Source organism: Zootoca vivipara, chromosome 1 (assembly GCF_965207765.1).
Source record: "Zootoca vivipara chromosome 1, rZooViv2.hap1.1, whole genome shotgun sequence".
Taxonomy (NCBI): domain Eukaryota; kingdom Metazoa; phylum Chordata; class Lepidosauria; order Squamata; family Lacertidae; genus Zootoca; species Zootoca vivipara.
Genome location: NC_142582.1, coordinates 26,246,447 through 26,390,625, shown reverse-complemented (window position 1 = coordinate 26,390,625; position 144,179 = coordinate 26,246,447). Strand labels below are relative to the sequence as shown.

General features: G+C 43.6%; 1 protein-coding gene across 1 annotated transcript; it reads right to left on the bottom strand.

Moving 5' to 3' along the window:
• Positions 1-62,037: 62,037 nt before the first annotated feature.
• Positions 62,038-113,531, bottom strand: LOC118093597 (sodium channel protein type 2 subunit alpha-like). The gene is made up of 26 exons (XM_088660867.1): positions 113,214-113,531; positions 111,220-111,338; positions 110,237-110,326; positions 108,666-108,794; positions 107,323-107,414; positions 106,297-106,533; positions 104,779-104,851; positions 102,953-103,094; positions 101,467-101,694; positions 99,545-99,832; positions 97,949-98,254; positions 95,117-95,249; positions 94,521-94,759; positions 93,463-93,636; positions 92,200-92,556; positions 90,062-90,496; positions 79,597-79,714; positions 77,010-77,164; positions 75,778-75,951; positions 74,382-74,504; positions 72,062-72,334; positions 71,723-71,776; positions 69,916-70,057; positions 67,465-67,565; positions 66,830-67,100; positions 62,038-65,790 (listed from the first exon to the last, which is right to left on the bottom strand). The coding sequence occupies exons 1-26, from the start codon at positions 113,484-113,486 to the stop codon at positions 64,631-64,633; spliced, it is 5,886 nt and encodes a 1,961-aa protein (XP_088516993.1). The 5' UTR covers positions 113,487-113,531; the 3' UTR covers positions 62,038-64,630.
• Between the last annotated feature and the right edge of the window lie 30,648 nt (positions 113,532-144,179).

Below are 144,179 nucleotides of genomic sequence, written 5' to 3'. Positions count from 1 at the left end.
CTACAATATTTACCATTTGCTCTCATTCATCATAGTGTACATATTCACAAGTACGGAGTTGTCATTCTGCCTCCTCGCCTGGATTCAAGGGTCAAGTTTCATGTTGGTTTTTAGGTGACCGCTAAGGGTTTTGTGTCCTACTTCTAATACATTTCAGATGTGACAAGGAACTGGAGCAAGATTTGTCCTTGTCTTTAGGCAGGCTAAAAGTGTGCTGTGCCTTGTTGACCCTTACAGGAAGGGGGGGGGACAGTAGTTTTCAGTACACGTGTCTGTATTCAGTGTACCAATTACAGAGTACAGATCAGGGTTGTCCATTTTTAGAATCTTCCAGAAATCCTACTTAAGGAAATCATTGGTGAAATGAAGACAAACATAGTGACTAATTCAGTTCCATCATGTCAAGCTTAACAAAAATTTAGTGTGATGTTGCCTTCTGAATGGGCAAACCATTGACGGCAATTGAGCAGCAAGCCAGTGCTACAAACAATGTGTTGAAGCAAACCATCATGCCTGAATTGACAAACCATAGTTACAGCTGTTATTCAGCCTTTAGAAGCCACTGCAGCTGAAGATGAATGCTGAGCAGGCAGTAAATGTAATACACAGCTCTGTTTTGCCTGTTTTGGAAGGCCAAACCAAGGTTTGGGGTTAGTACAAACAGAGGATTGATATTGTCTGAACTGAGCCCACAATTCATGTTATTTGTGATTTTGCACAAAGAGAAATAAACCATTCTGAGTGAAGCATAATAAAAATGGCAAAGGAGCTGCAAAATGGGACACTGGTGTCCTTATATATAGAAATCCAGCTGGATTTTTCAATCTCAAGTCTAAAACTTGTCCATCAGTACTGTGAGGTTTACGCTGAGTTTCATGGCTGTCACATACTATTCAGCAGAGTTTTCCTTCAATTTTGCTATGGCATCAAATTCATAGTGACAGCTATGAAGCAAACCTGGTCTGTGGTTGCAATAGTCATCAGGTTTTAGCTAGAGAAAAATTCAAGAAATGGGACAGCTCTGGACCTCTAAAGAGCCAGAGTTTTCTGGGCAGAAGTGTGGCCACACTGCCAACGGATGGTCAATGGCAGGATGATAGGGACTTGTGGTTCTCCTGAGCATGGGATAATGGCAATTGTAGTCTGATCTATGGATTAGGTGAGAGAACAGCTGGAGATGGCACTATGAAGAGGTGCATTGCTTCGGGTTTATTTATTTATTGCATTTCTAGCCTACCCTCTCCTCCAAGGAGCTCAAGGTGGCAAACATGGTTCTCCCTCTCTGCATTTAGTCCTCAAAACCACCACCCTGACATAGCCTAGGCTAAGGGGCAGGGGCTTGCCCAAGGTCATCCAGTGAGCTTCATGGCCAAGTGGGGATTTGAACCTGGTCTCCGAGGGGAAAAAATGGAGATGGGCAAAGGAATGTTGGCAGCACTCCATGTATAACAGGGGTGGCACCTTGCAGGGTCTTGTCAGAACTGGTACAGTGTGAGACAAATTGACAGGATGAAGGTGGGAAGGAAAGCAGAAGACAGTGGCATGACACCTGGGGATCGGCAAATCTCTCAATGTCAGTGCCTCCCTCTTTCTTATTTTTTCAATCTTGAGTTTAGTTCTCCAAATTTCCACATCAACATTTTAGTTTGCACTTCTAATACACATATCTGTGTGCAGTTTTGATAAATACAGTCTGGTCCAACCCCCTGTGGTATTTGCTTTCACAGCGTCACCCTTGCCCCTAACTGAGTATTGCTATTAAAGTCCTACAGCAGGATCTCTCGTCGTATCTCGTTGTGTGGCCTGGTGCATTTGCAAGACCAGCTGGTAATGGGAATAATGCATTCACTGGCTATCCAGCCAAAGTTTCCTACTATCCCCCAATTGTGTGAGAAGAACATGGCTCTTCTCCTGCATCTCCACTGAGCTACAGACCTTACATGAAAGGAGATTGCAACTTATCATAATGGAGAACTTTCTGACAGTAAGAGCTCTTGGGCAGCGGAATATACTGCCCCATTATTATTATTATTATTATTATTATTATTATTATTAATTATTATTTATACCCCACCCTCCCCGGCCGAGACTGCTAGCACAAAATATATAATACATTACATTATATAATACATTAAAAAAATAAAAATCCAACGATTAGATTTAAAATACAATTCGAAATCACATTTAAAGTCAAAATAAAATTAAGTGGGAACCCACAAATCATAACCGTAGGAGTAAGGAATTAAATGTTCACCAGGCCCGGCCACCTGTGCTGGTCCCATATGGGTCGATAGAAAGAGCCAAGCAGGCCACTTATACAAAGGGTCCCATAGAAAGAAAGAAGGGGGTCAGACTGGGCCCAGACCAACAGCTCTGTCTTGCAGGCCTTACAGAAAGATGTCAAATCCCGCAGGGCCCTGGTCTCTTGCGACAGAACGTTCCACCAGACTGGGGCCAGTCTAACCTCCTTGAGGCCTGGGACCTCCAAAGTATTATTGTTTGTGGACCGTAAGGTGGTGGACTCTCCTTCACTGGAGGTTTTTAAACAGATTGGATGGCCATCTGTCAAGGAGTCTTTAGTTGCGATTCCTGCATTGCAGAGAGTTGGAGTAGAATACCTTTTCAGTCCTTTCCAACTTCACAGTTCTATGTGTCTATTATTCTATGACCTTCAGAATATACATACCCTCACCCTCCCCAATTTTCAGATTCACCCCTCCTTCAATTCCTTTCTTGTCTTCCTCTTTTTAATTTATTTTGGTGTGATTCAAAAAATAGGTGATTCAAAAATAGCAAATATATGTGCTTAATATATATATGACTTATCCTGAATGCATTTGTGTAGGGGTGGGGCACACCTATAGTCCTGAAAGTTTGGAGCTATTTCCTATATTGTATGTTAAACAAGCTTCCTTTTTTTCAGTATGATCTCTTCACCTGTCCAAATGAAAGCCTGGAGTACTACAAAGTGCTATGACAATATAGCTATGGATGGCGCAAATAAATAAATAAATAAATAAATAAATAAATAAATAAATAGATAGATAGATGATAGATAGATAGATGATAGATAGATAGATAGATAGATTCACACTGAATTCACAAATTCAGTATTTGTACCCAAATACTGGTAAATTTTCAGCAGGGCTTTTTTCCTCTGTCTCTTTTTTCCTCTGTCTCTTTTTTTTAAAAAGCTGAACTTAAGCTTAGAAAAATGAGAAACCAAAATGGACACCCGTCGCTAATAACTACAGGCACTGTCTGTTGATCGATCCCTTAACCCAGCTAAGAGCTATACACTTTTAGAAGCCAGTATTTATCCTCAATGGACGGGTATATATGTGTGCTGTACGCAATGCTCACTTTGTGTAGCCCTTTAAAGGAAGCTTAAATTTCACATATCACCTGCTCCAGAGGAACACCAGAGAGCTGGATTGGCTTCCCTTTGCCCCTTTCCCGCCAAACAGCTGATTGTTAAGATTTTAGCTTTTGCATGCTCTACTGGATCAGACCTTTGGGTTTCGCCTGAGAGATTATGCCAGGAGTGATTCAGAGCATTGGATGGACTGATATTCTTAAATCCCCCAACTACTCTATGGTTTGGCTTCCAGGCTCTCACCGCCTTCATGTGTTAACATTTATAAAAACCCTTTCACATGAAATATATTACTGACAGCATGTTAACATGCTTCCAAGCACATGCTAACTATTTCTTAGAATTTTTTTCTTTCCTTTTTTGAAACAAGGGTCTCTCGTCTTTGATGGAGAAATCGTGTGCTTCCTAAAAGAGGGCACGTGTTGCGGTGAGACCTGGAGACTGACCTCCTGGATGTGGGTGGGTCTATTGGATAGCCACAATGCCTGATTGGTGGTCCCTCATTGCTGGGTGTAATCTGGCCAATGGGGTGCAGTCTAAACAGTTTGAGGGACCCAAAATCCTTCTTTGAACTAGTAGAAAACCTGGGTCTAGTGGATATTTGGAGACTGAGGCACCCTACAACTAAACAATTTACATTCTTCTCAGAACCAAATCAGAGTTCGGGAAGGATAGATAACATGTGGATCTCCAAGGAACTAGTGCCCAGGGTGAGTAAAACAGAGATAATACCACGTACACTGTCAGACCATAACTCTATATTCATGGAATTGAAAAACAAAGACCAAAAGTCCTTCAGGTGGAGAATGAACGAAGATTTATTTGATGATAAAGAGGTGGTCTCGAAAGCTAAGGAGACCCTGAAAGACTATTTTCATTGGAATTTATACAAGGATACCGGACTGGATATGGTATGGGATGCAAGTAAAGCAGTGATGAGAGGCTTTCTAATACAGCAAAACAGTTTTCTGAAACGAAAGAAAGAAAGGAAGAAAGAAGAAATTTTGAAATGTCTCATGGAAAATGAGAAGAACCTGATTGATAAACCCGAGAATCAGCAAATAAAGAATAATATAAAGATGTTACAGACACAATTCTCCATGTTGATCAATCAGGAGATTGAGTGGAAAATAAAACAAATGAGACAAAGAAATTTCGAATCGGCGAATAAAACAGGAAAACTGTTGGCTTGGCAGTTAAGGAAACGTCAAAATCAGAACATAATAACTAAGATTAAAACAGAGGGAGGAACGACGGAAGATTCAAAGGAGATTAAGAAAACCTTTCAAAAATTCTATAAGGATTTGTATTGCAAAAAGAAAGAAGATGAGAAGAAGATCAGTGAGTATCTAGGAAAATATGGATTGAAACCAATTCCAGAAGAAGAGAGGAAAAAGCTAAATAACAGGATAACGACACAAGAATTACAACAAGCAATAGGGAGAATGAAACAAGGTAAAGCACCAGGACCAGATGGTTTAACGGCGAAATATTATAAAGTACTGAATGAACTGTTGGTTCCAGTTTTAGAGGAAATGATGAATGATATTCTGTTGGGGGGAAAGATCCCAAATACATGGAAAGAGGCATACATAACATTGATCCCAAAGCCGGATACGGATGGCTTAGAAGTCAAAAATTATAGACCAATCTCATTATTGAATAATGATTACAAACTCTTTGCAGATATAATGTCCAAGAGATTGAAAGAAGTTTTAAATCAAATAATACATAAGGATCAGGCTGGTTTTCTTCCTGGTAGACAGCTAAAGGATAATGTAAGACACATAATAGATGTAATAGAATATCTGGAGACCAAGATAGATAAACCAGCTGTCTTGATGTTTGTAGATGCTGAGAAAGCTTTTGACAATATATCTTGGCAATTCATGAAGAGGAATTTGGAATCAATGGTTGGGAAGAATACATTCGTGAATGGGATCGAGGCGATCTATTCAGAGCAAAAGGCAAGATTGATAATTAATAACACCCTAACAGAATATTTTGAAATCACAAAAGGAACTAGACAGGGTTGCCCTTTATCACCGTTATTGTTCATCATGGTCCTGGAAATATTATTGATCAGATTAAGAGACCTATCTACAATTAGAGGTATTAAGGTAGGTGCAAAGCAATTTAAAGTGAAAGCCTTCGCAGATGATTTAGTTTTAACATTGGAAAATCCAAAGGAAAGTGTTGCAGAAGCTATAGAAGTAATGGAGAAATTTGGTCAATTGGCAGGATTCAAATTAAATAGACAAAAAACCAAGGTTATGGCAATGAATATGTCGAAAGAAGAAAAACAGGAATTACAGTTAAAACATGGACTCGACGTGGCTAAAAAGGTAAAATATTTGGGAATATGGATGACAGCAAAGAATATTAATCTTTACAGTGATAATTACGAACAAGTATGGAAGGAAATAAAGAAAGACCTGGAAAGATGGACTAATATGAAAATGTCATTCTTAGGAAGAATTGCAACAATAAAAATGAATGTATTACCTAAGATGTTATTCCTATTTCAAACTATACCTGTGGTTAAAGGTACGAGGCAATTCCAAGAGTGGCAAAAGATTTTATCAAGATTTGTCTGGCAGGGGAGAAAACCTAGAATAAAACATAAGATTTTGGTAGATAAGAAAGAAAGAGGTGGATTCGCCCTGCCAGACTTGAGACTTTATTACGAAGCGTCCTGTATCTGTTGGATAAAAGAATGGATAACTCTAGAGAATACGGACTTGTTAGATTTGGAAGGTTTTAACAATAGATTTGGATGGCATGCATATTTATGTTATGACAAAAAGAAATCACATACCGGGTTTACGAATCATGTGATAAGAAGATCTCTGTACGAGGTGTGGGAAAGAAATAAAAGGCTGTTAGAGACTAAAACACCCTGGTGGGTCTCACCAGCAGAGGTATTAACAGTTAAGAAAGTAAATATGGAAAAGAGGCGGGCCACGTATGAGGAAATCTTGACGAAAACTGAAAAAGGATGGAGTTTAAAACCTTTTGAGGACATTAAAGGAGTGTTAACAGGATGGATAGAATACCATCAAATAAATGATGTGCTTAAAGAAGATAGAAAAATAGGTTTTGAGGATAAAAGATCCAAATTTCAAATAGAAGTGCTAGAAGGCAAAACAAAGCTTTTGACAAAGATGTATGATCTGTTGTTGGAGTGGTATACAAAAGATGAGTTGACAAAAGAAGTGATGATTAAATGGGCAAAAGATTTGGGGCATAATATTGAATATGATGCGTGGTTGAAACTATGGAATCAAACTTTAAGATTTACAGCATGTACTGCCTTGAAAGAAAATGTATATAAGATGATGTACAGATGGTATTTAACTCCAGTTAAGTTAGCTAAAATGTATAGAATGAGTGATAAAAGTTGCTGGAAATGTAAAGAGAAAGATGGTGAATTTTATCATATGTGGTGGACATGCGAAAAAGTTAAAAGATTTTGGGAAAGTTTATATAATGAATTGAAAAAGATGTTTAGATATACCTTCCCAAAAAAACCAGAAGCATTTTTGTTAGGAATAATAGGAGGAGAGATTAGAAAAGAAGATCAAACACTGTTTATGTATGCAACAACCGCGGCTAGGACTTTGTTAGCCCAAAAATGGAAACTACAGGAATTACCTACAATTGTGGAGTGGCAGATAAAAATGATGGACTATGCTGAACTTGCTAGATTGACATGCAAGATTCGTGACCAGGGGGAGACAAGGTTTCAAAAGGACTGGAGTAAATATGTGGACTATATGGAGAAAAACTGTAGATCATTAAAAACTCTCGCAGGATTAAAATAAACCTTACGAATTGACCAATATGTTAAAAAAGGAACTGCAAAAAAGGGAATTAACAAGAAAACCGCATGAAGGGAGGGGGGGAAGTCATAGCTCGGCGGAGCAAGGTAAAAGATGTGAATATAAGATTTTGTATAAAAGATTGGTTTTGTTAATTTGTTGAATTTGGAAAATCGGAATAAAATGTATTTTAAAAAAAAAAAAAACAGTTTGAGGGACCTATTTAATCCCTTGCACGTGACCCAGAGATTCTCTTTCGGCTCTTGCAAATGGAACGCCCGCCCACCTCTCCCTATATTTAGGGTATTTTGTGATTGACCTTGCTATGCTGTTGTCTGTCGTCTGTCGTTGGGACAGGGGCGGGGCAGGAATTTCCCCCACTTGGCTGATAGGCTGTTGCCATTTGGGTTTCGCAAATCATCACAACTTGTAAGGTTGTGGATAGGCACTGGTTCATGTGATAGGGATGGGAGAACTGTCTAGCCATCCCTATGTGAAGGGTATTCTGTTAAAGGAATCCAAGGATTCAACTTGGTTTGGTCAACCCCCAAGAGGGAGTTGAGCCCGTGCCTGAGTCCAGGGGAGCATCCGGGGGAGTGAACAGTCTGTTCCCGGGCTTTTCACCTACCTCAGGTGTTCACCCTCGGCTGACCTATGATAAAGCTCTGGGTCAGCGCTACCTGCAACGGTGTAGGGAGCTAGTCGAACCAGAGCCCATGCAACCACTCACTTTCTGTAATCAATAAAGTTGTGACCTAAATTCTGCCAGAAACCAAAACTAAAATTTGAGTCAAGTGTGAATTTATTTAGGGGGGAGGTCTCTGGCTCTGAACACGCAAAAAGCTAACCTAGTTAATTTCTAAAGCAACTGATTATTCCGGCCTTCAGAAATTCGCTTTGTTCTTTCAAGTAAGACTTGTCGGTAAAATAAAGCAGTATGCTAAATATCAGGGTGCATGTTGGGGGAGGAGGAGGAAGAGAGACCCATTCCACCCAGAACATATTTTTTTACAACAAATTTGAGGGTGTGTAAAAATGTGTTTTGCTTGCTGCTCCAAAAGAATGATATTTAGTTTTATCTGTCACTTTTGTATTTCACCCTGTAAGATTCTCCAAGCTGCCTGGAAAATGCAAACAATACTTTTGTAAAGACAGCTTCAGCATCAGCAAGCAGTTGGAAGTGAGGCCTACCAGAATCTTTCATGTCTGCCTGGCCGAGTCTAGGTAGTATACAAAGAGAAGCCTCCTTCAAGTATTGCAGGGGGAGCGGTGCACCTGTAAACACAACCTAGACTCAAGAAATGCCACAGTGTCTGGGGGTGACCAGGAGTGTGACCCTGAAATGTCTTCAATTCATGAATCATGTGGTTAAGTTAAGCCAGAACAAGAGCTAAGAAAATAAGCCAAGCTGAAAGTATGTAGAAGGTGATCGAGAGAGAATTCTGGGGAATGAAGGAAAGAACAAGGTCCAAGGTTAAATCTATTATCATGGGGAGCATGTCCAAAAGTCAACCCCAAGAGGACAGAGGCAACTCCTTTCATAGCTCCATGGCAGAGCACATGCTTTGCACACAAAAAGGCCGCAGGTTCAATTCCTGGCATCTCCTGATAGGGGTGGGAATGTCCTCTATCTGAAACCCCGGAGAGCTGCTGGCAGTCAATGTTGACAAGACTGAGCTAGCTGTGCTCTGACTCAGCATAAGGCAGCTGCTTACATTCCTCTGTTTAGTCATTCAAGGCCTAAGAGCTGTTTGGATACCATCTGTACCAGACACCTATGGAACTGGTTCTATAATAATAATAATACTCCAGGTGTCTCTGTAGGAGTCTGTCACTTGCCTCCTTCTGAACTCCTACAACCAGAGACTGTTAGGAAAGTAACAGCCTGAGTTTTCACCCTAAAAGGATGTATTGAATTGTGCCCCTTCTTCAAAGTATAGCTCTCTCTCTCTCTCTCTCTCTCTCTCTCTCTCTCTCTCTCTCTCTCTCTGTGTGTGTGTGTGTGTGTGTAATTCTCAAGGTAGCAGTGCCTCCGGGATTGAGGGCAGCCTTGGGTAAGGCACCATCCAATCAGCCCTCCTTTCTCTTACAATGGTAGGCTTTTAGGGTTTGTAGTAGGCCATGGGGGGGGGGCATGCCTTGCGGCTCTGGTCACCCAAGATGGCAGCCATCCCTACCTGCCCACCTTAGACAAGGCCCCATATATTGAGTCAACCTTTGGGAGAGTGTGTATGCGCCGGAGTGGTGGTGGTGGCTGGTAGCACAAAAATGCTTGGCTATTTTTATTCCTTCACACTGCATTGGAAAGAGATTGATCTTCCAGGCATTGTTGAAAATCAACATGGTGGCTTCTGGAAACCAATGAGAGAGATTTAAAGAAGTCAGTTGTCAGCAGTGGCTCTTGGGCCCTAGCCTGTCAGGTACGGACATAGGTTCTGCTTATGACATCATGAATTAACTCACCAATCAGGTTCCTCTGTACATTCACCTTTTTTCATGGTAGAAAACCTGAGCTCTAACTAACTGGTGGATGGGGGAAATAGCATCAGTTACAGTTCTAACAGGAACAGGAAATGTGCAAGGGAGTGGGCAAGTAGGCTATAAAAAGGGAAAGGAAAGTGGGACAATTGCAAATGAGAATACCAAATGAGAGATGTAGCTAGCACTAACATACCCACATTGTAACAGTCCCGTCCCCCCAAGACACTCATCCCACTCGCACAATGTGCAACACACCCACCCCATTTTGGTTGACATTTCACTGAAAGGGCCATAAAAAAGGATGAGCTACAGCTGAAGGGAAGAGAGGGAGGAACAACAGGTCTGAGCTAAGAGGGCAGCTGAGGCAGAAATGTCCCAAAGGGACACAAACGAGGAAGCAGGGGTCAAGGGGAAGAGAGGAGGGAGAATGTCAGCTGGAAAGAAAATTAGGGCTGGTTCACCCACTCAGCGATAGGCCCTGTGTATGACCACATTTGCAAATATACGTCAGCCATCTTGTGGGCATTGGGCTAGCTATGAATATAATGACAAATACAAATGAAACACATTCTAAATGAGAATTTCTGTAAATTGCAGACCATTATTTCCCCTGTAGTTCTGTTTTTCCTAAAAAACAAAAAAGGGAAACTCTGTAACAAGCAGAGAAACTTTTCCTAACGGATGCTTCTAATGTATTCCAAGGTGGATTATGACACAGAGCTAAACTGATTGTAGCATGTGTGTATTGGTTTATCCTCCTTAGTCTGGCATTTAGCATGATTATCCTAAAAGGGATGTATTGGAGGGGGGGGGGAAATCTACAAATCTCTGAGTTCTTTAGTTTGAGATTATAACACTGGCAGATGTTATACATCAGCACAAAATGAGCAACATCCAACAGTGCTGCTTCACCAGCAGAACAGACTTCCGCTTGTGCAACAGGACTTACCTTCCCCTCCTCTCCCCTTTAGCGCCCATGTACTCCCAAAATCTGCTATGGAGGGCTGTGAAGGCCCTCTGGAGTAGATTTGGGAGTACAGGTTGCTGCAGGAGGATGGAGAGGCCATTTACAGGTGTGGATGTTTGTTCTTGTGACATTGGATTACATTGGTTCATTGTGACATTGGTTGACGGGCTTTCCCACTGGCCATTAAAAAAAAAATGGATCAATCCAGCTAAGCCATGTGGACGTGCTTTGTGAGTGGACCATAGTGGAGCAGGCTTCACTCTGGTACGCCCCAAGAGAGATTTTAGCCAGTGAAGTAACTTTTTGCTTAAATTCTAAGTACTGTATGTAATAGTTCTGTTGTCTCCCACAATGCATTTCTATGTACAGTCGTACCTCTTGTTATGAACTTAATTTGTTCCGGAGGCCCGTTCTTAACCTGAAACCATTCTTAACCTGAGGTACCACTTTAGCTAATGGGGCCTCCCGCTGCTGCCCCATGATTTCTGTTCACATCATGTGGCAAAGTTCTTAACCTGAGGTACTACTTCCGGGTTAGCGGAGTCTGTAACCCGAAGTGTTTGTAACCTGAGGTACCAATGTACTAGGGCATCCAGGCTAACATGAGAAGTGTGCTGTTCACATCATGTGGCAAAGTTCTTAACCTGAGGTACTACTTCCGGGTTAGCGGAGTCTGTAACCCGAAGTGTTTGTAACCTGAGGTACCAATGTACTAGGGCATCCAGGCTAACATGAGAAGTGTGCTGGTCAGACCCTGATTTATCTGCAAGAGCCTTTTCTTTAGTAAAATATTTTTGCACTGCTTTCTGTCTATTAAATCAAGCAATTAAAACATTTATTACTTATCCTTAAATAATCTGGTAGTGGAGAACAATAAAATTTCATTTTAAAACCACAACCCACTCATCAGAAAGAAAAGCAGATAATTAAATGTCAACCAATCATAAAACAACACAAAACGTATCTAAGGACTCTGTGCTGTGTGCTCTCCCCATTTATGTGTGTTAATAACTATTAAACCCATAGTCCTATTTACAGGATTTTGGGCTGATCTGAGATACGAAGAGCTTTTGTGTTATTGACCATACCACAGTCATGGCACCTTTGTGAGAATGTCAGCTTGCCAGAGTGCAAGTTAATTTGATTTAGTCCGTGCAGGTTAATATGCAACACCCCCACCCCCTCACTTTTTGATAAATTGTTGGGAAAAACTTCAATTCTAAGAGTGGGGGAAATGCAAAAAGAGCTCATTGAAAGTTCTTTTTAGGAAAAGGGCAAGCATTATATGTGTATCTTTTTTCAAGTATCTATAGACGGCTTGGTATTTTTTAAAATCTCTCATCTTAAAGGAGATATTAAGTTAAAATTGAGTGCTTAGAGCGGGCACCCCCAAACTTCAGCCCTCCAGATGTTTTGGACTACAATTCCCATCTTCCCCGACCACTGGTCCTGTTAGCTAGGGATCATGGGAGTTGTAGGCCAAAACATCTGGAGGGCCGCAGTTTGGGGATGCCTGGCTTAGAGCAAGAGACAATGTTTTGAGTGCTGCATAAATTAACAAAAAATGGTTTGGAAGTCAATTTTATAGCTTGAGTTTTTATTTTTTTAAAAAATAATGTACATTAGGTAAAGGTAAAGGGACCCCTGACCATTAGGTCCAGCTGTGACCGACTCTGGGGTTGCGCGCTCATCTCGCATTATTGGCCGAGGGAGCCGGCGTATAGCTTCCAGGTCATGTGGCCAGCATGACAAAGCCGTTTCTGGCAAACCAGAGCAGCACATGGAAACGCCGTTTACCTTCCCGCTGTAGCGGTTCCTATTTATCTACTTGCATTTTGACGTGCTTTCGAACTGCTAGGTTGGCAGGAACTGGGACCAAGCAACGGGAGCTCACCCCGTCACAGGGATTCGAACCTGCCGACCTTCTGATCAGCAAGCCCTAGGCTCAGTGGTTTAATCACAGCGCCACCTGGGTTACAGGGTGATTAAGTCTCATTGTACTCAATGGTACCAAGAGCAGACATGCACAGGATTGCGCTCTTATGAAACTAGTATTGTTCAGTATTCACAGTAGAGTAAAACTGTTGGCTTGGAGCCCAAGAAGTGTGAGTGGCTCACCCATTTTCTTTCTTCTCGCCACTACAGCCCTTTGAAAAGCTGCTCCATGGATCTCTTTCTTGCCCTGTACACCCTACACTGTTACGGATATTCCCCCGACTGTGAAGAGTGGCTTTACAGAGCAATGCAGGGAAGCCCCCTTATGTGAGCTAACCAGGATCCAAGCCATTGGATGCAGTTTGCTAATTCACACTGGCTTGTGGTTCCTACAGCTTCTAAAGAATGAAGACCACCGTATTCACAGCATCTTCCTCTTTGGGGTATGTTTCTGCTGCCTTCAATATCCCTGTATAGATTTATGATACCAAACTGGACTGCGTAAAAATTAAAAATTCAAAGGAGCAAATGCCTTTAAACAGCAGGCCAAGTGTTATCAAGAAGTGCTTTAAAAAGAAGAGGCAACAATGTGCTCTGCTTGGAATGCGCTCTGCTACCATGCATTTTTAAATACCCTCAAATAGACTTTAGAGCAAGTCTGCCTATTACATTATTGATGTGATAATTCGAGTTATCACTTATAACCTGAATGTGCAAATGCCTTTCCATTAATCTTCCCGTTCACAAAGGGTCATTTCTCCTCATTGCATTAGGGTAATGTGGAAGAAAATTGAGACCTGCAGTGTCAACCTGTACAGGTCTACTCAGAAGTAGGCCGCATTGTGTTATTCTCAGACAAGTTGTATATAAGCAGCAACCCTATCCACACTAATTAGGGATTAAGTCCTATTGCAACCAGTAGCATACCCTCCAACATTTCACCAATGAAAATAGGGATGTCCTATTCAAATAATAATAATAATAAATAATAATAATAATAATAATAATAATAATAATAATTTATACCCTGTCCATCTGACTGGGTAGCCATTTTGGGCAGCTTCCAACACATATAAAAACATAAAGCTTTTAAACACTTCCACATACAGGGCTGCCTTCAGATGTCCTCTAAAGGTTGTATCTCCTTATCTCCTTGGCTTGGGGGGGGGGGGAATCACTCCATACCCTCCAACATTTCTCCAATGAAAATAGGGACGTCTTAAAGAAAAGCGGGACTTTCCAGGATCAACTAAAAAACCAGGTTGTCTTCTGTAAATCTGAGATTGTCCCTGGAAAGTAGGGACACTGCAGTAGGGCTTACTCGTGAGTAAGGATTGTGTTGCAAAACTCAAAAAGTGCATTGCCCAGGACTTGTTAGAAGTAACATCTGTACTAGTTGTTTTGGCCACTGTAAAGTTGGAATCAGGCCTAAGTTTTCTCTTGCCTGTTTCTTATTATTTTTATGAAAACTGGAAAAAAAAATTCTCAAAATAAACTTTGTATGCGTGGAAATGATTTTAGGTCACATTCATACTATCTTAGCTCAGTTTCATCATATTGAACCAATTCAGTTTTGAAAGACTGACCCACATCACACACAAGGGTATTTATTACTTGCTAGTCTACCCCATATTTACCTTGGCTGGGAATCCATGTAGTAGTGAGGGCTTTTCAGCTCCTCTCGTAGTGAGTCAGACCACTGGTCCCTCTATCTCAGGATTGCCTACAATGACTGGTGACCCATCTCTTCAGGATTTCAGACATGGCCCTTTGAATTTAACCCGGAACCTTTTGCATGCAAATAACCCGCTTTACCACCGAGCTATAACTCTTCCTATGGCAATTCCTCAGTGAGATTGAGGGGCACACGTTTGATGTAACCATGTTTTAGAGAGGTAGAAAAATCTTGGAAGCCTAAGAAGAGGTTGTTGGGTATCAGCTAACGGAAGGACAGGACAGAAGACTGGCCAAAACATTTTGAACAAATATGAGAGGTTTGGGCCTGAAAGATAGACCAGGAAAGAGTTGGCTCTATTCATTCTAGCAATTGAGAGGAGTGATATGTTGATGTTAACAGGGATTTGGAAGTACAGAAGGCATGGAAAGGTTGGGTGGATGGTAGGTTAACATCAGAGCTGTGAGGTGGTCGGCACAGCTTGTAGCAACTCAGCCAGCAATTGGATGAACAGGTAACCAATCAAATAAAACAAGCAAACAGAAAACCCTCTGAAAGAGAGGACTGTGGGCAAGGGGAACAAGCTGCAAGCAGAGATGCTGACTATCTAAATGATGAATGAAGTGACAGGGGATTGTCCGTAGGGACAAGGCTCTCCTGAGAAAGAGGAATGGGATGAAATCCAGTTGGCATCAGCAACTACGTATTCACAGGAGAATCACCAGTTACAGATCTGGAAGCCTTGAAAAGGCTGGTCCATAGAGTAAATACCTTTAACTTTTGCAGGATTGCCAGAGTACTTAGTTCCACAGGATGTGTTTCAGGGTTGGTTAAAGGATCAAATAGGTATCTTACCTTGCAAATAAAACCACAGAGCTAATCTAGCATTCATTTTTCTCAAAATCCATTTCGACATGAAATACATCATCCAAAAAGCTCACTGCTAGACTGAAAGTAACGCAGGTGAAAATTGGTACCGTCTAAGAAAGTTGGACCCCTTAAATGTAACTGTCCATTCTGAATATACAAGTCCCTCCCCCCCTATGCATGGTTTGATTCAATCAGTGATATTATTAAGTTGAGACCATAAAAGTTTAAGAAAAACCCTTAACACTGATCCTAGCCAATGTTCCATAGTTTAAAAAAAATGTGACAAGGATCTTACTATAGAAAACACATCATTTATAGTTCAGCACTCTGGATAAAATATACACACACTATCTTAATACATGTTCAATTACACAACGTGCCTAGCCTGTCAACTAGCATTCTGCTTCTCATTCACATCAAGGGAGTGTGATCAATGGACAGTCTACAGTGGATTGTACCCTACAGGTCCAAACATCTCTCTCCGTCATTGAGCTGCAGGATGTAAGCCTGGCCTGTGCATCCCCCCCCCCCCCCTGTGACGAGATAGTGGCTTTTTATCTCACTGCTAGGTCTAGTGTGACCGATCAAATCAAACATCAGAATGAGACAGAGGGTTTTTTTTGCCACCAATGCATACTCCCAGGAACATCTGGCATTGGTGAGAAAACTCTCCAGACAACCAGCAATAGCCACAAGAAAAATGGACCATGGGGATAAGCTCCCATGCCAGCTGGTCCATATTGGGACTTGTGGGAAGTTCTGCATGCAACACAATGGTACAGTCGGTTACATAGCAACGGATGAGTGAAATGAAACTGATGCAGCTTGCTCAAGATCTGTGCATTAGTGAAGCAAGTGAAGGCCCATTTTTTTTTCTAAAGGTCTGCAAGGTTTTGTTTTTTAAATGGCACCATTACAATGCCCTACTTTGGTCTGTTTTCTTTTGCATGGTACCTGGGCTGGTTGTTTCTGGAACTTACACATTTAAGGAGAAAAGGCTCCCCTGTCAACTTTCAGAGGTGAAGGGACTAAGAGCACCAGACGATTCCACAGGGCTGATATCACACCTGTGAAATCCGTGCCTTGGGACACAGGTCTGAAATCATGACCTTAAAGGACCCACCTCAGTGCTTCAGTCAAGGTATGTAGCCAAATACTAACAGAAGCAAACAACCACCACCACCACCACCACAACTCTCTTGCCAGGTGGAAGGGGTTGGAGGAAGGGGAGACCAAGCCATGCCGGATGAATCTGATGGAGCCTTAAGCACATACCTTGCACAGGAAGCAGCGGACAAATCCATCTTAGCATAGATGCTGAAAGGAGGACTTGTCGTTCACCTGGCAAGTCCCCTGCACTCTTTAACAAAGCATTTTCGGAGGATGGAAACAGAGCTGCATCTGCAACACTTATCACCAGGGATGTTGTTTATTTTAACCAAAGGCTTGTCATCTCTCCACCTCATTAAACTAGTGATTCCCTCTAGGGAAGGGGGGGGGGGTTGGAGGGAGGGGGGAGAGAAAAACAACAAATAAACCTTGAAAAGACATTGGGCCTATGAAACAGAGCCTCTTTTGGAATAGGGTGAGGGAAGCTATTCACCCCTGCAGTGCTAAGACTCTGGAAACCCTACTGCTTTGCTCCTTGACTTCAAGACAACTCCAGAATATCCTTCACACCAAGGAACAACATGACCTCCAAAAAAAGAAAGAAAAGGAGAGCATTCCTAAATGACTGGGAACATCTAGGATGTGACAACAATTAGCAAATAACCAAAAGACCTGGCATGCACCCAGCAAAATGTAAGGTAAGTGAAACCCAGCTTGCAACAGAATGAGATTTTTTTTTTAAAAAAAGCAAATTCCCAACTGAATTGTCTTTTCTATGCCCGGAGTAAGCATTTCTATAAAACTGAAAAGGAAAAAAGCAGAACAGATGAAGTCTCTTAAATAACAAACCAGATGCTGCCTTACCTGATCATTTAACAAGCGTTATAAATGTGTCGTAGGAAAGGACCCCTCCTTCCCCACCCTCCCAAAAAAAGAAAAGGGAAAAAAAAGGATCTAGGAATAACAGTTGTGATGAAATGCTACCTAAGCCAGCTCTTCTGCTTGCCGGTTCGGAAAAGATTTCCAAGTATTCAAAACTGCTGCATTTCCATTGTGATGGTGGGGGGTGAGAAAAAAGGAGAGGGAGGGAGAGACCTCTGCAGTATCCTTTCTGCTTCAGCCTCGGCTTCCTGTTCTAAGGCTCACTCTATGGTACCTAATACAAATCAGCAAATAGCTTGGGAAAAAAGTGAGGGGGGGCAGAATGGAGAGGGGGGGAAGGAGCCCATCATCTTTACAGGACAGCTCCATCTACTGGCAAAATGAATGAACCTGTACTCCGTTTATTTATTTATTAAATCTGAAAAGCCTCTTCAGCAGAACGGCTCCCCCCCCCTTTTTTAAACCAAGGCTATGAATAGCCACTGTGGGCCACAATCCAGAACCATTTCAGAAGAGACCCAACTAAAAAGCAGTTATTGTTATTACTATTTAAATGCTAACATTTCCAGAATCTTTGCTTTGGTATTTTCAGTTGTTTCCCTCTCCTGTTATTTGAAGGGTTACTTTTCGTCTTCGACGCCCAAAACATCTGCAAGCAAAATTAACTCTTTGGGTGATTTCAGAAAATTGCTAAACATTGCCGTGTGCTTTAAGACTGACCCCTGCCCATCCCAAAACAGATTCCTTCCCCCCTCCTTTCCTGTTGTGTTTAGTAGAGTGCCACTTCGCTTCAGGGACAACGTACACATGCAGTAGAATCACAAAACGCTGCTTTTTCTGGACTGTTCCACATTGCACTGCAGGTGTGAGGGGTGGGGGTGGAGGGAGAGATTCCATACTTGGGAAAAAAGCAAAACTCTTACACACTGAAAAGTAAGCTAGTCTAGAAACCTTCTCCTTGATATGATAGTCTGAATAACCAGGGAGATTTCCGGGAGGAGGGAACACACAGCTATATGACACGCCTGAATGGGAGTCTGAATGGGACAGTGACTGTCCAGGAAAACCTGATTCAGCTACTCATATAGTTTGGCTGTTAGCAGCGGATTCAGGAGCAGCTCATATGGTCGGGTGGAGCTGCCCTCTCAACACTGGTTTCGCTAGTTTGCGTGGAGGGAGTTGGGGGTAGGACAGGGTAGCAGCAAGTTCAGGGCTGTGTGGGTGCACCAGTAACTGGAGGGTGGCTGCACAAGCTCCACCTCACCCCATGGGCCTCTACTAAGTTTAATTATGCAACCAAAGACACAAAGTAATATCCCAACTTTCCTTCAAAAAGAGCTCAAAGTGGCATACATGATTCTTCCCCCCACAACAACCCTGTGAGGTAGGTTGGGCTGAGACCTTGGGCCTTTATGACTGAGTAGCGATGTGAAACCTGGTCTCCCTCGCCACCCATTTCCACACAAATAGCACCATGTAATGTGACTAACCATTGCTTGTCATATCTGTGTGTATTTCAAAGCATTCTGATCATTGCAACCTGCTGCTCCACAAATCGACGATATCTAAAGCATTTTTTTCTTTCTAGACACAGCTTAAAATGGACGGCATGGAATAATTAAACAGCAACAACAACAGCAACAGCAGCAACAGCAGCAACAACAGGTAGTTTCATTTCCAGAACTTCCAGGCACAACGTCAGACACAGAGTATCATTACGATCAGGAAAGTGTTGAGTTGTGAAAAGGCTGCCCTCTACTTCTGTATGCTTGTGAAAGAACCAACCACGGAAACATGACTGCCTCTAAGCAAGTGTTTCTGAAAAACCAAACCTTCCATACATATTAGGGTAAAAATAACAAGAACGTGAGGAAAATCCCAAGTCTGGCCCAATACGTTATGTTGTCCTGAGGTGAAGGGGCAAGATAGCCACCCTCTGCTGTGCCATATGCAGAATCCAACAGGCAGCTGTTCAAACACTCTGAAAACAGTTTCAAACATTCAACCAGGAATTTCAGGGGTGCCAAGAACAGTATATTTCAGCCATCAAATGCCTGGCTAAAGAGGAATGTTTTTCGATCCCTCCTAAAAGTCAAGAATGAGGGAGACAAATGCACATCACCAGAGAGGACTTTCCACAAATGGAGAACTGCCCCTGAAAAGGCAGTTCTGCCCTCCAGCCTCTCTCCACCGTTCCCTGTCCCTCAGCAGCTGCCGCCTAATGGTATGGTTGACCCTGGGAAGTTGTAAAGAAGGGGTGCAGAGCCTGGGACCATCCAGGGGGTGCTGGCCTTCAGGTCCCAGCAGCTACATCCTGTGTGGCCAACAGGAATCATAGAAGCTATAGTACAGCAACATCTAGAGGGCCACAAATCCCACACTCATGTAAAGCAAGTTAAAAAAACACACAAAACACTTCTATCATGTTATACAGAGGTAAGCCTCACTGTATTCAGAAGGCCTACCCCTAGATCAGTGTGCATTAAGTTACAGCGTTAGTCTCTCCTTCTCTCCATCTGTTTTCTCTTGAGAAGGAGAAGGTTTCATGAGAATTGGGGTTCAAGCTTTCTTCATGGCTGTCTCCTCTCCTACAGATGACTAGGACAGTAAGGTAGTAGGACCACAATCCCTTGCATTTATACTCTCGCTTATTCAAAGATTCAAAGATGCAGGAATGGCTCAGCACACACTCGCACCAGCCTGAACATCGTAAGTGAGGGAGCCATGATTGAGTTTGCTTCCACATCCTGGGAAATCACCTGGTGCAGAGAATAAGTGAAATTAAGGCAATGGGACAAATCAATACGGAGACATGGCAAGTTGGGGCAACATAGCATCCATCATCTAGATCAAGGGAAGTAATAGTACCACTGTATTCTGCTCTGGCCAGACCTCACCTGGAGTACTGTGTCCAGTTCTGGGCACCACAGTTCAAGAAGGATACTGACAAACTGGAACATGTCCAGAAGAGGGCAACCAAAATGGTCAAAGGCCTGGAAACGATGCCTTATGAGGAACGGCTTAGGGAGCTGGGTATGTTTAGCCTGGAGAAGAGAAGGTTAAGGGGTGATATGATAGCCATGTTCAAATAGATAAAAGGATGTCATATAGAGGAGGGAGAAAGATTGTTTTCTGCTGCTCCAGAGAAGCGGACACGGAGCAAGAAAGAAGATTCCACCTAAACATTAGGAAGAACTTCCTGACAGTAAGAGCTGTTCGGCAGTGGAATTTGCTGCCAAGGAGTGTGGTGGAGTCTCCTTCTTTGGAGGTCTTTAAGCAGAGGCTTGACAGGCATATGTCAAGAATGCTTTGATGGTGTTTCCTGCTTGGCAGGGGGTTGGACTGGATGGCCCTTGTGGTCTCTTCCAACTCTATGATTCTATGATTCTAACTATAGAAAAAGAAGTGGACTCATCAGATCTGATAATCTTGTGGTATCCAGTGTAATGTTACAGCCGTCTCATCGTTTCCTTTCATTGGGTGAATTGTGGGTTAATAGTTCATAATGGCCCATTGGTATTTCCTCCACGGGAGCCAATTTTACAGAGATGGCCTTCTGATGCCTGGCGATCTCTCTTGAGTGTTTTTGAAGGCGAGACAGTGACTTCCCTGTCTATTGGGGATGTAAGGGGCCCATAAAAAGTGTATGTGCATGAGAGAGGCTGGTGGGTGCTGCCTGCAGTTTGGAATAAGGAGAGAGAGAAGCACGGAGAGCTGGCTAAAGGCATCTCTCTTCGGGACTCTTTGTGGGATCTGGTGTAGGGTAGCAGATCAATTACTATTTAGGAGTGTCAGTTGTTTGCCTCCACCTTATTCTCTCTTTGCACATTTGTAAATAAAGCAGATAATAAAGCAAAAAGTGGTATCAGACTCCAGGGCGCTCTCTCTCTCTCTCTCTCTCTCTCTCTCTCCCCCCAAAAGAAACCCTACCTAGGTAGCACTGTCCCTTGGGACATCTCCTTGCTTAGGGAAGTGTGGCACATGCAGCAATATAAAATCACAAATACTCGATGCTTGCTTTAATCAGTCTGACAAAACTATGTCACAGACCCAAATGCTTTAAATGTGGGGGTTCTTAGTTCTGAGTGATAAGTGCTTACCACCCCATGAGATGAGTTAGACCAGGCACCCCCAAACTTCGGCCCTCCAGATGTTTTGGACTACAATTCCCATCATCCCTGACCACTGGTCCTGTTAGCTAGGGATCATGGGAGTTGTAGGCCAAACATCTGGAGGGCCGCAGTTTGGGGATGCCAGAGTTAGACTATCAAGACAACTATGCAGTAGTTCTAGGTTAGGCAGAGAGCCCAAGCATAAAAATAAGCATCAGCACCCAAAATCTGTAGGATCCAAGGGCCCCCGAGTTACCTATACACATGCACTGCAGACAGAGCTGAGTAAGAGAGAGCCTGATTGGAAAAATGCAGTGATGGTGGTGATCAGCTAGAGGGCAAGGAGAGCAGAGTAGACTATATCCAGCCTCTCTGAACAGCTAATAAGCACAATTCTTGTTCCACAGAGAGGGCTCCATGTTCACAGCCCCAGTAGCTGGATCAGGAAGGGAAACACATGATACACAGCACTTTATTTAGCTCGACATGCATTTTCCAGCTTTTGGTTCTGCCTGCCTTAATGGAGGCAGCCCCCACGACAGTGTGGGATCATCAGCGAACCAGTTGCTGCTGTGAACCTGGCCTCCCATCAGCTGTGTCACTGTGCTCCCTGGGAAGAAAAGGAGCAAGGCAGTAGTGTGGAGTGTCAGTGTGGTGTGGGTGCAGTGGCAGTAGTGCTGAACTGGCTTTGCCACTGTGCTTGCACCACACTGGCCCCCCTCCCTCCTAGTAAGCACAGCAGCGTGACTGACAGCACCCATCCAGGCTGGCCACCCCTGCCAAGTGCTGATGCCAGTGGTCTAAACGTGGAAATCTGCATCCAGAGTTTCATTCAGGGGTGGGTGTTTCTCCCAGTTTCTCATCTTAAGTTCAGCTCTCCCCATTTCCATGTCAATTTGTGGGCTAGTTTTTCTTCAAGACTGTCCACATGAAAAATTGTGCGAACTTTTGTGTACATTTCTCCTAATATATGGATATTTGAAATTTGTCAAATAGGTGCATCTTTCTTAACAAGCTTTCTCTAATACAGAGCATAATATATCTGAATATTCTTTTCACTGACCTGCGTGTTTTCTGGCGCACTTTCCACAAATGTGCACTTTGGTTGGTTGCAACATACTTTGGTTGGTTACAAAATTTTGAAGACAGCTGCATTATAGTTCACATCTTGGTTCAAGGAAGTGCAGATTAGGTAAGATCACTTTAAAAATGTGAACTGAATTAATTTCCTTCCCATCCCTACTTGCAGGTAAGGACATCACCACTAACAGGTGATGGACGGTCTCAGGAAGTGCCTGTATTCCGCCCCCCCACTCCCCCCAAAAGTGGACCAGCACTGTATCAGCTTTGAGGGGTATGCCAGTGGTACACTCCCCCTACCAGTGTTGTGAACCTGCAGTAGATCAAATGCCAGGGAACAATCTGAGCACAGAGACCTGTTCATACATATTGTTTGCCCTTGTGTGAAATGAGTGGATTTTACTCCACACATTTCTTTGCCAGACAACATGAACTTATTTAATGTGTTACTTGCCTTAAGAAGAAGAAGAAGAAGAACTTACGAGAATTAGATTTAATACTTTATACTCTACTGTGGGCTACTGTGTTGACAGGGGAGTTAATTTCATCACTGCTGCTTTAAATTCTCCACTTTCTTTTCACATTATTTCTTCCCCTGGGGCTGAATGTTTAGTAATTCGGAAAAGCCTGAGCTTGGCAGCACTGAAGACTGAAGCCTTTTGTGTGGCAGGACAAGTGCAGTATGGCAAGGAACATGACAAGCTTTGGCCCTGATAGGGAATGACTGAAGGGGGGGAAGGAAAATATGGATCACCTTCCATGTGCATTTACCCAATGACCTTTGTGCTGAGGCTGCAAGTTAGGAGCCTGGTATTGAGGTCATTTTGCATGAGGAAAACCAACATCTTATGTTCGCTTCACTTGGGACACTCAGTTAAGAGCACCATAGTACATCCTACTATTATTTGTAATAATCTGGCCACATCACCCCTGCACAACTTGGGGTCAAAAGTGGACTCTGCCACTGAGCAACCTGAATAGTCATTTGTGTATATCCCTTAAGTGTGGACAATGTCATTATGTCATTTAGTCACTAGGTGGCACTGAACTCAGGGTTATCTGGGTGGAAGTGGGAGCTTCTTCTTCTTGCTCTGTTCTTCTCTGAGGGGGAAATAAAGACAATAAATTTATTGTATAGCTTCCTGACTGTGCCATCTAAGCCAGGCTTCCTTGACTTCGGCCCTCCAGATGTTTTTGGCCTACAACTCCCATGATCCCTAGCTAGCAGGACCAGTGGTCAAGGGTGATGGGAATTGTAGTCTCAAAACATCTGGAGGGCTGAGGTTGAGGAAGCCTGATCTAAGCCTTTCACCACACTAATTCGCCTCATTTGTCAAAGTTCTGGACCCAAACAGCAAAGCACGCCTAATTCCACTCAAGTCATAGAATCAACAGAACTGGGAGGGACCTCAAAGGTCCTCCTATCCAACACACAGCCAATTCAGGAAAGCCACCGCTACAATGTTCTTGAAGCGTGACCGCCTGCCTCTGCTGAAAAACCACAAACATAAGAGAGTCTACCACCTTCTGAAGCATTCTGTGCAGATACCCTTATTATCAGGAACCTCTTGCTAATGTTTAGTCAAAACCCAGACAGTCCTCACCAACTACACAATATTCCCCTGCTGGATCAGAACAACACCCATCTAGTCCAGCATCCCATTTCCAATATCTCACCTTTGACAATGTATTCCACAAGTGTCGTTGTAAGTGCCTGTTCCAGAATGGGGGTGGGAATGGGGAAGATGCCCTCAATGGATGCCCTTGCCATGGTCACCACATCCCATTTTCTTGACCTCTTCCTCTGAACCCAGCCTGCCTCTGCTGCTCTGAAGGAGAGTGTAAAGAAGTGGAGGCTGCTCCTCATTGGTCCTCATTGACCAGCTTTTGCTGGGCTAGCAGACCCACTAGAAAAATCAAACCAGGGCACATTTAAGCAGGTCTTGCAAGATCACAGTTATGACATTCTACATAAAGAGGTGTGGGTTTTTTTTGGGGGGGGGATGCTTTAGGAGGTGTGTCCTCACTCAAAAGATAAACATATTTACCAAGAGCTGATTAACACAAGACCATTTCCCCATCTTCTATGCCCAGTAATACGAATTCTGACTGACAGCAGCTCTCCAAGGTCTCAGGCAAAAGCTTTGGTGAGCTTTGTCACCACTTTGGCAGGAATTGGATCTGAATCCTTAGCTGTACAAGGTTCATATGCACCCAAACTTTAGGTGCCCTGACCATAAATATCTCAAAAACTTTTTAATACAGTGCAAAAAATGTGCTAACAAACTGCTAAGCGTCATTTACTACAGATTGGCATGGGAGATTGTATATAGATTGACCAGCATGTTTTCTTCCATCAGCCAGTATCATAAATCTGAGGCCGAACTTCCTCCCCTCAGAGTGTAGAGGTAGCCCTGATTGCTGGGAAAGGGGCTTTTCAGATGAGGAATTACACCCAAGCAGACAGTCAAGGCCTGCCAAAAATACTGGGCAGGTCAAGCAAGCCTCACCTTCCATCAAAACTCCTGCCAAACATGCCAGCATCCCACCACAAAGGTTGTTCCAATGCCTACCATGCACACGCACACACACACACACACACAACCTTTCTGAATCAATGAGGGGAGCTGCAAGATGCAACTTTTCCACAAGAACCAACCCAGCGTCACATATTTTGCCTACACCGAAAAGCAATTTTTTGTTTGTTTGTGCTGCAGTATCCAAGACAGGGAAGCCTCTTTCCATCCAGCACAATGCATGAGTAATCAGGACAGTGGACTGCCTTGGTCCCATGAGCCCAAGCAAGAGAAGGCGTCCCAGCAGGCCACTTAACAGCTGTGACAGCATGTCTGTTTCCTCGCTTACTGCCACCAAACACTGCCTGGTTCTGCATCGTTCTCAGGCTTCAGGGGCATTAATCCACTATGAAAATTTGTGTGCTATCATCATCAATTTTTTTATCCTACCCTTCCTCCAATTAGCTTAGGGGGGCACTCATTCTCATACCTAAAGGAGCGTCTCCACCCCCATCGTTCTGCCCGGACACTGAGGTCCAGCACTGAGGGCCTTCTGGTGGTTCCCTCGTTGCGAGAAGTTGCAGGGAACCAGGCAGAGGGCCTTCTCGGTGGTGGCGCCCGCCCTGTGGAACACCCTCCCATCAGATGTCAAAGAGAAAAACAGCTACCAGATTTTTAGAAGACATCTGAAGGCAGCCCTGTTTAGGGAGGCTTTTGATGTTTAATAGATTATTTTATTTCATTTTTATGTTGGAAGCCGCCCAGAGTGGCTGGGGAAACCCAGCCAGATGGGCGGAGTATAAATAATAAATTATTATTATTATTATTATTATTATTATTATTATTATTATTATTATTATTTCCTCGTTTATGCTCTCGACAGCCATGTGAGATAGGTTAGCTTGAAATACAGTGACTAGTCTTAGGCTGATTGACATCTGGTGCCCTTTTAAAATGTGTTGTGGAAGTGGGGGGTATTATTGGGTTGCTTTTGTTTCTGATATTGTGATTTTATGTTGTGAACTGCCCCGAGAGCTATGGGCATATTTAATAAATTTAACAAATTTAATAAATAATAAGAATACAGTAGTCCAATGAGCTTTGTGGCTATGTAGGAACTAGAACTAAAAAATAAAAAAATAAATCACTATCAGTCTTCCTACTCCAGTGATAGGGAATCTGTGGCCCTCAATATGTTGCTGGACTCTAATTTCATCAGCCCCAGTCAGCATGCCCAGTGATGAGGCTTGATGGGAATTGTAGTCCAGAAGCATCTGAATAGCCACCATTTTCTTATCCTTGTCCTACTCCAACATTCTATCAACTATACAAAACTGACAGTCATGTTTATGTCTCTCCCACACTGTATTGCACCAATGTTACAGAGGTGGGCACAAATGCTCTGGAAGTTTTGGGCTTGTGGGGAGGGAAGAGGGAAAAATTCATTTACTTTGACATATGAAGTTTGCATTGACTCTTCTTGAAACAAGCACCTGAACAAAGCAAGCTGTTCTCACAGGAATCCCAGGCCTCCTGATACTCCAAGAAGTGGGGCACAGATACAGAAGAAATAGAACAACAGTTTGTTGCTTTCTTAAATTACTCTGGTATGTGCAAAATTACTCTGGTATGTGCAGGCATCCCCAAACTGTGGCCCTCCACATGTTTTGGCCTACAACTCCCATGATCCCTAGCTACCAGTACCAGTGGTCGGGGAGGATGGGAATTGTAGTCCAAAACATCTGGAGGGCCGAAGTTTGGGGATGCCTGGACTAGAGGAATGAATCCAGATGCTTAGATGAACCTACAGCAACAATGTTCAGATGGATCTATAAATACAATGGTCTGGTCACAGAAATAACTTGGGCCTGCATTTCCATTTGGTGTTGACCTCTTTCAGGCACTAAAGTAGTATGTGGGGAATGGGAGGTTTGTAGGAGGCATGTGCCCTGTCCCTGGCCCCACTGTTTTTGCCATGCATGCACTGCTCCAACCTTTCTGCCACACTAAAAAATAATGTGGCTCTTCTCGGGCTTTAATCTGGGTTTTGACAGTGAGATTTGTCAAGGCCACTGCCAGACCACAAGGCCACCAACTTTACCCATGGGACTGCCAAGCCCGTGGGAGCACTGATGTGCCAAAAAAAGCATCTGTACATCCACAGACATCAGTGCATCCTTACAGTACACAAGGAGTTTCTCCCCAAAGCTGAAATCGGGAAGGATGACCACCTGCATGGTGATCCATGTGTACATACACTGCTCTGTGCATGGAACCAGGAACAGCACTAAATTAATATTGAATCTTCTACTGCTAGGTTACTTAAAAGGGCAGAAATATCAGGTGACTCCTGAACAAAGACGCTAGAACACTTATGCATCAGTGAGTTGTTTCCTGAACCTCTCTGAAAAAGCAATGCTCCTTTAGGGATGCCACACCTGCATTTATGAACATAACCCCCTGAGAACTCTGAAAAGAATGAAATGCTTGGAATTCATAAAAAAAATGAAAGGCAAAAAAAATGAAAGGCACAAATACAGGATGGGGGACACCTGGCTTGAGAGCAGTACATGTGAAAAGGATCTAGGAGTCTTGGTAGACCACAAACTTGACATGAGTCAACAGTATGATGCAGCACCTAAAAAAGCCAATGCTATTCTGGGCTGCATCAATAGGAGTATAGCATCTAGATCAAGGGAAGTAATAATACCACTGTATTCCGCTCTGGTCAGACCTCACCTGGAGTACTGTATCCAGTTTTGGGCATCACAGTTCAAGAAGGATACTGACAAGCTGGAACGTGTCCAGAGGAGGCCAACCAAAATGGTCAAAGGCCTGGAAACGATGCCTTATGAGGAACAGCTTAGGGAGCTTGGTATGTTTAGCCTGGAGAAGAGAAGGTTAAGGGGTGATATGATAGCCATGTTCAAATATATAAAAGGATGTCATATAGAAGAGGGTGAAAGGTTGTTTCCTGCTGCTCCAGAGAATCGGACACGGAGCAATGGATTCAAGCTACAAGAAAGAAGATTCCACCTAAACATTAGGAAGAACTTCCTGACAGTGAGAGCTGCTTGACAGTGGAATTTGCTGCCAAGGAGTGTGGTGGAGTCTCCTTCTTTGGAGGTCTTTAAGCGGAGGCTTGACAGCCATCTGTCAGGAATGCTTTGATGGTGTTTCCTGCTTGGCAGGGGGTTGGACTGGATGGCCCTTGTGGTCTCTTCCAACTCTATGATTCTATGATTTAAGATCTTAGAGAGCCACAAGAGATTAAGATAGGTCCTCTTGGATCAGACCAAAGGCCCATGTTGTCCAGCATCCTGTTCTTACAGGGGCCAACCAAATTGCTGTGGGGGAAACCCACAAGCTGGACATGAAGGCAACAACATTTTTTGTGTCTGCATTCCCCAGTAAGTGTCTCCAGGAAGTAGTATGGCTAGTAGCCTTTGATAAACCACTTTGAAGTTTTATTCCTGTAAACCACCTGGAGGTTTTATTACATGGGATAAAGAATGAGTGAACAAGGAGACAGTTGAATCCTCATAATCAAGGGTGGGGAACCTGTGGCATCCCTAGATGTTGCTGCACTCCAGCTTCCATCAGCCCATCTAGCATGGCCGGTGGTCAGGGAAGATGGGAGTTTTACTCCATCAAATCGGGGGGTGGGGTGGTGGTAATCAGGTCCTGTACCCTTGTTCAAAATGGCCTAGACTCGTTGTACTTGCAGTGGTCACCATGAATGGTGGCTGGTTAGCTTTTGGCTCTTTGGGGAAATCAAGAAAGGCCTCGCAGAACTTTTTTTTAAAAAAAACAAACCAAAACATAATTTTATTTAATTCCTTCCTTCCTTCCTTCCTTCCTTCCTTCCTTCCTTCCTTCCTTCCTTCCTTCCTTCCCCACCCATCCGGGTTTTCCGAGCCATTCTGGACAGGTCCAAACAGAATATTTTATTATTATTATTATTATTATTATTATTATTATTATTATTATTATTTAAAATGTGATAAAACATCAAACATTAAAAACTTCCCCAAACAGGGCTGCCTTCAGATGTCTTCTAAAAGTCAGATAGTTGTTTATTTCATTGCCATCTGATGGGAGGGCATTCCACAGGGCGGGCGCCACTACCAGGAAGGCCCTCTACTTCTTTGAATCCTATATTTAATAAAGATCAGCTGGTTACAATTCTTTGGCTTAGCAAATTGACTTTGATGGTTGTGTTATATATTAAACTTGCTATCCCAGGCATACACATTTAGGAGAAAGTTCCATGGGAACCAATGAAACTTATTCTATGCATGTATAGGAATTACATCACACTGTTGTGCTGGTGTAAATGAATCAGCTTAATTGGCAAGTCATTTTTTTAAAAGAAGACAAATGGTAATCAGGTAACTTACCCCCTCCACTTATAGATGTGAAAGAATAGCAATGATGAAAAGGACTTCATTGTGGATATGAAAAGAAACAGCAATGATTTACTATTTTCATTTTTAAAAAGTGATATAAATGATATGAACAAGTGAGATCTCACTGTCACAAGCCAGAACACCCCCTTAATATCTTCATATAGGCTAAAGAAGCCTAATCGTTCTGCAAGATAAAGCAGTATGAACGCAGCCAATCTTTCTAGAACCCAGATGCAAGCTAGCAGAATTTAATGAGTCAGTGTGCTGACTGAATAAATTCTCCTTCCCCCCACTCCAGGATGTGTAACCGTAGCTAGCTTAAAAATAATAATAATTAAGCAGCATACTTGAGCTTGGTTGCACAGACGTTTTACAGATAAGCAGTTCTATTAAGGGACTTCTGCCCCGCTTCTTGTTTTTTTTAATATATATTTATATGGTCTGATTGAACAGTGCCTTGTTGCTGTCCATGGTACTGAACAATGCCTCGGAGCTTCAGGGTACAGTCCCTCCAATGTATCATGCAGCCTCATTAAGTGGTAACACTCCAGCAAAATGAGTCTGTTTGCTTGAAATTCTGTCCACAAGGCGACTGCATCAGTATTGTGCTCTTCACAACCCAAGGCCTGCTCTGCTGCAACCCAATACTGAGATTCTCCCCCCCTCAAAAACAACAACCCAAAACCATAATTGGTAATTGAATCCTATTAAGGGATCAATATTTCACCCCCACCTCCCAGACTCTTGGAATAGACTTTAGCATATTATTTGAACCCTTTTGGCTACACAAATCCATCAACTGCAAACACCATCAAAGGTACTCTCTCTCTGGATATCTGCAGAGCAGTCACTGGGTACAGTCTTGTCTGCAGTACACACACCCCTATATGTATATTATGGGGATATAAATACACAGAGGTAGGAAATGACTGCTAGCCAAGTACATTTTCTTGATTTTTTTTACCATGAATTAATATTACAAAGAAACACACACACACACAGAGGCACATGCTCAAATGCAGACACAAAGCAGCTGCCTTATGAAAGAAGCACGTTTTTTACACATTTGGAGTCCCAGGCAATGCAAAGATCCACAAACTGCAGTAAAACTGCCACACTGAATAGCCATTCCCAGCAATATTCTCCCGCAACACCTCGAAGGAAATGGATTTTTCTTTCATAGCTTAATCAGTCAAATCAACAGTAATTCCCCCATGGAGAGAGATGTTTGTTAAGCAAGCCCTGTTGTATTATTTATTTGTTTGCAGGGTGTTTCAAGGCTGGAAAAGGACTAGCAAGAAACACACAGTGCTTTTTCAAGCAAAAAAAACAGATCACAATTTTCCTTTCTTAGCAATTTCTCCTCTGCGTCCTAGTGCATTGCTGATAGTCATTGGTACTGGAGGGTGGGGGTTGAGAATCCCTCAGCATAGTTACCAGTAAATCATGCATTTTTTTTAAAAATTACCCAAGTAGATGCAGCAAAAGGTCATAATCCAACTTCCATGCCCCCATGAAGCATTAAGCTGAAGCAGGAAGCCCACTAGCTTGTTCAGGCCAGTAGACTCTCTCCTACACTTGACCTAGACTGCCTTACATAATGTGGAACCAGCGCGGTATCCTGAATGTCATCCCTCACAGGAGTAGCAAGTGCTGGCAGCAGGCGGGCTGGTAGTTTGCATGAAGATCACGGAGCCTCTCTCTCTCTCTCTCTCTCTCTCTCTCTCTCTCTCTCTCTCTCTCTCTCTCTCTCTCTCTCTCTCTCTCTCTCTCTCCCCAACCCCCCTGAAAACTGGGCTGCTCAAAGAGAAGAGGGACGATTAGCTCAGAAAAGCCGGTGTCATTCTTCCCCTGGAACGAATGACCGGGATAGATGAGAGGCAGGCAGCAAAATCTGCATTTGTCCTTACAGCCAACCTCACACATTCCCTGTCGTATTGTCTCGAGGACTGCATAGCTGCAGCTCATGTGAGCCAGAGAGAGGCAAGTGAGGAAAGGATATGATGCTTGCCTGTGTTTTCTCAGTGTGGTGAGTAGAAGGCAGAGACAGAGGAACGGAAGGTCAGAATCTTAAATGCTTTCGTTCAGTAAATCGTGCTCAGTGTGCATGTCGCAGTTGTGTCACTATAGGAGTATTTATGTGCGGATACCGTCACTCATGGACCATTTGACATGTTGAGCTGAATGCAGTTGATTGATTTGTATTTTTTGCCCATGCAAAGCATGTGTAAAACCGACTCTAAAGAGGGGTGGTCTTTTTTTTTTGGTAATTATTCCTGTTCATGGGGATTCCTGCCTTTAATTGTTTTCTGGAGATGAGCACCTGAGAATTCCCTAGATTGCAACTGTGTTTAGAATATATTAGCGCTTTCTCTGGAAGAGAGGCAAAAGGAACTAAACAGAAATGGGCACTTGGCTTGCAAGAGTTGTCAAAGACCTATACAGAATTCTATCACTGGGTAATAGCGAGGATTGTTTGAAATAATGTATATGATTTGAATTCCTCCTCCAATTTACTTGACAAGTGTGTAAATAAGTAGGAATGCCAAAAAAAGAAAAGAAAACCCAAGCAAATGCAACCTTCTTTAACAACAACAGGAAAAGAGGAAATGTTGTCAACATGGTTATTGAACTTTACTATACGGCTTTGTTCTGTTTTGGGTTGCTAACGTGTAAAGGTGAGCCAGGTGATAAATAATGTAATCCTGTAATAATGACCTTCCTGGAACAGACCAAAGGTCTCTCTAGTCCAATACTCTGCTTTCAGCAGTAGCTAGAGAGACATCCCCACTGCTGTCAGCATTGTTGGGATACTGCCTCTGAATAAGGAGGCTCCATTTCTAGTGAGTATAGTTAGTAATCATGAATGGATCCTTCTTCCATACCCTTTTAAAAGCCTTGCATTCTATTCTAACCGCTGTGCAAGGAAACACTTTTGGAGGGTGCCCAAAACATATCAGTTAGTTTGGTGGTTTGATCCTGAGTTCTAGTGCTTTGAAGAAGAAAAAAATGGGGGCAGAATAATCTGCATGTGTGCACACACTCTCCATATCAAAAATCAATTTATAAATCTGATTTGTCCCCAGATTAGTCATTTTTACCTAACCTAAAAAATCCTCCTCCTCATCAGCTTTTCTTCCAATGCTCCAATAAATTGTACTTACTATTTTATGTATGTTCCACATTCTAAAGGATGGGAATATATATATATATATATATATATATATATATATATATATATATATATATATACCGGTATATATATATATATATTGTGAGTGAGCGATGAAGATTGCACTTGGTGTTCTAATGTTGGGTGCACCATATATCTGCGTAATCTTAATAAATGCAAGTTGCTGTTATATTTTCAGTTCTTTCCCTAATATTTCAAACACTCAGGGCCTGGCATTCTCATTTAGCTTTTGACCTGACATCATGGCCCCAAAATCTGCTTCCTAGGTAGCTGCAATCAATGTAGATATCATTTGCCCTTAAGTCATAACCCACACCTATCATGTTGCCTCTGTTTCCTTCAACCTCCTCCTCAAAACTGACTTATCCCATGAAGCCCTTGACAGAATCTCTCAATTTTGTGTCATACCTGAGATGTAAGCTCATTGAGGGCAGGGGCTTGTCTTTTTGTCTGTCACTCTGTAAAGTGGCATGCACACTGATGACGCTGTCTAAACAAGCAACTAAACAAAGTGGCAAATATTAGGAGCATTGTAATTAGCTTGCTATTATTCCAATACACTTTTATTGCATCTCATCTGTCGTGCTGTTGCACTTTCACCTAGTTTGGAGATCTCCTTTCAAAGCTCTCTGGTGTCGTCTTGTTGGCATTTATCTGTCTCAGGAGACAATGGAGTGTGCATCTGGAGGGGAAGTCAAAACCGATGTGTTAGCAGCAATGAAGTGACCTCCCCAGGGTGCAAGCCAGGGCAGTGTGTATGAAGGTCCTGATCGGGATGTATTTGAGTGTCTGCTATGGACCAGAACAATCCCTACTTTAATTCCTCAGCATTTGCCACAGCCCAGTCAGAAAGCCAATTTCTAACAGTATATGCTTGTATGTTCAATCCTCCTCTTTGGAAGAACTAATGTCGTTCGGTTGCGATTTCCCCACAATAAAACTTACGTCTTTACTTCATTAATGTGCCAGTGGATTAAAAACTTCTCTGACTAAGCATAATCAAATGCTCTGTAGGTCACAGACTATTGGCAAGTAGATACATTTTGGCTTCTGGTAAGAGAAATTGCAGCACCACTAAAGACTTAGGAAAGTTGCCTCTTTGGTGCTGCTGTTTAGCCACCCTGGCATCCAGGCACGTCCAAGGGGTGGGATAGCCAGGTACACTTGCCCAGGCCTTGGAGGGCTAAGTTGGCCATGGAGGACTCTGCCAGGGGCCTCTCAGCCAAGTGGGGACTTAATGGGCTATCCCAGGGCCTCAGACAAGCTCTGCACAGACCTGCTGGCACCTGTCTAATAATGAAGGCAACACCCACCCACCCACCCACCCACACCTGCATGCATGCACACCTGTTTACTTTGCACAGCAACAAGTTATAAAAACATGAGGTTGGAGCTTGAGAGTGATGCATTCCTGCCAGATTCATAACCTTTGCAGAGCAGTCGAATCCTTCACTGAGTGGGGATGAAGTCACTACTAAATTCTGCTGTGAAAGCAGAACAAAATTCTGAGCCTGTATAGAGGATTTATATCAGTTTGGCATTAGTGATGTGCTAGTAGTACTCTGCCAGTGCAAGGGTTCAAAATGGGTAGAGTTGTGCTTGGTCAGAATCCTATGCTTGCTTAGAGCAGTGTTTCCCAAACTACAACGCCCATCATCCCTAGATAGCAGGACCATTGGTCAAGGATGGTGGGAAATGTAGTCCAAAAACAGCTGGAGGCCCAAGTTTGGGAAACACTGGCTTAGAGCTTGGTCTGGCTCCTCATGGAGCATATACTTATGCCTTCAAAAGAGGTGTCAAAGGTGAATGATCAGCAAGAGACCATGGCACATATAAAGATGTGCTGCATGGGGAGACAGCACACTGCCCTTGTGTCGTGAGAGCTTAGTGCAAACCAGTGAGAACTTGGGTGTAAGGAAGGGCTTTGCACAAGCAAGCAGTCAATGTTAGCTACAAAAGAGGAAGGACGGATAATTAACTCTCACCTGGTCTGAGAAGCTTTACAGGTACTTTGCTGCAGGACTGGAGGCACAAACCCGCAACAAGAAGCCCAGCTTTGATCCCACAGCTAGGCTACAAGAATAAGCTGTAGCACGCAGGTAAGCAAAGAAGTCATCCGGTTAGGATTAGGACTCATACTTCAAAGGGCAAACTGTGAACACCAGCCATCTCTTCCACCTGCTCTCCAAGGAGGGAGATGGTTGTGTAGAACATCCACTCTCATGATCACAGAGTGCCTTCTCCCTCCAGCCCCACACAGTTAGAGGCAACTGGCTTAGCAGCCTTCTGCTACTCAACAGGAAGCATCAGAGTCCCTCACAGAGGAGAGGCAAAAAATATGCCCCGTGCCACAAAATAAAAAAACCCCAAATGCAAATAAGTCCACCCCTGCCATCCATGCACAGGTCTTTGCATCATTTGGTGATGACTATTAGCTGCTACTTCTTGCAACTACTGGCACAATGCTCACGATTATTATTCTTTTTTAATATTTCAGGTAAGAGCAAGAGCACCCAGCACAGAATTGGGCAAACTGCAGGCAGCATTTTTCCCAGTGGAGAGATGAAGGTTACCGCGCATGACTATACAGTCTCCCCCAACAGGTGGATCTCCAAATGTAGACCTCAGGAGAATTGCCAATGGGTAAGTAGGGAGCCAAGCTGTGATGTGACAGCCCTTTCTCAAGCCCTGACTCAACAACGAATGAGCACCTAGTCATCAGAATTATCCATGGCAGCTGCTTCCTATTCTTCCTTCCCACCTCCATCTTTTTCTTGTCTCCACACAGGCAGCCACTGAAACTGCAAGTAAAAGGATGCTTCTCACACCCAGTGCCATGTAGAACGCAAGTGAGGCCTCCAGCGACAGAGACAGCAGATCAACATGACCAGTGAGGAGAATAATCCCAGCTGTTTCCTTTGTGATTTATTTGGTCCTAGCAGGGTTTCTGCACCTACCCAGAGTTCATTCATTCATTCATTCATTGCATTTATACAACCCCTTTTTCTCCAAAGAGGAAGGGGGGACAAAATTTCAAAGGTACACGAAATAAGGTTGGTTTGGTTCAATATGTTTTGAAGTACATTTCCTTTTCAGGGCACGCCCAGCATACAGATGATCTGGCTATAGAGCACACTGAAAAGCACTGGCATTTTTGAGATGCCCCTGAAGAAGCGTACTTCCAAACATGTTGAGTGTCAAATAAATACTTCCAAACATGTTGAGTGTCAAATAAATACTTCCAAACATGTTGAGTGTCAAATAAATAAAGCGTACTTCCAAACATGTTGAGTGTCAAATAAATATTGTTTCAGGCACCTTCAAGGTTTTGTCTCCTGCTCCCCACCAACACATTTTTCATTGGAAAGTTCTGTGTCTTTCTTTTGTCTCGTCTCTCTGCATTTGGACACATCTTAAGATGTAATAACCAAATTTCGCAATTTTTCTTGAGGAGTTTCCCCAGCCCTCCTCATTTCAAAAGAAGCCTGGATTTTTAAAGAAAATGCACCTTGGACCAGTGGGCAAAAATAGTGCTGATCTATTATTGGCAGAGTTCCCATCTCCTGCTCTGGAAAACAAAATTGTTTCCTGACAACTGGGGGGCGGGGAGGGTGGGATGAGGTGTGTGTGTGTGTGTGTGTGTGTGTGTGTGTCGCACAATGCAATTGTCTCTTCTGAATCACACTTGCTTCTATTGCAAAGGGTGGTATGTAATTTGTGGTAAGAGAGAAATGCTTTGGCTGCAGTCCTCAAACCACTTAACGGTGGAGCTGCCCCTCCGGCTTCAACCTGCCCCGTTTTGAGTAAATGAGTTAAAGAAGACTGTGGCCTAGCAAAACAGCAGAAACAGAACAAGTGTTAAGTGACTTACATGTCTCCCACCTTCCGGAAGCTGCCCAACTCTGCCCTTGTTTATGGTTACAGAATATCACCATCAGTTAGGAAATGTAATACCCTGGTGAATATCAATATACTTTTACAGGTAGGTAGCCATGTTGGTCTGACATAGTCGAAACAAAACAAAACAAAAAAATAAAAAATTGCTTCCAGTAGCACCTTAGAGACCAACTAAGTTTGTCATAGGTATGAGCTTTCGTGTGCATGAAGAAGTGTGTATGCACACGAAAGCTCATACCTATGACAAACTTAGTTGGTCTCTAAGGTGCTACTGGAAGCAATTTTTTTAGTCTGCTCTTGGTTTTAGTCTGAATGTATATGGCTGCACTGCATGTTACAATTGGTGTTGTTTAATAATGATAATGATAATAATAATGATAATAATAATGATAATATAATGATAATAATGATAATAATGATAATGCTAAACACTAAATATACATATATCAGCCAGGTTGTTCAGAGAACTAAACACACTTCATAGAATCATAGAGTTGGGGGTGGGCATCTAGTCCAACCCTCTGCAATGCAGGAATCTCATCTAAAGTACCCACGTTCCTTTGTGATCAATTAGACAGAAGATCAATTACTGAATTTGTTTGGTGTTTACTGGAAGATGAATAGACAAATGCCTTGCATCCTGACCTCATGCTTGCTTATTCAAATACTTCCAGCTACAGTTCAGTTTGGACATCATGCCAAACCATGGTTTGCCAAGGTTTTACTGTGACATCTGAATTGACAAACGAAGTTGAGAATGGTTGTCAACTTCCCTACAATGGCAGGTTGAGCAGGTGAAGTTCTAGGAGGAAATGAAGGAATGTTGTAGTGGAAGGATGGGCCCCAGCTATTGCTGGACTACAACTTGCAGCATCCCTGCTCATTGGGGTTGATGGGAGTGAGGCCACAGTTTCCTCATCTTGCTATGCACACCTTGGTTCAATTCAGATATGCCACAAACCATGGTTTGTGTTAATCGTGCTTTCGAAATGAGCATACAACCAATCCATGGTTTGTGCTCTGTTCCTCGCTTTCCCAAGTGTCCCTTGGTGCTGTCCCAAACCAGTCTGCTGTGCCTTGCTTTTTACAAAGCAATACCATGTGTGAGGCTTTGTTAGTATTTCATTTATTTACTTGCAGACTTTCTAACCATGCTTACAGTACTGAAATACTGCACCGTGGTTACAGTAAGTGCCACACTTTAACAACAAAAGGAGTACCTTGAGTACCCCCCAAAGAAGAGCACTGTACTCTTCACCAAGTAGTTACATTGGCCAGTTATCTCATGGGAGCAGTGCAGCTGAGGATTCTCTTGCCCCCAAAGGCCACAGGATCCTCATGCCAGCCTGGCATATACAGAGTTGCAGCTGAAATCTCTCTCTCTCTCCTACCCCCCAAGTCTGTTACAAATGCCATGACTTGGCAGCAGGTGGCTTGATAGCATGAAGATGATGAGTTAGCAGGAAAGGATTGATCAGATCGTTGTCTTACATGGACTTGGGGGAATTCTGATCCGTTAAATGCACTTCTTTCTCATGGCTATTTCAGGCCTACACCCCAGCCCTCTAAGAGTTGCTGCCCTGGCATAATGAATACTCCCTTCCCAGTGCCACGGTGCTATTTGGGCCCCATTTCTTCAGTCAGGGCTAGCTCCAGATTTGGGAAGGCTTGTGGGGGGGGAGTTCTCATTGGTGGACCCCTTCTTATTTTAATGGGCTCCTTTGGTCTTACCTGGCAGTGGTGACAGCAGGAATGCTGGGAGCTGCTGTTTTAATTTCCCACAAAGCCCCGAACACAGTGTCACTCTGGGTGTCCTGAACCCCTAGCTTACCTGGGACCAATATGCAAAGTCCAAAGGTCAATCCACACAAGCAAAGTTTAAAGGTCAGGAAATGCAGCCCAGGGTCAAGCCAAGTAATCAGGTCTGCAGTCCAGCACTCAGGATCCTGTCAAACCTGAAGTACAGTCCTGTAGAGCAGTGTTTCCCAACCAGTGTGCCTCCAGATGTTTTGGGACTACAACTCCCATCATTCCTGACCACTGGTCCTGCTAGCTAGGGATGATGGGAGTTGTAGTCCCAAAACATCTGGAGGCACACTGGTTGGGAAACACTGCTGTAGAGGCCTAGAAGCATCCAAGCCAAGGTCTATCAACATAGGCAGTTGAGCAGACACAGCTCCTCAACTCTTGCTTCCCTTTTATACTTTGCATGCTAATTGCGGCATCTGGGCTAGATTAGACATGTGACCCTCACCTGTTCCAAGCCCACTGCAGCTGAGGAATCACACACCTCCTCCCAGAGCTAGGGAGCCCCACCTGGCCAGCTAGGGAGCTGGGCTGTGGGCCCTTGCCTGCCTCAGCCTCCTAGAGCACCCCTTCTGCTGCTCCCTATGCCTCAAAGCCCACCGTGTTTGTGAAGACAGCCCCCCCCCAGCATTTTGATGTCCCGGATCCAGTCGTAAGAATGTTGGTGGGTGTGAGGCGGACTGGTTAAAAATTGCACAAATGAAATGCATGGAAGGCGGAGAGCTTAAAAGCTCTTTTGTACAGGGTTTTCCTGGTGCAGCGATAGCTTTCAAGCACTCAGACTCGCTTACTGAGTACTGAGAGCCAGTGTGGTGTAGTGGTTAGGAGCGGTAGACTCGTAATCTGGGGAACCGGGTTCGTGTCTCTGCTCCTCCACATGCAGTTGCTGGGTGACCTCGGGCTAGTCACACTTCTCTGAAGTTTCTCAGCCCCATCCACCTCACAGGGTGTCTGTTGTGGGGGAGGAAGGGAAAGGAGATTGTTAGCCGCTTTGAGACTCCTTCGGGTAGTGATAAAGCGGGATATCAAATCTAAACTCTTCTCCTCTTCTTCTTCTTCTTCTTCTTCTTCTTCTTCTTCTTCTTCTTCTTCTTCTTCTGGGCACTGGGAGGCTCTTGTGAGATCTTGAATGGTCCCCAAAGATATTTCTAGAGCCTCCCAGAGCCTAGTAAGCAAGACAGCGAACATTTAAGGGGGGGGTTGCAACCCATTTGGCTCACTGCCTCTGGCAGGAAATATTTCTCGTGCAGGGATGGTTCCAAGGGGTGGTTTGTGTATGACTGTGAACCACCCCCAGAACATAACCTCGGTGCAAGTTGTGAGTTACATGTACTGTTCCTATTCTATTGCATTTGGAATGTGAGGTCAGTCACATTTGTGGGAGAGACCCCCTCAGAGTCTGCTCTAATCCAAAATGTAGATTAATAAATATATTTATATGGGTAAGCAATATAAAGAATGCTGTCCTGTATTCTATTATTTGGGTTTCCCCGGTAAAAACAGAAATAATAATAATAATATTGGTTAGTAATGGCAGGAGTGAAATTTATTTGTGTAGCCGCAAGCTATCACAAAGGTAGAATATCAATATCAATACAAAATAAAATGCTTGAACAGTACCTATAACATTGATGGGCAAAGTAAAATAGCACTTATGTGTCATTAAGACTGGCACATTCCCAACCTAGAGCTGCCCTCTTACAAATAGTTACACGTGTGTGTATATGTGTTTATATATCTATATACAGTGGTACCTCTAGTTGCAAACGGGATCCGTTCCGGAGGCCCGTTCGCAACCTGAAAAGGTCCCATCCTGAGCGCCGCGTCTGCGCAGGCACGTGATGTAATTTGTCACTTCTGCACATGTGCAAAGCATGATTTAGCATTTCTGCGCATGTGCGCAGGTCACAGTGAACCCGGAAGTAACCCGTTCCGGGACTTCTGGGTTTTGGCGCATCCGTATCCTGAAGAGACACATCCTGAAGTGGTCGTAACATGAGGTATGACTCTGTATATTTTGTCACCCTGGCCTTCTTTGCAGGAAGGTGCGGAATATAAATCCTTCTTCTTCTTCTTCTTCTTCTTCTTCTTCTTCTTCTTCTTCTTCTTCTTCTTCTTCTTCTTCTTCTTCTTCTTCTTCTTCTTCTTCTTCTTCTTCTTCTTCTCTCTCTCTCTCTCTCTGTGTGTGTGTGTGTGTAAATACCTTTTAAACATAAGGCAAATCTGTATAATAAAGACAACATCTAGGGATGGTTTATTTGGATTCTTTTCCTCTTCAGGACGCCACTTGTGATCTGAACCCTGCACCCTCAGCATTTGCTGCTGCTTTTCCTTAGCTGTCAGGTCAGCATCCCTGCTTCACCCAACTCCTTCTGTTGTACAGCTGGGCATTTCTCCTTATGCATCGCCCCCCAAGAAGAAACGCATCACCCAACAGAGGACAATGAAATGCAGGCCTGTTTCATGGCAGCCGCTCTGCAGATAGCTATTAGCTATCAATTACCTCGGAGAATTCTTAAAGAAACCCTAGAAAGTAAGCCAGTATTACTCTCCCTGTATTGGAGGTGGAAGGCTTAGACTGGCTGCCCTCCATTAATATACATAGATTATAGGAGTGACGGTCACTTTCCCTTCAAGGAATAGGAGACCTCCAGAATAGGTAGATGCCTTCTTCACTGCCCATTTCTGAATGTGATCAAGTTATCTGGGCACATGCATTATTATTATTTGCTCTTCCTGCCCAGTTTCTGTCTGCACTGGCTCGGTTTCTCCTACAGTGAATATGCTTCCTTAAACATGTCCACATTTCATTCAAGACTGAAATCCACCTCTGAACTGAAGAGAGGTGAGCAATGATGACTTGCGTAGGGGCCTTTGCTCCTTTCATTGGGGTGGTGGCTGCTGGGGAATTTTTTTGTGGCCCTCTCTCTTTTTCTGCTCTTTTAGGTGTGACAACCCTTTGGTGTTATGACACATCGTCACAGGGGCCATTTAGTGATTGATCACAATTGCACTTTCTGAGAAATGTGTCTGTTGGCCCAGAAAAGTTGCGCTCTCTCTCTCTCTCTCTCTCTCTCTCTCTCTCTCTCTCTCTCTCTCTCTCTCTCTCTCTCTCTCTCATTATTTTGATCCCAGCCCCTCTCTTTAACTCAGTTTGGCTCTCCACATGTCAATCTAGCTTCTATTGTCTTTCCCTCTCCTAATGTGGCACCTGGTTCCTCCCTCCTCAGCCCTTCTGTACAGATTACTTACTGTTCTGTCTCTCCCTATCTCTCACTCCCTAACTCCCTCTACAACTTTAATCAAATAATTGCCAGTCACAAAGGACTATTTCCGTAATGAAAAAATCAATATTTTCCATAATGAAAATGGTCCATTTCTGTAATAAACCACATATTTGATCATTCTGAGCTCTGGCTTGTCCCTTATGGTAGACCTAGTTTTCCCATGGCACAATGTGACTGTTGCTTAAAGGTCTTAAAATAAGGCATCAAGTGTATGTGTATATTGTTATATCACGTGTTGACAAGGACACATGGTAGGATTCACAGAAAATGCATTTTCCTTGGCCAGCAAAGATATCTGGTTTATGCATAATAAGGGTCTTCTCTTCAACGAACTCAACACAAATGCAAGATCCTCCTGCAAACACTACCTTTTAGTAGCATCACTGCATCAGCCAGTATCACACTGTTTCATCAAAATTGCATGTGGCGCTCTGTGCATTCTGAGGGCTTTAAATCATAATTCATGATAGGAAGAGTTTTTGATGCCTCTGCTGTTGGACTCGCACATAACCTTGGGAACCTATTCCAGAAAATGGTGGTAGCACCATGAGCTCTCCTAAGTGTTCAAGTTGACCGATGCCAACATGCAGTGCTGTAAAGACATGGCTTCTTCTGCGATCACGTTACACAGATTTATGGTTCAGGATTATGGATGCAGCCTCAGCAGTAAAGGCAGTTAAGGGCTACTTTCATCATTTGTGATTCTGATTTATCACAGGTACTGAATTGCAAAACCTTGGAAATAAGACGTGCCGCCGAGACAATTCACAATCCTTTCCATACCCTCTAGGAACACATCAACGCCATGCTAAAACACTAACATTAATCTTTGCAACACCATTCAGGAAAGTCTGAAACAATGCTTTTCATTCTCTTCAAACATCAAACAGCCTTTTGGTTTTTGTCATCCATTCAAGCATAATCATACACCTCTGTATAGTGGTACCTCGGTTTAAGTACACAATTGGTTCCGGAAGTCTGTACTTAACCTGAAGCGAACTTTCCCACAGAAAGTAATGGAAAGTGGATTAATCCGTTCCAGACGGGTCCGCTGAGTACTTAAACTGAAAGTACTCAAACCGAAGTGTACTTAAACCGAGGTATGACTGTATTGACCCAAAAAGTGAGGGGAGCCCATATTTACATTCTGATCTAGGAGACAAGTTGCTGACTTGTCTGCCTCCAAAGAACTATGGATGGTATATCTCATTCTATAGATAGTTGATAGATATAAAACCATGATAGTACAGCTCTACTTATTCCAATAAAACAACTTTTTTGTTTGTTGGAGCAAAGCTAATCAATTACCATAATTGATCTGTAGTTGGTTACAGGGAACCATGCAAAGGGCCTTCTTGGTAGCAATGTAACCTTTAGAAGAAATCTGAAGGCAGCCCTGTATAGAGAAGTTTTTAATGTTGAATGTTTTATTATGTTTTTGTATATGCTGGAAGCTGCACAGAGTGTTTGGGGCAACCCAGTCAGATGGCTGGGATACAAATAATAAAATTACAGTATTATTATTATTTTGAAGCATTTTCCCTTTTGGGAAGGGGGCCACAATGTGTGGGGAGGGGGGGAACACTGGCCAGCCCAATCCCAAAAGTGCACCACCACTTGCAATGGATAGGATCGAAGCCATAATGCTTGTTGTGCTCATCTCTTTTTACACTATCTTATAGATCACCACTCTTTATATTAAAATATAATCAGAATTCCTTTGGCTATCCGGCAGGGTACTAAAGTAAACAACCTCCACCCCCTTTGCTGGCTGGCTGTATGTCAGCTTGAAAAGGTTGCTCTTAAATGCATCGATCCCACTCAGCTGAGTTTCACACCACCTTTAAAAGGGATACACTAGAGCAAGCAAAAATCAATTCAGCATCTTCCTCTTTGCTGGCACGGCTGATCGGTGATTCTCTGCGCTCCTGCATAAAATTGCCTCTGAATTCCAGAGCCAAATGGAATAGCCCATCAAGAGGAGATTGAAGATGGTCAGCGTCAGGGCTTCTCTTTAGGAAGTATTGGTGGCGGTGATGGAAAGCACCCCTTGTTAGCACAGTCGCTTAAATAAGGCAGAGTACAGAGAGAAAGTAAATCCCTCTAACACTTTGCTGAGGAAAGCTGAATAAACACAGTAAAAATCTGAAGAGAAAGGAACAGGCAGGTGCAGGCTTTCTTTCTTCAGGCCTTGCAGAGTGGTCTTCGACCAAAAACACAGATGACCAGCCTCATATAACCAGCATGCCTGCCTGCACCTAATTAATGCATGAAGGGGTTAATGCCACAGAGTTGGCTGTCCTGCCAGGCTTAGCCTATGCTGCTTCCCATCACCTTGGGAGGAAATGGGCAATCAAGTCTTTGTTGTGAATGTTGGCATATCAGGAGCTCTGAGCTGCTCCCACCAGCTGCATGGCCTTACCCAGTCTCTTTTGTATCAGATAACAATGAAGTCTAAAACAAGCATTTTCCTATACCAATAGTTTGGGAACCTTTACTATTTTGTAACCAAGCAATGTTTTACTACCTGTGTGTCTTTTTTTCTGACTGCTTAGGCCTTTGGAGAGTTTGTAAGTAAACCGTTTTTATAATTTACCAAAAGGGTTTTTTTCTATGCTGGGGGAAGTGGGAAGCTTTGGAATGAGATTTTAAAGTGAGATAGTTTGGAACTCACCGGAAAGGGCACATCTTAAGGTTTTACAGCCTATATTCCCATGCTTTTATTTTCTGCGTGTTTTGCTATTTTAAATCTCTGCTGGGGTTCTCTCACCAAACAGTACTTGCCCCAAACCTGAAACCTGACAACCAAGGATTTTCTAACAAAATCTCCTGCAGAACTACACAGCCAACTGGGGGCTTGTGCTAAATCAGCAAACATCATGTCACCATGTCTTGTTGCTATGCAACACCGCTAACCTACCCATCCCAACTGTTCTTCGTTAGCTGACTTACTGACACCAGAATTAACACTTAGGTTACAAACAGAATGAGCCCTCCTGTTGCACTTCCAACACTCCTTATTTCATTTTGATCATGGAATGATTCCCCAGGAGTATCTAAATATCTGGGTAACTCACTGATTCTACACACTGAGTAACTGGTATTTGGTTTAGACATAAGACAAGCCTATGCAATAGCTCTGTACTTCGCTTTTTGACTAATGTTAATATTATTGTGGTAGTTATTGAATGGTGACGGGGGGGGCGCTTGCAATTTAATCTTGAATATTTTAACCTTTGCTTTGAATGTTGCCTCCTCCAGATTGGTTTAACAATCAATCCCTCTTCAGAGGGGAACTCTAGGAATTGAAGCCCTGGGAGAGGAATAGGGGGTCTCCTAACAACTTTCAGCATCCTGAACAAACTACAGCTCCCAGAATCCTTTGGGGGAAAAGGCTTGACTGTTTAACATGGTACTGCTTTAAATGTATGATGTGAATGTGGTCACCCTGGTTTCCTTTTGCACATGAATTTCAAAGAGTCTTTCTGCATAGCTGCTCAGAACAAAAATGAAATTCGGCAGCATGCCACATAACAGGCACCCCCAAACTTGGCCCTCCATATGTTTTGGGACTACAACTCCCATCATCCCTAGCTAACAGGACCAGTGGTCAGGGATGATGGGAATTGTAGTCCCAAAACAGCTGGAGGGCCGAGTTTGGGGATGTCTGCCACATAATCTTATGTGCTTGTACTTGGGTGTACCTCAGCATATTCCCATGATACGGATGAATCAGGTGGTAAGCAGCAGTAATAATGATGATGATGATATTTGTATGTCTCCCATCTTGCTCTGTTTCTTTAGCTACCCTGGGCAGCTCCCAACGGAATATTGAAAACGCTATAAAACAACAAACATTAAAAACTTCCCTAAACAGGGCTGCCTTCAGATGTCTTCTAATAGCCAGATAGTTGCTTATTTCCCTGACATCTGATGGGAGGGCGTTCTACAATGCATAGCATTTAATTCAACGCTTGTTCTAAATTCCAATGGCTAAAACCAGTGCTTTTTTCTGGGGGGAACGCAGGGGGATGCATACCCCTAAACATTTTGTGAATCTAATAGTTTCTTCTCTAGCATGGTGATTCATCACTTCTGTTGCTACCCATGATGGCAGCCTGACATTTCCTGTCATTTCCTGTGTGTCAGATGGAATGAGATTACCCCTAAAAATTATTATTATTTTTAGAAAAAAAGCACTGGTTAAAATAATAGCTTGCATGAAATATTGTTAATGGGGCATCGGCCTGGTAATAGATATTATCAAGACAGCCAGTGTGATTAAGTGGCTATCAATTGCTGCTAGCCATTGTGGCTGTGTATTGCCTCTGTTATGGGAGGCAGTGTGCCACTGAATACCAGTTGCTGGGAGCCACAAGCGGAGAGAGTGGTGTTGTGTTCAGATTCTGCTTGTGGGCTTCCCATTGGCACTGCAAGAGCAGGATGGACTAGATCAGGCATCCCCAAACTTCAGCCCTCCAGATGTTTTGGACTACAATTCCCATCTTCCCCGACCACTGGTCCTGTGAGCTAGAGATCATGGGAGTTGTAGGCCAAAACATCTGGAGGGCCGCGGTTTGGGGATGCCTGGACTAGACGCTTTTCTTACATTCTTATCTCACAGGCCTCTTGTGAGGATCAAATGGAATAATGCTTTCTCCCGCTCTTCTGTTCCCCCATGACTGGCAACTGTACAAGGAAGAGCAGGAAGCTAGGGCAGTTATTTTCATCCTTGTAGCAATAAAAGCGAGAGGCTGCTGTGAGGGCCAGTGAATGATTGTGTCAGTCACTCTCTTCTTGGACTAGGGCTGGGAGTCTCCTTTTGCCTGTAGGGGCCTTTGAGTCAGACAGAGCCACTACAGGCATAGAGAGGCTTCAGTGCACACAGACTCAATACATGAACTCACTCTGATCAAGGGATTGAAAATGTTTGTTTGTGGGGAAGCCTAACAGACGGAAAGCAAAGGAGAGTTTAAGCCAATTTCTTTTAACAGTCAGCAAATTAGGAAGTCAAAATATAGGCGTTCTGATGAGTCCAATCCACTTGGGCTTTGATTTAAGGTGTAACTGGAAATGCTTCAGCAGTAATTTGCATCTTCCTAGCACTTAAGTTTATGCATATTTAATGATGACGTTGAATAATTTGGAATCATCCTGGATCGACAGCACACGCCTCTACTTTCTGCAGGCAAGCTCTAAATAACCCAGAAATGCTTGTGTTTATGGAGGGGGAGGGGGAGTGCCACAGGGAGACCATGGCTGGTCCGGTCAAAACGAGGTGCCAAGAAGGTGCTGCATGTGAATAGCTTGTAATGTGGAGGCAGCAGCCACAAGAAACAATTAAAAGTGGGGTGTGTGTGGTCCACTTGTGGTGTCGGTGGCAGGGCAGAGCTGCACTACCGACACTAGAATGGCTGTTACTGATCTTGATAAGGATGGTTTGCTGCGGTTGCACCAATGAGAAGCCCCATCCAGGTAAACAGCAGCGACATCTATGTTGGGAAGCTGGCTCTGTGACTACATCAAACCACTTGCCTTACTACTGGTGTGGTCTAGGTAGCATGTGTGTACACAGGGGAAGAGGGTGTTTCAGCATGTCCGATTACATTTGGGCAAAAAAAGCGGCTCAGATTCGGGAAAGCCAGGTCACCGAAACAATTACTAATAACGTTCGGCATCCCACATGGCACACAGAAAACATAGAGCCTCAAGAACATTTGCTATTGGATTTCCAGTGGCATTTTGCAACACGGCACACCTGCCATTGCAGAGGAATTTGCCATTTGATTGCTCCAATCACGTTTCCTGTTGGCAGTATTCAGCTTTGGCCTGCACTGTATTTTGCGTTTGATTTGTGTTCTCCAGGTGGCATACAGAGGATTTCTTATTTAGCAGGTACTGCTGAAGCTTTTGCACTGTGATGCTAGGGAATGTCATATGGGGTGCTTTGCTTTCTCATCATGAGATTTATTTTAAAGAGCGACCATCAGATTACTTTCTTTTTTTCCAAAACAGTCAATAATTTATAAGGAAGAGGCTTATAACGGGGCTGCTGTGTTCAGCTGATCAGTAGTTAGATTAAGGGATTTAAAACACTTAAGAGTGACAGTTATTAGGCAGGAGATTGTGTGTGTGGAGTGCTCCTGTTTAGGTTGCCAGTCAGCCGATCACACTGTCCTTCAGCACGTTCCCTCTCCCCACCCCAATCGTCTCTTTCCCCCAGCAATCAATGCCCATTGAGGATGCTCGGTCAGCATGGGGTTTTATTTGTCCCCACCCCATTAGCTTTTCTCTAAAAGTGTGTATGTGTGTGCGCGTGCACACACAGGCGCACAAGACTTCAGGTTCCCCATAGCTTGCTGATACCTCCTTCTTTGGGCTTGATAAGGACCCATACTTGGAAAATTACTTCAATATTAGTATGTAGGATACATATATTTATAATGATTGCAGGTGGCATGTGCCATATTGAATGAGGCATCCCTGCCTTCTCTTACACAGCTAAATAAATCGACTATAAAGCCTGCCAGTATTACCCCAAGGGGAGAGAGGGGAATTACTGCTGGCATCCCAAAGTCCGTTATTCACAGCCACACAGGACTTGGGAGATAATACATAACTGTCCACTCAAGCAACTGCTAGCATTTCATGAAAAGGTTCAAATAAACATGTCCCCTTTATGTCTTTAGAGAAAAGCTATTGGGGGTGGGGAAGATTAAAACCCCATCTTAGTTTATATGTGGCTGCAGGCATTCACATTTTGAACCCAAAGCCTGAACACCAGTTTTTTCTTTTGTCTCGACTCTACCTGAAAACGACATGCAGCGTGAGTCCCTTTTCCAAGACACCTGCGCGTTTTGAAACAAAAATATTTCGCTCTTCTGACTGAGCATAGATAATAACATCTTCCAGTTTGAACTGCCAGCGCTTCACTCTACCCTGCCCCCAAGAACACATTTGCAAAATCAATCATTCCTTCCTTTTGTATTTCACTTGCAATAACTTGGATGGAAATGACCTAAAACATCCTTGGTGATGATTCCTTTCTCGATGATTAGCAGTGCTTCACCCTCTCCAAGAAAGCCACATTGTCGGCTTATAATTATTTCCAGCAGTCCCTCTTGGCTCCGTTTGGTATGGATCTTAGATCAATGGCTTCTGGTTTGCAACAGCTCTGCAGAACTCCACTGCCAAGAAGCCTCCACCTTAATCAGGAATCCAGACTGCAAATTGTCAGTAATCACAGTGGAAAGCTACATTTAGGCTCCCACTTTCCCATAAGCTCTCTGCAGCCCCTTCCATTCTAAAATTCTTACGTTAGCATCAGACAGGCCTCAAAAATATGTGTTGTCATAGGGGAATGGGGGCGGGGAATGAAGAAATTGGTTGGAAACCCCCCCCATGCTTAGATATATGGCTCACCCCTTTTTTCTCTCTCCAGCGGACAAAATATTTAGCCCCTGAAATCTCCCTCCCTCCCACCCTTCTCTTTCTCCTCTTAAAAAAATGCCTATCCTGACAGGTAGATGTCTGTGTTGCAGAAGGTCAGGTAAATTCTGAGGCCTCTCGCAGGGTCATATTGATGTACCTCTCACAAATGAGGTTGCATTACAGCAGGCATCCCCAAACTGCGGCCCTCCAGATGTTTTGGCCTACAACTCCCCTGATCCCTAGCTAAAAGGACCAGTGGTCAGGGGTGATGGGAAATGTAGTTCAAAACATCTGGAGGGCTGAAGTTTGGGGATGCCTGCATTACAGTAAGCCGTCCTGTTGGTTCATCTACCCCAGGATTGCCTATTGCAGAGATGAGCAAATTGTGGTCATCCAGACGTCATTAGACTCCTATCAGCCCCAACCAACGTAGTCAAGGACAGTAATGGTGGGGGTTGTTCTAACAACATCAGGAGTGCCGCAGATTCCCTTTTCTCTGGCCTACTCTGACTACCACTAGCTCTCCACTTGAGACCCTTAAGCACTTGAAACCCTTAAGCGGAGATCCCTGGGATCGAAACAGGGATCTTCTATATGCAAGGCACTAGCATATAGCAAAAGACGCCTGCTTCTTGGGAGAAAAGCAGTGACAAACCTTGACAGCATCTTAAAAAGCAGAGACATCACCTTGCAGACAAAGGTCTGTATAGTTAAAGCTATGGTTTTCCCAGTAGTGATGTATGGAAGTGAGAGCTGGACCATAAAGAAGGCTGATCGCCAAAGAATTGATGCTTTTGAATTATGGTGCTGGAGGAGACTCTTGAGAGTCCCATGGACTGCAAGAAGATCCAACCTATCCATTCTGAAGGAAATCAGCCCTGAGTGCTCCCTGGAAGGACAGATCGTGAAGCTGAGGCTCCAATACTTTGGCCACCTCATGAGAAGAGAAGAATCCTTGGAAAAGACCCTGATGTTGGGAAAGATTGAGGGCACTAGGAGAAGGGGACGACAGAGGACAAGATGGTTGGACAGTGTTCTCGAAGCTACGAACATGAGTTTGACCAAACTGCGGGAGGCAGTGCAAGACAGGAGGGCCTGGCGTGCTATGGTCCATGGGGTCACGAAGAATCAGACACGACTAAATGACTAAACAACAACAACAGCATATAGCATATACTTAGCAGCCTTGTACCCTGCACTGCTTGGGAATTCAGGTGAGGAAACCCCAAAATCTGTGCCATTTTGAAAACAGAGGTTAAAACCAGTGCAGTTTTGAAAAGTTCAGTTCTCCATCTTGATTCAAAATGGTGTCCAGTTGCATCCAAACAAAGAGGAAAACCTGCTTCTTGTTCTCCTTGATCACTTTCTTTAATTTTCTAGCATTTCTTGAAAGGCAGGTGGCACCTTATTTTACAATCGGCCGTCATTTCTCCCCCCCTTTTTTCTTTTAGCATTTATGGGGAGCAGGGCAAAGATGCAAATAATAATGCAGAATCACTCTGCCTACTTTTTCAAGAAGCTCACGATTCTCTTCATCCTCAAAACTGGAAGAAAGCACCTGATGGCATAACTCTAACATCTCAGCCACCAATACAATTTATTTTCACAACACTCTTGCTAACATCTACTTGATTCAAGATATTCATAGGTAAGGTGTCTTAGTAAGACACAGCAATGTGAATTGGAGCATAGAAGGGTGTTTCCTTTTCAATGTTTACAGTGGTACATACAGTGGTGCCTCGCTAGACAAATATAATTCATTCCACAGGTCTTTTCTTATAACGAAAAATTCGTCTAGTGAATCCCATAGGAATGCATTGAATTTTTTTGAATTTTTTTTTTGCCCATAGGAACGCATTAATTGAATTTCAATGCATTCCTATGGGAAACCGCGATTCGCTAGACGAATTTTTTCGTAAAATGAATTCGTCTAGCGAGGCAACCTCCGCTAGAAAAAAACATTTCGTTAAGCGGAAATTTTGTTAAGCAGGGCATTCGTTAAGCGAGGCACCACTGTATATTTATCCAAATGTTGTGTGGGGCATTCAGAAAACTAGGAGCTATAAAAATGGCTGCAAACGGAACTGATGTCTCCAAGGCAATTCATAATTATTTTGAGATTCAGGCTTTAAAATAAATAAATAATGACCGTTTCCCCAACATAAAAGGGGAGGCACATTTTGCGCAGTCGCATGCAGCCCCCCCCCCCGGATCCCTGAGGCAGTTCTGGAATTTTGGAAGCTGGCACTGCCTACCTGAGGCTGGAGTCCCGCCCACTCAGTTAGCCAACCAATCCAGCCAAGGGGAGGCGTGTCAGGGGGATTGGCCAGGTAGGATCAGGTAGGCTTACCTGCACACAAAGAAGAGGAGCCATTCTTGGGAAGCAGCCGATGGATTCAGAGCTTTCCCACCCTCCACTCCCTATTCTAATGCTTGCTTTACAGGTATTTACTTCCACAGGCTGCTTGCTTTACAGGTTATTCACTTCCACAGGCGTACATGCATGCAGGCGCTGCTACGACAAGGCTGCTGTTAAAGGGCTGAAAAGGGATTTCCCTGCATTGGCAGGCTTCGCCTTTCCCGTAGCAATTTGTCACAACTTTGGCGGATGCAGGCCTTGGGCGGAATCCTTTAGTCATTTACATAAAGGGGAGGGGCGTGGGGGTGGTGACCCCCCCGCCCTATTGCGGCGACGATAACAGGGTTCCCGTAAACGGGGCACCAAGGGGGGGCATATGGTGATGCCAATTGGCTGTTATTGCCCTCCCCCTCCAGCGACGGCGATCGAGGGGGGCGGGCTATCTGCTTGAACATATGTTCTCCAGAGTTAGCCCAACCCCCACACATGCTGGACAACCCTGAAGATCACCCCACCCCCGGCTGGGGGCTGGGAGGGATATACACCCAATGCCTGCGCCAAGGTCTTCCTACATCTGAATTTTAATAAAGTTGTGGCCAATTTTAATCCAATAAATACGTGGTCTTGTGTCATTATTCCGCTCGGGGCTGGGGGGGACTCCACCTGACTGCGCAAATATGCAGTCAATGTATCTGGAAAAATACAAAATGTCATCTCTTCCATTCACTCCTCTCATCTCACCTTCCCCTAGCCGCTCGGAAGTCAAATAACCGCTGCTGGAAAATTCTACAATAGTGAGACAAAACTGACCATGGAGCCTTGTATTTTTATAATAGGCTCGTAGGTGAAAAGCTGAATCTATTTATAGAAAACAAAACTAAGAAATTCTCATTAATAACAGTTTTCTTTGGCTTTTTCCAATGAGAAAGAGTAGAGACTCCTTGTATCTTTAAAATATATTCAATCAACACTCACATTGGTAATAAACAGATTTGTGATATTGAGCTGACGATATTTTAGCAGATGACTCACTCTTTTTAATTATAGCCTCCAAATGTATATTAGAATCAGGGCTGAATGCAATTGCTGTGAGAAATGTCACTGGCATTATTAAAACTTCTCATAGTTTCCCCTCAAACGTTCTCTGACATTCACCGTCAGTAGGAATCTCCAAATCAGCCTCACATTCTTTTTAGGCAAAATCAATGCTATTGACAACACTAATCAGAAGATGGTGAGAATATGCTTGTGTCTGTCTGTACTAGGGACGGGGGGAGAAATCTGGTTCAGTTGATGTTTAAAGGTGAACCTACCTCATTCTCACTTTCTAAAACAATACACAAATCAAAACATAGCCATCCTTTTAATTTGCACATGTCCAAATTTTGGTAAAGTATTGTGTTTTTATGTTTTATGCTCTTAAATTTTTCGGAGTCACTTGGAGGCTCCTTATGTGGCAAGAGACTTACCAATTTACATAGTACTAGTGGTAGTAATAGTAATGTCCCATTGATTTCACTGCATCTAAGCATGACTAAGATTGGATCTAACTCTATGTGGCCAATAGCTTTTTCAAACTAGCTTGCCTTAGTGGTGGATGCTGGCACACAAAAGAGGGATTATCTAGGTGGGCACTGTGTGTGTTGGTGTGCTAAGGTTGTAAAGGAGCCCTGGACGGTTTAGTTCAGTCGAATTTGATTATGGGGTGTGCTTTCAGGCCAAGGGAGCCAGTGTTTGTCTGCAGGCAGCTTTCCGGGTCATGTTCGAATCCGCACGACGGGGTGAACTCCCATTGCTTTTACCCATTTTCTGCTCATGTTGCATGTATGAGGACGAATGCGAAGCTAGTCATGTGGAATGCTGTATAGATACTCATTTTCCTTCATGCCTGGCAGTGTCATGTTTAAATCAGGTGTAAGCTCTTCGGATACTCAAAACAAACAAATGCCTGAACTTACCATTAAGGTCTTTCAAGATTTGAAATTATTTCCATATGTATATTCATTACAATTGATTTGATTGATTTTCGCTGTTGCCTTTAAGTTTTATTGTAGCTTTTCATATTTTTATGCCGTCTCCTACTATTTATTTTTTGCACATTGATTTTTATGTTTCGATAAGGTCTGTAATTTGCAAGCCACTTTTGCTTTTTTTAAATCAAATTCTTCTTTTTTTAACATTTATTTTATTGATTTCCCATTTTATACATACTCAAATACAGTTTCTATTTAAACATTATATTTCCCTTGCTCCTTGAAGCTGACTTCCTTTCTTCCGTCTTCTGTCTTCTTCTTATCATCACTTTCTTTTGCACATTGTTCTATAGTTTAAAGGTAAAGGGGCCCCTGACCATCAGGTTCAGTCGTGTCCGACTCTGGGGTTGTAGTGCTCATCTCGCTCTATAGGCCGAGGGAGCCGGCGTTTGTCCGTAGACAGCTTCTGGGTCATGTGGCCAGCATGACAAAACTGCTTCTGGCGAACCAGAGCAGCACACGGAAACGCCGCTTACCTTCCCGCCGGAGCGGTCCCTATTTATCTACTTGCACTTTGATGTGCTTTTGAACTGCTAGGTTGGCAGGAGCTGGGACCGAGCAACGGGAGCTCACCCCGTTGCAGGGATTCGAACTGCCGACCTTCTGATCAGCAAACCCTAGACTCTGTGGTTTAACCCACAGTGCCACCTGGGTCCCTGTTCTATAGTTTACATAACATTAATTACCTTTATACACACCATTTCTATACAAACTTCCATCTATTTTCTATTGTTTACTTTTTTATCAAATTCAAAGCAGGAGTACTTGGAATACTTCAGTATTCTAATGTAATAATGAACAAACATGTTACCCAAGTTGGGGGCGTTTCTTGACATCTGGGCAGCCCAGGACCTCCATACACGCTGCCCAGGCTTGCACCTGGAGAGGTCACTTTGGTGCTGGCAACACAGCGGTTTGACTTCAGCCCTGGAGGGACATTGGTCTCTTGAGACGGATAGATGCTAATGACAACAATAATCAGCACATCCAGAACATAGGAAGATGCATTGTAAAGACTGAAGTGTAGCAGTCCACGTAGCTGAGTCTTGTCTGCACTGATTGTGGCTCTCTAGGATTTCAGAAAAATTGGATTTCAAAATTGGGAAAGGAGTACAACAAGGCTGTATATTGTCTCCCTTCTTATTTAACTTATATGCAGAATTCATCATGCGAAAGGCTGGACTAGATGAATCCCAAGCTGGAATTAAGATTGCCGCAAGAAATATCAACAACCTCAGATATGCTGATGACACAACCTTGATGGCAGAAAGTGAGGAGGAATTAAAGAACCTTTTAATGAGGGTGAAAGAGGAGAGCGCAAAATATGGTCTGAAGCTCAACATCAAAAAAAACTAAGATCATGGCCACTGGTCCCATCTCCTCCTGGCAAATAGAAGGGGAAGAAATGGAGGCAGTGAGAGATTTTACTTTCTTGGGTTCCATGATCACTGCAGATGGTGACAGCAGTCACGAAATTAAAAGACGCCTGCTTCTTTGGAGAAAAGCAATGACAAACCTAGACAGCATCTTAAAAAGCAGAGACATCACCTTGCCAACAAAGGTTAAAGCTATGGTTTTCCCAGTAGTGATGTATGGAAGTGAGAGCTGGACCATAAAGAAGGCTGGTTGCCGAAGAATTGATGCTTTTGAATTATGGTGCTGGAGGAAACTCTTGAGAGTCCCATGGACTGCAAGAAGATCAAACCTACCCATTCTGAAGGAAATCAGCCCTGAGTGCTCACTGGAGGGACAGATTGTTTAGCTGAGGCTCCAATACTTTGGCCACCTCATGAGAAGAGAAGACTCCCTGGAAAAGACCCTGATGTTGGGAAAGATAGAGGGCACAAGGAGAAGGGGATGACAGAGGACGAGATGGTTGGACAGTGTTCCTGAAGCTACGAACATGAGTTTGACCAAACTGCGGGAGGCAGTGGATCCATGGGGTCACAAAGAGTCGGACACGACTAAACGACTAAACAACAGCAACAACAGGATTTCAGAAGGAAGTCTCTCTCAACCCTACTTGGAGATGCTGAGGTCTGAACTGAGGACCCTCCTCCCTGTATGAATACCACAGCATATTTGAGACACATTTGTGTCTTTGTAGATTCCTAGGTTTGCTTCACCCACAGTGCAGTACTAGACATGTCAGTGCATTTTATGGTTCTTGTTCTGAGCTGGCTTGAACTTTTTCTAAAAAGAAGAAAGCAGGGCAGAATTGTTTTGAATAAACATTTCCTTAGCAATAAGTCCTTCTGCACTCAGTGAGACTTGCTCCCAGGTACAGCCTCACTCTGGGGTTTGCGCCATGTCTGGAGAATGGCAGAAAAGGCTGCAGACTACCCAGACCCTCTCCGCAATGTAAAATATTTATTGCTGTAGTGCATTTTAGATACTGACAAGTGTACAATGCGGAAAGCCTGGAATGTATGCATGCCATTTTTAAAAGAAGCAGCAGAAACATGGATGGACATCTCATTCCCCGAAGATGCATTGCAGCTTCTTAAAACTATCAGTGTCCATGTAAGCTCAGAACAGACCTAATATGTATGTTGCTTTTCAGCAGATAACAATTTCATACCTTTAATACAATGCGCCAACAATCACATACCTTCCAACACAATGTGCACATTAAAATGGGTCGGTGGATTAAACAGCAGCTGCTGGCCAAGTGCGCCTTTCAATGTGTCTCCTGATTCAACTCCAGCAAACTTGCTGCATCAACTGACTGAACAGAAAGGGGAACAGTCCAAAATGCAGAACTTGGCTGCTTTTTGGGTTTCTGATAAATTGTTGATGAGGTGCCTTTCCCTGTTTCCATCAAGAGCTGCTCTTGCAGCAGGGACCATGTGTGAGCCGGCATGCAATTTTTCCCTCTCTCCCCAGAGATGAGAATGTGCCGCAGTTTACTTTGCTTGGGTTGCACTGCAGTGTGATCTATTTTCTTAAGACAGGCACTAGGTGGATCTGTGTTTCATGCTACAAAGCAGCTGTCTCTCTCTCCACAATAGAGGTGTGTGTGTGAGAATCTTTTTTTATATATAAAGGGTACCTGCATCGCTTCAATAAAGCTGTGTGCTAAGAGAAGGAAAGCAGCAATGTGCTCCCATCATTTCTCTCCTGAACGTGTTGTTAATAATGCAGAGGTTTGCCAGCCATTATTAATTCTTGTACTGCAGTCTTTGCTACGGTGAGATTTCTCCTAATGTACTTCAGAGGTAGATAAATTTTTTCCCTGGATGCATTCTGCAATGAGAGCAATTTAGTTGTTTCTAGGGTATGCAACAACCAATACACCTGGGCCCTTGGTGGTTGGCTTTTAGAGGTATTCTGTGTTATTTTTATCTGGTACATCCCTCGGCTTGCATATAATATCCCAACTTACTGCCACTTTAGCACATTGCGGTCTGCTTTTGCACTGGCGCATGGAAAAATTTGTGCATCTTCTCTCCAGCAATTAAAGGCAAAGCTTCATGTGCAAAATGCCTGTGCGCCAAAGAAGATCTCAACAAGGTGCAAAATAATATTAGGAATTCCCCCCCCCCATCCCAGACACCTATTGTCTTCAGACTAGGCGTGACACAATATGTCAGTGTGGAGGCTGGTCATTTGAGGTGAGTGGCGCACCACCCCACCAACTTTAGTTGGCCTTCAGTCAGCCCACACCTATCTGCCTTCTTACTTACAACCAGCACAATGAGGTGGCCCTGACCCTTCCTCCTCCATCTCAATTTTACTCTCCCTCAGCAGGGAGGAGGATGGGAACAAAACCAGGTTTAGTTGGCTCCACCTGTCATTGGCTCTGGCACCAACCACTGATGGACTCCCTTCCTTCTGCCCTACCAGTTCCCATGCGCATGAGGCACCACTGCAGCCAGCCACTGAAAATCAGCGTCTAGGATTGTGTTGAGCTAGAGGCAGACATCAAGCATGGTATGGAGGCTGCAACCTGGAAACAGCCATGGCTATGCCACTGGACTGATGATCTTGAAAGATAACACTCATATGAAATGTTACAAGGACTCTGGGTGGCGAATGCAGCTTTCTCCCTCCATCATCTCCATTGTATGTGATTTTTAATAAATAATAATAATAATAATAAAATAAAATTATTATTTGTACCCCGCCCATCTGGCTGGGTTTCCCCAGCCACTCTGGGCAGCTTCCAAAAAAAGGAAGAAGATTAAAATACATAAAAATGTCACACATTAAAAACTTCCCTAAACGGGGATTATTCACCCAAGGCAACAGGCAGGTAAGAGAAGCTGTGGTCAGCTATCAAAGCACAGTAAAAAGCAGTTGGGAGAGGAGGAGTGTGAAGTGAGAAAAGGGGTGGAAACATACTGAGGAAGGTATGAAGGGCTGGTGGAAAAATCTCTCTGATCTAGAAATGTATTTGTGAGCAGAACTCTTTAAAGCAGCAAACCCAAACGATGATAATACGAGTTTTGCAACCCAGTTTGTGCGTCAGCGGGCTCTTTGGCATCCAGTTCATAGGAGCAGTTACATCAGGCATCCCCAAACTTCGGCCCTCCAGATGTTTTGGACTACAATTCCCATCTTCCCTGACCACTGGTCCTGTTAGCTAGGGATCATGGGAGTTGTAGGCCAAAACATATGGGGGGCCGCAGTTTGGGGATGCCTGAGTTACATGGTGGAGTATATGTGGAATAGTGGTGGGAACAATTAGGAAAGATGTAGCATAAAATTACCCTGTGCTGACAGAATTCTAGCAACTGTGCAGTGCTCCAACGCCATGCTTCAGCTTTGACAGGCATCGAGAAAGTCCACAGTTTGTCTGAAATTCCTATGATATTTCTCTAGTAAGAACATTATATATGGATTCTTAAAGCAACCCATAAATGGCTTGCAAGGACATTCTCTCTCTCTCTCTCTCTCTCTCTCTCTCTCTCTCTCTCTCTCTCTCTCTCTCTCTCTCCCATGGCCTTGACCTGTGCCTTTTCACAGCCACTCCTTGGTATCAAGGCAGCTCCTCAGAAGTATATGCCAGGGTTGCTGCCAACATCCTTTCCTGGACGATGCAAGTCAAGAGCTCAGGGGCAGAGTAATGGGAAAGAAGGAAGGAAGTGTGAAATAGCAAGAAAATAGGAGTGACTGGGAAGAGGAAAAAGTAGCTGGGAGGAGTCAGTGATCAGGAGAACAAAAAGCAGCAGAGGTATTGGTCTGTCTGAGGTATTGGTTGTCATTCACTGCCCTGGGAAAGTATTGGCTATCCAATGATTGAAGACGGGGGAACTTTGTAATGACATTTGTGTGGGAAATGAATCAAATCTTCTCCATGTAAAACAAGCTGACAATGACAGTTCATTACATTGTAAGACAACAGGGACACAAAATGAATCTGCATTATGATAAAAATTATTAGCTTTATTCTTTTGGCTTGTTAGTAATGTAGTTTGATAGTTATTTATGCTAAAATAGTCTTCTACATGCAGTTCATCAATATAGATTACTAGTCAATAGCCAAAGTAAAAGAATAAGTTTCACTTTTTTCCCTCTGTAAGAAACCAACAAAACAAAAAAAAAAATGTCCCGATAACGATTTGATTCTAGTATTACTGTTTTGTTCTTGTGGAAGGAGGAGATGAAATTACAGACTCCGGGCCCCATGCAGGACAGTTCAAATACAGCACAGATAAAAAAAATGAGTTATCTATGAAGAAATACTGCAACAGATGGAGTAGTCGATAATTTATAAGATCAAAATGTCTAATGAAAGCAATGTCAGAAGGAAAAAACAAAATCATTTACTCTTTTTGTCATTTACAACGATCAGGCTATTCAGAGGCAAGTGAACATGGTCCCTTTGTAATGTGAAATTATTTCATCTACAACTTTGTTCAATTTTTCTCCTTACATCACCCATTGAAGAAGAGGTAACAAGGGGACGGGTAATGAAGAAGTCAAACCTGTTTGCACCTGTTAAATGTTGTACTGTGGTGATATAAAACAAATGCTCTAAATACATACATACATACGAAAGCCATTATTGCAGTCACAAATCCTATTATAACTGCAAACCGGTAACATAAAGCAAGGTGACTTTGAGAATATAAAAAGGTTATATAAATGCATATTCTTAAACCAATTAAGGCTGCCATCCACACTTAGCCAGGAGCATGCCCAGCTGAAAACAAAAGGAACTTGCTTCTGAGTAGACATGTAAAGTATTGCACTTGTTGACAGCACATCTTTATAGAAATGATTTTGCATCACATGACTGTTGCTAAAAAGGACACTTATAAGCTGCATCAGGTTGTCGCCAATTTTAAACAAAACTCTTGTCTCTACAATGGATTGATTTCTGCCACTGATGCTAGGACACAGAACTCAATCTTCCAGAACTCAATCTTCTTCTGAAAGCCCTGTGCAAGGGCTTCTATACCAGCTCTCTAGATGCTGCACAAAATCAAACCTAAATTCTGTAGCCAAGATATACTGCAGAACTTCATTGCCTTTGCACATGTCAACCACACTTCAAAGAACGGTATTTTAGAAGGATTGGGGATTTTTCTTTCTGCAAAAGACTGGAAAAGCAGTAGGCACAGAGGGAAAGAGGCAGGGGAAAAGCAAAGCATGATTACTTATATATCTGGGCCTCCAGATGTTGTCAGCCAGTATAGCCAAGAGTCGGGGATGATGGGAATTGCTGTCCACTGACATCTGGAGGGCTGCAGGTTCCCCAGCTCCTGGCTTATATTACCTGTAAGGAATACAGGTAAGGCTGCCACCTGGTTAAAGAAATCTTCAGTCCACTGTAAGTTTTATTAGTGAAGTAATGAAGTGATCACATTTGCGTGTGACTAAAGCAATAGGCCCAAAGCAAAACGCATACATTTGCTTTTAGAAGATACCTGCAAGGTATGTGATTTGTAAGAGAGGCATTCCCTCCTGTGTGACAGTGAATGGGGAAAGCTGCTTCTAAGGCGGTGCTTGCCACCTGCAGTTTGGGTGATTATTTGTAAATTACAGTAAAATAAAGTAAATCTGCCACCTGATTAACTGCAGGCACTTGTTGATGAAAATATTTAAAAGCAAAAAAGCAAAATATATGTTATGTTGGCCCATAAGAAAACAAACGAACAAACTCCACAGTATGGCAATGCCTTTATTGGGCCAACCAAAATATCACAGATTAGTAAGGAAGCTCTCCAGAACTCTTCACTGGGTAGGAGCGGGGGAAGAGAAAATCTGGCTTGCTGTTAAAGCTATAAAGTCTGCATTGTTGTGGATCCTGGGAAGAGGTAGCAAACTTCATAGATAAGGCTCTCCAAGGTGCTATGCAGGTCGCAGGTTACACCTAGGGATGCTGGCATGCAGAAACACAGTCAGATTCACCTTTTTTTTTCCCTTTTGGAAAATATGCAATCTGTCAATGCGATCTGTCGATCAGTTAAGCTAACAGGTTCATTTTACAGACCCAGGGTGCAGGGAATAAGCACCAACTAAGAGAGAGCCAAATAAGGCACTGAAGCTCCACTCATCTGGCCATATTAAATCCACAACAACCATTGCCCCCCACATTCCAGTGGGCTATTTGGTTTCCAACAAGAGAGAAGGGTGGGGAGAGAAAAGGGTGAGGTCTTCAGAACGTCTGGTTCTGACCCCAGTATCAGAGAGGATGCTTCCACTGCAAACCCACACTTGCACAGAATACACACAGCCCTTGCTTTATCATCCAACTGATAATGTCATAGAAAAGAAATGTTAACAGCTGCTGAAAGATTGCACACTAAACAGAACAATTACTTGCAGGAAATGCTACCTGTGTTAAGGCAATTATTCCTCTCTCTCACTTTTCATAAACAAATGCTACTTTTCAAAAGCCCAAGGATTTATTCAAAAGGGCAAGCACTGATACACATAGTCAGTTTTGCACGGGAAAGAATACGGTTGTTTCAGGACAAAACTAAGCAGCTACATATTTGACTATTCCATAGATCTTATTCCCTCCAGTGCAGGACACTACAGAACAATGGAGGCTAGATATTGTCTTGGCTTGTGGCTCCCCCTGGCTACAATTTCATATCCTGGAGGGATTTAACCTTTGGTTAGGATTCTTGGCTACGTTTGTCCGAAGCATAGCAATATAAGGCAAGTATAAAATTACCAACTGGTCCAGTTCAATGGATGAATTGTGGAATGTACTGGTTAAAATGCAATATTTCATGATAAAAGAGGGGAGAGGAAGGGGAGGGGAAATGCACCCAACTACCCTAAAGCGTGTAGCAAAATTTTTAGCTGCCACAAATGCAACTTCATCCTGGCATTGCAAATAGCTGAAGTGATGCAACCCTGGAACCTGATGTTAGTCTGCTCTTTTTGGTTATTTGCAAAAAAAAAATCTCCATGCATGAGCTATAGAGTAGGGCATATGCCTTCATGCAAATCTCTTATCTGTACGTGAGAGAGAACCAGGGTAAACTAACTTGCCAAATAAGTGCCAGAGGGGTAGCCATGCTAGTCTATTGGAGGAAACACACATAAGATTCTTGTGATGCCAAAAAAATAAAATAAAATATGAAATGAAACACTTTGTAAGTCAGTTAGTCTTTTAATGGTGCCATTATTAAACTTTTTTTTGTTTTTGCCAAATCAATTTTTAAGAAGAATATGTAAATTAAAGTGTGTGTGTGTGTATGTATATATATATATATATATATATATATATATATATATATATATATATCTAACCAAAACGACTGCTGGACAAATATAAGCTACATGGACTATGTAGATATTAAGTGCAGTTTTGAAAGCAAGCTTCCACCTGTATTTTGTCATGATCAGTCATGTTATACTCGCATGTGCCTAGTTTCTGAGATAGAAACCAGGCACATGCACACCCAGGAAGAGCATATTCCATGCCATATTTTAGAATATGCATAGCCCTATTTGGACATTCAAACTGAGACTTAAACATGTGAAAAAGGGAGTGTGGTAGCTCCACACCCATCACTCTCCAGGTTTGCACCAAGTAAGCCTCCTGTCCTTCTGCAGGCTCACACACATTTTAGAACCTTGAAAAATCAGGGTCCAAAAAACAACAACCAGGGTTCAAAAATGTACAAGAATCTCCACTAGCATAGGAGGCTCCCCCACCGCAGACAGTTGCCTTTAAACATGTGGAGGGCAATGGGGACAAAGCTAGCACACTCATTTAAAAACTCCCTCTCCTCACATGTTAAAGCCCTGTGATAAAGGCCTGAATAGGATGTATATGTATTCTGGGTTGATTCTGCCAATGGCATCCCTCTATCCTTAGGGAGGAGACGTGTGGTAATTTCATATTCTGATCTACCATGTGGCTTTACCATATTTCACAGCAATTCCTGGAACCATTCTTCATCTGAAGGAGGAAAATATCACCTCTCTAGCACACACACACAAAGCAATTTTACATCAGAATAGTAGAGCTGGAGGAAAGGGAACCGGCCTAATTAGCCTACCCCAGCCAATGGTCAGCGATGCCGAGAGCCATAGTTCAACAGCATCTGGAGTGCACCAAGTTGGCAAAGGCTGGGCCAAAACCATGAGAATCTCCCAGGAGCAGCCATTGAAGTTTTTGGAGTTGACAAAACTAAACGATTTTGGAAAGTGGAAGTGACAGAGAGATCCTTAGAACTACCAGGTGAAAACAGTACCTGGTGGCTTTCTGTGTTTCTATATCACCTCTTTAAGGGCACTGAGCAGGTTTCAGGCAGTTTAAATAAGCCAATGGCCTTATCTGTGAGATGCACTGGTTCCTTTCAAAGCGGGGGAGCCTGGAGTCAGCAGCAGCCAGCGAAGCAGTTCAATAGGCAGAATTACTGGTTAATTCTACAGAGCAATGGTGAATTCCTATCCTCACCTGTAAGTGCCAGGAAACAGCAAGCATCACAGCCAACATCATGGAAGTGGACAGTTGCAGTCTAGCAGCCCCACCAAAATCAGAGAGCACATGCCTTTATGGTGTTGGTTGCAATGCCTCAAGTTTCACCCTAGGGATTATGGGTGAGGGTTGCACCCCTGTAGCAGCTGGTGGCTCTCCCTGGAGAACCACGTCATAGGCTACTTCTGCCTGGAGCGGACCTTTGCAAAGATGTGTGTGCCTCCTCTCCAGCCTGCCAAGTATTGTCTGATGCTATTCTCAGCTTCTGCTTACCACTTGGGCTTTTTTTCCTGCCTTGCATCTCCTCCTCACTGCCCCTTTTCATTCCTTGTGTGTTGAGGAGCTGAGCACCTGTCGGTTGTTCCGAGGAGTCCCTCTGAGCTTTTCTTTTCATACTGGAAGTTTGAATTGTTCGCCCTCCCGTTTCTTTTCTCACCATGGAGCTCTCTGGAATAGACTAAAGGTAGGCCAGATCAGGATTTGAATTTATTTCATAGAATCACAAAATTGTAGAGTTGGAAGGGACCGCTAGGGTAATCTACTCCAAACTCCTGCACTGCAGGAATCTTTTGCCCAACATGGGGCTTGATTTGATTAACAAATTTTTAGCAGTGGCTTTTATTTGTTCTTGAGACAGAATGTGGGGACTGCATGGATTGTGTGGGGGCTGTAACCTTTGACTAACCTTGTCCTTTTCTGCATATCTACAAAGACAGTTTGATTTTTAAGCATCTATGCAAGCACAGCCAATGCTTAACTTAATATCTAAACGGAACCTGGCACATACACAATGGCATCCTTTAACAAAGTTGACACTTCTTCCTTTCTTCTGACTGTTCCGCCTACCCCACATGCTTCTTTAGAAAGCCATCTCTTTGCAGCAGACCCAGGGTTTTCTGCTAAATGCTTGTATTGGACCACACCCACAATGGGTAAAGTCCAAAATATCACATCCATATCCTAAGTTATAAAGGGTGGCACGGTGGGGGGAGGGAGGGAATGAATGTAAACAAATATATGAGAGAGCACACCTCGCTCCTTTGCTCAACATATAATCAAACAGCAATTTGTAAACAGAAAAATGGGGGTACCAAGAGAAATTTGTCAAACAGGACACATGTGGCGATTGGGATGCACACAGTGGATACAATTACTTCAGCAGTGGTGGGTATTTTTTTGTTACGATAGACACAATTATGAACGTGTCCTGACAGTTTGTAGCTATTTTGCGCTTCCATCTTCATCCATGCCTCTTGGTTTGAAGCACAGCATTGTCCTCACAAGTCTGCTACCCTACTATTCAGCCAACAATAACATGACGATTGCCTTATTTATGTTCAACGCTGGCCTTGGGTGCGCAAGTGTACTATGTTGGATAACTGTAGAAACAGGCAGTTTGCCATAAACATCCAGCACAATCCCTATCAGTTATCAGTGGTAACTTCCTTATGCTGTAAACAAATTTGCTATAGACAGGATCACACGTTCACTTTCGTTTTTACTTTTTGCTCTCCTTGTCATCTTTGCCTTTTTCTTCTTTTTCTGACTTTTCTTGTTCGTATTTGTCTGGCTTTGTCACACTGTCATATGAAGGCGGTGACGTGGTGGAGGAGTTCCTCTTCCTCGTTTCCAGGGGCAAGTTCAAGCTCAACTTATCAGCGTCCAATTTGTTTTTGCCTTTGTCATATACGAACGAAGGTTCACGCACCGGGTTTGAGGCACGATACCGCCTATAGGATCGCTGGATGACTTTAGCGGACTCCAGCTCCAGTTTCCGTCTCAGAGTAGTTGTAATGGGTTCATAGGAGACTTTGGAAGGGTTGGCAGCCATAAACCGATCTTCCATTTGAACACGGAGAGCATCCATTTCATCGCTTTCGCCCAAGACACGTTTCGTGAAAGCAAACAAGATGTCAAGGCAGTGAATTCTGTCGCCGCTGACGATGGGAAGATCCATTACAATAAGCTGGAGGTGGTTTGGCTTTGGTATCAAAAGAGGCGGCTCCAGAGAAGCTGCAAAATCAAAGAGTTTGCAGTACTCTATAAATTGGGTTGCATCCGGATCAAACTTTTCCCAAACCTCATAGAACATCTCAAAATCGTCTTCGCCTAAAGGCTCAGCGCTTTCTTCTGTGGCAACGCTGAAGTTCTCCAGAATGACAGCAATGTACATGTTGACTACAACCAGAAATGAGATGATAATGTAGCTGACGAAGAAGAAAATCCCAACAGAAGGATTGCCACAGTCTCCTTTCACTGAACTTCCTGGGTGGACTTTTTCAGGGTCACAGTCTGGTGCATTGCTGTTGAGAATGGGAGCCAGCAAGCGATCCCAGCCCCCAGAGGTGGTGATTTGGAAGAGGCAGATCATGCTGTTGGCAAATGTTTCAAAGTTGAACATGTCATCAACCCCAACTTCCTTTTTCACATAGGCAAACTGGGACATTCCAAATATAGCATAGATGAACATGACCAGGAAAAGGAGGAGGCCGATGTTGAACAAGGCAGGGAGAGACATCATCAAGGCAAAAAGCAGAGTGCGGATCCCTTTAGCACCTTTGATGAGACGCAGGATGCGACCTATCCTGGCAAGTCGGATCACTCGGAACAAAGTGGGCGACACAAAGTATTGTTCAATGAGTTTTGACAGGAAGAGGCCTGTTTTAAAAAATAGGGCAAAACATTTTAAAATATTACATACTAATGTAACACGCAATCACATCATTTTCAATCAGGGGCTGCGGTGTGAGGTGGAAATGGCAAATCGCTATCCCCGTGGTGTTTTGTTTTTTACCTGGAATTGGCTCCAGTTCACATATTGTGGTTATTTTCTGACTCAACTGTCTTGTGAAAGGTCAAGGGGACAATGCTAGGCTAGGCTGATATTGGGATGTCTACAGCTCCTGCCACCACTGGGATAATTAATTTTCTCTGTACTGTATATACTATGGGGTGGATTCGAAAATTCTATCCTGCTCACAGGATGTCCATGCTAGATGAACGGGGTATAGGTAATTTTGCTGAAATTCTCCCCTGTGGCCACTGAACATCTGCTCTGGAAGGTTGAGGGAACCTTCAGACTTGTAAGGCAGGGCAACTGCAGGGGAACAGACAAACATGATCCCCTATTTCTGCCCGTGGAGCTCAAAGTCCCATCCGCAAACAGAGGAAGGCCTTGTAAGCCACCTTGGAAGGTTTTATATCCTGAAAGGTGGGATCTAAATAATAGTGATTTATGAAATAATACTCCTTTTTGAAAGCTGCCTGACCTGCACCTTGCAGGAACAAAGTTAATTGTTAACTGTATGAAGAAGTGTTTTAATTTTGGCCATTCTGGCCCTGCTGCCAATCAATTTCATTGGGTGCCCCTGATGTGTCATGGGAGGAGTTGACATAGTTTTTCTCCATCCACTCTTCATACCATTTCTGACCCCACTAAACTGAATTCCCCCCCCCCGCATCTACAAAGTCTCAAGTACTTATAAAAGACCTCAGCGTCATTTCTGATGCAGTACAACGTTAAAACAATTCGCCGTGCATGCTGCAATGTAGACTTTGTAGACTCAAGTGGAGAAAAAGGCAATTAAGTGGGTACCGGCAGCGTTTACAACAGTTTATGCCAAACCTCCAAAATACTTTCTTCAGCTGACCCTTTTCTTCACTTATATCCATCCTTTCAGCCCCAAATGTTACTTACCTATAATAGAGATAATGACGACCACAAAGTCAAATATATTCCAACCAATAGTGAAATAATAATAGCGGAGCGCAATCAATTTCAGGAGAAACTCCCCAGTGAAAAGGATGATGAAAATCACATTGATCCAGTACAAAGTGTCTTCCACAGAGGGGTCCTGGTTATCTGTTTCTACCATCATGGTGATCATATTGAGACAGATGAGAACCATGATCCCGATGTCAAAGGCTTGCTTGGTTACAAAATCAAAAATCCAGCCTTGGAATTTATTCTGCAGAAACAAGAAATAGAGTGAAGTAAGACAGCAAAAAGGGTGTGATGTCATTTCATGGGCATGGGAAAGCTCTTTTTCTTGGTAAACTTTGATAAAAGCTTTTTTCTGATTAATGCAAAAATATATACAGTGGTACCTCTACTTACAAATAACTCTACTTACCAATTTTTCTACTTACAAATGGAGCTCCGTCCGCCATCTTGGATGCGGTTTAGATATGAATTTTTTCTCCCAATGCATTCCTATGGGATTCGACTTAAAAAAATTTTCGACTTACAAATGTGTGTTCGGAATGCATTAAATTCATAAGTAGAGGTACCACTGTATATATATATAAAAGGAAGATAAAAGGCATTCTTACTGCTGGCCTGGGTATGGGTTTCTGTGGTTTCTTGGACCCCAGCTTTTTCATTGCATTGTAATATTTCTTCTGTTCTTCTGTCAGAAAAATGTCTTGTCCTCCTAAGTAAAGGAATTAAAAAAACTCCACTGGTTACAACCATAACTTTAGACTCATGAGTACACAGATGTACTCCATGCGTTGATAACCTTAAGGCTGGATTATTGCAGTGAAGCTCCAGAAGGTGAACTGCTGATGGGAGCAGACGCCAGACATCGTGTGACACATCTGCTAAAACATCTGCACTAACTGGCCATGTGCTAATGAGCCAGCTTCAAGTTTCAAGGTTCTTGCATTAATACACAAAACCCTGAACAACTTGGATCCAGGATACCTTAAGGATCCTGAGCCCTGATATCCCAGCTTGATCACTGAGATCATCTGCAGAAGTGCTGCCTGTTGTTCCCCATCTTACAGAGGCCCAATTGGCTTCAAAAAGAAGTCATGAACTTAGTAGGGCTGCCAACTCTTTCAACAGAGATATGGCAGGCCCCTTCACTTTTGACTTCCACGCATTTCTTGCAGACTTTATTATGTTGGTAGGACTTTGCACCTGTTTAAATTGATTAGCTGGTCACTTTAATGACTATTTGACTTTTTAAAATAGTGCTTTATGTTTAATTGTTGTACACCACACTGATATTTTATGACACATCGATATAAAAACATTTTTAATACATATATAAATGGGTAAACCCCATTTATCATGGGCATCCTTTAACCACAAAACTTTGAGCAGGATTCACCTAACAAGCCCTGTGTGGAAACTGTGTAAGGACTTCTGCTTGCACTATGGGGTTTCCGCCTCTCTCCCTGTGCCCCTCAAATTGGCTCTGGAGTGCCTAAGAACTCCCAGAATGGACTATGGGAGGAAATGGGGATGCATCATTCTATCTCAAAAGCTGATATGCTCATGTAGATGGAACATCAACATTTAATTCTACCCATTAAGATTAACCCCACCAACTGCAACATTCACCTGTCCAGTCTACCAGTGTAGGCATTATTTTGTATTCATGTAGGGTTTGTTTTAAAGAGGAAAATGAAAATATATGATGCGGATCATTATTTGATGAATACCCTTTGTTCCCTAAGTGATGGACTATCCTCAAAAGAAGCCGTTTATTGGTTTTGGTTAACTCCTTCTTGAATTGAATTACTTCTGGTACTTGCTTAGTGGTGGTTTTTGGTACACACGCTTTACGTTTCAATTTAATTTATTTTCATCATCCATAGATCACTGCAAATTGTATTATAGGATACTGACAGCTTGCATACAGTGCAGAATGTTGATTGAATTGCCCTGCCGTTGTATCAGTTGACCTCCAGCAGATGGAATAGTAATTCTATCAACAGTTTGGATTGGATCAAAAGATTCCCTCTTCCTGAGATGGAAACAGCTTCCTTAGAAGGAAAGAGTTTCTGTCAGAGAAAAACTCGTTCCAATGAAATTCCTTCTATTCAAGAAATGGAATCCCTGATGTGCCCAAAGAAAATATAGTGGTGGTTCATGAATGGAGAACAACGAGATCTATTAAAAATCATACATATCCATAACTAACTAATCAACTTCAGAGCCATGATGCTCTGATGTACACTTGGAGTTCCTCTCCCCTCTCCCCATAGATACCAGAATGTGAAGCTCTTTGCCCATTTGGGGGCAAAGGGCTTGAGTAGGTTGTGGCACCTCAGCTCCAGGTATTCCTGGATGAGGAAAATTATCTACAGTCAAGTCAGTCGAGCTTCAGGTAAGGTTATGAAATGGAGACTCCCTTGGTCACCTGGATGGATGACCTATGTAGGACAATGGGGAGTGTGTTCCTGTTGGTTCTGCTGGTCCTCCCTATGACTTTCGATGCCATCAGTCATGCTATGCTTCTAGACCTTATGGTGGGAATGGGAGACACAGTTTTACAGTGATTCTGGACCTTCTTGGAGGGGCAGTTTCAGAAGGGGGTGCTAGGGGACTCCTGTTTGATACCTTCGCCTTTGGTCTATGGTGCCTCTCAGGGTTTCATCTTCTTCCCCAAGCTATATCTACACAGAACCACAGGGGGAGGATGTCTGGTTTTTGAGATCACCAATATGCTGATGACACCCAACTCTATCTCTCTTTTCCCTTCCAAATTCAAGTAACCTGGTCAAGTTCTAAAGCAGTGTTTTTGCTGGTAATGGACACCGCGAGGTGCACCCAGGCACTCCATTTGCCTTATGGTTTACACTGGAAAAGGGCAAATGTCTCATTGCAAACTTTCCAACCAGGTTTTACGCTGTAACAAAAAGTTCAGCTGACCATTCAGAAAACTGAATATTGATGTAAATTATGTAACACACCAGTCAAACTGTGGCGTTTTGACTATTTTCTGTGAAACACAGCTCACTGTGTGAGGTAGAAATGACTAATCTGGACACTTATCTTCTTTTTTTGCTGGTTGAAATTATCAATGATGACACCAATGAAAAGATTCAAGGTGAAGAATGATCCAAAAATGATGAAGATGACGAAGTAAAGATACATGTACAGGTTGGCCTCATATCTGGGCTGTTGATCCAACTATAATGCAAGGAAACAAAAATAGATCAGTACCCAATGGGCTGCACAGAGTATCTTCTAAAAACATGTAGGTGCTTGCTTAAACACCAATACAAAGGAAATGAGAATACAGTGGTACCTCAACTTCTGAACGACTCGACAACCGAATTTTTCAACTTACGAGTGGGGCAAATGGCCGCACACTTATGAATTTCTCGACATCCGAACGGAAACCGTGGCGGTTTTAGATAGGGTTTTTTCGACTTACGAATTTTTAGATGGGGTTGCTTCAACTTACAAATGTTTCCGTTTCCAATGCATTCCTATGGGAAATTGTGTTTCCAATGGTGCTTTTTGACTTACGAATTTTTCGACCTACGAAGGTCGAATTGATTAAATTCATAATTCGGAACGGATTAAATTCGTAAATCGAGGCACCACTGTAAGGATATAGATGCCTGTACAAAATACATAATGCCAGTTCACAAAACTAGAGCATATTTAAGCAAAACCCAATGTTCCCTTATAGATACTGAAAAATGTTCTACAGAATGCCCTTGGTCTTGCAATTGCTTGCTGAGAACCACAGTTGGGATTAGTTTATTCACATGTTTCATTGGCAATTTAAACAAGGGATACATTTGTGTCTAGGAGTTAATGGTACAGTAGGACTTGAATCCCTGACATCTCCGGGAAGGGCTGGAAAAAACCCCAGTCTGAAATATTGGAGGGCTGCTTCCAATACTGATTCAGATGAACTAATGGTTTTGTGGTACTTTGCAGCCTCTTATGTTCCCAGGTCTGGGCCTCTAGTGCATGGCTGCTCTGAAGTGCTAGCTCCTGCTCTCCCTTAGCTATCCCTAAGGAGAGGCAGGGTGGAAGAGAATAGAAACAATGACTTAAGTGAGGGAGAAAATAAAAAAATAAAGTAAGGTCAAACAGGCAGGGGTAAGGAGGCAGAGCTGCTCAAATCACTTTCCTAACCAAGCCAGAAACAGACTTAAGGTAAAGGGTTAACTTGTGGGTGGGCTGGCAATTAATGACAGCGGGGTGGGAACTTACACTGTAAACATAGTAAGAAATACATAACACTAGCTTGGGATGAAAATGGCCACAATTTTATTGACTACAGATGTAAACTGGATTTGGCATAGGCATTGAGTCTGTGTTCCGTAACAGCAAACCTGATTGCTGGTGGGTATCACGATCAGGCTTAATCCTGGTGAAAGGATTGGTGCAGATCTAATGGAGAAATCCCACCAGGATGCCATTTAAGGCATGTTGGCCGCCATCTGAGCTTTCAGACAGAACCCAACCCCTTTAGCAGGGTGCCCTGAATTGTTCCCGGATTTGGGGCTAACCAAGGCAAAAAACAGACATAAAAGTAAAAGGTTCTTCATGCTCTTAGGTTCTTAGGAAAGCAATTTCCACTTCCAGAATATTCCCCTACCCATATTCAGAGAACGAAATGGCAAGGAGCAAATATTAGACAAGATGCCCATTTTTTGGGGGGGGGGAATGATGTTCTTAAAAACAAATTGGAAAGACAAGACTGTTTTCGTTGTTAAGAGAATAAACATGATAGTAAGTGCTTTAAAACACACACACACACACACACACACACACACACACACACACTTATAATCAGCATTTGAGAAAGAAAAAGAGATACCATCATGTACTTACACCTGTGGAATCCACAGCAGCAAACATTATCTCCATCCATCCTTTAAAGGTGGCCTATAAAGAGGCAATACGTTAAAAGCTATCCACGATCTAAGTTCTAATAACTGAGAATATTGTGCAAATTTTCCAAAGCAGAGCTTAAAACCCTTGCATATACAGGTGACCATTTTAGCACACATGCACAGCTGTAGGAGGAAACTGGGAAAGATTGCCTCCCCCCTCTCTTCATAGCAGGCATCCTTCTATGAGCGCAAGGACACCAATGGGATTCCACCCGACAAAACTGACACCCAGCCAATGGAAGTTATTACCGATATCTAATGGGGGGGGGTTACTTACAACTTGAAGTAGAGAAAGGTATCCGGCCCCCACGTTATCATAGTTCACTTTAACATTTGTCCATCTGGATACATTTGGCATACTTTCACAAACTGATTTATTCTCAACTATTAAGGGTGACATCATCTTCTGATCTGTAATATTCATGCAAAAGTAGAACGTGCCAGCAAACATATTGACGCCCATGATGCTGAAAATTAGCCAGAATATAAGACACACGAGAAGCACGTTCATGATGGAGGGTATGGCTCCTACCAGAGCATTCACTACCACCTAGACAAAACGACAAAAGGAGTGAAGAGAAGTTATTGAAACGACTGCAGAAGATTTGATGTCGGGGAAAGTATCTAGGTAGCTTCTGATGCTGGTGTTGCATTTTATCAGATATTTAATAGTAAACCCCAATTAAAGAAATCCCAGTCAACTGGCTTAAGCATTTTAATCAACTGATCAGTTTGATTAACATGAATCTGCATTTAAATAAAAACCACAGTTCTGGGGGAAAGTTTCTAAACCATTAGCAAGCCATTACCATCATGGCTGTTAAGAGGCCATGTCTGTCGCTGTCCTGTGGGCTCTTAGCAACTCCAGCAATGGATGCAGTGGGCTCCTGCCTTATGCCTTATTATGTTTCACCCTACCCAGTGATAAAGGCTGTGGTCTTATGCCTTAGTCTAGTTAGGCTGATGTGGTCTGATTGCACAAATCACGCTTTAATGTGCTTTATGCAGGCTAGTTCTGTGCATTATGCTCAGAAACAGGCTACCTATGTGCATTTCATGCTTTATTCTTGCTTTACATGTATAAAACCTGCAGTCTTTATCCAAAGCATGTTTATTGCCACTGAATCCACCAAGAACGGCTGCCCTTGGCAAACCCCTCCCCACACCTCTTTCCCCCAGGGCATAATCCCTTTTCTAAGATGGAATGAAAAAGAAGAACTATATATATCCTAGCAATCAAATCTTTGTCATAACTTCCTTTAGGACTTCCCTGGCTCTCTCCATATTGGGTCCATTATAGCAACTAAATTAACAGTATTCAATATATTACATCAAACCTATTATAATATGGAAGACCACGTCTTTCTAAGATGATACTGTCACTTTGCATTTAAAAATATTTTTAAAAGGAAGATTTTTGTTGTTGTTGTTGCCCTAATAATTATTTGAGTCCAATATAAAAGGTAATGTGAATATCGCGTATTCAAATATCTAAATAAATATATCCCACTAGAAAAAAATGAGGAAGGGGGAGTGGGATCCCTTTATGTGCTTAATAATGTATTAGAGAACAAATGAGATCAGAAGGCTGTGAATATAACAGGAGAGCTAATCTCTCACAGGCGGAGATATAAGCTTATTGCAGAGTGGGTGGGAAGGGATGATATTTGCTTGGGTTATAACCAAAAGAAGGAGATTGGGTAAGAGGCTATTGTCTGGGACACCTGTATTTGGGGGGGGGGTGCAGCTAGAATGCAAGTGCTGGAAAGCTCCTGGTGAATATGGCTGAAGATATGTATGTGGTTGTTATCGAGCCTCCTCAGTGGTGGTGAAGGCACCAAAGAAGGCTGACTTCGCTGCCTCCAGTGCATCCTCTATATACCATGCAGTTCAGTTTTATTGCATGGAGCTCTTACATACTGGCCCAAAGGAGGTTGTGGAACCCTTGGTGGCCTGTTGTGATTTGCTTGCAATCTGCTTGGACCTTGACTCCACTGTTGTAGCAGGTCAATCTCAAGGGGTGTCCAGAATGCTGTCTCGGTCAGTTTTGTTGAATGAGTTTCATTAGCCCAGCCTGCGTATGTTGGCAGCGTACCTGGGTGGGTGCAGGTGACCATTTGCATTCTTTGACCCTTGAACCTCATGGCTGGTGATGGGAGGAGAAGGCTGGTTGGACTACAGAGCGTATCAGTGCCTCACTCCAAGAGGGAAGCAGTAAGACTACTCCTTCAGAAATTCTCCCTGGAGCTGAAAGATCTGAACAACTATAGATGGTTGAAAATGCCCCCTTTCTGGGAAAAATTCTTGAGTGGGTGGTCTCTGACCAGCTCGTAGTCACTTCTGGGTGGGACTGGTTTTCAATCTGCGTTTTGGTACTGAGACCACCCTTAAACTGGAGAGAGACTCAAATCCCCATTCATTCAACAAAGCCTACTGGGGGAATTTTCTCTCTCTCAGTCTAAGCTACTTGGCAGGGCTGCTGGGAGGATAAACAGAAGGAAGCACCGATACCCGTACAGTACATTAAGAAACAGAGATACCGCTTGCTGTTTCTGACCACGAGTCCCTCAATTGTTATTTAATGTTGTCTTGCTCACCCTCATTCCTTCAAATCGTGATAATGCTCTCAGAGGTCTCAACGCTCTCAGTGTCCGAAGTGATTTAATGGGACCAAGTTCAGCAAAGTTCAAGGCATTGGCTATTAGACTCACTATAGAAACCTATTCAGAAATGACAACAGTTGCACAATTATTGAAAAAGTACAAATCATATCTTTTTTTAACAACAACAACAACAACAGATAGAATTCAAATATCAGCTCGATTGCAAACTTAAACCAGAGGGGGAACCTGCAGTATAATGGTGGAGCCACAACAGTAGCCTGCTAACAGCAGCAACACCGCCACATACTGAGAGGGAGACAGATGAGGTGGTTGCAAGGTTAGGGCTGTGTTGATACACTGGCAGACCCATCACATTGCCATCACTGGCTTGCTGACACAACCCTGTGCTCTCTGCCTCTCTGTCCCTTCCTTTCCCATTAAGTGGCAGCAAAATTGCTGGTGGAAGGCTGTTGTTGCAGCCACCGGTGGGCAAGCTATTTCTGTTTCTACCTACCTACATGTATTTTTTTTCCCAGGGTGGAAATTAGGGCAGTGAAATGGGTTTCCCAGGTTGTCTTTGAGGAGACCTAGGTCTGCTTAGTAAGGTTCCTGCCCTTCGATATGGTGCCCTCAGATCACAGCATTTCAAAATTCACTCCATGTGGGTCTTGTCCCATCTCAGGGCAGCGTTTCAGCAAATGATGCACCTAAAGTCCGAATTAACTTACTGTTTGTCACCTCCCTGAATTACCCACCTATACTGTAAATGACTGAAACAATTCAGTCCAGTAAATGGGTACAGAATGAGCCCCGCTACTAACCACAAGACCAATATGCATCCAGGCATGTTGGAGGCCAGGATCCTGACTATCCCAGTAGCCAAATGTAGCACAGAATCAAGCTTACGTGAGATATAGAAGGAGAACATTGTGAACATGTCAAGCCACATGGCACAGCACTACAACGCTGCCACATTCCCACATCTAGGCAGTCATGAGTACACAAGAACACATGGGAAGAAAAACTGATAACTGTGGGTAACACTAGAAAGGGCACTGAGCACAAACAGAGGGCAAAGTGTTGCAGCCCAGTTCACGAGAGACCTGAACAAATACCTATATCTACAGAACACACCTGAATAAAAAGCAAGGGTCTTCTATTAACAGTTCCTTCCCATAGGTACTATGTGTTAGGTCACTGAAGCAAGCACACACTAGGCAAGATACCTAAACCGGTGAAGGTGACTGGGAGTGCAAGGATGCATCTTGCTCTGACTGCGATGCGTAACTAAGCCAAAATAGGCCAGTTTAAATATTATGATGCATTATGATGAAAACATGGCTCACCAACAATTCGATGTATAAAGCTGCTAGGCAAAAGAAGTACTTACATCAACTATCAGGAAATCGAGCCAGCACCAGGCATTTGTGAAATAGGCTTGAAACCCATAAGCTACCCACTTCAGAAGCATTTCCAGAATGAAGATGTATGTGAAGATCTTATCTGCATATTCAAGTACAATCTTGATAGTCTTGCGCTGTTCTATATATATATCTTCAAAAGCCTATGAAGGAAAATGCTACTACAAATAAGGTCATATTGGCTGGGGGGGGGGAGGGAGAGACAAAATGTCACTCATTCTGCTGGGCCTGATATTTTAAAAGGCTATGCTTTATATTTATGTACATCTCAATTACATTTTGGACACTTGTGACTTGCTATTCCCTTGGAACATTTTCTAACATTTGCTTGAAATGCAGAATCTACACATTATCAAAACATGTACCTGAACCAAATTGGTTTGACAAGTTATAAGACATCTAGAGACTACCAATACTCTTTAAAATACTATTTTAAAGAAGTTCCTGCTATTTTATTTAATTGACTTCAACATGGCCACTCAATAATAACATTCTTCCCAATACATCAAAATGCAACAAACAACATTTTTTTTAAAAAAAATCAAAATGAAATGTAATTCTGTTTCATTAAAACTAGCAATTCAACACCCAAAATACGGCATAATGCAGTATAATTCACGAGAAGGAACTAGGAGTTTATACAAAAAGGCTTGAAAACTAAAGCAGGAATGTGGAACCTATAGCACTCCAGATGTTGTTGAACTACCAGCACTCATCAGTCCCACACAGCATGGCCAAAAGTCAGGAATGATGGGAGTTGTAGTCCATCTAGAGCAGGCATCCCTAAACTTCGGCCCTCCAGATGTTTTGGACTACAATCCCCATCATCCCTGACCACTGGTCCTGTTAGCTAGGGATCATGGGAGTTGTAGGCCAAAACATCTGGAAGGCCACGGTTTGGGGATGCCTGATCTAGAGGGACACATTTCCACAACTTGTTTTAAGTGAGAATGTCAGGATTAGGAAAGGAAACTAGAATAGTAGCATGGTAATAGACAAACCCAGCTATAACTATAAGAGAATATTAATGGATAGCTACTTGGATTTCAAAGAGAGAAATAAAACAAAAAGTCATATGACTAGAAGGGAATAGAAGACCACCCCAAAATAAATTCATTTGTGTACAAATTGGGACAATTCCTCCCACCCCAATCAATTAATATACTCTGTTCTACAACATAATGATCTATATTCCACTTACCAAAGCACCACTGCTGAGAATGATCATGAAGACAATGAAGGTTTCAAACCAGTTGTGTTCCACTATTTTATAGCAGGTTTTGCGAAGGTTCCACCATAATTTGCCCTTTCCAGATTCTATGCTGACCTGACAGCATTTGAATCTCCGTACACAGCCTGGAATCAGAATATTTGGTGGATGAAATGAAATAATCGAAGTAAAATAAAAAAGTAAAATATTTAGGCAACCTCCAGGATATGGATTGGGCCCTGAGCTGCCCTTCTGCAAATGGAAGGAAATCCTCATAGATCTTCATTTCTCCCTACAGCCTCACATGCCACCTCCCACAGTTTTCCAAAAGGCACCCCAACTCTCTAGAAGAGACTTCTGTTAGCCACAAGGCGGTGACTCCCCCACCACCACCCCACCTTTCCATTCATAGTTCTGCTCATAATTCTCTGGATCCAGCCTGAGTTTCTCATGTCCTGAAGCCAATGTTGTAAATGAACAATACTGAAATATGCAGTCAAAGGTATGTTTATGGAAACAAAATGTTGTGTGGCACCGTAGAAACTAATGTATGAATCTGATGAAGGAGGCTATAAAATCAACCACCAACACAGGTCTTTGAGGTGTTAAGACACAAACTATTAGTTTCTGCTCTTTTGTCTTTAACTTTACTGCTGCCAGATTCATTTATCTAATTAAACATTATACAACAGTTATTTCTAAATTAATTGTGCACAATGATGGCGATTATTGATGCATCACCCATGTTCATGGCATTATGTATTTTATGTGTATTATGGAATAACAAACATATTAAGTTCAGCTTCTTGCTCTGAGGGCCTGATTTCGTATATGTACATTGTCAGGGAATTACATCTTCTTCCTCCTCTGTTGCATTTTCCCAGAACACCAATTGCAGTCTTTTGTTCCTGAAAAATGTGATTCCCCTATTTCACCCTTGCAAATATGACCGTTGTGGGGGATGTGGTTCCACAAGTATAATGAGTACAGTGCTACAGTTAAGATGTAATGAGAAAACCAAGTTTTTCTGCTGTATGAATGAACTAACACTAGAACTATTGCTAGAACTCTTTCATAATGAAGATTTGCTTCTGCTTTTAAGCAAACCTTAGTTTCTAGTGCAGCATAGGGAGCTGTGGTTTGCTTTAACCCTAGGCAGCAGGGGAAAGTCAGCATCAAACTGTGGCTTCAGATTGACTTTTTTCTAGCTAGACTTAATGCAAACCAGTTTCTGAGTTCCAGCATAATGGGAGTCATGTTTTGTTTAAGAGCAGAAGCAAAAGCTTCTGGCCTCCTTGCAGACGTGAGAGATGTGGGAAGGAGGAGCCTGCAAGCCTGAGGCTCTCCATGGTTCATTCTCATAGTGGGAAACTATGCTTTCTGGCCTTATTGGATCACTCATAATGTCCAGTGTTATGTGACAGCATGCATTATTCCCCTCACACTACTACCTCTGAAAGTCAGTCTAAATTTGCATCTATACATATAAAATGGCATTTGCAATTTTATTTATTTTTTCCTAATTTGTCACCAGAGTTCTGTACCTAGCAATGCTCTGGCTTAATACCTCTTTTTAAGGAAACCTTTGGTACTGTTCCTGATTTCTGTTTTCTCAGACAAAGAAACAGAGTGCCCCCAGGACTCTCTACCATTCTGCTTAGCGACAGGACGAAAATGGATCAATGGAAAGGATCTTCCTATGGAGTCTGGAAGCAGGAAACAATTTGCTAACTGCATCCTGAAGAGTAGGAAATCCTCTGGGACAAAGTCAGCAAACTTATTCCAGACTCCAATTTCAAAGGGAGGGATTTTTCCCCCCAACTGACAATCTGGAGCAGTGCATAGACTTGATGTCCTTCCTAAAGGAACACGCCAACATATTGATTCCCAACTCCAAAGGGATAAACGTCACTGTAACAGATTGATAGTCTGCCATGAATCTGATATGTTTCACCACAAATGCTCATTTAAAGAAATGACTTAAAAGAGAGAGAAAAAATCCTCCTGGCAATATATGGATCAGATAGCTGTTAGCCAATTATATGATTTATGGAAACCCCAGAATAATTGTACAGGGTTGGGGAAGAGGTGAAGTTTCAATCCTGCAGGAAAAATTGTTGCCCTGATGGAACTTTAGCCGTAGCGCTATGTTGAATACAACCCAGAACCTTTCACTTGCTGTCTACCTATTGCTGGTGCCAGACATTCTGCCCATCCCTACATTTGTTTGCTAAATTGACTCACACAATGTAAATTTAAAATAGCTTCATTACTCTAAGTAGCGACTGCATTTAAAATAGCATTTCCTCAAAGAAAAATCCCAGAGGAAGTAGCTATGTTAAGTCTGTTGTAGCAAAAGAAAAGGAGAGATGTGTGGCACCAACAACACCAGCACATTTATTGTGTCATAAGCTTCCATGGGCCACAACCCACTTTGTCATAAGCATAAAGTCATAAGCCTTAGTTGGCTGAACATCTCCCCCCTGCTCCCTCACATACACACAGGATACAGCAATTCCCAAATACATATTTTTGTCCTGCATGCAATCCCCACTGTTAGGTTAGTTGCCCTTGATACCTTCTGTAAAGCAAGCCTTTGGTTGCGATGGGTCTTCTGCTGCATCTTCCGCTTCCTCCTCTCCCAGGGGAGCAACATCAATTGTGCTGCCTTCAGTGGTGCTGGAAATACTTAATTTCTGTAAGTAATATCACACAACACATTTTTAAACAAAGCAGTATGTATTGTATTCTGAGTTGAGGTTAATGTAACTGAGCATGCACTTGTGGTACATGGGAGCATGTTCACACATCTCAAATCAGATTTCCAGAAAAGCAAAGCTGTGCTCACAAAAGCCAACTTCAGATTACGGGACCTCTACATGCCAGCCCATCTGTATGTCCACTCCAACTCCCAGCTTCCTGTGTTGAATGGGAAGCCCTGAAGGGTTTTCATAAGTTTAAATTAATGCTCTGAGAAGCCTCTCTGTGACTGGGAACCATAATACAGGACTTCCAGTAGGAGAGGCTTCCAAATGCACACAAACAAATGAACTCACACACACACACACGTTCCCTTCAGATTTTCCTGCTCAGAGTGGGAAGTCAGGGATGCAGCCACTGTTTGGGGGCAGAGCACAGAGCCATACTCTGCAACCACCGGGTGGAAATTGCAACACCTGAATACAGTTCCAATGCCTTAGAACATCCAAACATGGCCATATGTAGCTTTGCATTGTTACTGACCAAAGGAAATTTTAAATGCTTTTTGGGCGATGATGGTAAGAATATATCACACACACACACACACACACCCCGAAAAAAATAGCAGGTGTCAATATGTATAATTCATCAATAAATGTATAGAGGGTGCAATTTTTTCTGCTGCTCTTAAAATGTTTGTTTTCAAAAAAAGAACAAGTTTGTCATAGTAGTTCTAACTTTCCTGACATCAGTTGATTTGCAGAAAAAATACTGCTAAACAGCTTTATCTATAAATATTATTTATAATGCTAAATTCAAGCTTGCACCACAGACAGGAACCCCCCCCCCAAAGTTGAAATCAGCAGCAAGACCCAAATTGCTCTCAAAGGACGTCAATGATACCGATGACTTGATTCCCTACCACCCCCACAAAGATTGAGTTTTATCTAGGGGTAGCTCTATGCTAGCAGAAAGCACTTCTGCGAGGCATGGCAACCAATTTTTGGCTATCTTCCCTATCCCATTCCCTCTTTCCCTAAAAAAAACAGCCCCTGATGGGCAGGGGACCCTCCAGAACAATATTGGATATTGTCACAGTGGCCGGAGTGGACTACTTCAGAGTAACGACGCTACGCAGCTCTGCATTTTATTCTTTTATTGGTGCTGCGTATTTACAGTGCTCAAGTCATTGCTATTTACACGGAACGATGTTGTCAGTCGGTTTCAGAACCTCCTAATGGCTTTTGGCGCGTCTTTCTCCAACACAAAAGCTTTGGCAGACCCATCCTCTTGCCCCTCCTCTTCCTGCGTAATTCTGGAGTTGGGGGGATGGGTCTTCCCCCCTTACTTGCCCCTTCCTGTCCCACCTGGGACCCTGGCTCCTCTACCTTGCCTGAGCCTCGGACACGACTTCCTGCTTCCCCACTGGAATCGGAACTCTCCCTGCTTTCCCCTTTGCTCGGGGACGGGCTTGAACTCAGGAGGGGAGGGACTTCGCGATATCCTCTGTCCCTCACATCCACCCCCCTCCCAAGCTCTCCTTCACCCCTCCCCAGGCCCCCCCCATGTGTCGGTGACGACTGGAAGCCTAAAAACTCGGTGCTCTCCGAGCCCGTTGGTGTGAACACCTCCCCCCAGTCCTGCGAGCCCCCCCCTTCCGCCTGGGAGGACGGGAATCCCAAAAAGTCCGTGGCGTCAGAGCTGGTGGGGGTAAAAATGTTTTGCCAATCTGCTCCTTCCTCTGACTGGGTGGATCTTGGCGACACCCATACCTCATCCTCTGGTTCCTCAAACTCCGCTTCCCAGCGCCATGGTGAGCTGGTCTCCCGTGCCTCCTCCTCCTCCCCCTCCCTTTCCATGTGCCAGGGCTTGGGTCTGTGGGGAAAGAGGGCGTGAAATTCTTCCACCAAGAATTCCTCCTGTATCTGAGTGGCTGGGACCCATTCATTCTGGGACGGTGGAGCATCCTCCCATGCCATGAGGTACTCCAGGCCCCCCACCCCCCACCTTGAATCCAGGATGGCCGTGGCCTCATTGAGTTGCTCCCTGCCTTCCCTCTCCCCCCCTCCCTCGGGGGTTTGTTCGCTGTCTTGGAGCCTGCTGCTTTCCCTGTACGGCGACAGCAGCGATCTATGAAACACTGGATGCACCCTCATGTCCTCTGGCAGTGCCAGCCTGTATGCCACCGGGTTGACCTGTTGCGTGACCGTGAAGGGGCCCAGCCATTTGGGTGCCAGCTTTTTGCACCTCCCTCTGGTGGGAAGGCCCTCCGAGGACAACCACACCTTGTCCCCCACCCTGATGACCTCCCCTTGTCGCCTGTGGCGATCTGCCCCCTTTTTGTACGCTTCCTTGGCCCTCTCCAAGTGTTCTCTGAGCTGCTGGTGCACCGTCTCCAGTTCCTCTGCCCAATCCTCAGCCTGTGGGCCCTCCTCCTCCTCCTCCCCCTCCCTCTCTGGGAAAGATCTGAGGTCGCGCCCGTAATTGGCCTTAAAGGGCGACACCCCTGTGGAGACGTGCACTGCATTGTTGTAAGCAAATTCTGCTAGTGGCAGGCGATCCACCCAGTCCGTTTGCCGCTGGCTGACGTAGCATCTCAGGTACTGCTGCAGAATGGCGTTGACCCTCTCCGCTTGTCCGTTGGTCTGCGGGTGTCTAGCCGTCGACAAGCTGACCTCCACCTGCAGGAGGTTCATGAGCCGCCGCCAGAACCTGGAAACAAATTGGCGGCCACGATCCGAAATAACCCTTAAAGGTAATCCATGCAGTCTGAAAACGTGATCTACAAACAGTTTGGCTGTCTCTTCTGCCGAGACTGCCCTGGCACACGGTATAAAGTGACACATTTTGGACATGAGGTCCACCACCACCAACACTGCAGTCTTACCCCTGGACGAAGGCAGATCTGTGATGAAGTCCATGGACACCACTTCCCACGGCCTGTGTGGTGTGGCTAAGGGCTCCAGCAACCCTGGTGGCGCTGCTCGGACCACCTTTGCCCGCTGGCAGGTGTTACAGCCCCTTACATAGTCTCGAACATCTTCCCTCACCCCTGGCCACCAGAAGTGTCTCATGACTAGGTGAGTGGTCTTGTCCCTTCCAAAATGCCCCGCTGTTGGGTTGTCGTGCATCTGCCTGAGGACCGTACGTCGAAGCTGGTTGGTGGGTAGGTACATCGCACCTTTGTAGAAAAGCAGCCCTCTGCGTTCTGCAAAGTCTTTTGCCTGCTCCCTCCCCCCTCTCAGTTCTCTGAAGATGCGGTTGGCAAATTCATCCGCTGCCGTCAGTGCTGTGAGTTCTGCCTCGCTCACCACTGCTGCTCCGCAGGACCATGCCGACGGGGGGAAAATGTGCCTTGGGGCAGGTGGCGCCTCCTCCTCCATGTACTCTGGCTTGCGGGAGAGGGCATCCGCCCTGACATTCTGCTCTCCCGGGATGTAGTGTATGGAGAAGTTGAAGTTCGAGAAGAACTCTGCCCACCGTATCTGCCGCTGGTTGAGCACCCTGGCAGTTCTCCAGAACTCCAGGTTCTTGTGGTCTGTGCACACCTGGATGGGGTGCTTGGCGCCCACCAGGAAGTGTCTCCAGTGCTGGAACGCCGCGTGGATCGCAAGAAGTTCCCGATCAAAAACTGTGTAGTTTCGCTCGGGCTGGGTCAACTTCCTGGAGAAGAAGGCACAGGGTCTCCACTCTCTGTTGGCGTCCAGTTGCAACAAAATGGCGCCCACCGCCTTATCAGAAGCATCTGTCTCAATGCGTAGGGGCGCGTCCTGAACCACGTGGAACAGGTTCTGGTCTGAGGCGAACACCCTCTTGAGGCTTTCAAACGCTGCTTGCGCCTCTGGTGTCCACCTAAACTTCTGCTTGCCTCTCAGGCAGTCAGTGATGGGAGCCGTAACGCGAGAGAAGTTCTTGATGAACTTCCTGTAGAAGTTGGCAAAGCCTAGTAGGCGTTGGGCATCTTTGCGCGTCCTGGGGCTGTGCCAGTCCAGGATGGTCTGCACCTTGTCCTTGTCCATCGCTAGCCCCTTGTCAGACAGCTTGTAGCCCAGGAAGTCCACCTCCTTGGTGTGAAACTTGCACTTCTCCAGCTTCACATACAGGTGGTTCTCCTTCAGGCGCTGTAACACCTCCCTGACGTCCTTCACGTGCTGCACTGGGTCGTTGGAGTAAATAAGGATGTCATCCAGAAAGACCAAGCATTTCCTGAAGAGTAGGGACCCCAGGACGTGGTGCATGAAGGCCTGGAAGCATGCTGAGCCCCCTTGCAACCCGAAGGGCATCACCAGATATTCAAAAGAGCCCAGAGGCGTGAACATCGTGGTTTTCCACTCATCGCCCTCCCGGATCCTGATCAAGTTGTACGCCCCCCTCAGGTCTAGCTTGGTGAAAATCTTGCCCCTGCGTGCCGCTGTCAGGAGATCATCCACTCTGGGCATGGGGAAAGCCACTGGCTCTGTCACCGAATTCAGCCGTCTAAAATCCACCACAAGACGGCGCTGTTGCGTGTCTTTCTTGTCCACCCAGAAGACCGGGCTGCCCCCTGCTGCCTTGCTTTCTCTGATGAACCCCCGCTTGAGGTTCTTGTCGATGAAAGCGCGCAGATCCTCCAGTTCCTGGTCTGACATGGCGTACAGCTTGGCTGGGGGTATAGTTGCCCCTGGCACCAGGTTGATCTGGCAGTCAAAAGGCCTGTGTGGGGGCAGGTGGTCGGACTCCGCTTCGCTGAAGACCTCCTGCAGGTCCCAGTATGGTTTGGGTATCGCCTCACCCCCTTTGACGTGCATGGTGGCCACCGTGGCTATCGGAGGCCCCTCCCCTGGTTGGTGCTGCATGCAATGTTCCAGGCAAAAGTCCGATCCAAAAGTGATGCATCTCTGATGCCAACTTATGGAGGGGTCGTGGCGCGCCAGCCAGCTCATGCCCAAAACGATTGGGGGGTCTGAGATGGTGGTGACGTTGAATGCCAGTGTCTCTGAGTGCCTTCCAACCGTCATTCTCATGGGGGGGGTTTGATGAGTGATGGCCCCTCCCAGCAGCTCTCTGCCGTCAATGGTTGCCACGTGCAGAGGAAAATCCAGCTGGAGAAGCTGGATCTGGTGCTCTTCTGCAAAGTTCCTCGAGAAGAAGTTCGCTGACGCCCCACTGTCAATTAAGGCGAGGACTGTCAGGGGATAGCCATTTGGGAGCGTGAGCGTCACTTCTAGCACCACTCCTGCTCTGGGAGGGGTGGGCTGGCTCTGCTCCTCTCTGTGCGGGTGGGTGGGCTGGGGCTGTTGTCTGCTGACTGTGCCTGGCTGCCGCCCCTTGTCTCCTGCAGCCAGGCTTTCCCGTTTCCCTGCTGTGGTGCTGCGTCAGTGGGGGAGGGCACAACCGTTCCCGCCTTTCCTTGCCACTCCCTGCGATGTGGGCAGTCTCTGACGAGATGCTGGGGGGAGTTGCAGAGAAAGCAATTCCCACCCCTTCCCTCCTTTCGCCTTGGCGCCGCTGGGGTTTGAAAAGCCCGCGCGCGCGCGCTATCAATCTGCATGGGTTCCTGGTCCTGACTGGCCCCAGGCGTGGCTTGAAAGGGTTGTTGAGGGAGTGGCTTCTCCTGCGACCGTGGGAACCAAGCCCGCTTTGCGCGCGTTGCTTGCTTGTCGCTCCACCTGGATTCCTGCCTCACCCCCACCGCCAGAGCCGCTTTGCTCAGTTGATCCATATTACTGGGCTTTGGACCTCTCGAGAGCTCATCCTTCACCTCCTCATGCAACCCCAAGTAGAACGCCGCTTGCAGTGGGGCCGACTCCAGATCCCACCCCAATCTGTGCACCAGCATGGTGAATTTCGCCCAATACGCGCGAACTGTCATATTTCCTTGGCGTAAATTATGCAGTTCCTCCTTAGTCTGGTCCATATGACTATCGGACGAATACATCGTTTTCAAACCTTCTAGAAATAGTTTGACATTCTTCATGCAAGGATTCCTTGTTGCAATTAACGGTCTTAGCCACTCCCTGGCCGCCCCTGTAAGGTGCTCCACAATAAACGCTACTCTGTGCTCATCATCAGGGAACTCATCGTGGTGCAGCTCAAGAGCATACACAATCTCAGTCTCAAAGCCCTGAAACTCCTTCGGGTCTCCATTGAACTTGCTTACTAGGGTCCCGGCTTTCCTTCCTGGCAGCACTTGGACTTGGGGTGCCCCTCCCGCCTTGTTTTTCTCTGCATCCAGCTTGTTTTGGAGGTCTACCGCCACCGCCCTTAAATGCTGCTCTTTTTCCTGAAGCTCTCTCACCTGTTCCGCAAGTTGTACCCGGTCGTCCTGGACCTTCTTAGTCTCCTCTTTAGCTGCCTTCAATTCTCCCTGCGCCTGCAGCGACAGCTGTTGCAGTTCTAGCTGGGCTTGCTCAGCGATCTGCCGCCACTTCTCCGCCTCTGACACGCTCATCCCGGCAACTCCAAAGTAGCCCAAAAAGGATTAGGAGGTTGCTGTCACAGTGGCCGGAGTGGACTACTTCAGAGTAACGACGCTACGCAGCTCTGCATTTTATTCTTTTATTGGTGCTGCGTATTTACAGTGCTCAAGTCATTGCTATTTACACGGAACGATGTTGTCAGTCGGTTTCAGAACCTCCTAATGGCTTTTGGCGCGTCTTTCTCCAACACAAAAGCTTTGGCAGACCCATCCTCTTGCCCCTCCTCTTCCTGCGTAATTCTGGAGTTGGGGGGATGGGTCTTCCCCCCTTACTTGCCCCTTCCTGTCCCACCTGGGACCCTGGCTCCTCTACCTTGCCTGAGCCTCGGACACGACTTCCTGCTTCCCCACTGGAATCGGAACTCTCCCTGCTTTCCCCTTTGCTCGGGGACGGGCTTGAACTCAGGAGGGGAGGGACTTCGCGATATCCTCTGTCCCTCACAGATATTGTGCAGTAAACTGTGGTTTACCAAACAACAGATAATCACAGAATACCATTTCACCCCCAAAATTCTTTTTTTAAAAAAAGAAATGTCAACAATGAAAGAAGCATTTTTATTTCATTCCCGCAGCCTTTATCTTGCATTCTCTCTTGCAAGTGCATAGATATGTTGGTTTCTATGCATTTTTAAACTCTTTGTTACTCTGGTACTCATGCCAACTCTTAGAAGTATTCAGAGAATTGTCGATTCAAGTGCTAGAGAACTCTCATCTTAGGTTGTGACTGCAATTGGTTTGGCATCCTTCGAACCTGACCATCGAGATCAAATATGCAATGGAATTTAAGGCAGGGCCAAAATAAACAGCATGACCCACGATAGGTCTGAGTACCAAAATAAACCAAAGTAGTTGTGATTATGGCATTCTCTGGCCTGATACAATGTTATTACTATACAGTATATAACATCAGAAATGGCACCAACAGCTGGATGAATGTGGGGAACGATGAAAGCACAGTTAAAACAATACAGGGTGATTCTAATCACAGTTATTGCATTCTGGCTTACATGATTCAGACATGATTTACACCTTTCCGTGATTTTCAAACTTCTATTCCAATTATTTAAAAACTAATTTAAGATGTTTAAAGGTACGGTTCCTAATGAATTTTTTTTTTATAAAAACAAATATTTCCCTGAAAGTGATAATCCTAATGACAATCTAGATATTTATCCTGAATATGGTGTTAATTATGTAGCTTCCATGGACCCAGTGGGTGTGAATAACCAACCATGTAAATAATTACTCAGAGATAGACCAGTCACAAGCACACTCCAGCCCCCGCCCATACGAATAGGTTGCCAATTCTCCTCCCATCAAGGCTAATCATTGGGAAAGTAATTGTCACAAAAATAATTTGTGGTTTTTCATTCTCATGAAGGTATCCTGATCAATGTAGCCTAAGTCTATCAAACTCAAGTGGAAGAAGGCCATCGTTTTGGGAGCTGCTTGGAAAGATGGATGGAACAGAACCTCTGTTGGTCCAATTCACTTTAAAACTTATGTCAAATGAAACGTGAAAAAACACCGGGACTTATTGACTACCTACAAATGCTAGCTTGGATTTTTCTGTTTTAGTTTCAATCTGCTGCAGATAGCATAGGGTTGCCATATTTCAAAAAGCGAAAATCCGGACACAAAAGCTATTTTTCAGGAAATTCGGCATTTCAGCCATTTGCACCCATACACTGCTTCCGACTGGCATATTCCAGCTATGTCCGGAAAATTCCAGACATATGGCAACCCTAAGATAGCAGAAAGATTTTCCCTGTGGCAGACTCTCATGTTATTTGCTACTCAGGTATTTTATGAGGACAGTTAGATTGCTATTCATTCCAGATGAACAAGCAACTGGTAAACTGCAAGACACTTGTATCCAGTTCCCTGCCTGTAAAGTGAAATTATGAATGATCTACCTCACGGGGCTTTTGTGTAAATATTGTGAAGGTCTTCATACACAAGAAGCATTATAAAAAAGACAAAAGCAGCAACAATGAATACTCTTCTAATTATTCTGAAATGGAAAATACCAATTCAAATCTAATTAATTACATGAACATTTGCTTTCATCATTTTAATATGGAGAGCATTTTTATTGTAAGACTAGCTGGCCCGGCCACGTGTTGCTGTGGTTCTTTCCCTGTGACTGGCCCTGTGACTGGCCCCACCGTGCCCTGACTCATGAGCTATCGAGTCCCCTTCTCCCCCCACCCCTCCAGCACATCCATGTGACTGGCCCCACCGTGCCCTGACTCATGAGCTATCGAGCCCTCCCCACCCCCTGTCTGAGCCCTCTGTTGTCTCCTCCCCCCTGTTTCTCCATAGCTTGGCCCCCACCCTTGAAGAAGGAACTGTCAGTTTCTGGGTTCTGTTTCCCAGCATGCACTTTTGTCTAAGCCCTCTGTTGTCCCCGTGGATTATTGCTCCCTCCCCCCTGTATTTCCATTTTACTGTACTGTATTGCAATTTGAATTCCATAGAATTCTACAAAAATTCAAACTGCAAGTGTTCTTCATGGACACACCATGGACCACCTGTATGAGGTTTGGGCAGCTCTGGTGGCCTGATTACAGCTTGAGAACCAGTGCCATAGACCATGCAGTTCACATATCAAAACGCTATGTGGAAATCATCAGACACAGTGAATGTTGGAGTGTGCTGACCATGCTGGGATGAGCATCACATGACTCCAATTGCAGATCAGCTTGTGCATATTTCTGTTGGTATCACAATGGATGAAGAGGGTAATACAGATTAGCATGCATGCCAGTCAATCTTTGTTCAACAGTGATTATGTATATATGAATTGCTGAGGTAACCTGTTCAAAATGGCTGACATACGTTGCTGTGCCTGGTTAAAAAACCACCAGAGCTGCACTCTTGATTGATCCAGTTTGAGTTTAGTCCTGTGAGAAGTAAGAACGGTAGGAAACAACATTGAAGGTGCAAATAATTCTGGGTTTGTAGTTCTGGAAATACCACAAACATGGCTGCGAAAGTATTTTCTAATAGGTTATTCGCACAAACACATTTGAAAAAGCAGGGTAAACACAGCACTTGAGCAAAGAGATATACACACCAAGCACACTATGGTCATTTGTTAAAGTAAGAAATAACAATTCCAATTTATACGTTTTAAAATTATTCTGTGTAAACACAATCATGTTTTCACAGAAAGAACAAATATGAGCAATGGCTGTGTCTTTAAAAAAATGTAACAGAAGGAAGAGAGAGAGAGAAGCATCATCTGACATTAATGGAAAAAAAATATCCCATTGATACTGACTTGAACATATGAATTGATATAGGCAGTCAGTATGTCCAAATGAGGTATCCAAATGAGAATGATTATAAGCTACATATTCAAAAGTAGAATACTTTAATGATTACCATGGGCCTGGATGAGCTGAATGTTTTCGTCAGCTGTGCTGTGTATAATTGCAGTATAAATAAGATCCGATTATTCATTACTTCAGAACATTAACGGTAACAGATTCAGAGCTACTTCATGGCAACTAGGATGCTGATACCACACACCCAGTTTGGGCATGTGTTGTGCCCTGCCCTGCACACATCCAGAGTCCTCTAAAATGTCACTCTGGTGAAGAAATGCTCATTCACAGAAGCTGGTCCATAGCCTGCACTAAACAACGTGAAGATGCGTTGCCAGTGTCACTTCATTAAGTAATGAAACAACACCAGACTACCCCGTGTTTATAGAACGGGGAGGTAAGTACATTGCCACTTTCAATACTCACAGGTTTTTCAGGAAAAAAAATGAAGATTCATATTTTAAAATATGAGCGTATAAACATTTTATGGCACAGCTGATGACGTATAAACAGAAGTGCAAAGTGTAAATACGGAAAATTATCCCTTGCCTTACCTCTTTACTTTCCTCGAGCTCGGATATGCTGCTAACTTCCTCTGTATTTAGGTGTTCAAAATCAGACTCTCCTGCAGCTATCGGTACGGTCACCGTGAGGTTTGGGTTGTTGATGAATGACATGTGATCACCGCTGTCCACGTAGATGGTAGTTGTGGTTCTGTCATTGTAATAGTCAGCTACAGTGTGGTTGGGGACACACCCACTTTTCTTGCCGTTTTGCCCGTCAGCTGAGCCGATTCCAGTGGAGGCCTTGCATTTTTGCAAAAGGGTGATTTGCACAAACTCATATATTTTTCTTTTTACATAATCTATTCCTCTCTGGATCCTTGCTATGGCAATTTGTAAGTTGTTCGCATCTGTATCCTGATCTGGAGCAGCAAGGCTGTCTGAACTGAAGGAGCTCAATAATAAAGCCAGAAAGAGGTTCAGGACCTGGGGGGGGGGGGGGAGAATTCAATTAGGCTCTTTCTCACCTTTAAGTTAATTCCCAAAACCTAAAAGTCAGATTTGTTCCCATGTGCATGAATTCGTACAGTGGTGCCTCGCTTAACGAATGCCCTGCTTAACGAAATTTCCGCTTAACTAAAGGTTTTTTTCTAGCGGAGGTTGCCTCACTAGACGAATTCGTTTTATGAAAAATTCGTCTAGCGAATCGCAGTTTCCCATAGGAATGTATTGAAATTCAATTAATGCGTTCCTATGGGCAAAAAAAAAAATTCAAAAAAATTTCAATGCATTCCTATGGGATTCGCTAGACGAATTTTCCGTTATAAGAAAAGACCCGTGGAACGAATTAAATTCGTCTAGCGAGGCACCACTGTATTTCAATTTCTGAATAACTTTATTTTTTTAAATTCTTTGATTAAGTGCTTACTTCCAGGGTTTGTGGATATGAAATCAGTTGTCATCTATCCTTTCTTAGTTGCGGTCTTATTTTTGACAATGCTTTTGTTTGTTAGCAGAACCAAACAATCCAGTGTGTGTTGTGTCTGCAAGTTTACCAAATGTTAGCAATTTCTGTATCAGAGAAACTGAGAAGGACCTATTTATCTTGTCATCATCATTTTAAAAAAAAAACACTTCCAGCAATGAAACATATTTCTTTCTTAAACAGAGTGGGATATTTGCGAAAATGCACCCCAAAATATTTAAGTGCTCCATACAGAGATGTCAGAAAAAGCACAAGTAAATTTGGAATGTTAGGACATAACTAGGATATAGCAGCAGTGCCCTTTGGGCCAGACAATTGTTATTATTTATCCAATTTATTCAAATATATTCTATTTCTGTACACTGCTGAAATGCTCTCTGAATGAAGTACACATTCTGACATAAAAATAAATAATATAACAATATGCTTTGAATCAAGAATTGTATAACAATAAACCAATTGATTTCTTTCAGTATATTTCTGTGGTCTTTATTACCATGCTATGCTTTACTCATTGACTCACTGGGTTGCCAATTTACAAATTCAAACATGGACCAAATCAAACAAATTAGCATTGCTGCATTGGCTGGGAAAGCACCCAAACTAACAACAGGCTATGTGCTTTCTGCTGCACTCAAGGAACTCTCTTATCTGCAATGTATCTTTAATGCTGAACATTTGTTTGCTGTCTTGTCTGTAATGCAAGGAGGGCATTATGTGTGCCAGATGTGGGTTCCTCTGCCCACACTGCTGGCCACCAGCCATGAGTGCAGGCAAAAGAGCCAAGCACAACAAAATTGCTTCCAGGCATTGAAAATTATATGCCATCCCGAGAACCTGGTGACTGGGTGACCAAGAAACATAACAAACAAATAATAAATTAATTCCTTTTTGCTGGAATGGGCCATAAGACATCAAACTGCAGCCCAGGTGATGCCTACAATGAAAAGGAAATCTGGTATTTTGGTGGGTTTTAAAGAGGACAAATAATTAGTCCCTGTCAAAACCTTTGGTGCCTGTCAATGCAGCCAGTTGAGCAGGCTCACCCTTGAAGTCCCCTACAGCTATACGATACGAGAAAGGGGGGTCAACAGATTTTCCAAACAAGCATTCACACTGGTTTGCCTAAATGGCTCATAATAGCAGGTAATCAGGCAATCAATAGAAAATACGGTAACTGAAAAGACAGTTGTTGATTACATACCACGAGGTTTCCAATCACCATGACCAGCATGAACACAATGAGGCACATGGCTTGACCTGCAACTTCCATACAGTCCCACATGCTTTCTATCCATTCTCCGCAAAGGACTCGGAACACAATCAAGAAAGAGTGGAAAAAGTCGTTCATATGCCAGCGTGGAAGTGAGCAGTCCTCTGAAATCTTGCACTTACAATTATCATAGCTTTTGCCAAACAGCTGCATGCCAACCACAGCAAAAATGAAGACAATAATAGCCAGGACCAAGGTCAGATTTCCCAGAGCACCCACAGAGTTGCCAATAATCTTTATCAGCATGTTCAGAGTTGGCCAAGATTTCGCCAGCTTGAAGACTCGAAGCTGAAAATGACAATGAGGCATTTATTTATATGAGAAAGAGATACAGACTGTGGTTGCAATTCATAGACTCACATCCCATAACCAGCTATATACTGGACAAAGAGCCATGAACTCAAGCATTTCCATAGCTCTATTTGGGAAAGCTCCACCAACACCCATATGACACACTTGCTGAGCTTATGGCCTATAGCAGTGGTAAGGAACATGTGGCCCACAAGATGTTGCTGGACTACAATTCCCATAACCCCTCGCCATTAGCCATGCTGTCTGGTGCTGATGGGAGCTGGAGGCCAGAGGGCCACATGGGTTCCCCATCCCTGGCCTGTAACTAGAGTTGTCACAGTGTAAGGCAGGCTTTCCCAAGCAGGAGTTGCCCCCAGAGGTACATGTTAATGTCTCACTCCTCCTAGCTAGTGTGGCTTCTCTGTTGATGTAGCTGTGGATATAAAGTAAGGATAGCATGGACACTCTTTTCCCTTCTTTAGCAGCAGAACCGCGTTAGCTTAAGAATTCCCAGTGTCCGTGTAAGAGGACATCTTGGATGGATAAGCAAAGGTGTGCTGTTAATCAGCAGCATAAATCAAAAGAAAATATGAGATTATGGTGCTCCAAGAAAAGCTTGCACCCTTTCTCTGCTGGGTACGAGGCCTTGGAGAGACGAGCGAACCTGGCAACTTTAGGTCCTCACACCCATTTAATACACTTGGTGCTGGCTTCAGTTTGGTAAAAAATAATGATGTGGTTGGGATAAAGGGTGGAAACCTTTCAAAAGTAGGCTCAGGACTCACTGCTTTTCTGTAGATTCTGTGGCCTTCCTCAGATCCAGTCAGAGGTAGGTTTTTTTTTAACTATTTCCCCTCTCAAGCCTACAATCAAATGAGTAATGAGACTTTGCTTCTTAATTACCAGTCTGAATGACCGTAGAACAGATAATCCATCCACATCTGAAAAGCCCAGCTCTATCAAACTCAGGCTGACAATGATGCTATCAAAAATGTTCCAGCCTTCTTGGAAATAGTAATAAGGATCCATGGCTATTATCTTGAGGACCATTTCTGCGGTAAAGATCCCGGTGAAGACCTAAGTGGAGAATGAAATAAGGTAACTTCTGCATTTTATTACCCTGTCTCCCCCTTCCCATTTCCCCCATGGAAATTGCATGTTTTGTATTAAAAAGAAGCAATGCATGGATGTAATCTAATAGTGAAAGTGCGGGGATTGCATCATTGTCCTGTTCGAAGCGGCAGTGTGCTGAGTCTGAACTCAGAAGAACCAACTTGCAGCATACAGAAGACAGGGTTGGAAGTGCTCCCTAGAGGAGCCATTCTTGTTTAGCTTGGGAATTTCTGACTGTGTGGAGGAACCTATTCATACTGACTTCCCTTTATGCGTCTGCCAAACACACAGAGGTTGATGGGAGTGGAGCCGGTCTGCGTGGAAGATACGTTTGTTTGAAAGCGGACGACAGAGAAACAGAGTATGTCTTGGCTATCTGAGGAAGAGCTTACTGCAAGGAAGTTTCCTGGCTAAATGTTTGGGGAGGAAGCTGGGAATTTTTCAAAGAGGCTCTAAATCTGGTAGGAATTTGGAGGAGCAGCAAACAAACCCTAGGTAGATGCTTGGTTGTGTGGAGCCAGGTATTCGTGCAGGACAGAAGCCTATGGAAGCAGAACTTTGGGAAGAAGGAGGAAGCAGGGCTTTGGGGACACCGGTTCAATCCTAGTTTAAAGGACTTCAGATAGCAGGGCTGGGGGAAACCTGCTATCACAGAGAGCTGGTGGTGGTTACATAGGACTGGTCTAGATGATGTCTTGATTCAGTAGAAGGCAGATTCATATATTCAACAGGTTTAGGAACACCCAGTGGAGATACAACCATTTTTGAAAGCATCTTCAGTCGTCCAGAATTAGTTTTAAATAGAAAATGATACGATGGGGTGAAAAGCAAAAACAACCCCGACTTACCAGGTTTCCATTTGATAGAACATTCTTGAAGGCGTCGTCTATGGGATGATGTTCCATGGCCATAAACAATGTATTCAGGACAATGCAGATGGTGATGCCAAGATCGACAAACGGATCCATAACAATGAAATGAACATTTTTCTTTATTTTCAACCAAGTATTGCAGCAATTCCAAATCAAGTAACTGTGGGCAAATTTATACCAACATGGTGGACATTTCTGCCTGGATTCTTCAAGTTCTAAAGAGAGGCATATTGAAAACATGAGGACCAAATATTCACTCAATGCTGTTTGCCAATTATGAAAATGCAACTTGACTAAATTATTCAATAACTGAAAAACTAATTATGTAAGTTCTGTTGGCAACATTACCCCTATGATGATGCATTGATCATTTGATCCTGCAATCACCAAGTATTGAACATGCATGTTCATTAAAGGTTTGCTTTATTTCTGAGTTGTCTCTACCTAATAATTATAATTAGTGCTTTTCCAGATTTTACTTCTTTAATAACGTCTCTCAGAACTTCTCATATTCTTAAAAGATTCCATTCATTTATGAACCAAACTCTCACAGTGCAACCCCACACACCTACCTTCCATGGTATTTGTGATTATGCTTGCTATACTCATTGCTCTTTGCCTTATAGCAGGATCTTCCAGTAAATCCATTGGTATCTGAAAAGAACTTGACCTCCTCTTTCTGCTATCTACTTCAGAAGCAGTGCTCTGCAGTGGAGTAAAGCAGCTAGATTATCAACATAAACTATACAGGGAACCATACATTGTAAAGGCAACCCCACAAAATATAAAAGCATTCATGCCACATGCAGCTAAATAGTTTTGCCTTTATTATGCCAGACATTTTACAATATCTAGCCCTTCCAAAAAATATTTTTCATATATCTGGTTTTAAAGAAATAATTTAAATAGCAGAATGTATTTTGTACATGCCACAAAGGGCAAGCTGAACTCTTACAGCTTTTCAGTAGCTCAGTTCAAGCATCTGGCTTAGTGTAATGAATGTGTGTGAGCAGAATCAGATCCACATCTCAGGAACTTTCTCATTTGATATCATGTAAAGGAGCATATGCATTAGTCTGGTATTTTTTAGATGGGAACTGTCTGATGTCCTTCTGCTCCTCCAAAGTGTGTCAGGATTGTGAATATTGCACACACTCCTGACTCGCTACAACATCTTGAGTATGGTGTTCATTCTGCCTGTGAGCAGAACCATATTGCTGGGCCAAACATCTGACCTGGCTGTTCGATTATTATCAAAAGCCCTTCAACAAATGGAGCCATGTCTATTATGCTCTTGGGACTACAACTTCCATCAGCTCCATCCCACATGGCCAATGTTAAAGGATGATGCGAGTTGTAGTCTCAAGAACATCTAGGAGGCCACAGGTTCTCCATCCCTGGAGTAGCTAGAAGAAGCTATACGTTATTCAAAACATGAAGAACTTGAACCAGAGCTCAGAAATCTCCAGTTTTTATGCTTAGATATCCAAATAGCTTTCACATGGGGGTCAATAAAGAAGAAAGAAGAAGAAAAAGGTCACATGAGAACAACAATTACTTCACTCATCAGTATCCAATTTGTGTACAAGTGTTCCTTCAGGTCTTCAATCCGTTCAGGATTGCTTCTCCTTATTAAAACATCTAGTAAAGTTAAATGCCTGATTTCTCTCATTTAGAGCTTGTCGCATTTGTCTAAATAAATTAGCAATAAAAGTCTGACTTAATTGAGCTTTACCACGCCAATCAGAACCAGGGAAGAATTAGTGGGATAAAATGTTGTACGTATCTTCAAACACAATGTATAGGTAAGTGAGGAGTCCTCCATCAGTGTCAACGGATTACAAATAATGGTTCTGAAACAACTAAATGAAGCACAGCAACGATTTTAAATGAAAAAGAGCAATTGCTCCCAATTTTACAGATGGGAAGCTGGAGCTAAGACAAAAAGGCTTTCTGGTGAGCAGAAGCAGCTGGTGAGGCAGGAAAAGTGAGGCCCTGCTGGTCTCCTGGCTTCCAAGTACTGTACAATGTGTTGTTGGCACTCACTGGAGAGAAAAGGGGAGGGGGTCTTGGTGCTGTGTAATGGCATAATGGCAAGAGCCACTGGCTCCAGAGCTTGGCATTCCCACACCTAGCCCCTCATGCCCTCTGGTAAGCGCATGCTATGTCGGGATAGCAGCAGTGCTCCACCAACACCCCTACACCAGCTGCTACTACCAGCAAGTCCATTGCGGAGCAAAGTTTTTAAACTGGGGCCTTATCAGGTTTTAAGTCTAGATGATATTTGTTGCTTCAAAATCCACGCAGACATGCCTAATAATTTTCTACTGCTTGGAAAATGCCATTTCCCCTCAACGTTAGGCTTCAAAATGAACCCTGTGTGATTGCAGCAATGCCAGGGGCTGATTATCACCCACGAGGTCACTAATGGAGAGCTACATATCTATCTTCAAATGCTGCCCAGTTTCCCTCTGTTCCTTACCCCCCCTTTATGTATCATGCCTGGTCCTTCTCCAGCAGTGGAGCACACACACACAGACATACCCATAAACGTGGAGCTTTATAAACGATAAATACAGTGGAACCTCAGTTTTTGAGCGTCTTGGCAGCCAAATGTTTCGGAAGCCGAATGCAGAAAACCCGGAAGTAATTGCTTCCATTTTCGAACGTGCCTTGGAAGTCAAACAGCTTCCGCTGTGTTTTCCCCCCTTTTTTTCCAATGGATTTTGCTGACCGCCAATTGCTCCTCGGTTTTCGAATGTTTTGGAAGTCGAATGGTCTTCTGGAAGGGATTATGTTTGAAAACTGAGGTCCCACTGTAAATAGAAATCAGGGCACTGGCTGTTGCCTCCCTCCCTGTCCTTCCCTGCTAGGCTGACAGGAGGAGCTGCTTTAGGGAAGGCCACATGACCTGCAAGGTGATGGGAGACACCCCTTTCTCAGGGTAATTGGGGAAGGTAATGGTACAGGTTTTGCTGAGGGAATGCAAAGGAGATCGGGTAGCTGGGGAAACAAGAGGAGAATCAGGGAGAAGGACGGAGTGAGAGGAAGAGGATGTGCAGGAACAGGGAGAATGCAAAAGGAAAGTGGCCTCTGCCACTGAACAAGCATTTGCTGTGCACAAAGTAAATGTACATTTGGCCATATTAAACTGCCCAACTCAGGGCTGTGTTTGCAAAAGCTCATGCAGGCAGAGGCAGGGCCATTCCTTTCCGTGTCGCATAGTTTTCAAAGCCCGGAGAGTTACAGCATGAAAGCTTGCTTCCCCACCACCACCACCATCGCCGCCACCCCAAGATGCAGATGCATTTAGGCAGCTTGGATTCCATTCTGTAGACCCACCATGCCTATGCTACTTAAAACATCCTTACACTGTCATCGGTAGTTGCTTTATCTATTATCACCTCTGGGAGAAGCTGTCCAGTGGGCGACAGGAGTGCCGGGGGTCCTCCTACCAAGGATACCACCCCATTGCAGTCCACACTGCTGTTCCTCTTCCCATTCACTGGAAACACAGGGAACATGGTCTGGCTCATGTTACTTCCGCATCGCTCGCTATGCCTGCGTAGAATGAAATAGGAACCGCTACGGCTCCCGTTGTCGTCGAAGGTGCTCTGTTCGCTATCGGCATCCGAGCCCCCTTCAGTGGTCGGGCCTCTGACGCTGGAAAAGCTTGCTCTGCTGTTCCGCCTCGTGGAAAACAGCATTGACTAAGGAGATACAAACAGAACAGTTAGATGAAACTTAGGAAGCCATAGCTAAATCATCACTGCTGTTGCTCTTCCCAAATCCAGAAGGTTTTTCAGGTTTTGGTGAACTACCAAAATATTACCCTTTGTGTGTATTCACCGGGGGTGGCAGTGGGGGAAATAGTGAGCTTGATAGTATTTAGTTAAAAGACAGTCTCTTAAAAAGAATATGTATTCCCCGGCTTTGTTCTCACAATGACAACAGCAATATTCTTTCCTCTTTGGTTAAGCATTTATGTTATGAAAGCGAATGTATTTTTCAATACAATAACCAGTGCTAGAAACTCAATATATAAGCTAGGTGTCAAATGGTTCCTTAAACCAGGGTTACAGTTGCCAAAGTGAAATGCCAAGTTGCTATTTGGGGGGCAGACTGGTTCAAAAGTCGTATTTTTCAATACGACTGCTCGGTTCCTGAAATTCATTCTGACTGTGCAGATAAAATATAATGGATGGAATTCTACAGGATGTGTTGCTAGTGCATGAAAAATGTCAAGATCCAAGGGTCCCCAGGAATGCAACTCCAGATGGTGAGGACATTGGGCACCACCTCAATGCCTGGGCATTTTCACTTGGCCTCAAAGTGGTAAATAGTGAGGCGCAGAATGTGCCTGGCAAATTTTGAACGATGATGCAATTTACTCAGTTGGCACTAGCCTGCCTTTCTGAATATCTACACCACAAACAACTGAACAAGAAATGAAGATGAAAAAAGCAAAAGATAAAATGTTGAAGGGGGGAAATCACTGAGGGAGAGGTTTGTGTAGGGGAGAAGCAACAAATATGAGAAGGGCTAAGTCTGCTCTTCTCTGTCATACATCCCTCTTGATGCCCTCATGTACCAAGTTGCACACTCCCCCTGCGTTTTCTTTGCTTAAGCATCAAGCAATTAAAAGGTGTCAAGGCCTGGGCTTCACCAGTTATTTCTCTACTAAACTCCCCAAAAATTATGTATTAGATTCAGATGATACTAATCCTTGAAACCTGTAGAACACAAGAGATTGGTAGAAGGTATTGGTGCTTTTGCACTTGTTCCCGTGGCTTTGCCTTCTTCCTCCTCCCCTGTACATGCTGTTGGACTCCCAACTTCTGCCAGCATGGCCAGGGATGATGGGAGTTGTGGTCCAACAACAGCTACAGGTTGCCCACTCCTGGCATGAAACGTCAAGCCTAAAACAAATCGGTCCCATCACCCAGAGCCCGCCTGAAAGTTGAACATTTTGCAACAGCACAGCTAGTGCCACAACGTACCTGGTATGGAGAGGTGACCCTATTTTCATATGTGAGCCTGTTTCCTTCCAGGGAAAACTGAAACCCCTTCTTTTTGATGCTGCTATCAGACTCAGATTTTGGAAACTTTTTGCCGTTCGCTTTCTCGTCTCCTACAGACAGTTCTCTCTGCCGTCTCTTCTTCCTCCGGTTCCTTCTTTCTTTAGCGCTTTTGGAGCTCAGCCTCGACATTTCCGAAGAAGTCTGGGAAAGTCTTCCAAGTGCGCCATCATCCTTAAAGTCTTTGTAAGCGGCTGCGGCTGCTATTGCCTGTTGTATAAAGAGAGGTCAAGCTCTGTTATAGCTTGCAACTAACACATATTTATTGTAGAACTATTTCTGGATGGGTTATCTACGCTTCAAGAATACAAGGAGACGGATGGTTTCCTCTTCCAGAGTATTAACAAAATAGCTTCCAACTAGGGATCTGGAAGGCTTGCTTGGGGGTATATATTTATTGTTCATGGAGAATTTTTTTGTATGCGCCAATGTAATATATACTCTGAAGATAGTATGCTGGTGGATTGTTTCCTTTTTATACCAGGGTAGACAGCATGTTGCCCTCCAGATGTTGCTGAATTAAAATCCCCATCTCTCTGACCACTAGCCATGCTGGTAGCTGCTGGGAGTTAGAGCCCAGCAAAATCCATCTGCTCCTGCTCTACACAATGCTGCAATCCACTGGTCTTAGTACACAGAAAGCACAATGTAAGGGCTGTTCCACTTTTTGTGTCAGAAATAATATTAATATTAATAATGCTATTATTTGTACACTGCCCACCTAACTGGGTTGTCCCACTCTGGGAGTCCTCCAACAAATATAAAAGCATCATAAAAGATCAAACATTGAAAACCTCCCTGTTTCATAAACCTTACACTTAATAATAAATAAAAAAGATGCAAAAATAATTTGTATCTTTTCCTGAATCATTATTTGATCAGTGAGAGTTCTCATTTGGTTTTCAAAACCCATGCTTCTCTCTCACACATATATACAGTACACACACACACACACACACACACACACACACAAACAAAATATACAAACATATATATGAATGACACATGAATCTGCTTCATTGTTTATTGTCCAAAGAGCTTCCAATTTGCCGCTGTCAGAATCACCCTAAAAAAATTTGACACCCTGAGAAATTCAGAGGTCTGCTGAAGAATATTCACTTGCCAATATTCACTTGCATATTGAGGTGTAGAAATATATTTTCTGTTGAAAAGCACATCTAATAAGGAATGTATCCAAATGATTAACTGTAAGTGTCTGACAATACGCAATGTAGGAGCAGCTCACCCAGTGGGGCAGCAGGGCAGCAATAACCTCCTGGTAGTGGCATCATTGATACATAGCAACAATTTGGGGGCACATCAGTGGATCCAATCCAGTGCTCCCACCAGTGCACCCACACCGACTCTCTCTTTTCTAGTAAGTAGCAGGGACACTTCTGTTGGGAGGCTATTACTGCAGGTGCGCCAGTGAAATTGTCAAGTATTTAAGGTGGCACAAGACACACGGTTGTTTCTGAGATTACACCATTAACTTTCATTTTTTCCAAACTGTACTCTCTACTAGTAGAGTTTATTTAGCATTGCCCTGAAATCCCACTGCAAAATCCCACTGAAAATCTGCACTGGAATCCCACTGCACAGGAATCAAACACAAGTCCCACTGAAAATCAGCAGAGCTTTGTGCAACTGCTGTCTACCTGCTGTTAGGGTTATCCATTCATATATATTTTTTTTCTTAAAACATTTTAGCCTTCTTCAATTAAGTTGCATGCATGAACTCATTTGCACATGTTGCTTTTTGCCCAAGTGCACAATGGAACTTCTGCAGGGAATCTCCGGGTAGTTACGCCTTCTATTCTCAAATTTGTGGGGAAATGCTGTACTAGCGCAAAAGTTTCCAGTACCTGGGCTTCTTCCTGTTGCTTTTTCAGCTGCTCCAGCATCTGCTGATATTCAGCCTCCTTCCTCACTGCTTCTTCCATGGTGGCTTGGCTCTGCTCTTCGTAGGCCATGGCAACAACAGCCAGGATCAGGTTGATCAGGTAGAAAGAGCCGAGGAAAATCACCAGGACAAAAAAGATCATGTACGTTTTGCCAGCAGCACGCAGAGTCTGGGGAAATCATAGGCAATGTAGGTTATTAGATCAGTAAGACAGCTGAAACTTACAAGTATGAGTGACTAGGCCACACTCAGATTAGACTCAATGGACTTAAGGTATGAAGGCAGCAAGGCTAACCTCACTTATCTGAGACTAAGCCCCACTGAATTCAACAGGGCTGACTTCTGGGTACGCATGGTTAGGATTGTGATGTTACGTAAGTAGTTACCAAGCACCCCCCCCCCTGAAATCTGCTCTTAAGTGTACAACCCTATGGAATATTGTGGAAGTGGGGAGGAGGAGAAATCGGGGGGGGGGGAACCTCTCTTCCCCCTTCCACAGACTGGAAGCTACACTAGATTGCAGCCCTTTCTGCAAACAGAAGAAGCTCTTCCATCTTTCTTGGACGGGCTACACCAGAACCAACCCAAGTGTTCAGAAACACTTATGGGGTGGGAGTATCTGCAATACAGCACAGTGCTTTGAACAACATTTCAGAAATCCATTTCATTTACAACTCCCATTGAAAAGTCCAACCTTTCCTGTGCAGTCTGTGAGGTTCAGCCCTTTCTCTCAGAAAACAAAACTGGCTTTCAAATGCAGCAATTTATCATTGCTGTTTTCAACTGAGCAAGCGTTTCATAGAGACAGGAATATAGAGACACAGTGGCGTAGCGTGGGGCGGGGGACACCAGGACAGTTGCCCCAAGCACAAATTGTTAGGGCCGCAAAATTTTGACACCCGGTGCTGCCTCAATACAACTGTGTGCTTCCGTTTCTGGGCTCTGTTGAAAACGGCTTCTCCATGCGAACCAGGAAGTGACCTCTCCAGACAATGGAGTGACTCTTCTTTTCTTATCTCTGCAGCTGCAAACTCCTGGGTGACACAGATGCCTTAGGGGCAGCTGAATGTGCATGTATACCCCATTTCCCACCCTCCCTCCCACCCCCCATCCATGCAGCCCTGGGTGTTGGCAACCCACACTACGCCACTGTAGAGAGCGGCCATATTCTGAGTCAGACCATTGTCCTTTTAAACTCATTGTCCACACTGACTGGTGGAGGCTCTCCAATGCTTCAGGCAGGGTGTGGGCTTGCATCTTTCTCAGCCCTACATGTAGATGTTGCAGATTGGACCAGGGACCTTCTGCATGCAAAACAGATGGTCTACCACTGTGCTATGGCCCTTCTCATAGGGATGGAAAGGTGTAGTATTAGGCTTTCCCCTTACGTACGGTATCAACAGAATTTGGTTTTGAGACCCTCTCACCAGCTGGTACAGGTTTTCCCAGTAGTCCTGAGTCATCAGCCGAAAGAGTGACAAGAAGGCCCAGCTGAAGGTATCAAAGCTTGTGTAGCCATAGTTGGGGTTTCGGCCAGCTTTTACACATATATATCCTTCTGGGCACTGGCTGTGAAAGAAAGCAATGGAGGAGAATTTCATAAAATCCACATTTCAAGCAAACTGTCCTAATTTGCACCTTCCAGATAATTACACCAATAAGGACGTAATTATCTTTCAAATTTCACACTGCTTTCAATTTTGTGATACAGTTCTCAGTAAAAAGGGGGGAAAGCACCAATATGCATTAAAGATGTGTGTTTTAGCATAACGTAATTTAGAAACATGCACGTTTTGTGGCAAGGTACATCTTTAAATATGGATTTTAGTATGGGTTTTTTTTGTAAAAAAGATGTTAACAGATTAATGCAGTAGCAGGCTGTGAATGGAACACATATCTGCTGCTGCTACTACTTCCAATTTATGCATATAGAATGGGCCATGTTAGTCCATTTTAAGTGTCTGAAAGAAAACAGCAAAAGTATAGTTGTTGTTTTTTTTTTAAAAAAAAACAGCTCAAAACCACAACTTATGCTTGCAGAATAGAGGTGCGCTGCGGTGTGTGATACAGTGGTACCTCTACTTACGAATTTAATGCGTTCCGAACGCACATTTGTAAGTTGAAAAAATTTGTAAGTCGAATCCCATAGGAATGCATTGAGAGAAAAAATTCGTAAGTCGAAGCAACCCTATCTAAAAATTCGTAAGTAGAAAAACCGCATCCAAGATGGCGGACGGAGCTCCATTCGTACCATAAGTAGAAACTTTCGTAAGTACCCTGTTTCTCATATTTTAAGACATACCCATAAAATAAACCATAGCAGGATTTTTAAGCATTCAAGGAATATAAGCCATACCCCGAAAATAAGACATAGTGATAGGCGCAGCAGCAATGCCGGCCGCGGCAGGAGGAGGAGGAAAAAAATAAGACATCCCTTGAAAATAAGCCATAGTGTGGTTTTTTGAGGAAAAAATAAATATAAGATGTGTCTTATAATATGAGAAACACGGTAGAAACATTCGTAAGTAGAGGTACCACTGTATTTCTAATCCTTTTGGATGGGTTGGGAACCTGAGAAGCTGGGAACATAGGAAGTTCTGATACATCAGACCTGTCTACACTGAGCGGCAGCCGCTCTTCAGGGTTTCAGACAGGTCCTGCCCCAGCCCCCGGCTGCCACCGTCTAAATAGCAATGTTGCATCCCTTAGAACACACCACAGCACATTTCCATTGTCTGAGCATCAGTTTGAGACTTTGCCTCTCTTTTTTGCCGATTCCACTTTTGGGGGCTCCTCCTCCTCTCCTTTTGCAAAAAAAAAAAAAAAAGGCGGGGGACAAACCCTGGTTCACTATGAACTAGACTCCTGAGAGTATAAAATAGCTTATCACAGGACTCCTATACATTTCTACAAAGAAACGGTGGGAAATAAACATTTGTACTAAATCGAGTCCTTGTTAAACCCAAACATTACCAATGGCTTGAGTCACCTTCCCACAATGGGGGGAAACCCATTCCTCCCTCCAGCTGCCGTGCTCCATGCTATTTTAATGTATTCCCACCCAATCCCCGAAAGTGGCTGTTTGGAGTGTGGGAGAGGAGGGCTCTGGAGGGAAAGAGACAGCAGAGAAACCCAATTCCATTAACCTCATTCTGCTCACAGCTCTTAGGTTCTGAATTATGCCATTAGATTAGCCAGCTTCACTTGCATGATTAGCGGGGGCTTCCCCCTACACAATTTTACGCTTGCTTACCCAGCATCTGTGCCGTTACCACAAAGCAAGGGATCCGGCGATCCTTCCAAAGTATAAAAATGTTTTGTTTGTTCTAAGAAGGAAGGAAAGGGGTGGGGGGGAAAGAAATGTGTTACCTTCTGCTTTCATTCAAATGGTTGCTTTAAAATGATAATCCAATGTAAAAGCTTGCACAAGTCCTCTCACACCTTTTTTGGGATGGCAAAAGGCCCCAGCGAGGGGGTAGCATCCTCAGAGCCCCCTCTGGATAGGGGGCATGGTCGTAAGCCCGCACCACCTATCAGAGGCCGGATCCTAGCCTGCACCCCAGATTAGCAGATGGGGATGCAGGCGAGGACATGGGCTGGGCCATGGGGCAGAGCTGACGGAGCAGGAAGGCTTCCCTCTGGTCTGCCCCCATGGCCATTTAAGCAGCGCTCACCTGGGGTCCTACCGGCCCCAGGCGTCTTGCCTGGTGTCAACAGGCAAGGAGTTCCAAAGTGTGGGCACTGCCACACTAAGATGATCGGTTTCTTACAAATGTGAAACAGTGTACTTGTTATATGGAACCTATAACGGTGCCAATTCTGCAGATCGAAGTGGCTGAATGGGCATAAACGGGACAAAACAATCTCACAGGTAAACTGGCCCCAACTCGTTAAGGGCTTTAAATGCTAATTAGTTACAGCTCAAACTCGACCCAGTAGCGAATCAGCAACCTGCGCAGGTCTCTTCAGCAGATGTGATATGTATTCTGGCAGGGTCTCCTGTCAGCAATCACGCTGCAGCACTCTTCACCAACTGCAGCTTCCAGATCAAGCACAAGGGAAGCCCCATGTATATGTCCCCCAAACTTGAGATGTCAGTATTGGGAGCTCTGCTACCAAGTAATCAAAAATGGATTCCTAAGCTAGTAAAAGCAGTTTCTTAGCATTTGTTGCAAGGCAAGGCACTGAACCCAGGCAGTATACATGTGAGGGTGAGGGATATGAGTGAGTTTTGACAAGATCCATGCAGTGGTGTCACCCAGAGGGAAAGTGCCAGGCCAGGGGAGGCTGCTGATCCTTCTCTTCCCTGTTGACACTGTTTGCCCGCTTAAAGGTGCTGCCAATGTTTTGATGGTGCTTTACCAGTTTTAAAGTGGCACGCCGCCTCGATATTTTATGAGACGGTGGTATATAAATACTAGATAGGATGGACAGATACGGAAGGCAGATTCACAGAAAAGAAAAGGAGTGTCAACAGCAGGGGTAGAAGGTTCCAGTAGTAAGCAATAGGGCTAGGCCGCCTGTTAGGGCTTGACAATTGCCTGACAATGCTACCCAGAAGGCCAGCCTAAAGGAGAATTCATAGTTATTCTGTGTCTAAGTGAGGTTGGTTCTCTGATATCTCAGCAATTCCTCCTGCTGAGTTCTTTATTTCTGAATGATGCCTATTATGACTTGCCCAAGAATGAAAGTTGTCTGCATTCACAGCACCACCTCAGTTTGTATCCAGGTGTCCGCACTGGACCACAGAGGCCCTTTCAGTAAACCTCACCTGTGTCGCCAATGTATTTATCCCAGTCGATTATTCCTGCGTTGTAGTATTGCGCAAAGTACGGTTCTTCAGCAGAATCGTTACTTAGGGGCCAAAGCAAACATTTTTGCCTCAGGTGGCCCATGAACAGCTGCAACCCTATTAGTGCAAATACACTCAGGCAGAACACTGTCAGGATCATGACATCTGAGAGCTTCTTCACTGACTGAATTAGGGCCCCCACAATGGTCTTCAGACCTAAAAGGAGAGAAGAATGTGGAATTACAATATCCGACTCATTGTTTTTGGTGTTGAGTAGTTGAATATAGTTGTATGGCTGCTGAAATTTAAAAATGCCATGCAGGCCTAGATGTAAGAAGCTATCATTTTTGTCATGAGGTAAAATGAGAAAGCCCCTTTACCTCATGGAAAATTGTTCAGAATGTAAAATTGCAAATGGAAATGAAAAGCACACAGCCTATACTAGCCATTTAAAAGCTGGTGACATGGTTATTCATGCTTTGTATTGATCTCATGTAAAGAAAAAAGGTACTGATTGTACATTTTTTCGCTCATGAAGCACACATCCTTTCAACCCATAAAACAGTTTGCTGAGGAAAGGTGTTTTTTAAAGCAGTACTTCATGCAATGCTCATGCTATTCTTTATCACAATATTGGTTTAATTTCTACTAGTGATTCAGCTTTCCAAATGCTGAAATTTTCCATCCCATGTTATTTCAATAAACGGTAAGGTTTATCTTAATATGAAAGCTGCAACTACTTTTCATATTGGCGTGGGAGAGAAAATTTAGTATTTTAATATGCAAAATACAAACTCTGTATACTGTCTCATGCAAGAATATGTTAAACTCAAAGGCTGACTTGCTTTCTTTTTAAAAAAATGATTTATTTTTTTCGGTAGCATCTAAAAATCTACATTCCTTAAAACAACAATATATGGTTAGCAGCAAAGCTTGTGCAAAGTCATGTGACTTGCAGCTGTGGCAAATCTACAAGTCGGCCTCCGTGTTTAACCTAGCTCTCACCTGGAATGACTGATATTGTTTTCAATGCCCGAAGAACCCTGAATGTTCTCAACGCTGAGACATTGCCCAGGTCCACAAACTCTGTCACATATCTGCAGTAGGGGAGTTCACACACAAACACAATGACAGGATAAAAAGGAACAGTTGGGAAGCACGAGGGACCTAGCACTTTACACCACTCACTTCTTACCTGGGATTACAGAAATAGTTTTCAAAGCTCTCAACACTCTGAAAGCTCGAAGAGCTGAAACTTTGCCTAGGTCTACAAATTCTGTTATATACCTGTAGAATCAAATCACAATTATTCAGCATTGAGGCAGATTTTACACCACTTACCTAAAGATTTATTTAATCTACTTTTTTTAAAAAAACACAATTAAACAAGTTGCTTCCCCCCCTGTGTTTGCTTTCAATGCAATCTTGGGTACATTTACCTGAGATTAAGACCCACTGTATTCAATGGGGCTTAATCCCAGGTAAGCATGCACAGGCTCGAAACCATTGCATTCCCTCTTTTCATATTTTCCTACCTTACCCATGAGACCCTAAAACTAGGGTGGGAAATTCAGCACCAAGTATCATGTTGGGAATACACCACAGCCTTGCTATTTGCCACAATATGCATCACTTTTAAATGCTTATCTCTGAAACCAGAAAGGCTTGCCACATACTTATTTTTAAAATATAATAATAATAATAATAATAATAATAATAATAATAACAACATTTAAAGGATTATCCTAGTAGCAACATTAGAGTATGCCTACTACTGTCAACTGCTGGATTGTTTTGACAAGAGGAACTATGCCAATTTTTAACATAAATTACTCAAATCTAAAGACAAGATTTGTAATTATTATTTTCTAGAACAGGCATCCCCAACCTGCGGCCCTCCAGATGTTTTGGCCTACAACTCCCATGATCCTTAGCTAAGAGGACCAGTGGTCAGGGATGATGGGAATTGTAGTCCAAAACATCTGGAGGGCCAAAGTTTGGGGATGCCTGTTCTAGACTGTATCATTTTTCATAACAATTCAAATAATGATACAGTGAAACCTCAGTTGTCAAACGTAATCCGTTCTAGAAGCCCGTTCAGCTTCCGAAATGTTCGACAACCAAGGAGCGGCTTCCAATTGGCTGCAGGTGCTTCCTGCACTCAAGCAGAAACTGCGTCGGACGTTTGTCTTCCAAAAAACGTTCTAAAACCGGAACACTTACTCCAAAACCGAGGCATTTTGGAACCAAGGTCTGACTGTATCTGTTAAAACTGTGACCCGCACAAGTGGAACTCACTTCTGTAAAGTCTGCTCAGATGACACACTAGGAAAATGCTGGATACTTACGCAAATGAAATGACAAGGAAATCCAGCCAGTTCCAGGGGTCTCGGAGGAAAGTAAAACTACCTATACAGAAACCTCTTGCAAAAATTTTAATGAGGGATTCAAATGTATAAATTCCAGTGAACGCGTATCTACAGGGGAGAGAGAGAAAATCCAAGCAAACTTTTCAATCTATAGGCTAGAGCACGAATTATAAATACTTGTTCATTTATTTTTTAAGAATTATATTCTTCTTTTTGCACAATTATTAGAGAGAAGCTCGTAGCAACCCATTACATGAATCTGATGCTCTTCATTGGCCGTATCTGCTTTTCTTTCTCACGCACCCATCTTCTTTTTATATCTGTGTTGTCATTAAAATGAAGATATTACCCATAAAATATACCCGTTTTTTTTTTTTATGGGAACACTGGAACTTTCATTACTGCAGAAGTGCAGACAGTCCCAGCCTTGGAGTGAGGACAGCAGGATATAATGAGGAGGAGGTGGAAGAGGAGGATGCAGTTCTTAAGGAGTCATTAAGTCCTCATTAAGCATCGGTGGCCAGAAAGGTAGAGGTCAGAAATTAAGGTACAATGCTGGGGAAGTTTATAAATGTGATCAGAGGTTCAGGAGTTCAGATTCAATGCGCCCAAGTATTCAATAAAGGGAAAATTATTACTTCCCTTTAGCTGAGTGCAGGGAAAAGAGCCTGATACATAATGAGGAAGTCTGAAAAAAAGGAGAAATTGTGATACAAGAGACCAAAATCCTGCAGCAAATTCTGCAAGTGCATTTTTGCTCCGCCACCATCCCCTCATCATTGCTTTTCTCCATGGGGTTCTATAGGACTTGGTTCTCAATACACCATTAGAATCATAGGACTGTGGAGCTGGAAAGGAACCCGAGGGCAATCTAGTCCAACCCCCTGCAATGCAGGAATATCAACTAAAGCATCCATCCATCTCCTTTCCTCTTCACTCTTTTCCTGTGACCTCACTGATTCTCACAGGCTCTGTTTCAGCTGCTGTGCTGATGAGTCCTACGTCTACTTTCCAATCTAACGGACTCCAGAATTAATTTCAGGAATGCACAGTGGTACCTCTGGTTACGAACTTAATTCATTCCGGAGGTCTGTTCTTAACCTGAAACCGTTCTTAACCTGAGGTACCACTTCCGCTAATGGGGCCTCTCGCTGCTGCCGCGCCGCCGCCACGCAATTTCTGTTCTCATCCTGAGGTAAAGTTTTTAACCTGAGGTACTACTTCCGGGTTAGTGGAGTCTGTAACCCAAAGTGTTTGTAACCCGAGGTGTTTGTAACCCGAGGTACCACTGTATACCTTTTAAAACAATGTCATGGGTTGAACACAATTCAGTCAGGGCACAAGTGGAATGACCCCGTGTAGCAGAACATTGTTTCCTCTCTTGTGTGTTCCCCAGAACCCTAAAAATCTGCCCAAGGTTCCCCCCCAAGGTCTCTGAAGGAGATACTGGGTGGTGGTGGGAGCACACCTGTGATGAGAGGGAGGGAAAGTTCTGCTGCATGGGCGGAAGTCATGAATGTCACTGGGAAGAAAACAAAGAATGCACTTACTCTACAGACTTTGTCCACTCAGGAGGATCTTTCAAGGTCATAAACACGCAGTTTGTCAGAATAGTGAACATGATGAAGATGCCGAATAATGTTGGCTTAAGTCAAGGAACACATGACAAATGCTAGATAATGAAACAGGCTTCTAAGTGCATATGAATAAATTCCATCCAAGCAATATCTATAAATCCAAGATGAAAATGTTTAACGCCATAAAAGGTAAAGGAAAAGGGACCCCTGACCGTTAGGTCCAGTCACAGACGACTCTGGGGTTGCAGCGCTCATCTCGCTTTACAGGCTGAGGGAGCCGGCGTACAATTTCCAGGTCATGTGGCCAGCATGACTAAGCCACTTCTGGCGAACCAGAGCAGCACACGGAAACGCCGTTTACCTTCCCGCCGGAGCGGTACATATTTATCTACTTGCGCTTTGATGTGCTTTCGAACTGTTAGGTTGGCAGGAGCAGGGACCGAACAACGGGAGCTCACCCCGTCGCGGGGATTCAAACTGCTGACCTTCTGATCGGCAAGCCTGCGCCACCCACGTCCCGTTTAACGTCATAGTAAAGCATTAATTGTGTGCTGCTAATTTTTTTAGGGTGTTGGATTGTAATTGTGGATCCCACTTGTGCAATGAATTTCCCATTCATCTCCTATCAACTATAGACCCCCCCCCCACTGTGCACCTCCAAAACCTGTTCCAGGGGATTGGGGCACATTCCAGAGCAGATTGGGAGGCTGCAAAGGGAGAGCAGAGGAAAGGAAAGTACCATTGTGTCTGCTGGCATGACGTTAGAGCTTGACCACAGAACTCTACTTCTACTGAAGTTCAACCAAGTGATTTCATTAAAACGATTTGCGTCCGTTTCAATGGTGAAATTAAGAGAAAATAAAGCCACATCCAAGTATTAAAATAGCCTCATGGTACTACTGAGTTTCTCAAAGAAGTGCTTTAAACAAGTATTATGTAGAAGAAGAAAAGGATATGAATGAACCAAAATCTTTATAGAAATTCTTCTAAGTATACTGAAAGGACTTAACATGTACAAGGCAGGTGTGGCGTTGAATCTGTAAATGGCCTTCCCTTTAGTCAATACTATAAATGTCTGAAAAGAGGGAAAAATACACACATGTAAAAGCAGGATTATAATAACATTCAAGAAGATCTTAAAATGAAAAAAAAAAAATTTCATTTGCTTTGGTTTACTCTCAGGCCCAGTTCCAACATGTATGGGTAACCATAGTTTCTAATTATGAGTTGGTACCAAAGTGAACAGTGGGCTTGTCCACTATCCCCTCCCCTCCTATTTTATGCATGAAGAGAAGTGTGTGTGTGTGTGTGTGTGTGTGTGTGTGTGGTGTCTGCTCATCTTGGGAGGTGGGCAAGCCAGTCTTGATCCACCAGAGGTTCCAGTTTGGCTCACAGGGCTATTTTATGAAACCAGGGCTATCTGTCAATCAGGTGATGTCACCCTGATAGGCGGGATATGTCAGTCGATGGGTGGGGCTTGATGGGCAAAGACGATCCCTGAAGAAAGCAGGATTGAACTCCCCCAACCCAGTACTTCCACTTCACACAGCCTCAACTTTCCTGTCCCATCGCTGCTGCCAGGAGGCCATTGCTGCAGCTCTACTCCATCACGTGAGCTGCTCCTGCCTCTGATATGCAAAGGAGGAGAGAAAGCGGCAACACAAATCTGAGATTTGTGGGGGGGGGGGTTAGCAGGAAACCCATGTTTTCATATTACGACTAAGCGGGGCCTCATTGCGTGAAGATTTAAGTTCCCGGTTCCCGGAATGTTGTGCACTGGTTATCACAAAAATGCCAAAAGGACACAATTGCTGTCCCAGCACTTATAGGCCTGCCAGATTAAATGAAATAGCAACGTATCCCATACAGCAAATAATGCATGAATATTCAGTTAGTTCTGGGGTGAGGATTAGCCACTGAAGCAACAGATTGTCTGACATTTAATATCTTATCTCGACAGGGACAGCCTAACTACTGTCTATGCTCTAGTAACCTCAAGGTTAAATTACTGCAATCCATTACATCTAGGGCTGCCTCTAAAGCTGGTTCAGAAACTTCAGCTAGTGCAGAATTCAGTAGCCAGGTTGCTCACTGGGGCAAGACAGTTTGAGTATATTACACTGCACTGGCTACCAAAGTCTCCGGGCTGGTTTTGACCTATAAAGCCTTAAACGGCTCAGGACTGCAATACCTCAAGAACCGCCTCTTTCCATATAAACCTACCCAAACCCCGAGATCATCTTCTGAAGCCCTTCTTTGTGTGCCTCCTCCCCGAAAGGTCCAAAGGATGACAACATGAGAAACAGCCTTTTCCGCAGTGGCTTCTCATTTGTGGAATGCTCTCCCAAGGGAGGTTCGCCTGGCGCCTTCATTGTACACCTTTAGGTGCCAGGCAAAAACTTTCCTCTTTAACCAGGCCTTTGGCTGATTGACATCCAATACTCTTTTTTAATGTGTTGGGGTAGGAGGGGTTTGCTGGGTTGCTTTTGCTTTTATTTTCCTTACGTGCTTTGTGCTTTTATATTGTGCTTTTATCTTGTAACTGCCCTGAGACTTGTGGGTATAGGAAAGTATACAAATTTAGCAACATAATGCAATACAGTCGTACCTCGGGTTACGAACACCTTGGGTTACGAACTGTGCAAACCCGGAAGTATTTTCGCCGCGTGCGTGTGCGCAAAGCGCGTAAATAGCGCTTTGCGCATGCACAAAATGGCAGTTCGGGTCGCGTTCGGGTTATGAACTTTCCGGGTTACGAACTGCGACCCGGAACGGATCGTGTTCGTAACCCGAGGTATTACTGTAATGCACTATGATCAAATATACCTTTGCTTGCCTCATTCAGGTTTTTTTTCCGTTGCTTAGACATGAGAGTTATTCAGCGCATACATTGTATAGCCCCGTGCCCTGAGAAACCATGTTAAAGGCTTTGGTCTTCATGAACGCTTACTTTTTTATCTGCATAATAAGGATCCAGGTCTTCCAAGGGCTCCGACACCATTCCTGAGGGTACATCCCCGTAAATAAAAGGCAAAGTCTTCCCTGCCTCCAAGTCATTGTTTGGCTTTGGCTTGTTTTCCTCACTGTCCTCATCCTTTTGCTCCTGATCAGTCTTCTGTTTTGCTTCTTCGTCAGCAATCCTTTGCTCAATTGCCGCAAGGGACTCCCGCGTGAATCGGAAGAAGCAGTCGGGTCCTGGCGGTGCGAGGTGTGCTTGTGCCATCTTTTCATTCTGCAAATGTTAATTACCTTTTAATTCTTGGGAAAGAATAACCTACAAGACAGAGACACACAAAAATAAAGTTAAAGGGAGGAGGGAAGGCAGCAGTAATGAGAAAATAAACTCTAAATCACAAAAACTGAGCTACTTGCAACAACACCATTGAGATCCCACCCCCGTCAAATGAGACGAGACTTGTAAAGGCCATTGAGAATCAATGAGACATGGTAGCTCAACTTCTAATTAACTCTTTTATAAATCCCAAGCGAACATTTTCTTTTACTGAAATGATCCTTAACAGGTACTTGCAGGATTGAGCTCAAGCAAGGACTTAAAACATTTGAACTATATGGGCTGGTGGCATTTCGATCAGTGGGTTAGGAGAGCTGAAAATAATGCCAATATATCGCGCTTCTCCGAAAATAAGACGTAGCCATAAAATAAGCTGTAGCAGGCTTTTCAAGCATTCAAGGAATATAAGCCATACCCCAAAAATAAGACATACCCGGTAGTGATAGGCGCAGCAGCAACACCAGCCGCGGCAGGAAGAGGAGGAGGAGGACTGCCGGGTCGGCGCCTGGAACCGGCTGCTGCTGCTGCAGCACCGACAAAGCGCCCAGCAGCGCCGTGCCGCGCGGAGCCCCGAGCCATTGGGACCCAGTAGCAGCAGCAGCTGGTTTCTTCACATATTGTCAGTACCGGTAGTGAAGTGGGTACCTCCCCTCGCCCCTCCCATGGCTAAATGGTTTTAATTTTTTTGTATTTTATATTCTTTCACCACTTTGATGCAACACTTTGGACAGAGGACTTGCTAGGCTGTTCACCAGGCTCCAGGGAGTCCCTATCCTTAATATATATATAAGACATCCCCTGAAAATAAGCCACCGTGTTGTTGTTGTTTTGAGGAAAAAATAAATATAAGACGGTGTCTTATTTTTGGAGAAACTCGGTATTTCACATCTGGCAACCCATGAACCCCTTTGGTTTCAGATAGTACAAGGGCAGAGTCTAAAAAGCCAAACTAAGCCTCCAGAATAGAGTACAGTTGTACCTCGGTTTAAGTACACAATTGGTTCCGGAAGTCTGTACTTAACCTGAAGCGTACTTAACCTGAAACGAGCTTTCCCATTGAAAGTAATGGAAAGTGGATTAATCTGTTCCAGACGGGTCCGTGGAGTACTCAACCTGAAGCATACTTAACCTGAAGTATGAGTGTAATTGGTTCTGGAAGTCCATACTTAACCTGAAGCGTAACTTGAAGCGAACTTTCCCATTGAAAGTAATGGAAAGTGGATTAATCCATTCCAGACGGGTCTGCGGAGTACTTAAACTGAAAGTACTCAAACCGAAGCGTACTTAAACTGAGGTATGACTGTATACACTTCCTGAGTTAATGCTAAATATGTTACATCTGGTAAATGAGCCACCATAGCCACTAGAGGGCTGTGAAAAATTTTGTTCCGGGTTTTTTTAGACTCGTCTACCCAGTTATTAGGGACGTGGGTGGCGCTGTGGTCTAAACCACAGAGCCTAGAGCTTGCCGATCAGAAGGTCAGTGGTTCGAATCCCCGTGACGGGGTGAGCTCTTGCCAACCTAGCAGTTCGAAAACAAGCCAAAAAGTGCAAGTAGATAAATAGGAACTGCTCCGGTGGGAAGGTAAACAGCATTTTCGTGCGGTGCTGTGGTTCTCCAGAAGCCGCTTAGTCATGCTGGCCACATGACCCGGAAGCTGTACACCGCCTCCCTTGGCCAGTAAAGCAAGATGAGTGCCGCAACCCCAGAGTCATCCGCGACTGGACCCAACGGTCAGGGGTCCCTTTTTGTTGTTGTTGTTGTTTAGTCATTTAGTCGTGTCCGACTCTTCGTACGCCCCCCTCTGGTACCCACCAGAGGTTTTGGACTACAACTCCCATCAGCACTTTGAAGGATGGCCACTCGACAAAGGGACCAAGGGAGTTGCAGTCCATGCCATATGTAGCAGGATGCCAGACCAGGGAAAGCTGGGTTAGAAAACCCTTTTCAAAGACATTTCTCAAGTGGAGTTTGATTTCTAAACATCGCAGGGAAGTGACCACAGGGAGAAAAAGCAATCAGCTTTTCAAAACAGAGGGGCAGCAGCATATATCAGGATTTGTCGTAGGAAGCAAGACGTGGGAATCCAGTTTGTGAGCAGAAGCAATTTTGTTGGGTCATGGCGCAGCAGTGGGCAACGGCGGTGCTGAGAAGGCTGAGCTTACACACCTGAAACTGCCATCAGTCTGAAAAGTGATTTGCTGGGCAGCACTTTGGGGGTGGTGGTGTGTGAATTGATGTTTAATGTTTGCAGGGGAAGGCAGACAAAGGCCCCCTTTGGGGGAAAGCACCAGCTTCACCATTCGTTCAATCCAGACCATATATTTCAAAATCATCTCTTTAAAAAACTTTGCGACATTTGAATTCTATTTTTAAAACAGCCACGAGACAGACCCGGTAGATTTATATTCTATAATTGAAAGAGGCAAAGACATAAAATTGAACCAGCAATTCAGCTGGGGGCTTGGGGTGAGCTATTTCAGTAAGTAGAGCAAAAGCAGCACTTTAGGTTCATTTCCGAAATAGGTGACACACCACTACACAACACACTTCATGGTGTGTGTGTGTGTGTGTGCGCGTGTGTGCGTGCGTTTTAAAAAGACTAATAAATACTATTATATATTGCACATTTTGCTTTTGTGTTGATGTTCGTCTGTCTTAAGCAGACCCTCTGCAGCAACTGAGATGAAAATTGAGCATATGAAAAATAGCTGTTTTGCTTCTGACAGCACCCTACTGTCACTTTGCTTGTTAGAAAATAACCATGTTTACGATATTTCCCAATGAGCAGAAAGACTATACAGTACTGTCTACTCTAAAAGGCATAATTTTCCCTGATACTGGACTTAGAATGAAAGGCATGCGTTTCAAAACTATATTAAACCATCTATAAAATTAACTGTTCACTATTTTGTTAATATGCATGTGTCCTAAAAATATTCCACAGCCTTATAATTGAAATAAATAAAAAAATGCATTTGGCATTAAGACAGAGCGAAAAAAAGACAAGCGAGCAAAGTAGAAGTAAATCAGTGGGAGCTAAAATGTTCTGGTGCACTTTCAAATTAGGGCTGCCATACGTCTGGATTTCAAAGGTGGAACTGATATGGCGGGGGGGAGGGGGGAATTCCTGAAATGCAGTGCTTTGCCCTGGGTCTTAGAGGCAATTGAAAATTCGTGTTTTGTCTAAACCATAGCTGCCAAGTCTCCCGTTTTCGCGGGAAACCCCCGTATTTTAAACCGTTTCCCGCTGGCAGCCCGGATTGGAAAAAATCCCGTAAATCCCCCAGACTTCCTACCTGCCAGGGAGGCTCCATTTTGGGTGCCGGCGCCACTTGATTTGCGGTGCCCAGACATGGGTAGCACAGCACCGGAAGTTGCTTCTACACATGTGAAGCGACTTCCGGTGCCGCGCTACCCATGTTTCGGCATCGGAAATCGGGCGGCACCGGCACTGGAAGTTGCTCCTATGCATGTCCAGACATGCGTAGAAGCGACTTCCGGTGCCGCACCGCTGCTGATCCCTCATTTTTCAGTGGGAGACTTGGCAGCTATGGTCTAATAAGCCTCTTTTTTAAAAAAAAGCTAAACTTTCGAGGTTTTTACTTTTTGGAATATGCCAACCCTATGCAGCTGTCACTTTAAGAAACATTCTAAATGCTACTAATGAACTTAGGCTACTCCTGGTGCAGACAGAGAAACTAAATGTAGTGCCCTCCATGACAAACGGTGAGGGGTGAAGGACATTATAACCCAACAGCATACAAAGGGAACCATATTGGCTGCAACTGATTTGCACTTTGCCTACCCACAAACCATCTCCCATTATCTCCCTGAGCACTTCCTCTGGAAGGCATCTGATCTTCCTTACTAATTACAATTCAGGACCAAATCAGAGGAGAAGCAATTAGCAGTTGTCTGAATAGCATTTCAAAAGTTAGTAGAAGGTGGGGGATGGGAGGGAGGGGATAGAAGAAAGGGGGACTTTGTGCTTTGCTTCCTATTGAAGCCCCAGTTCAGATTAAGGCCTCATGTGATTGGAATAAAATATATGATCCGTGACCATGGAAGCTTTCCTTTTCATACAAATAGGGTGGCTCTACACACGGGGGTGGGGTCTGTGTGTGATGCTGTAAGTCAGAGATTAAATCATTATAACAAAAGTAACATCACAACTAAATGACTAAACAACAACAACAACAAAAGTAAAAAAAAACCCTATGGAAAATCGTGTAGAATTTATTTTACTCTCCTGCACCATCTAGTGTTGCATGTTTGTAATGCATTCAAAACACTGTTTTTTGACTTATATAGCTGAGTCCATAGTCTAGGGGGCCCAATACACTTTGGAAAGCAGGGTAGGTGGGTGGGGGCAGATTCAAATGTCATCCACTGCCATGTCAAGGTGCCAGTCCAGATAGGCCCACATATATTTTGCCTTTAGATTTTTGTTTCATGTATCTCGTTTTTGTAATGGCTTCAGGTACGCAAATAAAAAAAAAATATTTGAACAGTATTCATATTCCTCAGCTGGTCTTTTGAGATCTCCAGATCCAATTCTTAGCCCTCCCAAAGACCATAGGGACAAGGCCAAGCAAGCTGCTTTATGTCTGACCCCCTTCTCTGCATGCTGCAGCGGAAAGGCAGGTGTTGTTATCTTTCATTTAGCTAGATGTTTTTCTGTCCAGGGTCTATATCAGGAACTTCTGTTTAGGAAAAAGGTTCTAAACCACGTATAGATCATCACATGTAATCCTCTCTCTCTCTCTCTCTCTCTCTCTCTCTCTCTCTCTCTCTCTCTCTCTCTCTCTCACACACACACACACACACACATACACAACGAAAAAAGTGCAAGTACACAGCATTACACGGGTACCTACACGTAGCTACATTCTGCATTTCAAAAGAGCACACTTAAAAGCCATCTTCATTTCACTGCTTCCTGTCAGAATGTGCAACCACAGGAAACATCCTGGACAAATGCTTCCCTGCAATGCAATATGCAATTATGGTTTCTGGTTCCTCCCGTCTCATCCTGCTTCTTGGCAAACTTAATTTTGACCTACAGTCTCTCTCTCTCTCTCGTCTTTTTCTTCTTCCAGGAAACATTTCTTGAAATCAGTCGTTACCCTCCAATGCAAGGTTGGATTCAACCCCTCGAGAGGCTTTCTGCGGCCTCCCAAAGATCCCTCTAATTTGGCCATCTTTTTTTTAATTTTAAACAATGCTTAAAACATAGCTCTGCTGTGATCCTGTGGCTTTCCAACTATGGTGCTGTAGGTGGTTCCACCAGCCCTTCAGAACCAGGAGCTTTTCCATCATCTTACTTTGCAAAAACACCTTGTCTCCCTCTTCTGGAGCACTGCAGCATTGCAAGAGTCTCTAAGTACGTAGGAAACATTTTCCCTACCCACTCCAGTGCTGGGGAAGGAAAGCACTTTTTAAATTCCATATTGTACTCTGAGGTAGCAGAAGAGTTTTCCTTCCCAGAACTGTAATGGGGAGCAAAAACAGAGGGAATCTCCCTCCTCTAATGGCCTGCTTGAGAGAGCATGTCTCTCTCTTCCTGATTGTCCATATGTACCTTCCCCTGCTGAGTATGTATCTGTCCACATGCAGGTATGTCTCTCTCTCTCTCTCTGCCTTTATATTGTTATATGCCACCCCAATCTCCAAGCAGTGACAGATTCCAAAGGGGTTCCAAGCACTTACCTGGGGTTTGGTTTCCTTGGAATGAAGGTCAGCAGAGACTGTGGTGTCTTTAGGACTTATGGATTTATTTACATATAAGATGGAGAGGCTCACAGCATCAACACCTCCTCCATTAGCCACATCACAGAGCAAAACATGTCTGTGTCCTCAGCTTCCACCTCACACATATTCCACCGTGACACGCTACTCACAACCACAGATTGGTATTCTGTGCTGCTTTACATATACACTGTTAATTTAATTAATGGAAGTGTTAATAACAGTATGCGATTAACCTGTTTCCAAAATAAGTGCCAGGCTCCCAGATCCCACACTCTAAAAAGTTCACAACTGCTGGTAACCATTAATATTGGCTAATTTAATTAAGCTGAGAGTTGATGCAGAAGCTTCTCCTTCCTGTTAACTGTTGCATTTCCAGCAGCATGTTAAGGTTGGAGTTGTTTCAATCAAGGTGATATCAAACACCAAGAGGAAAGATTGGTTTTCAGGTAAAGGTAAAGGGACCCTTGACCATTAGGTCCAGTTGTGACCGACTCTGCGGTTGTGGTGCTCATCTCACGTTATTGGCCAAGGGAGCCGGCGTACAGCTTCCAGGTCATGTGGCCAGCATGACAAAGCCACACATGGAAACGCTGTTTACCTTCCCGCCAGAGCGGTACCTATTTATCTACTTGCATTTTAACATGATTTCAAACTGCTAGGTTGGCAGGAGTTGGGACCGAGCAACGGGAGCTCACCCCGTTGCGGGGATTCGAACCGGCAACCTTCTGATCAGCAAGCTCTAGGCTCTGTGGATTAGACCACAGCGCCACCCACGTAGGTAGGTTAAAGTGATGCAAATCGTGCTTGTTGTGTCTGCCTGCTGACAGCTGAACAGCAGAGCTGAGGCTTAAGCAATTAAGTGGCGCACTCCCTCCAGCGGCTGAACTTGTTGTGGGTGTGCCCTGAGCATCATCACCATGGCAGAGAACGTGCCAGGGAGTCCTCTTGCTCCGAAGCAGCAATTAGAGCAAGTCATCCCAAAGGGATGTTTTCCCCCAGCTGCTTTGACACACAAGGCTGTGCATGGCTCCCTTCAGCCGGCAGCTGGCCTTTTCATATCTCACAGGGCACACTTAGTTTGCATAAAGGGGCAACCTGATCAGGTAGCCGGCAATGAGGGAGAAAGGTTGACATGTTCCATCGTGCTGTTTACCTTTGCAGCAGGTGGCACTGATGTGATTCTGTTGACATAAAAATACACAAAGAAGAGCATGCAAATATAAAAAAGGCCAAGCCTAGGGAAATTGGAATCCAGGCTCTCCACTGGTAATAGGATGCACGGCTCGGTTTCGAAGTAGTTTCACCACACCTGCTTTTTAATCACAGAAAGTAAAAACACAGAAGCACAAATAAAACTCTTCAGCAAGCCTGTTCATGCTATGGCTTAAATCACAAGCACCCTTGCACACTGAATAGGAAGGAATTTATTAGTGAGATTTACTTCCCAGTAAATATGTTTCATGTGGGTGATAAATCAAATAGACTCGTTTTACACTTTGGCTCCTCAGAATTTATTACAAAATTAACTTGTTTTCCAAAGCCACTAATAAACTGACTTATCTAAATTATATATATATACAAACACACCTTTCTTCATATCTACTTTCCTGGTTACATATGCAGTATCTTAAATATACATTCTACTCACTCTCTGAAATCAATTTCAGCTCCAACTCCTTTAAATCAGGAAATGCTATAAATCTAAGTTCAATTCCGTGGAGTAATTCTGACTGTTTGGAGTCTGGGCTCACCTCCTTTGGTTCTCTTCTTCCTATTCTGCTTTCCCTTGTAACCTGCTATTGCAGCCTCTGAAAATTGGTTGCTAAGAAACAGATAAGCAAGACAAGCATATGCTCCTTTTTTAAAAAAGGTGAAATAACCTTTCAAAATATGTGTTTTGTATCCCACCCCTGAGCTGCGATATAATTTAGGCCCTGAAATACAATTACTGGTTATCTCTGTTAATAAACTGCAGTGTTGCAAAACCCAAAACTAAGTAATTCTTTGAAATCTTCAAATGGTTTGTACTGCATTCTCTTCTGCTTCTGAAATTACAGTATTGGATATGATAATCTAGGGCTGCCATACATTACCATGTGGAAGCGAATTTTTTATGTCTGGGGGGGGAAATTTTGTTCTGGATCTTCAGCAAGTAAACCGAAAAAGTGTATTTGGCATTGTCTAAAAATGCTCAATAACTTTCAGGGTGTCCTGGTTTTTGCTCTTTGAAATATGGCAACCTTAGAATTGGACTAATGAACCCAAGGATACTTCAATTTTGCTCCATCTTGACATCCACCAGAATAATATTTTGTAAGGGTGTGTTAATTTGAACACAACTTGGCCTTTTTGACTTTTATCTTCTATATCATTTTATCTTAAGTTGCAACTCACCGTTACCCTGTACAGTGGTACCTCGACATCTGAACGACTTGACTTCTGAAGGTTTTGACTTCCGAAGTTGACAAACCCGGAAGTCCTTTCGCCGCACGCACGTTCTGCACCTGCACAGAAATGGTGCACGCGGTCGCGGAATGCGCAGAATGGGCGCTTTGACAACCAAAGACTTCGACTTACGAAGAGCGCCGCGGAACGGATCGTCTTTGTAAGTCAAGGTACCACTGTATTAAGGGTAGATTTTTACTTACCTACCAGTAAGTTTACACCCGAGGTATGGCCTCAGAGCTGGTCCTTCCTATGCTATGACTCAGGTCATGTGGGTCCTCTCCCCTCCTGAATGGTCCTGAGCTTTTCATGCTAACAGCAGCTCCTAATCCAATGAACTATCAAAGAACTCACTCCAAATGATTCTGCCCATGAATACAAAGCAACTCCAAGAGAGTAATTGAGTTCAAACATGAAGCAGAAAGCCAGCTCTTGCTGTCTGAGTTCTTCAGCCCTGCTTGAATAATACATCACTTTGGGGAGAAAGAACAGGAGCAGGGTTTGGACTCTGTGCACCCTTCACTGCAGAAAAAGTGGAGGAGTCAATCCCTATAAAGGCTGTTCCATCCTGTTAGTGGGGGTCGGCAAGGTTTACCTCGCCTGGGCCGGTTCACTCTAGTGGACATCCCTCTGTGGGCTGGATCGTGTCTGCGCAAATGCAATTTCCAGCGCCTGTGTCTGCGCAAACACGATTTTTGGCGTCTGCGCAGATGTGATTTTTGGCGTAGCGGAAGCAAGTCCCCGCACCACGCTGCACCGGTTTAGCGCAGCGCGTGGGGACTAGCTAAGCAAGCCGCTCGGTTCGTGGGCGGTTCGTGGGCCAGTGAAACGACCCCCATGGGCCGTTTGTGGCCCATGGGCCTTAGGTTGCCGATCCCTGCTGTAGGAGCAGAAGGATTCCACACTGAAACAGACACATGTTCTCCTGGTTTTTTAGTCTAGGTCTACCAGAATTGAAAGGTGGGGACAGAAGGCTGAAATCCTATGAATGCTTCTGGGCAGGGGTGTACGTAGGGGCTGGATACGTTCGCCCCCAACAAGGGTGCAGACCTAGAACGGCAGAAAAATTGCGCCTCTCCACTCTGGCTCAGAGACTGTCTTGGAGCCCACCTGCCCAGACTGCACCTCCATTGCTCAAGGGTGGGTGGGTGCTGATGCAGCTCCTTGCTAAGAAAGCAAGAGCATTTGGGTCCACCTCTGCTCCTGGGTTTTTATTTGGTTTCATACAAGCAATCTTACTGTTGTGTCTTTGATTGCAGAAGATGCCTCAGCTACTTAAAACAGGGGTGAGGAAACTGTCACCCTAGGTTTGCATGTGGCCCGCAGCCTAATTTAATGTGGCCCTCAGTCCCTTCCCTGGCAGCCGGCTGAGCAGTGCAAGAGAAGGAGAAGAGGTGGCAGAGATGAAAGGGTGGAACCAGCCACTTTGGGCTTTGGCGCCATTCACCACCAGCCACAGCCATGCATGCGCACAATCATCATGCAACCGCTGGCAGATTATTTCTGAAGGAATGCAGCCCTTGACAGGGGAAAAAAAAAGTTGCCTACCTTTGACTTTAAGTAAAAAAATTCCTTCTCCATCAGAAGGGCTACTTTTAAACAAGGCACCCATTAAAGGACACCTAGCACACAACTTGCCTGAAATATAAAACAAGGCTCGAGAAAGCAGCTTGAAAAACTACTCAAACTCATAAATTTGGGGGGTGGCGTGGGCTTTTATAGCAGCCAAAAAGATTTTTTAGAAGATACACTTTGTACCTTTAGATGGCAGTCAGACGCCATAAATCACTACTATCAAAGAGAGGAACACGAGCGGGTTTTTAGATTTGAAAGAACTGAGAAAAGTTTGGTTTATATTGTAATTCTGAGCTGGGGGTGCTGAGGGCTCCTCAACCCATTACATGTGGACAAAAAAATTGCCCTGTTATTTTTCTTATTAATCAGGGATTGCATCCAATGTTAGCCCTAATCAGAGAAGACTGATTGAGATTAATAGAAATAATTAATTTCAGTGAGTCTGCTATCAGTAGGGCTTATTTGGATACAGGCCTATATTTTCAGACCACCCATTTGATAGCACTGATTCATGATCAGTGGCACTGGGTATATGATCTTTAAAATATCTTTGGCAGATATATAAGAATGTAGTGAAACACAACATAAAATCATAAAATATTCAATCACAACATAGCAACAGTATAGAAAGTCACAATGAACAGGAAATGGCCAACCACGCTTTAGGCCTTCAAGGCCACATGGAAGAGATATGTTGTTAACGGACATCAGAAAGGCAACAATGAGGAGGACAAATGGGTCTCCAATGGAAGGGAGGTCTGATATTGGGGAACCCTTACCGAGAAAGTCCCGTATACTGTAAGTCATTGCGGAACATGCTTCAGTTAATATATGGAACTATAACCAAGGTCTTCCCAGAAGATCTTAAGGCATGGGCAGGCAATGGAGAAGCGCTCCTTTCAGAACTTGGGTTCAAGCCATATGGGATTTTATAGACCAAAGTGTGCACCTTCAATCGGGACTGGTGCTATGAGATAGAATACTGTGTTTTGTCTTTTTGTATGTTTCGTTTGTTAGTAATACTACTATTTTTGTGTTTTTATATTGTAAACCACCCTGTAATCCTCAGATAAAGGGTACTATAGAAACTTAATAAATAACAACAACGTCATTAGAATGCATTTTCATTAAGTTCTTAGAAATTAATTCCACCTTACAGCATGCCACCGATAGAAATATCCTTTGTTTCCACGCATGATAAATATAATCACTAAGTGATGTTTCCTTTTATGCATTCAAGCCAAATATTTCCTTTAGTTGCCACATAACAATACATTTTTGAAGATATAAGACTATTTATATTTGTAAATATCACTGTGGTATTCTTTTGATCTCTTTCTTTCGTTATTTAAACAACCAGAGGGGAAAGCAACCAGACTTCCAACTAAATGTTTCTTCTCCACTGCTCTATTCAACAGTGCTTAAATGGTACCCTCAGGGCTGAAATGAACTCCATCTTTTGACTCTCTAGAGGCACAGTGGCCAACAATTACTGCAGGTCCCTCAGAGCTAATAATCAAATTGGGTAATGGAATTCTACAAAGCAACAAAACACATCCAATTAACAATTTACTCCACTGAATCAGCAGTAAATAAAATAAAGCATATTTATTTGATAAATAACAACATCAGCTGGAAGTGCCTTTAGCATATGCACAAATGTGGTTCAGAAGGTACCCGTATATTCTGGCGTATAAGACAACTGGGTGTATAAGACGACCCCCAACTTTTCCAGTTAAAATATAGAGTTTGGGATATACTCGCCGTAAAAGAAATACGACCCGGCATATAAGACGACCCCCAACTTTCGAGAAGATTTTCTGGGGTTAAAAAGTAGTCTTATACGCAGAAATATACAGTATTTCACAACAGAGGTCAAACTTGAAAAATTATACGGAGAGATCACATTTTGATTTGGGTTTCAAATTTCTATCCATGTTTAAAATGGTGTATGCAATTTAATTTGCACCAATATTTGTTTACTAGACTCAGAACCTGTTTTCAGTGTTAGGTTCCGGACCTTGGATTAGGTGAATCAGTAAAGAAGACTGTGTTCTTGAGCAGGTGTAGAGTGCCTCCTCGTCTCCCATATTTGGGAATGATTTTCAGAGTAGATGGGTGTGCCTCCCCCCCCCCAATGCTGGGACCCAATAAATTGTCACTGTATAAATTAAGATTAAGTACTGCTTGAATGTAATGGTTGTGAGGACTAAAGGCAAGGGCAGAGGTGGATTGGGAGAGAAGAAGCAAGAAATGGAAAAAGGAGGAATGGAAAGGGTGGAGGAAGCAGGGAGCCAAGGAAAAATTAAGCAAAGCAGGATGCTGAATGGACAGCAGGTAGGAAAATGTGTGGCATTGATATGATCAGGTGTGAAGACAAGAGGAAGGCTGATTCAGAAAGAGTAGTGCAATTCTTCTATAAATGTATGTTGGCTTCTGCATGAAGCAACTAAATCTTATAGGGTCTTATTCTGCTCTACAACTCTTTTCCATATAAAAACCCTTAAATTAATATTGCATGCGTGTTTCTGCTTCTAATATTTATAGTGTGGTCTATAAACTTAATAAGCATAGTACTTATTCCCTTTTCCGGGTGGCTGAAACAATTCAGTGTGATAGAAACCATTAAATGTGAAGACAAATTTGTACAATAGTGCTATCTCTTTGTTCAATGTATTGTAACCAGCAGACAGTCCACATTGCTTGCTCAGAAGCAATCTGTAACTAATTGTTAAAAAACTTTCGCATGCAAAGTCTCTCATAGTGCTTTACAGAAAACCACCAAAAAATAGTTTTCCGGAGGGATTTTTTTCAGGTGGGAGGGGGACCATGTAAAACACACTGAAAGTCATGTGCTTTAAATGTGTGTTCAATGTGCTTTAAAAGTTTGGTGTGGATCTGCCCTATAGTTTCTGTAGAACCCCCTTCCATCTGAGGTCCAAAAGTCCTGCTGTTCACTGAACTTCAGATATTTGATGAATCCCCTTTCTATTTCAGTGGACATCATATGGTAAGTTGCACTATGCCTGCTTACTGCACTTAGCTGTGGATTATTATTATTTATCTTAAACACCGTATTATTTTGATGTAAGGATTGTTTTATAAACTGCTTTGTGACATCCACGGTGAAAAGCTGTCCATAAATATTGAAAATAAATAAGTACTAAAACATCTGGCCAAAGCTTTTTTCATTCTTCCCTAATTCAAGGTTCTACTTCAAGCTGATGGTGTGAAGGGGTGGGGGGAAGTTCTCTCGCAAGCAGTAGACAATTACCACACACAAATGATCTTTGGATCCTGGCCACTGCCACTTTAAATCTTTTTAATGATCTGAAAAGACTTGCATTCATGCTTTCAGTATTGATTTATGAGGCAGGCGGTCTTCACCCTGCCTGAACATATAAGTACATAAATATGCTAGAAAGGAAGAGAAGGGGGGGGGGGGGGAGGATGAAAGGAGAATATCCATTTCTGTTATCCAAACGCATTCTTCAAAGGAGGAGGCCACATTATTTTTTATTCAACAACAATTTCATTTAAAAATATTTATTGTCAATGAATAATTTAAAACAACACAATGTGTGGTTTCTCCAAGATGCCAGAAACATATGAGCTTCATCTATATTAGCTACCTTTAGCAGGAGAAATGATCACTTATCCTTTATCTACATGGTGGCCAACCTGCAATTTCATTTTGATGTGAAATATAGCTTAAAAACAAAACTATAATCCACTTTTGCAAGTGAATCTTTGTAAAAAGAGACTGGCCATGGAGGTCCATTAGAAGGCCAAAGCTTTTTACAACCTGCATGTGCGTTTGTGTAAAGTGAATGTTGGGCTTGGATAGGGAATGCCTGGGTTCTAACTACCTGCTAAATCATAAGCCTCACAGATTAATCTTGGGTTACAGGGGCAGATAAGCTGGTCTGGTGTGAGAATTTTTAATACGTTCCTACGAGTAACGTCTGTCACAGCTAGAGCAATGTCTGTTGTGTGAAAGGGGGATACAGTGGTACCTCGGGCTACAAATACTTTGGGTTACAAACACTTCGGGTTACAAATTCCGCTAACCTGGAAGTAGTACCTCGGGTTGAGAACTTTGCCAAAGAATGAGAACGGAAATCGCGCTCCGGCGGTGTGGCGGCAGTGGGAGGCCCCATTAGCAAAAGCATACCTCAGGTTAAGAATGGTTTTGGGTTAAGACCGGACCTCTGGAACGAATTAAGTTTGTAACCCGAGGTACCACTGTATACATTTCCAAAACATGTGAGGTCACAAAGCAATTGCTTTGTTCATGTTCCCAATGGAGATACTTCTTTTGGAGATACTTGATTCATGGTGTGGCTGTGGCAGACATTATTGCCACACAAAGGGAACCACTGTGGTCAAGCTTTCACATCCAGAAATAGTCATAGCTGTTGTACCAACAGCAGCTGGCAAAAGGCACTTCCAGTCACAGGGGCTCCCTCAATCACCAGCAGAGCTCTTTTTATGTTCTGACGTGGATCACACAATCCCCGACCCCTGCTTAAAAGAAAGCCATTAAATTGATTTAGAGAGACAGCTATGAAAGAGTCCTCAGAGCAATCTAAGCCAAATTGCACCCAGCCAAATAATTATTTTCTCTTTTAAAAGCTGATAAAATGGTACTTTTCACCTTTAGTTCATCTTTCTACATGCTTCTGGAAATAATTCACAATAAAGATGCCATATTAAAAAAAATACAGAAGATTGAGTCACTTCTGTGGAAGATGAGGAGGACATGCTGAGCGTGAAACACTACTTTTACTAGAAGTCTGCTTCGACAGACAAGCTTTTTCCAAAAGGGGCATCATTTAGCTAAAAACCAAAGTGAGTCCTGCAGTGCCTTTTGCTCTGTAGTTCAGGCAACCTTCTCACCATTTCCTAAGGCAACTTCATATGGTATGCCTCCATCCACACACACTAAGAAGATGAGTGCATCTTTTGAAACAAACATACACATGGCAGGGACCCAGAAACTGGTCAGAGTTCCTTGCCGCATTTTCCCAACATTAATCGAGGGCAGGCTTCGTCAACCTCGGCCCTCCAGATGTTTTTGCCCTACAACTTCCATGATCCCTAGCTAGCAGGGATGATGGGGATTGTAGTCTCAAAACATCTGGAGGGCAGAGGATGAGGAAGCCTGTTCTAAGTCTTTGTTTCCCTCAATGAACACCTTACAGTTGTTGTGAGGATACATGAGCTTTGTCAAGCACTCCATACACAGAATTATAGTGAAGAGTGTCTGTGCACATGGATGTACACATGGAGCAGTCTTCAATTTACAGCAAACATATTGCATAAGGAACAGGTTATCTGGTCCTTCTGAAAAAGGGCGATACTCAGCCCCCTGCAACGTTAGAAGCTGTCTTTGCAGGAATTCTGTATGTGAATCAGGGTGCCATGCTCCTGCGAGATCTATTCCTTGGAGATCATTAATCTCCTTAAAATAGGAGGAAGAAGTCTGACTCTTCTGGAATATGGGGTATCCCTCTACTTTGCAGTGAAGCAAATCATATGAACATAGCACGTGTATTTCTGCTGGCACCTCAGTGATGTTACATTGGTTTTGTACCCAGACATTTTGCACCAAAATGGCAACGATAGAACAAGTGTAACTTTGGCCTTGGGGTTTTTGAAAATTATTGTTGTTGGTTCAATCCCTAGGAAGACTGTGGGGCTATGCTGCTGTACATGTGCTAGCAAATAATGTCTCCAGCCTACAGACATTTCAAACAACATAACTGTTTAATCAATAGAAGAGGAGCTCTTAAATACTGCTTTAACTTCCTCTATCTAAAGATTCTGGCCACATTGGAGATCCCCTCTTAAGATGGACTTTCAAGAGCACACATGCATAGGGTATCTCTCTGTGGCCAACAGTTCTGTGTTTTCACTTGTTCTACCACTGAAAAGGTAGAACCAACCTGCCAACCTAGCAGTTTGAAAGCACGTCAAAGTGCAAGTAGATAAATAGGTACCACTAAAGCGGGAAGGTAAACGGCATTTCCGTGTGCTGCTCTGGTTTGCCAGAAGCGGCTTTGTCATGCTGGCCACATGACCTGGAAGCTGTACGCCGGCTCCCTCGGCCAATAACGTGAGGTGAGCGCCGCAACCCCAGAGTCCCTTTACCTTTACCACTGAAAAGAAGTAATCTTGAAACATAGTTCATACAAGTTTCTGAGTTGTGTGGGGTGTCTGTTCACGCAGAACAGCCTCCAACTTCAGACCTTCCTAAGCAACACATAGGGATGAGGGGGCGCTGTGGTCTAAACCACTGAGCCTCTTGGGCTTGCTGATCAGAAGGTTGACGGTTCGAATCCCCATGACAGGGTGAGCTCCCATTGCTCGGTCCTAGCTCCTAGCTCCTGTCAACCTAGCAGTTCGAAAGCACGCCAAAAAAGTAGATAAATAGGTACTGCTCTGGTGGGAAGGTAAATGGCGTTTCTGTGCGCTGCTCTGGTTTCGGTGTTCTGTTGCCCCAGGACATGCTGGCCATATGACCCAGAAAAACTGTCTGCAGACAAACGCTGGCTCCCTCTGCCTGTAAAGTGAGATGAGCGCCGCAACCCCAGAGTCATCTGCAACTGGACTTAACTGTCTGGGGTCCTTTACCTTTACCTTTTAAGCAGCACATGGACTGTGGAAGTGGGCCACAAGGAGCCTTGAAATTTGCCAATTTTTTAATTTATTGCTATTAATTATTTCAGCCATTTATATGCCACTTAACATCACCATCTCCACATGGCGTACAGCAAGTACACAAAAGATAAAATAAAGATACGATCAGTTGTTGCAGCGAGTGCAAAATAGGAAAAGCTTACTGAAGAAGGCCTGCTGAAATTTTAAAAAGCTCTTCAGTAGGCACTGGAAGTTCAACAGGGAGGACGCCTGTCTGACTTCAGCTGGGAGCCAGTAATTGGGTATAGGGCCGTGGACTATCAACTGAATGGTCTAAATAAACCCTTATGTGAAAAATAAGCACAATGCCAGGAAGATTTCCCTTAGTCACTGCATCATATCCGACATGAGTAACATTATCAACGAGGCTGCAAAACAAAGGGTAATATCATGCTGTACTTTTTTTAATATCTGCGCTCTGTCATAAACATAGAGCTTATCTGAGCCAGTTTTGAGCGATCCTGGGATTTTCATGGCTGAGTACTTTATATTATTCTGACTGTTGTCTGTGTATCCAAAACTACCAGTTGCAATGCCTCAGTAGCTCTTTTGTTGCCTGAGTACATCGTGGGATTGCACAAAGAGAAGAAAGAGGAGAGAAGAGTGGAAGAGAATAAGATTCTCACTGGAAATACACAAATGCTAATGCACAAATGCTAATGCGTTCTCCAGTTCCCTTTATTTTGTCTTTCCTGTTCTGCTGTTTGCCTGCATCTCAAGACAGGTCTGCTCTTCTTTACTTGCTCTTCCTTACCCTACATTTGCAAAAGCAAATGAACAGAAAACACCATTCTACAATCAGATTAAGTAACATTAACTGAAAGTCAAATTGGATCATTTGCTAATTTTCTGGCCTATATGTTCCTACAAGTAAACACTGGCCTGTATCCTGTTAAGTGATACTCAGAATAGACCCACTGGTGCTACTTGATTTCAGTGAGTCTACTCAGAATACAGTTGAGGGGGAGGCTGCTAATTAGTGGGTGTTGTCTGCCTTTTTTTTTTGGTAGCCATTTTGAGACAATTACATTTTCTTACAACATTGTACTGGGGAGACATCTAAAGCAGATCCCCAGCTCGTGTGATCCTCACTCGCACACCATGGGAAGAAGTGAGTAGCCAAATTGGAAGATCCATCTTTTACCCATAAATCCAAATCAAGATGCCTGGGTGACTTTCAAACTCAAGCTTGGAGGCTTTCTAGTGTTGGTGCTAGATAGGCATTTGATAGGCAGCTAATTTCAATTTGTTATCCCTCTGCAAAAAGGGCTCTTTCCATTTGAGGAAGGGTTTCTGATCCAGCAGAGGCTCCTAGAAGTGACTTGATTTCCACAAATACCCCCAGCAATCCCATGCTGTTCCAGAGGGAACCCCCCCCCACCTACTCCATGGCAGCTTTTTTCTCACAGGGCATTGGGAACTAGGCAGTGGCGTAGCATGGGTTGCAAGTGCCTGGGGCCACACGGAGGGGAGGGTGGGAGGAATAGAATGTGCATGGAGTGAGCATGCACATTCAATTGCCTAATGGCAATCACCCAAGAGATTGCAGCCGCAGAGATAAGAAAAGAAGAGTTGGACTATGGTCTGGAGTGGTTACTTCCTGGTTCTCACAGAGAAGCCGTTTTCAATGAAGCCCAGCAACAGAAGCGCACAGCTGTATCGAGGCAACAACAGGTGTTGAAATTTTGCATCCTCAACAAAATAGCACCTGGGGCAAGTGACCCTGTGGCTCCCCCCATGCTACGCCACTGGCACTAGAGAGAAAATGGTATGTTGGTGAAAATCACCTCCTTCTCTTCTTCCAGTGTCCCTCCATACAATAACAATTCCCTACATGTAAAAAGTCAGCCTGTCAGTGAGAAAAGCGAGAATCCTTCTAACACAGGCATCCCCAAACTTTGGCCCTCCAGATGTTTTGGACTACAATTCCCATCATTCCTGACCACTGGTCCTGTTAGCTAGGGATCATGGGAGTTGTAGGCCAAAACATCTGGAGGGCCGCAGTTTGGGGGTGCCTGTTCTAACATCTCAATTTCTATGTAGAAAGGGTTTTTTTTAGCAGTAGTGGCACAGAGTTGATATCAGCTCCCCACAGGAGCCCCAACACCTCCAATCTGGAGTGGTTCAGCCCAGATGTAGGTTTTAGTCGACTCAGTGAGATCTAAACACTTTATCAAGGTTCAGAAACTTTTGGCCCTCCATGTGTTCTTGGACGCCAACTCCCATCAGCCTCAAGCAGCACAGCCAAGGATCAGGGATAATGGAAATTGTAGCCCAAAATATATGGAGGGTACCAAACAAAATGGTTGTTGGACCAGGATCCAACAACTTTATTCCACCAATTAAACAGAAAAATATCAAACATTTCCTTAGGAAGCAATAAATAAAGGGATTTCATTTTTACGGAAAATAAATAAATAAATAAAAATACAACACTGGAATAGATTTTTCTCACTTGTCACACTTTATCTGCTGCTATATATAGCATTTTTTTAAAAAAATTCAATGCACCAGTTAAGGGGGATCTTCAATGTTAAAGGCAGTAGGGGCGGGGCCTGTGTCCAGAGATGAAAGAAAGGATTGCTTGATATTAGGGTGTACACCACCCACTAAGTTTGGTTTGTGTGCCAAAGCAGCCCTTCTGGAAACAGCCTGCCTTGGTCCGAGGTGCTTTGTAGGCTGCCTGATTCAGCTTGGGGTTCGTCCAAGTCTATTCCCCCACTCCCAATTATTATTGGGAAATTTCAGCAAGTTCTCATTATGTTCTTAACTTCAAGGTCCATGTCAGCTCATACAGATCCTGCTTCATCTCTGACAAACTCCAAATCCACCCAAGCCACCTTGCTTCAGCTCAGAATTCATCCAAATCTGATACACACCCCTACCTGATTTTAATAGGCTGCATAATAAAGTATGGATTTTGGATAAAGTTTAGCCAAGGAACAACTTACTTTATCAAATATCCTCAAAATATATACAATGTTCTGCAATTTTGCACTTTGTTTGGGTTAATTTGGGTTAAGTGAACCATCAGTCACCCTGCAACAGTTAGAAGCTCAAAAGCCTAAAATGGTACCTGCAAAATCTTGCCTAATAGCATCTAATTCTTTGATGAAGCCCATCATTTATTAGTTCAGCCACTACATTGATTCTCAAAGATTTTAGGCTCTGTACTCTGCACAAATGTTCTTATTCAATGTGCATTGGCACGGGACTGATATAAAGGCTTTAAATGACTAAGGAACCTATCACATCCACAAGTAAAAAGGTTTCAATGGTGAGTGATTATTCTTATATTAGAACAGACCTTATCATTGGCAGACATTCAAGTGCATAAGATGATGGGCTGACAGCATTCCTCATAGTGAAAGTAAAGATGAAGTGCCTTCAGTATGGTCCATGGCAGGAGGACAGGCAGTGCTATAAAGAGAGACTCAAATCTGCCTATTGCATGTGTCCATTCCATTAAGGCAATGGTGGCAGTCAACTAAACCCAGCCAGGACTGATGATTTTGCAGCTAGACTCCACTGGAAGGCCATTCAACAATCCACTATCTGTGAACATACTTGGTAATAGTACGGTACAGTTTTGCCCCAATAAAGGCACACCCACTCCCTCTGCTCCTACCCCAAATTACAGAGCTTGCCCAACCTAAGCTCAAAGTTCTGCACAAGTCCCAATCCAGACATCTTGGACTCCAGGTGATGCTAACTGGAAGGTAATCCCCCTGCATTTGCAATATACCAAGGCAATCTGAAGATCTGGGAGCTTATTCTGAAGGTCAGGTAAAAGAGAGCACTGGAAGCAGCCACAGCCTGCCTTAAGCACAGAAGAAATATACTTTGCTATGTCCACATATGTAGTGAGCTTCATCTATTCAGAGATGCCTCCCACACTCTAAAAGTCCCAATTAATTTATGAAAACTTTGGGCAGTATCCAACTTGACAGATCCTGCAGTACTTTTGGCTACGTACTAGAACTTCCTCTCCCTCTCTTCTCCTCATCCCCACCCCGTGCACCTCTACATGATGTTTGGGGTTTCTCCCAACCCCAACCCTCCAGAGCACATTTAGGGCATGCGCAGAGCACTGGTGGAGTAACAGGGGGCGGGTGGAGCGCACCACCTCCGGCACCATCGGGGAGGGGGCACCATCGTGGCCGCACTCCCCGGACAAGCGCCACGCACCCCCCACACACACACCACGCTGGGAGCCATGCCCCCATGGACGGCATGCCACACCCCCAGGATGCACGCCAGCCACACACGCCCCTGCCTGCTCTCCACCCCCGGTGTCGGAGCATGCAGCTTCGCCACTGGTGCAGGGGAGGGGAAGTTCCACTGTGCAGTCAAAACTGCTTGCACTAGTGGGAACTATTTATTTGGATACCACCCTTTTACCATGCCTTTGCTATGGAGCCAACCACATTTTCCTGCTGCATAAGCATCTACATGCCACTATCAACAGATGTCTAATCTTATGTAGGATGAATAAAGGAAACTATGCATGACATTGAGTTTTCTATGGTTCTCCAGTGTTAATTCTGAATCACAAACACTATGAATGGGCACACTATTTCAGCAATACTCTTACAGGTTTTAGGTATGGGGGAGGGTTGAGTAAACCTTTGGTAGGTGGGAGCAAATGTGCCTTTTCCTCCCCAAGGAGGTACCTGTTGAGCTTTTCCACCATTGCTGTGAGCCCCTACCACAAACATGGTGTCTTTTTTTGGTGTATTTAGGGGTCGGGATATTAGTGGTGGCCACAATATCCCACTCCCAAATACACCAAAAAGGACATCATGTTGGTGTTCTTTGGGTATCTGAGCTGCCAGGAGAAGAGCTGTGAAGCTGCCGTCACTACAGTCTAGCAAAATAAAAAAAATAACCATGGAACAAAGAAGCTCCCCAGGCACGACTTACTAAAAGTAAGCCCCCCCCAATCCCAATGTATTTCACTGTCCCTTCCTGCCACCCACTTTATCGCAAACTGTTTTTGCAAGCCTACTCAGTTCGAAAAGCATTTTGCCACGTGGTTTGACACCATGATGAAAAGCTGCTTTGTAAACTCCAGCTTCCAGTTGACAGAAAAATCACAACTGCTGTCTCCAAAACCACCAGAGGAAATGCTCCTGCAAGAGGAGAGGAGAGTGCATGACCCCACTGAGTGCTTCCAGTCACCCAATTATGGCATGGCAACCGGGCATCTATATGTCTACATTAGGCCTTATTACATCATGACTTAAGAGGGGGAAACATCTTAATAACAACTCTACAATATAAGAGATTTCAATATTACCTTATATTATCTCAGTATCTGTATCAGGGATGAGGAGCAGGTTGTTGGACTATACAACTCCCACCATCCCTGGTGGATCATGAAGCCCAACAATCTCTTGTGGACCACAGGTTCCCCATCCCTGATCTATAGCTAAATCTATAATAAAACTCTGAAAAGAAGCAGCAGCGCAATGAAAATCAGTCAGTGTCACCGAAGAGCAAATTAGAAGCGACCTGGCAAAGCATCAGATACACAGCAAATGCATATTTTGGCTGCACCTTCCACTACAATGAGCTATTACTACTCTTCATCATCCCCGTGCAACTCTAATAAGGCTCCGAATAGAACACAGTGCTGTTAGTTCTTGGCGTACCAATGGAAGAAGGGCGTGTAGAGAAATCAAATTAAAAATTCAGATAAAACACCTGTCATTTTGTCCCTCTTAGCGGGGCCTCAGTACAAAACGTGTTGTGAGAAACACAATCATTTTAAAACAACTTTAACCCTATCTGTAAGCAAAGTCCATATTCGGATAGTTACAGATCAGTTACAAGGTACTCATGTGCTGGGAAGCCTCAACTGAATATGGCAGTGAAATTCGAGCAATTTCCCACTGTTTAGAGTTCAGGGCCGTCTTAAGCGTATCTGGCGCCCTGGCACCGTGGTGCGGAGATCCCTCCAGCGCCCCCCGCTCCGTTTCGCAGCGCGGCTGTCTGGCGGGCGCAGTGCGGCCGCCGCGGGCACAGTAGCACGGCTCCCCCCTGGCGGCCCGGCACCCTGGCGAATTGCGCCACCCAGCCTTGCCTTAGAGCCGGCCCTGTTAGAGTTCATTCATACACACACACACACACATCTTATATTAACACTTATATTAACACAGACGTGGATCAGCTCCTACACATCCAAAGCATAAGTGTGAGGATTAAATGAATTTCATTAATTATCAGATTTCAGCAGATGTGGTACACGCTACTGCCCTCAGGATTTATGGTTCCCTGAAACCACACTTATATTCCCCATCATAATCCGTAAGCAGCCAGGAAATTCCTCAGGCCATGCTGTTCATTGTGCAAGCAAGAGAATACCACAGAAATAATAATACCTTGGTGCTCGAACGGCTTGGTTCCTGAACAAATCGGTTCCCAAACACTGCAAACCTGGAAGCAAGTGTTCTGGTTTGCGAACGTTTTTTGGAAGCCGAACATCCAACGCGTCTTACGCGTCTTCCTATTGAGTGCAGGGAGTTCCTGCAGCCAATCGGAAGCTGCGCCTTGGTTTTTGAATGGTTTCGGGAGTCGAACGGACTACCGGAATGGATTAGGTTGGAGAACCAAGGTACCACTGTAACAACAACAACAACAACAACCCTTAATCGTAAGATCTCAGGGAGGTTCACAGAATAAAACACAGAATAAAAATTAGTACATAATTAAAACAAAGCAGCAAAACAATAACACACACACCCCTACAAACTGAAAGCACTATGATAACAACCATGCATTCCCCCAAAGAATCCTGGGAGCTGCAGCTTGTGAAGGACAATGAGAGCTGTTAGGAGGCCCCTATTCTCCACACAGAGATACTATTCCTAGAGTGACTGATTGCTAAATCACTCTTACTAAAAACTAGTTCCTCAGTTCTTCAGACTCTGGCCCTATATCCGGCTCACAGATTCATTTCACAGCTCCAGGGCAGTCTCAAGCAGGTTGGGCGCCCTGGCGCTGAGGCGCGGAGATCAATCCGGCGCCCCTCCTCGCAGCGCACAGCGTGGCTTCCATGCGGCTTCGCCGCTCAGCACCTCACCTGCCGGCCCGGCACCCTAGCACCCCGTGCCACCGGAACTATACCGAGAGCCGGCCCTGCACAGCTCTGTCTTCTTCTTCTTCTTCTTCTTCTTCTTCTTCTTCTTCTTCTTCTTCTTCTTCTTCTTCTTCTTCTTCTTTATACCCCGCCCTCCCCAGCCAAGGCCGGGCTCAGGGCAGCTAACACCAAATATGAATTACAATAAAATGTAATAGAAAAACAACAAACAAACAAACAAACAAACAGTTAATTAAAATATGGCTTATAAAATTCAGCCTCATTTTAGTAGTAGCCCATAAATCAAGACCATAAAGGGAGGAAACATCAGATATTCACCCGAGCCAGCTATCCATGCTGGTCCTACATGGGCCAGCCAAAAAGCCAAGGGAAAATTTATATACCAAATCCCATATAAGGGGTCAGAGTGAGTCTAAGCCGAAGGCCAGGCAGAACAGCTCCGTCTTGCAGGCCCTGATGAAAGATGTCAAATCCCGCAGGGCCCTAGTCTCTTGTGACAGAGCGTTCCACCACGTCGTGGCCAGTGCTGAAAAGGCCCTGGCCCTAGTTGAAACCAATCTAACCTCCTTGAGGTTTGGGACCCACAAAGTGTTGTTATTTAGCATAGTGCAAGGGCAGTTAACCTGTGGTCTCCAAGATATTGTTAGATTCCGATACCCAGTTAAATTATTGTTTAAATATGGCTAGAAATTTTATTGATTTTTTAAATTAAGAAAACCTGTGTGTGTGTGTGTGTGTGTGTGTGTGTGTGTGTGTGTGTGTGTTTGCTGCAATTCTATGTGTACTTACCTGGGAAATACCCCAGTGAAGCACAGTGAGATCTACTTCCCAGAAAACATGCACACGGTTTTGATGTGCATGGGCCTAATGAAACATTAAATTTAGATAAACATATGGTAACTGCTATTGAATGTATTTCTTACATTTATTGTAATTATCAACCAATACTTATCAATTATATTTCTTTCCTACACACACACACGCACACAAAATTCACATTTACTTAGCTATAAAAGCCAGCATCAAATTCAGTGTCTTAAGGAGAATCAAACCTTTCCCTTTGTGCAACACCACAATGGAAGTTCTATCGAAATGCTAAATTGCCATCAGGGTTTAAGCATCTAAGAAATCAAAACTCAATTTGATGCTAATTATGTAAGTGACACACACTCATTGGGAAGTGATAGTCTCCTGTTGAATGATTCGATTATTTTAGAACCGTCAAATACACACATGCAACCTTTATTAGCAAATTAAGCAGCATGCTACACTGGGGGTGGGCAGGGGATGGAGGAGGAATCAACTTCATAAATCTATGGACTCTTCCTGGATAGAATGAAGCAGCATGCCCTGTTACAGGCCTAAATTTACCTTCAGCCATGCAGACCTAATGTTCTCTTCTTCTTCTTTTAGTTGTGAATTATTTACACTGTAGAGCCAGACCCAAGTTACTCGTTTCAGAAGAAATTAATTTTGCAAAATAAAAAAATAAAACCATTCAATAACTTTGGCACTTGGTGCCATCCTTTTCTTAGAACCCAATTTTCTCCGCAGAATAAGCATGCTACAGAAAGAACAGTTCGCAGACTTCTACCATCCTTGCCCTCTGGGCATTAATTAAGAGCAAAATATGCTTTCCACACTCCTTAGTCTTTCACACTTCTCCAAAGCACCCTGTGATGACAGTTCCAAAGTCAGCAGTTCATGTCATGAAATTATATCTGTATAATCAGAATTGGTTCTTTCTTTCTTTCTTTCTTTCTTTCTTTCTTTCTTTCTTTCTTTCTTTCTTTCTTTCCAAGATAAGACAAACTCTGCCATTGGGGAATGTAGTGGAAAATTATGTCTGTTCCCAAAAGGGTAATATATATCTCCTTTAGCTATACACCTGAAAATCAGGATTGACACTTCACACATCTAATGAAATGAACTGGAGTTCATGGAAGCCTGCACCATACTTATGCAGGTGAAACCAACCACCTGTCTCCTTGATCCTTGCCCATCCTGGCTTATAAAAGCTAGCCGGGAAGGGCTGGGCGATGACCTTTAAAGCCCTAAAGGGCCTTGGTCCGGTATACCTGAAGGAGCGTCTCCACCCCCATCGTTCTGCCCGGACACTGAGGTCCAGCTCCGAGGGCCTTCTGGCGGTTCCCTCACTGCGAGAAGCCAAGTTACAGGGAACCAGGCAGAGGGCCTTCTCGGTAGTGGCACCCACCCTGTGGAATGCCCTCCCACTAGAGGTCAAAGAGAACAACAATTACCAGACCTTTAGAAGGCATCTCAAGGCAGCCCTGTTTAGGGAAGCTTTTAAGGTGTGATGGATTTCTGTATTTTAATGTTTGATGGATTTCTGTATTTTAGAATTTCTGTTTTGTTGGAAGCCGCCCAGAGTGGCTAGGGGAACCTGGCCAGATGGGTGGGGTATAAATAATAAATTATTATTATTATTATGCGTGTTAGTCTTCAAGGTGCCATAGGACTCATGCGACCCCCTCCAAGCCAAAACTACAGTCGTACCTTGGATCCCAAACGCCCTGGAACTCGGACGTTTTGACTCCCGAACGCCGCAAACCCGGACATGATTCATCGTCAAACCTTTATTGGCATCACTTACAAACATTCAAAATAAATAGGCCAGTGATCTCATCGCCATTTCAACAGTACAGTCACTTGCCAAAGGGAAGAAAAGGCAAGCAATCTATTTCACCTCTGTGGGTCCTGGACATGATTGTTCCGGTTTGCGCACGGTCTTTTGGAACCCGAACGTACGATGGGGCTTCCACAGCTTCTGATTGGCTGCAGGAGCTTCCTGCAGTCAATCAGAAGCCGTGATTTGGTTTGCAAACATTTTGGAAGTCGAACAGACTTCCAGAACGGATTCCATTTGACTTCCAAGGTACGACTGTATACAACCTTTAGACGAGAATGTTTTATTGTGTTTTTAAATATTCTGTTCGAAGCTGCCGAGAGTGGCTGGGGCAACCCAGTCATATGGGCGGGGTATAAAGAATAAAATTATTATCAGTAGTAGCAGTAGTATGGAATAGAACAAGCATCCCCAAACTGCGGCCCTCCAGATGTTTTGGCCTACAACTCCCATGATCCCTAGCTAACAAGACCAGTGGTCGGGGAAGATGGGAATTGTAGTCCAAAACATCTGGAGGGCCGAAGTTTGGGGATGCCTGGAAAAGAACATCCCTATTTTTATCGGAGAAATGTTGGGTGATATGGACTTGTTGCTTTGTGTTAACTCCACAAATGCAAGAAGACACAAATCAGCCTTTTTTTTTAAAGAGTTTTGTTTTTGGCAGTGAAGCGCAATATATGCATTTACCATTTCACTAAAACATATGTCACACCATTTCACTAAAACAGAACAGACAGAGCAACAGGTTTTCATTTTGACCGAAGACTAGGAGAGTTCTTGGATTTGGTGATCTGACACACCATGCATAATGAGGGCATTCCAGCCACTCAGCTCTGTTAACACTGATCCTGTTTCTAGAGCATGAAGTTCACACTTACCATCATATGCCAGGAATTAAGCATTGCGCCTACATGCAACCAAGCAAGAATAAATGTTTCACTGCTGACTACTATGAACTAGTTCTGCTATCAAACAATTTACTACAAAATCCATCAGGAAACAGCTGACATAAATATTTAAAGGAGGAATTACTACCAATCAACAATTTACATACATGCCCACAAAAGCCATATCCACTATGTCTCTGAGTTCCCTTAGGGGGATATATAAAAAATAAAAATGTTACTTTTCTGCACTTTTGTAGATCAGATGCTGCTGCAAATATCTGGGTAGTTTTATTGGCTGCAGCATTTGGATTTGTCTGTATCCTTGCTTGTTCACCACCAGTGTACCCATGTCACTAGGGACATTTAAGGACCTGGAAACTGTCAGCACAGCAGCACTACGCATCAGTTAGTATACACTAAGCTGAAATCCTTAAGCTACGTTCTGTTTGTTGTGCTGCTGCTAGAACAACAGGGACTCAGCTATACAGCTGCAAATAAAACGTTTTCAAGGTGTTGCAAAGTGCAATATACAAATTTGACACTAGATGGCGAAAGCGAGCTATGCCAAATTCAATGTATTTTCCAAAACTTTTTTTAAAAGCATTTTTACAGCGTTATTTTATGTGTGTGTAGATTCCACCCAGGTCACGCAACTGAGCCAAATTCATAATTCATGCAGCTTTACCACTCGGCAGCTATGCAAAGGAGAGCTTGCATACCAAAAGAAAGTAACAGAATGAAGTGGCTCTCCAAAGAAATCTGAGTATTTCATTCTTGTCTTTCTAAACTGCTTAACACACACATACTCTTTCCCATACCTCGGGTGTAAGTTTGTCTCGTGCAGTCATAAATTTTTATATGACACCTAAGAAACTGCAATGGGAGGCTTTTTGTTTGTTTAATGTTTATTAAATTTGGCAAAGGACAATGCTACATTTTTGCAAAAAACAAGGCTACAAATCATAACTAACAAACACATTAGCGAAACCCTCAGAATTACATCAGAGGTATGTAAAAAAATTAAAATAAAATGTGAAACAAAAGGCAGCATTTAGTCTGATAATTCTGTCTCTCTTCACAAGCATGTACAGAGTTCACAAGCTACTGATCTTGCATGTCAAGTCTTCTAGCTATTAATAGTTCCATAAACTTGCTCTGCTCCCTAATTTATATATTTAACAAAATTAGACTGGATAGAAGGTATCTTTTCTTTATATCCCTCTGTGTGTATGAAGTTTTTTGCATTGTGACTTCATCAGTGTACTTCCAAACACGTGATGGATTAGTCTAGTTGCCATTAGCAAGTAGCCAATTAGTTCTTTGTTTTTACAGCCCAATTTTGACCATCCCAAAAGTTCAAAATTGCCAGGGTGGGAACTGGCAGTATACCTTGTTGGGTAACCACTATAGATGGAAATATATGTCTTTTTCTTGTCTGCACCTCCAGCAAATCTGTGAAGACGACCAGGAGATGCAAGACATTTTAACTGGCATAAAATGCTAGCCAAAAAAAGAAAGAAAAAGATTTGGCTCCATCGGCCAGTAAAGTGAGATGAGCGCCGCAACCACAGAGTTGTTTGCGACTGGACTTAACTGTCAGGGGTCTTTTACCTTTACCTTTATACTTTCACTGACATCAAGTGCAAGAGCTAAAGGAAATCCCAGCAGCCCTGTCTAGGCAGTGATTACCAGGAAGAGTCTTACCATGAAGCAATATGAAACTGGAATCTGATACTTCAGGCTGCAGATTCCCAGAAGGGCAGTATTTTCCAGACTTCTTCTCTCTATGCCATTAAGAAAATGACTTTTCACTTCCAGGGCTAAAATGTCTCTTGTTACTTATTTATTTTATTCAAATGCTAAAGGCACATCTCTTTCAGCAGGCTTTTGGATGAGGGGTGGGGCAACAAATTGCTGGTTTGTTTCCTGCTTCATCATATGAAAATGATGAACAGGTTAATACAGCCTTTTCTTATTGTATCATGGAACTGCATTTGTTATACTGACCTGTATTTTATTGTGTTGCTTTTACATTTTTATTTCTCGGTAGTTGCACCCTCCCATCAGAATGCAAGGAGATAAAGAACTACACAGCTTTTAGGAGACATTTGAAGGCAGCCCTGCACTGGAAAGTTTTTAATGTTTGGTGTTTTATTATGCTTTTGTATGTGCTGGAAGCTGCCCAGAGCGGCTGCAGAAACCCAGCCAGATGGGTGGGCTATAAATAAAATTGTTGTTGTTGTTGTTACGCCCCTCCCTGGAGCCTTATCTCCAAAGGGTGATATGTAAGAAGGCCTGCTAAGGGTGACGGGGATTGTAGTCATCACATTGGCCATTCCTTATTCAAACAAACAAACAAACAAACAAATAACAAAATAAATTGGTATGCTGGCCTTAAACTCTCAAGGCAGTCCATATCAATTCCAAAATAAACATAGCAGAATTATGCAGGGTCCTACATAAGTATTCTTCAACCCTGGGTACCTAGATGCTTTTGAACTACAAGTCCCACCATCCCCAGCCAGTTTAGCCTGTGATCAGGAATGATGAGAGTTGTTGTCCCACAATATATGGAGATGCAAGGTTGAAGGAGACTGTTCTCAAACCATTCCAGGATTATAGGAGGCTTCCCACTCTGCAAGGCTGCCCACATGGAGGGCTGTAAACAAGGAAAGTGTCACGCCTGATGGGGCAGGATCAGTCCCTGCTCTCTTTCATTAGATTTTAAGCAGGGCGGGATTCAACTAATGATTCCCACTAGAAGAAGCCCAGGCAAGGACTTCCAATAGTGCAATAGTCCTCCCCTCTTTTCTTTCTTCCTTGCTGTGTCCCTGAAATGTTCCTCTGATCCACCAAGTTTGTAACCCCCCCAAAAAGGAATGGGATTCATTTGGTATGGCTTGGTTTGTTTAGAAACCTATGCTGTATCCTAGTAATTACAGCATCCTCTTCTAAGCACTCGCAGACCAACTGTTTAATTGTCTGTTCTAGGACCTTTCCTGGTATTGACATCAAGTTGACCTGTTGGATGTTGTTCACTTCTGAATGTTCCATCTAGGCAAGCATTGCAGCTTGCCAGATGGAATGATTTCCCCCTCCCCCACATACTTTTCTAGGAATTCTCCCAACCCCCTCAAGCCAATTTGGGGGAGCATGAGGGCACAAGTTCAATAGTATATTACAGTTCAATAGTAAAATGTTACACTCAGTTCTGCAAGTCTCTAATCCCCAAACGCAGCACACATTATAGCAAAGTCCCTATGATCTCAGAACGGCCCACTAAGAACCTTTCTCCCACATCCAGAGTGAAGCAACTTCTGCAGAAGGAAAAAACCTATTATTCAGCTATGCAGGAGGAATTAATAATTTAGTGAATCACTAATCAGTGCAGGGTAACCCATTAGGCTGATCTGCTTCCCTCCCCATCTACTTCCTTCAGTTAGCAAGATCTCCTGTCTAAGACACATGGAAATGTGAACACTTCTTTCCTTAGGACATATATTCTTTCCTT

What these genes read in the sequence shown, in the direction of transcription:
- LOC118093597 (XM_088660867.1), bottom strand. Translation starts at nt 113,486, where the DNA reads ATGGCACAAGCACACCTCGCACCGCCAGGACCCGACTGCTTCTTCCGA. An exon ending in TAAATACATTGGCGACACAG is followed by an intron (nt 104,852 to 106,296) that starts GTGAGGTTTACT and finishes CTTCCTTCTTAG; the next exon opens with AACAAACAAAACATTTTTAT. An exon ending in AAAGGCTTGCTTTACAGAAG is followed by an intron (nt 77,165 to 79,596) that starts GTATCAAGGGCA and finishes TTCTGATTCCAG; the next exon opens with GCTGTGTACGGAGATTCAAA.